The sequence below is a fragment of the Bufo bufo genome, chromosome 4 (genome assembly GCF_905171765.1).
Source record: "Bufo bufo chromosome 4, aBufBuf1.1, whole genome shotgun sequence".
NCBI classification, from domain to species: Eukaryota; Metazoa; Chordata; class Amphibia; order Anura; family Bufonidae; genus Bufo; species Bufo bufo.
The window spans coordinates 256,922,665-257,066,843 of NC_053392.1; the positions used below are offsets into that span (position 1 = coordinate 256,922,665).

Consider the following 144,179-nt stretch of genomic DNA (forward strand, 5'->3'; position numbering starts at 1 on the left):
CCCCCCCCCCCCACAGTGTGCCCCTCCCTCCCCCCACAGTATTAAATCATTGGTAGCAGTTGCCCCACGGTCCCCCCTCCTCACCCATTGGTGGCACAGTGGCAGCTTCTGATTGGACATCGGCAGCCACACACAGTGGGGAGGGAGGGAGCTTAACCCTTCAAGCATCGGGCCGCTGCCAGGGCAGAGCAGCGGCCCGATAGCCCCTTCCAGACAGCTGTCCCTAAGGACCACGGCATGCAAGGGGTTAAACAGTTATGGAGCACTGTGTGTGTAGCACTGTGTCCTGATTGGACGCCCCACTGTGCATGCCCAGTGCAAAACTGGTGACACACACACGGACACAGCGCACTCACACAGAGATTTTATTATTATAGATGCTGCAGATGCCAGAATTGCTCTGTAGGAGGTATCTGGAAGGTATAAAAGTCATTTGTCTAAAACTCCTTTAATATTGCTGATAGTTCAGTATAAGGCACCGGTGGTAATGTGTGTGAATAGTTATTGCTGGGAGTAGATAAGGGTCTACACTAGTCTCTAGTAAAGTAGGTGGCTGGTGGAGGATCAGTGTCATAGATGGTCTGAAGGACCACTGGGAGTCAGATTGACAATCCGCTCCAGATAACACTGGCCAACATGGAGAGAAACTACTGCAATTCAATTGCACTCCTTTAAAACACACACGATGGAAGTATCCTTCAAGAAGACCACTGTCTACGCCTAACATTCAGATGAAGGAGTTGAGACACTGTATCTTATCCTCTGAAAGTTACTAGACATTCAATACACAACAGGGGGCTTTTCACACTGTTTCCAGCTGGCATGCATTGGCATCTGCATCCAAGTTGTTAACCTCCCCTGTTACCTTATTATTGTGCTTTCTGTACTTGCAGGTGTTTCCCATGTCCACACTTCCTGAGCATGATAGCACTTGATGTCATCCATTAGGCTCTCACTGGTTTGGATGCAGCAGCCCCTTCTCCCCCCTCCCATGACCTCAGCAGCTCCAATGAGATGGGGAGGATGGTGCCCAGCAGTGCCTAGATAGAAAAGCTGGCACCAGCATGCTCATGTCTTCACAGCACATCTTGGCACAGGCACATGCCCTGCTAGATAGGGGTGCAGTGGTCTGCATGCCATCACATAATGCCCAGCACTGTGCCCCCATCCTGGCACACTCCTCATGAGCCTGCTGCCTATAATCCTCCTGATTGGGATCTGCATTGTGAAGACAAAGACTAGGAGGGGATCTCATGGTCTGTCATTACTGTAATCTCGCTGGAGGGAGGGGAGACATTACTACTCCGTGCAGCAGAGAGGAGGGGGGGATTAGAGGAATGGGGATCCTCCAGGCTGATCTCATCTCACCAGGAGCCACCCTGCAGCACCACGGGGACAGGTTCTGTCTAGGACAAGGTGCCACAGAAGAGGAGGCTGCCCACTGACAGAGGTGAGAAGGAGCAGAGTCATCCATGACTACAGTGGGGCTATTCCTAGCCAGCCATTTGTTGCTGTCTTCTATGTTACCCTGGACATACCACTGGGCAGCAGGATGTCCAGCGCTGTGTGCATGCAGTGCCACTCTGTACATACCAACATGGGCAGGGAAGAGGGAGCCTGTGCTATGTATATAGTATGTACTGCTATATACAGTGTATACTGTGCGCATACATTACTGTATGCAGGGCAGTGTGTATTGTGCTGGGTGATACTACTGTGTGCATGTATTACTGTATATAGGGCCGTGTGTATTGTGCTGGGTGATACTACTATGTGCATGCATTACTGTATACTGGGCTGGGTGATACTGTGCACATATATTTTATACAGGGAAGTGTATACTGTGTGATACTACTGTGTGCATGTATTACTGTATATAGGGCAGTGTGTATTGTGCTGGGTGATACTACTATGTGCATGCATTACTGTATATAGGGCCGTGTGTATTGTGCTGGGTGATACTGTGCACATATATTTTATACAGGGAAGTGTATACTGTGTGATACTACTGTGTGCATATATTACTGTATACAGGGCAGTGTATATTGTGCTGTGTGATACTATTGTGTGCATATATTACTTTATACAGGCCAGTGTATTCCCTGCTGTGATACCACTGTGTGCATAGATAACTGTATACAAGACAGTGTATATTGTGCTGGGTGATACTACTGTGTGCATGTATTACTGTATACTGGGCTGTGTGATACTGTGCACATATATTACACAGGGAAGTGTATACTGCGTGATACTCTGTGTACATATATTATTGTATACATGGCAGTGTATATTGTGCTGTGTGATACTATTGTGTGCATATAGTACTGTATACAGGGCAGTGTATACTGTGCTGTGTCATACTACTGTGTGCATATATTACTGTATTACAGGCACAGTGTATACTGTGCTGTGAGGTATTACTGGGTGCATATATTACTGTATACAGGCCAGTGTATTCCCTGCTGTATGATACTACTGTGTGCTTATAGTACTTTATACAGCGCAGTGTATACCATGTTATGTGATACTACTGTGTGCATATATCACTGTATTTGAAGGTGTATATACCCTGCTGTGTGAATATGATGTATAGGTAAACTGTTGTGTGCATGTGATGTGTTACTGTGTACATATATGTAGTGATGTGTATGATGATCTATTACTGTATACAGTGCACTGTTTTAATATGAATTGTAACTGAGCATATATGAATAGGTATTGCTGTGCTGATATGATACAGTATACTGTACATGAGTCGGTGTGAAGAGGCAGTATGTACTGAGCTGTATATATATGGTACATTCCTGTATACATATATGAAGTTGCAGTGTACTCTGTACTGTATGGATATAATACATTATATATGTATAGAGGCAGCGTGTACTGTGATGTGTACGTTTTCTGTATCCATATGCATATGATATAATACCAGGTGCAGTATGCTGTGTGCACTTGATATAATATGGTCTGAATAAAGGGACATAGTATTTGATGTAATGTCCGACTCTGCATAGTGTATGCCTGTGAATAGCTTACTGTGCGCTGCCCATATGATGTCCTGTGCATACGTGTAGTACCCTCAGAGGCTCTGTGCAGAGTATTTCTCTCCACATCCATTCTGCTTGTCGGCTCAGCTGCCATGGATTCCCCTGCTGGGCAGGCATCATTGAGCGTGCTCCTGTACTACACATGATGATTAGTGCCAGGATGTTACCAGAACATGGGCGCCTCTGCCACTGCGATGAAAAGGAGATTACACAGTGTGACAGTCCTTCCTGCAATGGTACCTTGCCCTACCAGAGGTATACATGATATGTATTGTGACTTATATAGTTTGCTACACAGCAACTGCAGCATTGTAACACTGGCATGTGTATAATTGCGGATGTGCAATTTGCGGACCGCGAAAAAACGGAACGGTCGTGTGCATGAGGCCTTATCCATATAAGGCCTCATGCACACGACCGTTGTTGTGGTCCGCATCCGAGCCGCATTTTTTGCGGCTCGGGTGCGGACCCATTCACTTCAATGGGGCCGCAAAAGATGCAGACAGCACTCCGCGTGCTGTCCGCATCCGTTGCTCCGTTCCGTGGCCCCGCAAAAAAAAATACAACATGTCCTATTCTTGTCCATTTTGCGAACAGGAATAGGCATTTCTACCATGGGCCACCCGTTCCGTTCCGCAAATTGCGGAAGGCATACAGGCGGCTTCCGTTTTTTGCAGATCCGCAGTTTGCAGACCGCAAAAAAGGCACGGTCATGTGCATGTAGCCTAATCCATTGTTCTTAGGAGAAATGTTTGACCATATTGTAGAAAAGTGACCACATTTAGGGTGTGTTCACGCGACCGTATGTATTTTCAGTCCACAAAATGCAGATCTGCAAAATACGGATGACATCCGCGTTGCACCAGTTTTTTTTTTTTTGCGGATCCATTGTAACAATGCTTATTCTTATCCGCAAAACGGACAAGAATAGGACACGTGCTATCTTTTTTGCAGGTGCCATGGAACGGCCATACGGATGTGGACAGCACATGGCGTGCTGTCTGCATCTTTTGAGGCCCCATTGAAATGAGTCCGCATCTGGTCTGCAAAAAATGACGACTAATAATATGGTTGTGTGAATGGACCCTTATAGTTAGTGGTCGTAAGCAATAAGTAAAAGTGATGCTAGCCAGTCACGAAATTGTACAAATATTGTAACCGTCCGCAGTGCAACACATGAGACGTATAAAGAGAGGTCGTAGGGTAGTGACACACAGCAGATTGGTGGCAGAAATTTCTAAAACAGAAAATAAGTTCTAATATCAGAATGGGGTTGTTCCTGCAGCAAGCACAGGGGTTTCTGCAAGTCATATTCAGATGAATAGGACAGATAAGGCCTCATGCACACAAAAGTTGTTTTTTGCGTCCGCAAATTGTGCGTCATCCGTTTTTTTTTTTTAAGGATCCGTTTTTCCCCACAGATCCATTGTAATAAATGCCTATCCGCAAATGTGAAAAAAGTAGGACATGCACAATTTTTTTTGCTGAAGGGAAACACGGACAACGGACGCGGCACACAAACGGATGATCTATCAGCATTTTTTTGCTGACCCATTGAAATGAATGGATCCCCATCCTATCCGCAAAAAAAAATGGAACGGAGGCCGAAAAAAACAACTGTCGTGTGCATGAGGCCTAAAGAGGATTTCCGAAACTGGCCCATCATCAGGATCAACTATTTAAAAAGGCAATGGCGCTCACTGGAGCCTCGTCGTAGACCACGTGACATCATGGACTAGGCCCAGCTCAGTGCCATTCTAGTGAATGAGGCTGAGCTGCAGTAGCAGTGTCAGCACAGTGCTAGCTGCGAGGAGGCCGAAATGCCACTGATTGGCAAGGGCCATGGGTGTCCGAAACCCACTGACTTTCAAAGCTGCCAACAAATCTGCCACATGTGACTATACCCTGACAATAGAAATACATATTGGGGCAATTTATCAAAACTGGTGTAAAGGAAAACTAGCTTAGTTGCCCATAGCAACCAATCAGATTTAACTTTTCAGAGCTCTTTTGGAAAATGAAAGGTGGAATCTGATTGGTTGCTATGGGCAACTAAGGCTTCTTTCAGATTTGCGTTGTTAATTCCGGTTTTCAGATCTGGCAGAGGATCTCATAACCGGAATTAAACAGATCCGTGCTGTTTAATACATTATGCATCCTTTTTGGCCGGATCTGGTTGAATTAAATCAAAACTGAACAAACCGGATGAGTTTTTTTTCGCTAACCCAAAAAAAAACTGATCTCGCACCATTAACTTACATTGATTTTCATCACAAACTGGACACAAAACTGCAGCTTGCAGTGGTTTTTTTGTCCGGCACCAAAACGGAACGGATACACACTTATGCATCCTGATCAGTTTTGTCCCCATTGACAATGAATGGGGACAAAATTGAACCGTTTAATTCCGGTTTTGAGATCCTCTGCGGGATCTCAAACTGGAATTGAAAACGCAGATGTGAATGTAGACTAAGGGCTCATGCACACGACCATATGTATTTTGCGGTCCAAAAAAAACTGATCCGCAAAAAACACAGATGAAATCTTTCTGCATTCCATATTTTGCGGAACGGGACAGCCGGCCCCTAATAGAACAGTACTATCCTTGTCTGTAATACGGACAATAATAGGACATGTTCTATTTTTTTTGCAGAACGGAAATTCGGAGTAACTTTCATATTTTTGCGGACCTATTGAAATGAATGGTTCCGCATACGGTCCTCAAAAAAAACGGACATGGAAAGAAAATAAGCTTTCGTGCATGAGCCCTAAGCCAGTTTCCTTTCCACCAGTTTTGTTAAACCTGCCCCATTGTTTTAGGGGATCAGTTATTGGCCATTGTTAATGACTTTTGTAGACAGAGGAGGGTAAAGGTCATAGGAACGCTGTCTTCATTAGGCCCCACGTATCGGCATTTTATTACTTTAGGGATGGACTGGGGTGAGAGGCGCTGAGATGTTTTTCTCCTCTTAGTGGAAGATTAACTAGAAATGCACATTTCAATGAAAAGCGATCATTTCCATGGTAATGTGATGCCTCCTCACCAAGTGACACAGACTCTTCTTGCAGTAGCTGTCATGCCACCAGGCTGGGGGTGGGTTACCATGGAAACCACAGAACGGTGAAGTGATCAATTCTAGCTTTGTCGTTAAAATGCGTGAGGAGCCCAGCAAATCACCAATTATTAGGAGCAGACATGGAATAAACTTTACTTTTCCAGCTCTCTTTCTCTAATCTACTGTAAGGGGTGATATTATAGACATATTATGTACAGTATTGCCGGTGACGCTGGCCGCACACCTTAGATGAATGGGGGTAGACATTTGGGTTATAGCTGTTGCTTGCACCCCCCTCGTACACATGCACGCTTGACAGAAGGGGGAATAAGATGCTGCTGGATGTTACTTATCTCCCCGCTTAAATCCAACTGCCCAAATCCTTCTGTTCCCCTATATCTGCCATCAGGGAGGAGTAGGGAGGCCCACATACACATTAGGTGGTCGGCTGGTCTTGCTAACACCAGTGGTATTCATCTGAATATGGCAAACTTTAAAAGGACCTGTCACCTCTCCTGACATGTCTGATTTAGTAACTTCTAGTTTCCCCCAGGTAATAACAATTCTGGAGCATCTACTTTTATGTCTGTATGTTGTGCCATTCCTCTGTTATTTGTACTACAAGTGAATTTCCAGCAGTCTGCCGTAAGGGTACAGATGGGTGTTACCAGTTGTGGGTGTGTCCCTGTGCAGTCTGACACCAGCAGCTCTGACTGGATAATGTCAGACTGCGCAGGGACACACCTCCAACTGGTAACACCCATCTGTACCCTTACTGCAGACTGCCGGAAATTCATTTATATGCTTCTAGTACAAATAACGGAGGAATGGCACAAACAGACATGTCAGGGGTGGTGACAGGTCCTCTTTAAGTCAAGACACAGCTAGATATGCTTTATACCCCGTACAGATAGCCCACTAGATAGAGATGAGTTTGGCTTTCATCCACTTAAAGGAGTTGTACAGCGAATTATATTGATGACCCATCCTCAGGATAGGTTATCAATACCTGATCTGTGGGGATCCGACACCCGGCACCCCCACCCATCAGCTCTTTGAAGAGGAGGTGGCGCTCCATGTGAGTGCTGCTTCCTGTTTATTACACTGCCCGTCATCTCGGAAGTGCAGTGTAATGACGAGTACTCGCTCCATTCACTTGAATAGAGCGAGTACTTGTAATTACACTACGCCGCCGCTCCACAGGAGATGACGTATAGTTTATGGAGCGCCGCCTCCTCTTCAAACAGCTGATCGGTGGGGTTGCCGGGTGTCGGACCCCCGTGAATCAGATATCCTGAGGATAGGTCATCAGTATAAGACCCTTACACAACCCCTTTAAGCTGACCACACACATTAGATGTAGGTCAGCCAAACCTGCCCATTTTGCTGAGTTCAGCCAACCATCGAATGTGTATGGGTCGGGGTCCCCCTGACTTTCCCCTTATAGCACATGCCAGGGGAGATAAGGATCGGACAAATTGGATTTCAGCTCCCTGATCCTTCTGTTCTCGGGGAGATTAGCCGCTGTCAGAGATGTTTTTTTTTTTCCCCATTCACTACATAATGTGACGGTATCTCGTGTGTATGACGAGCCGTGCATTCTTTCCTTTAATTGCTCTTTGTTCCACTTCTTAGTATATGGTAATGAAGCTGAGCTGGATTTGTCTTTTATCTTCTGTTTGTGTATTGTGATTATTCTCTAAGCTCATTTCTCACAGTAAGGCCTCATGCACACGAACGTTGTTCTGGTCCGCATCCGGGCTGCAGTTTTTACGGCTTGGATGCGGTCCCATTCACTTCAATGGGGCCGCCAAAGATGCGGACAGCACTCGGTGTGCTGTCCGCATCCGTTGTTCCGTTCCGTGGTCCGCAAAAAAAATATAACCTGTCCTATTCTTGTCCGTTTTGCGGACAAGAATAGGCAGTTATATTAATGGCTGTCTGTGCCGTTCTGAAAATTGCGGAACGCACACGGACACCATCCGTGTTTTGCAGATCCGCAATTTGCGGACCGCAAAACACACAACCGTCCTGTGCATGAGGCCTATGTGTGAAATAGTCATCACCAGTCTTCTTTTTATCTCTGCAAAGGCAATCTTCTCAAACATTCACTATGGCCGGCCATGAACATTAGATATGAAGAACACTCCCGTATATATGCATCCATATACAAACGTGTCCTGAATGGGGAGAGGTGAGAAATCTGCTGCGGGCTACCTGTAGCAGTGGCTTACCTCCCCGATACCAGAAGGATTGTACTTTTGGATTTCAGCTATCCGATCCTTTCTTTCTTATCTCTCCCAACATCTGCCATGGAGCCGGGAAGCCTCTATGCACATAAGGCTACTTTCACGTGTGAAACTCCGGCATGGATAATCCAGCAGACAATTGGAGAATCGGACAGACACAAACCGCAGCATGTAGCAATTTGTATCTGCCCGGTTCTCCGCTTGTCTGCCGTAATGCAAACGGATCTCCGCCGGACCCCATTATACTTAATGGGGCCGGCAGACATTCCGTCCACATCTGGCGGTACCAGGTGAATTCTGGCAGGCTGTTCTCTGGTTTACTCCTCCTGCAGAAAGCAGTGGGTTTGACCAACATTTATCTAATGTGTATGGCCAGCCTCAATTTTTGGGGAACTTGTTATGGAATTGATCTTATTCACAGTAGCCAACCTGAGTAAACAGAACTGCAGTGTAAAGCATGGGCTAGGTACAGTGTATCATCTAGAGGCACAAGGTGTATTTCAATCAATTTTTCACTCCTGCTGTATGAGTGTAGGTGAAGCTGAATTCACTGCCTCAAATACAGAAGATCTGCCAGGCTTCTCCTCCATAGAATTGACAGCAGCTAGTGCCTTATACCAGTTAATGGAAACCGTTTTCACTATTATATACAACAAGGAATGAAACCTCTGACAGCCTCATTATAAACTGGACTGGATAAAGTATTGTCTATATGTCTATGTATATGGGATGTATACTGGGTTCCTCTAAAGTTATTATAGCCTCTTCTAGTATCCTACTACAGTATAAGGCTTCATGCACAGGACCATAGTTTTCATGTGTCTTCTGCAGTTTTTACTCATAGCATACTGACCCATTCATTTCCATGGGCCACGCACACATCCGATTTTCCATACATGTGACCATTCAGCAAATTATAGAACAAGTCCTTTTCTGGTCCACATTTCTATTAATTAAACATGGACATGGTTGTGTGCATGAAGCCTAAAGGCGGGTTTACACGTCCCAATGTAAAAGCTGATTGTCAGAAAGGTAGAATTCCTTCCCGAAAGTCGGCTGCTCGTTCAGTGGAGGTGACCATTGCATTTACATGCAGTGATCTCCTTCACAGTATGAAGACGAGGGATCTCTATTGTGATCGCTCGTCCCCATACAGAATCATTGTTTCTGGGCAGCGGGTTGCTGTTTAGATAGCGCGATCTGCTGCCTAGAAACGGGTTATTGGCGGCACATTTAGACAGGCAGATTTTCAGGAATGAGCGTTGGCAGGAACGTTCATTCTCGATAATCTACCCGAATATCGGGCTGTGTAACTTATCCTCCTCTTAGTGTGATGTCTGTCCTGTGACAGGTTTATTTGTTCGATTGTATATGTCATGAATCTAATTAGGACAGCCCTGTTTAGTCAGTCTGTATTGTTAATGGCTGCATGATATTGGGCCACTAACAATGCAGACCGACTAAACAGTGTGGTCCCCCTTAGCTTAACAGGAGCTGCGGCTTGTACAGTCACGCAATATCTGACCGCAGCGCTGTGTAGTCGTACAATTAGTATGTTATATAAATATGGCGGTACAAAGAGAGGCATACGTGGAGTAGTTCACATGCTGAACGTCGTTAATCATGACTAGTAACCATCAAGAGTTTCTAGATGATTGTCAAATATGGCAGGTCCTCAGTGTTTATCTTCTTCCTTTCTCTTGGAATTCCAGTGGTCAGATGAAGCATCTTAGAATACGCTGTGGCACACTGAACTTGCCAAAGTGTATGGCTCTCTTTTCATTATAGCAAGCTCTGCCTCTAATGCCACAAGGCATTATGGCGTTCCTATAGCGGGACTATAGCTATCCTATAAGTTAATTTTAAACTTTTTAGACAGGCCTTCAGGCATGACTTGGATAATAACTAAGCCAGCACCCCATCTGCAGACAGCTCTTTCAGGGTAATTGTCCCTCTTCAATGCAGAGTACTGGCTTAACTGGTTGAGAGGCCTCTGTCAGGATTTGGGGGATACTTATGGAGAGGTCAAAAACTGACTTATATGATAGCCACTTCTGGTGGTATTAGAGGCAGACCTTGCTAAGAGCTGATTTGCTTAACTTCTTACCAGAATTCCAGAGGACGTTTGTCTGGCCTATAAGACTCCTCAAGACGATTAGGCATTCTCCATAAGGAGATATAGTATCCCCGCAATCCTGACCTAGTTAAACCAGTACTCTCTGCTCTGCACTGATGAGGTCTTATCTAAGTCATGTCTGAAGGCCTGTTTAGAAGGTCAACAATTAACTTCTAGCCTACATCTGGTGGTATTAGAGGCAGAGCATGCTAAGAGCTCATTTGCATACCATCTTCCCAGAATTCCAGAGTTGCATTCCCTGGCCTATAAAACTCCCCACGCCGATTAGGCGCAGTATATAAGGAGATATAGTATCCTCCAAATTTCTTTTCATTATGTGATTCACATGTTTCCTTTGTATTATTCTGTAACAATTTCATATAAATGCAATTATAGAAAAGAAAAAGAAGAGAAGCTGTCAGTTCTCCTGAGGTGTCTGCTTTACTAAATACTTGGGGGGAGATTTATCAAACTGGTGTAAAGTACCACTGGCTTAGTTGCTCATAGCAACCAATCAGATTCCACCTTTCATTTTTAAAAGGAGCTGTCAAAAATAAAAGGTGGAATCTGATTGGTTGCCATGGGCAACTAAGCCATTTCTACTTTACACCAGTTTGATAAATCTCCCTCCGGTTTCTTTGCAAAATAACATCTCTAGGGCATCTATCCATAGAACTCTGCTATTCCTCTGTTTTGCATCTTAAATTTATGAATAAATTGACAACTGGGTGGTACCAGTTGGGGGGTATAACACAGTCCTATCCATGCTAGAAATGTAGGGACACACCAGGGGAATGGTTACACACAGTTGTTAATTTATTAATTTCTGAGAGGAATAAGAGAGGAACAGCACAATATTGAGTTATGCTGGAGATGCTCCAGTATTGTTATGTTATGGAACAAATAGTTACTAAAATTAACATGTCAGGAGAGCTGTCAGGTCTGCTTTAAAGGTAACTTACATGGAAAGAAAGCCAAGGGTAGTGATTTATAAATAACGGCAATTTTTAAGATCCCAAACTAGTCATTGGCATAAATATACCTGCAGATTTATCTAGAAAAACTGTTATCATAACAAATTATGCCTTCAGCTCTGTGATAAACAGCATATACTGTATTACGAATATGATGCTTGGTGCCCCTGATATATGTTCATTATTAATCCTCTATAATAATTAGGAACATGAAATGCTATATGTTATCATTTATGACCTTCAAGTCCATATATGCAGTGTACAGTCGTGGCCAAAAGTTTTGAGAATGACAAAAATATTAGTTTTCACAAAGTTTGCTGCTAAACTGCTTTTAGATCTTTGTTTCAGTTGTTTCTGTGATGTAGTGAAATATAATTACACGCACTTCATACGTTTCAAAGGCTTTTATCGACAATTACATGACATTTATGAAAAGAGTCAGTATTTGCAGTGTTGGCCCTTCTTTTTCAGGACCTCTGCAATTCGACTGGACATGCTCTCAATCAACTTCTGGGCCAATTCCTGACTGATAGCAACCCATTCTTTCATAATCACTCCTTGGAGTTTGTCAGAATTAGTGGGTTTTTGCTTGTCCATCCGCCTCTTGAGGATTGACCACAAGTTCTCAATGGGATTAAGATCTGGGGAGTTTCCAGGCCATGGACCCAAAATGTCAACGTTTTGGTCCCCGAGCCACTTAGTTATCACTTTTGCCTTATGGCACGGTGCTCCATCGTGCTGGAAAATGCATTGTTCTTCACCAAACTGTTGTTGGATTGTTGGAAGAAGTTGCTGTTGGAGGGTGTTTTGGTACCATTCTTTATTCATGGCTGTGTTTTTGGGCAAAATTGTGAGTGAGCCCACTCCCTTGGATGAGAAGCAACCCCACACATGAATGGTCTCAGGATGCTTTATTGTTGGCATGACACAGGACTGATGGTAGCGCTCACCTTTTCTTCTCCGGACAAGCCTTTTTCCAGATGCCCCAAACAATCGGAAAGAGGCTTCATCGGAGAATATGACTTTGCCCCAGTCCTCAGCAGTCCATTCACCATACTTTCTGCAGAAGATCAATCTGTCCCTGATGTTTATTTTGGAGAGAAGTTGCTTCTTTGCTGCCCTTCTTGACACCATGCCATCTTCCAACAGTCTTCGCCTCACTGTGCGTGCAGATGCGCTCACACCTGCCTGCTGCCATTCCTGAGCAAGCTCTGCACTGGTGGCACTCCGATCCCGCAGCTGAATCCTCTTTAGGAGACGATCCTGGCGATTGCTGGACTTTCTTGGAACCCCTAAAGCCTTCTTAACAAGAATTGGACCTCTTTCCTTGAAGTTCTTGATAATTCTATAAATTGTTGATTGAGGTGCAATCTTAGTAGCCACAATATCCTTGCCTGTGAAGCCATTTTTATGCAACGCAATGATGGCTGCACGCGTTTCTTTGCAGGTCACCATGGTTAACAATGGAAGAACAATGATTTCAAGCATCACCCTCCTTTTAACATGTCAAGTCTGCTATTTTAACCCAATCAGCCTGACATAATGATCTCCAGCCTTGTGCTCGTCAACATTCTCACTTGAGTTAACAAGACGATTACTGAAATGATCTCAGCAGTTCCTTTAATGACAGCAATGAAATGCAGTGGAAAGGTTTTTTTGGGATTAAGTTAATTTTCATGGCAAAGAAGGACTATGCAATTCATCTGATCACTCTTCATAACATTCTGGAGTATATGCAAATTGCTATTATAAAAACTTAAGCAGCAACTTTTCCGATTTCCAATATTTATGTAATTCTCAAAACTTTTGGCCACGACTGTATATATATGTGTGTGTGTGTGTGCGCTCAATTAAAATCTAATGAAATGAAATTCTGATTATGCGTTACCTTATGATATCACAATAGGTCTCCTGCTGTAGAAAGCTGCGAAAACCATGTACTGACAATGGCGCTTATGAAAATGATTATTATGACACTTTATTACTTACTGAAATAAATATAGCCCTTGCCTCTACTCAGCTGGAGGAGTTTTAAGTTCAGCTATAGATAATAGTGTACAGCCTGGCAATCTCCAGGCAGGAAAGGTCTGATTCACACGTGTATAATGTGTAATGTGATACACGGCTCATACGGCTTTAGTTAGGTAAACCATAAGCACTGCATCATTTTCAGCATTAATCCCCCAGCTCACACTGTAATAAAATATAACTCACCGTGTGAAAGCGCAGAAAATACCAACTGCTGGCGTGCAATTTATGGATTAAAACACACATTCTGCCATCTGGGTTCTTTGTACAACCTGTTGGACTCTAGTGTCTGAGCTGCTGTAATGTGGTAGGTACCAGGGAATTATATGCATAGGTAAGGGTAAGCAAGGAATAGAGGGGCATAGGGGGAATGCAAGGAATAGAGGGCATAGGGGGAATGCAAGGAATAGAGGGGCATAGGGGGAATGGAAGAAATAGAGGGGCATTGGGGGAATGCAAGGAATAGAGGGGCATAGGGGGAATGCAAGGAATAGAGGGGCATAGGAAGAATGCAAGGGATAGAGGGGCATAAGGGGAATGCAAGGAATAGAGGGGCATAGGGGAAATGGAAGGAATAGAGGGGCATAGGGGGAATTCAAGGAATAGAGGGGCATAGGGGGAATGCAATGAATAGAGGGGCATAGGGGTAATGCAAGAAATAGAGGGGGATAGGGAGAATGCAAGGAATAGGGGGAATTCAGGGAATAGGGGGAATGCAGGGAATAGAAGGTCATAGGAAGAACACAAAGAATAGAGGGGCATAGGGAGAATGCAAGGAATAGAGGGGCATATGGAGAATGCAAGGAATAGAGGGGCATATGGAGAATGCAAGGAATAGAGGGGCATATGGAGAATGCAAGAAATAGAGGGGCATAGGGAGAATGCAAGGAATAGAGGGGCATAGGGAGAATGCAAGGAATAGAAGGGGATAGGGAGAATGCAAGGAATAGAGGGGCATAGGGAGAATGCAGGCATAGGGGGGGATGCACAGAATAGAGGGGCATAGGGGGGGATGCACAGAATAGAGGGGCATAGGGAGAATGCAAGGAATAGAAGGGGATAGGGAGAATGCAAGGAATAGAGGGGCATAGGGAGAATGCAGGCATAGGGGGGGATGCACAGAATAGAGGGGCCTAGGGAGAACGCATGGAATAGAGGGGCCTAGGGAGAATGCAAGGAATAGAGGTTCATAGGGAGAATGCAAGGAATAGAGGGGCATAGGGAGAATGCAAGGAATAGAGGGGCATAGGGAGAATGCAAGGGATAGAGGGGCATAGGGAGAATGCTAGGAATAGAGGGGCATAGGGAGAATGCAAGGAATAGAGGGGCATAGGGAGAATGCAAGGAACAGAGGGGGATAGGGAGAATGCAAGGAATAGAGGGGCATAGGGAGAATGCAAGGAATAGAGGGGCATAGGGAGAATGCAAGGAATAGAGGGGCATAGGGAGAATGCAAGGAATAGAGGGGCATAGGGAGAATGCAAGGAATAGAGGGGCATAGGGAGAATGCAAGGAATAGAGGGGCATATGGAGAATGCAAGGAATAGAGGGGGATAGGGAGAATGCAAGGAATAGAGGGTCATAGGGAGAATGCAAGGAATAGAGGGGCATAGGGAGAATGCAAGGAGTAGAGAGGCATAGGGAGAATGCAAGGAGTAGAGGGGGATAGGGAGAATGCAAGGAATAGAGGGTCATAGGGAGAACACAAGGAATAGAGGGGGATAGGGAGAACGCATGGAATAGAGAGTCATAGGGAGAACGCAAGGAATAGAGGGGCATAGGAAGAACGCAAGGAATAGAGGGGGATAGGGAGAATGCAAGGAATAGAGGGTCATAGGGAGAACGCAAGGAATAGAGGGGCATAGGGAGAACGCAAGGAATAGAGGGGGATAGGGAGAATGCAAGGAATAGAGGGTCATAGGGAGAACACAAGGAATAGAGGGGCATAGGGAGAACGCATGGAATAGAGAGTCATAGGGAGAATGCAAGGAATAGAGGGGGATAGGTAGAATGCAAGGAATAGAAGGTCATAGGAAGAACACAAGGATTCGAGGGACATAGGGGAAATGCAAGGAATAAAGGGGCATAGGGGAAATACAAGGAATAGAGGGGCATAGGGAGAATGCAAGGAATAGAGGGGGATAGGGAAAATGCAAGGAATAGAGGGTCATAGGGAGAACACAAGGAATAGAGGGGGATAGGGAGAACGCATGGAATAGAGAGTCATAGTTAGAATGCAAGGAATAGAGGGGCATAGGAAGAACACAAGGATTAGAGGGACATAGGGGAAATGCAAGGAATAGAGGGGCATAAGGAGAATGCAAGCAATAGAGGAACATAGGGAGAATGCAAGGAATAGAGGGGCATGGGGGAACGCAGGGAATTGAGGGTCATAGGGGGAGCGCAAGGAATAGAGGAACATAGGGAGAAAGCATGGAATAGAGGGTCATCGGGAGAACGCAATGAATAGAGGGGCATAGGGGCAACACAGGGAATAGAGGAGCATAGGGCAAATGCAAGGAACAGAGGATGTATTTTGCACAATCTGAAAAATAAGGTAATAGACTGACCTCCATAGAGCACAATAATTATGCAACCATTATTGTCTAGGAGGAGCCATTGCATTTCACAGGCCAAGTTAAAGTGATTGGGTCTTGGGCCACGACCTAACTGGCTTTACGTTCTAGTATGACTGATGTATATGACACCACTGTATATAGAATAGAATAGTATGTCTGATGTATATGACACCACTGTATATAGAATAGAGTAGTATGTCTGATGTATATGACACCACTGTATATAGAATAGAGTAGTATGTCTGATGTATATGACACCACTGTATATAGAATAGAGTAGTATGTCTGATGTAAATGACACCACTGTATATAGAATAGAGTAGTATGTCTGAGGTAAATTACACCACTGTATATAGAATAGAGTAGTATGACTGATGTATATGACACCACTGTATATAGAATAGAATAGTATGTCTGATGTATATGACACCACTGTATATAGAATAGAGTAGTATGTCTAAGATAAATGACACCACTGTATATAGAATAGAGTAGTATGTCTAAGATAAATGACACCACTGTATATAGAATAGAGTAGTATGTCTGATGTATATGACACCACTGTATATAGAATAGAGTAGTATGTCTGATGTATATGACACCACTGTATATAGAATAGAGTAGTATGTCTGATGTATATGACACCACTGTATATAGAATAGAGTAGTATGTCTGATGTATATGACACCACTGTATATAGAATAGAGTAGTATGTCTGACGTATATAACACCACTGTATATAGAATAGAGTAGTATGTCTGAGGTAAATGACACCACTGTATATAGAATAGAGTAGTATGACTGATGTATATGACACCACTGTATATAGAATAGAGTAGTATGACTGATGTATATGACACCACTGTATATAGAATAGAATAGTATGTCTGATGTATATGACACCACTGTATATAGAATAGAGTAGTATGTCTAAGATAAATGACACCACTGTATATAGAATAGAGTAGTATGTCTGATGTATATGACACCACTGTATATAGAATCGAATAGTATGTCTGATGTATATGACACCACTGTATATAGAATAGTATGTCTGAGGTATATGACGCCACTGTATATAGAATAGAGTAGTATGTCTGATGTATATGACGCCACTGTATATAGAATAGAGTAGTATGTCTGAGGTAAATTACACCACTGTATATAGAATAGAGTAGTATGTCTGAGGTAAATGACACCACTGTATATAGAATAGAGTAGTATGTCTGATGTATATGACACCACTGTATATAGAATAGAGTAGTATGTCTGATGTATATGACACCACTGTATATAGAATAGAGTAGTATGACTGATGTATATGACACCACTGTATATAGAATAGAGTAGTATGTCTGAGGTAAATGACACCACTGTATATAGAATAGAGTAGTATGTCTGATGTATATGACACCACTGTATATAGAATAGAGTAGTATGTCTGAGGTAAATGACACCACTGTATATAGAATAGAGTAGTATTTCTGAGGTAAATGACACCACTGTATATAGAATAGAGTAGTATTTCTGAGGTAAATGACAGCACTGTATATAGAATAAAGTAGTATGTCTGACGTATATGACACCACTGTATATAGAATAGAGTAGTATTTCTGAGGTAAATGACACCACTGTATATAGAATAGAGTAGTATGTCTGATGTATATGACACCACTGTATATAGAATAGAGTAGTATGTCTGATGTATATGACACCACTGTATATAGAATAGAGTAGTATGTCTGATGTATATGACACCACTGTATATAGAATAGAGTAGTATGTCTGAGGTAAATTACACCACTGTATATAGAATAGAGTAGTATGACTGATGTATATGACACCACTGTATATAGAATAGAGTAGTATGACTGATGTATATGACACCACTGTATATAGAATAGAATAGTATGTCTGATGTATATGACACCACTGTATATAGAATAGAGTAGTATGTCTAAGATAAATGACACCACTGTATATAGAATAGAGTAGTATGTCTAAGATAAATGACACCACTGTATATAGAATAGAGTAGTATGTCTGATGTATATGACACCACTGTATATAGAATCGAATAGTATGTCTGATGTATATGACACCACTGTATATAGAATAGTATGTCTGAGGTATATGACGCCACTGTATATAGAATAGAGTAGTATGTCTGATGTATATGACGCCACTGTATATAGAATAGAGTAGTATGTCTGAGGTAAATTACACCACTGTATATAGAATAGAGTAGTATGTCTGAGGTAAATGACACCACTGTATATAGAATAGAGTAGTATGTCTGATGTATATGACACCACTGTATATAGAATCGAATAGTATGTCTGATGTATATGACACCACTGTATATAGAATAGTATGTCTGAGGTATATGACGCCACTGTATATAGAATAGAGTAGTATGTCTGATGTATATGACGCCACTGTATATAGAATAGAGTAGTATGTCTGAGGTAAATTACACCACTGTATATAGAATAGAGTAGTATGTCTGAGGTAAATGACACCACTGTATATAGAATAGAGTAGTATGTCTGATGTATATGACACCACTGTATATAGAATAGAGTAGTATGTCTGATGTATATGACACCACTGTATATAGAATAGAGTAGTATGTCTGATGTATATGACACCACTGTATATAGAATAGAGTAGTATGTCTGAGGTAAATGACACCACTGTATATAGAATAGAGTAGTATGTCTGATGTATATGACACCACTGTATATAGAATAGAGTAGTATGTCTGAGGTAAATGACACCACTGTATATAGAATAGAGTAGTATTTCTGAGGTAAATGACACCACTGTATATAGAATAGAGTAGTATTTCTGAGGTAAATGACAGCACTGTATATAGAATAAAGTAGTATGTCTGACGTATATGACACCACTGTATATAGAATAGAGTAGTATTTCTGAGGTAAATGACACCACTGTATATAGAATAGAGTAGTATGTCTGATGTATATGACACCACTGTATCTAGAATAGAGTAGTATGTCTGATGTATATGACACCACTGTATATAGAATAGAGTAGTATGTCTGACGTATATGACACCACTGTATATAGAATAGAGTAGTACCGTCTTTCCCCGAAAATAAGACATCCCCCGAAAATAAGACCTACCTCTAGTTTTGCCTATCCCTGTAATATAAGGCATCCCCCCGATAATAAGGCCTCCCCGATAATAAGGCCCCGCCAGAATATAAGGCCCCTGACGCTACCGTAGGGCGTCTGAATCCTCTGGACTGTAGCGGCGGCTGCCGCCGCGCAGCTCACTGATTGGCCGCAGCACATCCAGAGCTGTTCAGGCAGTGCGAGGTCTCTTTAAATCAGAGAGCCTGCGCTGCCGCCAGGAGAAGCTGCCGCCTGCTGCTCGCTCTGCCCTGACGGAATCTGGCTGACTCGCGATTAGACAGTGAGTCGCGCGGGGCAGGAGCTGGGCACATTGTGTGGAATCTGGCTGGCACAGACACACAGGGGTGACTGAGGTGGTGGGGGGGAAATGTTTGATAAAGTAGTGGGGGATGTCTGGTGAAGGTGGGAGGGGGGAGAGAGACTAAATAATCCACTGTCCACTGGCACAGGGTAGTGGGATCACTTAAAATGACACAGGGGGATCAGAGGTGGGAATCAAAATGACACAGGAGGATCAGAAGGGGGTACTAAAATGGTAATCCCCCCCCCCCCCCCTCTGATTCTCTTGTGCCATTTTGATTCCCCCCTCTGATCCCCATGTGTCATGGAAAATAAGACATCCCCTGAAAATAAGACCTAGCGCATTTTTGGGAACAAAAATTTATATAAGACACTGTCTTATTTTCGGGGAAACAGGGTATGAATGCAGCATCCTGGGAGTCTTAGCTTCACCACAGCTGGAGTGCCAGAGGTTAGCCATCACTGGAGTAGTATGTCTGAGGTAAACATTCCCACTGTATATATAGAATAGAGCAGTATGTCTGAGGTGAGCAATGTCACTGTATATAGAATAGAGTAGTATGATTAAGGTATATGACACCAATGTATAGAAAATAGAGTAGTATATCTGAGATATACAACCCCACTGTACATATATACACTCACCTAAAGAATTATTAGGAACACCTGTTCTATTTCTCATTAATGCAATTATCTAGTCAACCAATCACATGGCAGTTGCTTCAATGCATTTAGGGGTGTGGTCCTGGTCAAGACAATCTCCTGAACTCCAAACTGAATGTCAGAATGGGAAAGAAAGGTGATTTAAGCAATTTTGAGCGTGGCATGGTTGTTGGTGGCACGGGAGCTTCGTGCCCTGGATGTGCATCCCTAAAATCTCCATCAACTGCAAGATGCTATCCTATCAATATGGGCCAACATTTCTAAAGAATGCTATCAGCACCTTGTTCAATCAATGCCACGTAGAATTAAGGCAGTTCTGAAGGCAAAAGGGGGTCCAACACCGTATTAGTATGGTGTTCCTAATAATTCTTTAGGTGAGTGTAGAATAGAGTAGTTTGATGTAAATGACACCACTGTATATAGAATAGAGTAGTATGATTGAGGTATATGACACCACTGTATATAGAATAGAGTAGTATGATTGAGGTATACAACGGACGCCGCTGTTTATAGAATAGTATGTCTGAGGTGAAAGATGCCACTGTATATAGAAAAGCTTAGTATGTCTGAGATACACGACGGACACCACTGTATATAGAATCGAGCTGTATCTTTGAGGTATACAACACTTCTGCATATAGAATTGATCATTATGTCTGAGGTATATGATGGACATTACTGTAAATAGAATAAAGTAATATATTTAAGGTAAATGATCCCACTGTATATATAATAGAATAGTATGTCTGATGTATATAACAGCACTATATATAGAATAGAGGTGTATGTCTGAGGTATATGATGGACGCCACTGTATATAGAATAAAGTAGTATGTCTCAGGTATATGACACCACTGTATATAGAATAGAGTTGTATGTCTGAGGCATATGACACCACTGTATATAGAATAGAGTAGTATGTCTGAGGTATATGATCCCACTGTATATAGAATAGAGTAGTATGTCTGAGGTATATGATCCCACTGTATATAGAATAGAGTAGTATGTCTGAGGTATATGACACCACTGTATATAGAATAGAGTAGTATGTCTGAGGTATATGATGGATGCCACTGTATATAGAATAAAGTAGTATGTCTGAGGTATATGACACCACTGTATATAGAATAGAGTAGTATGTCTGAGGTATATGATGGACGCCACTGTATATAGAATAAAGTAGTATGTCTCAGGTATATGACACCACTGTATATAGAATAGAGTTGTATGTCTGAGGTATATGATGGACGCCACTGTATATAGAATAAAGTAGTATGTCTCAGGTATATAACACCACTGTATATAGAATAAAGTAGCCACTGCATATAGAATAAAGTAGTATGTCTCAGGTATATAACACCACTGTATATAGAATAAAGTAGCCACTGTATATAGAATAAAGTAGTATGTCTCAGGTATATAACACCACTGTATATAGAATAGAGTTGTATGTCTGAGGTATATGATGGACGCCACTGTATATAGAATAAAGTAGTATGTCTCAGGTATATGACACCACTGTATATAGAATAGAGTAGTATGTCTGAGGTATATGATGGATGCCACTGTATATAGAATAGAGTAGTATGTCTGAGGTATATGATGGACGCCACTGTATATAGAATAAAGTAGTATGTCTCAGGTATATGACACCACTGTATATAGAATAGAGTAGTATGTCTGAGGTATATGATGGATGCCACTGTATATAGAATAGAGTAGTATGTCTGAGGTATATGATGGACGCCACTGTATATAGAATAAAGTAGTATGTCTCAGGTATATGACACCACTGTATATAGAATAGAGTAGTATGTCTGAGGTATATGATGGACGCCACTGTATATAGAATAAAGTAGTATGTCTCAGGTATATGACACCACTGTATATAGAATAGAGTTGTATGTCTGAGGTATATGATGGACGCCACTGTATATAGAATAAAGTAGTATGTCTCAGGTATATGACACCACTGTATATAGAATAGAGTAGTATGTCTGAGGTATATGATGGATGCCACTGTATATAGAATAGAGTAGTATGTCTGAGGTATATGATGGACGCCACTGTATATAGAATAAAGTAGTATGTCTCAGGTATATGACACCACTGTATATAGAATAGAGTAGTATGTCTGAGGTATATGATGGATGCCACTGTATATAGAATAGAGTAGTATGTCTGAGGTATATGATGGACGCCACTGTATATAGAATAAAGTAGTATGTCTCAGGTATATGACACCACTGTATATAGAATAGAGTTGTATGTCTGAGGTATATGATGGACGCCACTGTATATAGAATAAAGTAGTATGTCTCAGGTATATGACACCACTGTATATAGAATAGAGTAGTATGTCTGAGGTATATGATGGATGCCACTGTATATAGAATAGAGTAGTATGTCTGAGGTATATGATGGACGCCACTGTATATAGAATAAAGTAGTATGTCTCAGGTATATGACACCACTGTATATAGAATAGAGTAGTATGTCTGAGGTATATGATGGATGCCACTGTATATAGAATAGAGTAGTATGTCTGAGGTATATGATGGATGCCACTGTATATAGAATAAAGTAGTATGTCTCAGGTATATGACACCACTGTATATAGAATAGAGTTGTATGTCTGAGGTATATGATGGACGCCACTGTATATAGAATAAAGTAGTATGTCTCAGGTATATAACACCACTGTATATAGAATAAAGTAGCCACTGCATATAGAATAAAGTAGTATGTCTCAGGTATATAACACCACTGTATATAGAATAAAGTAGCCACTGTATATAGAATAAAGTAGTATGTCTCAGGTATATAACACCACTGTATATAGAATAGAGTTGTATGTCTGAGGTATATGATGGACGCCACTGTATATAGAATAGAGTAGTATGTCTCAGGTATATAACACCACTGTATATAGAATAAAGTAGCCACTGCATATAGAATAAAGTAGTATGTCTCAGGTATATAACACCACTGTATATAGAATAAAGTAGCCACTGTATATAGAATAAAGTAGTATGTCTCAGGTATATGACACCACTGTATATAGAAAAGAGTAGTATGTCTGAGGTAAATGATCCCACTGTATTTAGAATAGACTAGTATGTCTGATGTATATAACAGCACTGTATATAGAATAGACTAGTATGTCTGATGTATATAACAGCACTGTATATAGAATAGAGTTGTATATCTGAGGCATATGATGGGCGAAAAGAATTCCACGGCACCTCCAAGGCGTAAAATAGTAACAGACTTTATTCACCAGACCTGCAACATTTCGATTTGCTTCCTGGGATCTTTCTCAAGCAGTCACTGCTTGAGATCGATCCCAGGAATCGGATCGAAACGTTGCGGGTCTGGTGAATAAAGTCTGTTACTATTTTACGCCTTGGAGGTGCCGTGGAATTCTTCTCGCTTAGTATTTGAAGGGGGATCGTCTTCACAGCCGCTCGCACTCCGCTTGTACTTTATCTACAGCTGTGCTGCCCAATCTTCATATTTTTTCTGAGGCATATGATGGACCCCACTGTATATAGAATAGAGTAGTATGTCTGAGGTAAATGACACCACTGTATATAGAATAGAGTAGTATGTCTGAGGTATATGACACCACTGTATATAGAATAGAGTAGTATTTCTGAGGTAAATGACACCACTGTATATAGAATAGAGTAGTATTTCTGAGGTAAATGACACCACTGTATATAGAATAGAGTAGTATGTCTGAGGTAAATGACACCACTGTATATAGAATAGAGTAGTATGTCTGAGGTATATGACACCACTGTATATAGAATAGAGTAGTATGTCTGAGGTAAATGACACCACTGTATATAGAATAGAGTAGTATGTCTGAGGTAAATGACACCACTGTATATAGAATAGAGTAGTATTTCTGAGGTAAATGACACCACTGTATATAGAATAGAGTAGTATGTCTCAGGTATATGACACCACTGTATATAGAATAGAGTAGTATGTCTGAGGTATATGATGCACGCGGCACTGTGTATAGAATAAAGTAGTATGTCTGGGGTAAATGATCCCACTGTATATAGAATAGATAGTATGTCTGTACGATGGACACCGCAGTATGTAGAATAGAATAGCTGAGTATGGTATTCTTTTGAGCAAAAAACAAAACAAAACGTATTCCACTCCCAAAATAACCCTCTTTTGGCCTCCATCATGTGAATGGATGTGTTTAAGGTACACACTGGATGCTTTCTCAGTGTATGGCCAGTTTCCCATCTGCCGCTCAGCTCTCCAGCACTCTGTTCCGGCAGAGAATGCTGGGAATCGGAGGAAAAATGTTGCGTGCAGTTTTTTGTCTGGGTGAATCTCAGCATTTTTGCCTGGAAGTGGCCAGATCGCCGCCGGATCCAATTATAGTCAAAGGGGTCTTGCGGCAAGACGCCACTGTCTGGCATTGCCGGATCTGGAGAACTCCAGCAGGAACAACCTGCATGAGAGCTGTGCTGCACATGTAAAACTAGCCTATATGTTAAACGTATATTACAAATGCAGTGTGTACACCCTTATGGGCCTGGTGGTGACTGCTCCCTCTGCATCCCCTACATCTATACGTACTCTCAAGGACTGCTCCAATATATGCCATTTTACACAGTTTGAGACTGTAGACGACTGGTTAGCAGTGGATAGCGGTGTCACAGGAGCCGCAGAGGTAATGGAATCTGCACCCCCTCAATTAGACATTTTGTGATCCAATTTAGTGAGTCGGATTCTGGGTTGTCTCCGTGGCTATTGTGTGACTGAAAAGCCTGCTATTCACAGTAGGTGGACAATAAACAGAGGCTCTCTGTTCACAATAAAGAAGTGGGTACAGGGCCTTGGCTGGGACTATAGGACAGCATTTTACTCTATTGAAAACGATTATCTTGCTTGCAAACTTCATTGTCACAATTGAATTTATGAGCTGAGGAAGATCTGAACTATTATACCTTAAAAAGGGGGCATTATTTACGCCTCGACTTACTGTAACCATAAGGAGGCCAGTGCTAAAGGTCTTATCGCTGTCTGACATTGTTTTGGTCATTTTGCAGATTTAAATATAAGGTCACTCATAACCTACTTCATAATAAGTCAGAAATGACCTAGATTAAGAGTTGTCATGACCAAATCTAGATGTTTATACGCTGTATATACCTATGATGAGCATTGTACCCTTTGTGAATTGGCGTCATGTGATAAAAGAGCATGGAAGTTTCGGGCAGTTCATATATCTTGCGGCTTCTGTGTCCAACCCTACAGGGCATGTAAAGTATTGGAGTAGCATGACGAAATACGAGGAACTGCTTTAGGCATTTTCCAAGGTTTAACAAAATTACCAGTCATTGTAAGTCTGGACGGATCCGTTTGCCTCCGCACGGCCAGGCGGACACCCGAACGCTGCAAGCTGCGTTCAGGTGTCCGCCTGCTGAGCGGAGCGGAGGACAAACGGAGCCAGACTGATGCATTCTGAGCGGATCCGCATCCATTCAGAATGCATTAGGGCTGGACGGATCCGTTCGGGGCCGCTTGTGAGAGCCTTCAAACGGAACTCACAAGCGGAGCCCCGAACGCTAGTGTGAAAGTCGCCTAAGCTGGAGATGGGTTCAAATAACACCATTTTCCAAAAAGCTTGGGTTCAAAAGGATTCAACGGACGCCATCCGTGTTTTGCCGATCCGCAATTTGCGGACCGCAAAACACACAACGGTTGTCTGCATGTAGCCTACGTCTGACACACCACTGCTGCAGTCAGAAAATGGCTTCCATGTAGCATCACAAAACATCATAGCTGCAATATTTTTAACATGTTCTGTTGTGGTACTACAGAACTATCCATATGGGGTAGTGGTAAAAAAAAACATTCTTAGTTTTTTAACACCTACCCAGTTTACTCACAATTGTAAAGGCTACGGACACTTTTGCACTGAATTGCTTTTATGGTTCATTTGTTTCATAAATACAAAATTTCAAACTATGAATACAAACTTTCTAAATGGTCTCCATAAAAAAAATTCCTCCCATTTTGCAGAGTATATGTAAGTCCTTCATCTAGCTCATAGTGCTGCTGAATCTGACATAATCCATCAGTATGAGGCCTCATGTACACGGCCATTGTGCGGCTGTTACGTGCATTGGGGACCGCAATTTGCAGTCCCCACTCCACGGGCAACGTCCGTGCAGCGGCCGGGACGGATCGAGACCCATTCAACTTGAATGGGTCCGTGATCCTTCTGCACCGCAAAAAAATAGAACATGTTTTATTTTTTTGCGGTGCGGAGGCATGGACAGAAGCACCACAGAAGCACTCCGTAGTGCTTCCATGGGGTTCTGTGCCTCCGTTCCGCACCGCAGCTCCAGATTGCAGACCCATTCAAGTGAATGGGTCCGTATCCGTGATGCGGGGAGCACATGGCCGCTGGTCGCATATTGTGGGCCCGCTGTTTGAGGGCTGCAATATAGCCACGGCGGGGCAACGGCCGTGTGCATGAGTCCTTATGTTCCTGCTTCTGAAGGCTCTCTCTGCTCTCCCCCTACGTTCTCCCAGTGTTGTGCTGTACTATACTGCCCGATGTTCAGGCAGTGCAAGTGCCGATGGATGATAACACATCTGTGCCTGTTGTATCGGCCTAATTACACAGGCTGATGCAAACTGAATGTACGATTGGTCCACAGTCCTTCCTTCCTTATTCAGTTCTATTGATTATTGGCAGCACATCCTTGATTACACAGGAAGATTTGCTGCTGATAATCATGCATCTTTCATCATGACTAGGGATGAAAGAATCGACTTCGGGTGAAACATCCAAAGTCGATTCACATAAAAATTTGGTCCAATACTGTACAGAGCGAGCACTCCGCATAGTATTAGAATGTATTGGCTCAGATGAGCCGAAGTTATTACTTTGCAAAGTCTTGCGTGACTTTGCGTAATAATTTCATAGATTAATTTTTACTGTAAAAAAACATTTCCCAAACTCGGGTTCGGTTCCAAGGTACCACTTGGAACCGAACCCGAGTTCTGGAAATGTTTTTTTTACAGTAAAAATGACCGTAATCTATGAAGTTATTATGCAAAGTCACGCGAGACTTTGCAAAGTAATAACTTCGGCTCATCTGAGCCAATACATTCTAATACAGAACGGAGCACTCGCTCCGTACAGTATTGTACCGAAGTTTTATGCGAATCGACTTCGGATGTTTTCATCTGAAGTCGATTCGCTCATCCCTAATCACGACAAAATATGCCCATCAGCAGACAAATGAGCATTCGCTCGTTCATGGGTTGAGAGGATGCTTGATTATATGGGCCAGTTATTGTGAACAGTCTTCCCATGAACACTCGTTCATGATAATCGGCTCAAAAATGGTTTTACAGACGTATGTGGAGAGGGGGTGAGGATCTGAGGAGTGCACATCACACAGGCTGTAGAGAGGAGCGTACAGGGAAGGGAATTTATAGGAGGAAGATGGCAACATTCTAAATATAGAGGTCCAGCATGTATTACTGGGAGGGACTGATCCACATGAGAACAGTCTGAAAGTAGGACAGGCTACAAACTGAATATCAGGGGGACTAAAGATAAATGAAGGAATGAAGATTGCAGACTGAAAGTTAAAGAAGCACTCCCACAAAAATCTTTATTCTCTGGTCTATTAGAAATGTACATGATGTAAACTGTAGTGAAGGTAATCTTCTTACTAATGACTGTATTTGTGAGTTATAACCTCCCTTGTGATCCTCAGCTGTGTCATGTGATCAACACTCAGATCTCCAACTGACACAGGACAGGAAGTCAGTTACTTCTCTATTCATTCCTATGAGACTGACATTGAGGCTCCCATAGGAATACATAGAGAAACTGGAACTTGCCTCCTGTACACACATAAGATGCTATGTTATTTGGAGAGTCAGAGTGTTTGTCACATGACACAGCTGAGGATCAGAAGGAAGGTTATAACTCATAAATACAGTCACTGGTAAGGTCACCTTCATACAGTTTACATCATGTACCTTTCTAAGGTTAGAGAATAACATTTTTCGTGGGAGTGCTTCTTTAATGCAACATTTATTACTCAAGGTAAAGCTGTGTTTGACTTTTCCATTATTATTTTACATCAGAAGAGCAGAAAAACTGAAAGAAAATCTGTCCATTTTAATCCCCACTTGTTTTAATGGGTGCTTTTTTACATCAGTTATGCTCCTTTAATGTCCACTCTTGTCAATGGATGATGGATAGAAATGGATGGTGTTCTGTTTGTATCCATCATTCAGTCCGTGTAACAGATTAGGTTTTTCTCTGCTTTTCTGTTCCTCTGATGGAACAGAATAATGGAAATGTCAATGCAGGTGTGAACAAGCGCTAACCACTAAGGCTACTTTCACACTCGCGTTTGGTGCAGATCCGTCATGGATCTGCACAGACGGATCCGCACCGATAATACAACCGCATGCATCCGTTCAGAAAGGATCCGTTTGCATTATCTTTAACATTGCCAAAACGGATCCGTCTTGAACACCACTGAAAGTCAATGGGGGCGGATCCGTTTTCTATTGTGCTATATTGTGTCAGTGAAAACAGATCCATCCCTATTGACTTACATTGTGCCTTCGCATCGTCAAACGCTTGCAGCGTTTTGGTGTCCGCCTCCAGAGCGGAATGGAGGCAGATCGGAGGCAAACTGATGCCTTCTGAGCGGATCCTTATCCATTCAGAATGCATTAGGGCAAAACTGATCAGTTTTGGACCGCTTGTGAGAGCCCTGAACGGATCTCACAAATGGAAACCAAAACGCCAGTGTGAAAATAGCCTAATATATGGAAAAATCATTTTTCCATGTCAAAGGTGTACTTGGACTATACGTCTGTACAGCTTTTAAAACAAAGAACTGTATTTTATTACAGTGGGCATCAATCAGCGTCCATACCACACCGTAAGGCTGCAGCCTCATGGGAACTTTGGCTATGACACACCTCGGACAGCCATAGGATTGCAGTGTAGCATTACAATTCATGGCAAGTAATCACAACTGATGTAAGAGAATAAAGTGGCATCGTGACCCAAAAGTTGCCGTGACTCCAGATGCAAGAAATCCAGCAGTTTGAAGGATTTTCTCACAGTACGTGCGGGACAGTACCCTCACTGCAGAAGGGTATACCTTGTCTCACTTGTAAGTGCCCACAAACATTTATTACAGTACATTTTGTAGTCATTAGTAACATTTAGAAATGAATATGTCAATTCTCCAAATTCTCAACATTTGCCATACTTTGTTCTGTTATCTGCCCAATTTCAGCATTTTAATTCTCAGCTGACTATAAATTTTAGCATCTTCTCACAATAAAACACTGGTCCATGTTTTCATAGTGAGAGTCCAAAAGAGAAATGCTGGTCTCAGAGGGGCACTGGTGCTGATATTACTTAGGGAACCATACTATCTCAACCGTAGAAAGCAAAGAGCCAAGCTTGGGCCACCTTTTTCCCGCTCTGCTTCTTCTATTATTATCAGAGCAAAAATGTCCCTTTAACTCTACATTAGATGGCTCTGGTTATATGTACTCCTGTGTCCTGCACTGTTCTTCAGCAAATAAGGATGTATTCACCTTCCTTGCCTTCAAGACTGTAGAGCTGCATCTACAACATGTTTCTTCATACTACTTCCCATGCACTGGTGACCAGGGATCAAATCTTTTTCTGCATGGGTTTTGTACGTTCGCCAATATTCATGTGAGTCTCCTTTAAACATTTATACCTCTAAATATTTATTTGGCTTCCTATTAAATTAACCGAGGTGTGTGACTGAGATATTAGATAGTAAGCCTAACAGACATCAAATTTGATATAGTTGGTACAGTAATGTGGAATATGTTGGTACTATATACATAACGGGTAATAATTGTATTGTTTTGTTTTTATAGCTCCTTATACAACATATACTGTGATGTAACTAGAGTTCTATAGGTCCCAGGGTAAATCTTGGACCTGGGCTCCCCTCATTATACCCAAACAGATTATGGCCCACTTCTATGTACCATTTATGCATTTGTTCATGCATCCTCCACCCTTGCTACTCTGCAGATCATATAAGCCAAAATAGTACAATTAATTCCATTGACTCATGGGTGAAATCTTCTCTAAATGTAGTTGTTTACTTTTCCTGTCCTTCTCCATCTGGACCAGACCACCATGAAGACTTCTTCCAACCATGACTGAAATGGACATCCTTAGCTGCTTGTTTTTCCTACATCTGCGCAAACTTGCCATCCATAGTGGCCTAGGAATAATAGAACTCCAGACTGTAAAAAAGTATATATACAGTAAAAATACCTCATTTTCTGCCCCAAAGAGTAATCTTCACACAGATATAATGTCCCCACCCAGTAATAGTGGATCTTTAAGCGCCTACTTTGTGCCAGCGCACGGTAATAAAGCCCTTTTCTGTTTCCTATGCAATATTTTCCCCATTTGTGACCCCCACAGTTGTAGAATCCCCCTCCTATCACCTTACAGTAGAAATGCCCCCCATTGTGCTTTGCACAGTAATGCCTCCCTTTTTGCTCCTCCAAACAGTAGTAGTCTTGGAGTCCAAAATAAACCCTGAAGCTCACTTAACACCTTGATGGGCGTCTGGGTCCTCTTCGTGTCTCTGCTGTCCATGACACGATGCAGGTGGCACAGTGATGTCACTGCAACAGGATGCTGAAGTCCTCACTGTGATTCGGACCTCTCACATATGTCACAGGACTACAGCAACCCACTGCCTATGAAAGCCACCAATGGGGGAACACTTTCTGGTCCATCATAGATTTCAAGGGGATTCATGTCCTGGGAACATGGATACAGTTTAACGCATTGCTTCCCCTTTGGGGCCCCATGCTAGTGATACCACTGGAGGGCCGCTTCCCATTGGGACCTGGGCCATTGGTTAGTACAGTTTTTCAGTACGAGTTCCAGCTATGACTTAGATAAGAACATGAAATGTGCAGCCCTGAGATCTCCGTTCACTGTTTCAGCCCTGAAAGTAAATGTTTTGTTACTAGACAACTGACAGAGAGGGAAGTGATAGTTTTTCTTGTTTTGGAGGATTATGCAATTCTTCCTGACAAGGTGAAGATGTTGCATATTTGAATGATAATGCAAAACCGGCTCATATTTGCTGCTATAGCAACAGTGGCGTGCTGCTAGCTACGGGAGAGCGCGCGCTGTCATCCTGCCACAGTGCTCATTTCACTTCTTATTCCAATGATTGTAGTTAGGCTTGAAGAATAAAATATTACTTCAATGTAATTTGTACGTAGAAAAAAATGTAATCTATGAGGTATTCTAAAACATTGCTAACCACAAAAATCCATATATACTGTAGCAGAGCTGAGTTTTCATCTGCTGTTTTATTATGTATCGCAGGTACACCTATAAATCTGATATTTGATCGGGCCAATTTCAATAAATCTAAAAATGTTTCTATCATAACTCCTTCATATCCACTAGTGGATGGGAGAAAACGATCCTCCTTATTGGCTAGGTGTTATGTTTCTTGATTTCGACTAAAACTTCACTAAAAATGGTGGCTATGTGAGCCTATTTTGCAGCTTTTTGAGCATTTGTAAGACTAATGTGGTACGTTTTTATAGGCAACAAAAAAGTAAAAATTTTGATGGCCCATCCTCAGGATCAATATATAGAGGATCAATAAAATATCAGTGGGAATGCATCAGGCCGCACCCCTGTTGATCAGTTGGCTAAAACTACATAGCTCCATCCATTGTGTACATGACTGAGCTGGCTACTGCAGCACTGCTCTCATTCACTTCAATGGGAGCTTAGTAGTTATTTTGTGTATTTCTGATGCAGGAGCTACTTGGTGGGGGTGTTGGGTTTCAGACTTCAACAATTAGATATTGATGGCCTATCCTGAGCATCAGCCATCAACAGGGGCGGATTGGTCATACACACTACAGGGAAATTTCCCGGTGGGCCGATATCCAAGGGGGCCACTCAAGTCCTTCTCTCTGCCTCTGAGCAGGTACATAATGAGCTCTCAACGGTAATTAACACTGTGAGCATCAGGTACCTGGCCAGTGACCACACAGGCCCTCCTGAATTCAGCTGCTGTGGCCCGCACCTCACCTCCTAAGCCCTCTGCTCCATAGACAACTTTACATAAAGGGAATCAACACGGTAAAAGAGGAAAGAATATTTAAAAGAAGAAAAACTGCTACAAGAGGACATAGTTTTAAATTAGAGGGGCAAAAGTTTAAAAGTAATATCAGGAAGTATTACTTCACTGAGAGAGTAGTGGATGCATGGAATAGCCTTCCTGCAGAAGTGGCAGCTGCAAATACAGTGGAGGAGTTTAAGCATGCATGGGATAGGCATAAGGCTATCCTTCATATAAGATAGGGCCAGGGGCTATCCATAGTATTCAGTATATTGGGCAGACTAGATGGGCCAAATGGTTCTTATCTGCCGACACATTCTATGTTTCTATAAGATGGTAGCTATTGATGGCCACCACAGAGGGCCAGCTTTTGGGGCAATATATTGTGCTACACTATGTTATTTGGTTCTGCTGGGATGGTATTTTGCATTGGTACTGTTGGACCTGCCTACAACATGGGGCCACTTTTAGTTTTTTTTTCCAGGGCCACTTTAAGTTCCCAGTCCGCCCCTGGCCATCAATATAAAAATCCATTAAGAAGGATTAAAACATATTATTAAAGGGGTTATCCAACATCATACAACAGCCCCCCCCCCCCCCATGTGCCGGGCCCCTCAGAGGGAATATACTTACCCCGCTCCCTGCGCAGCTCCTGGTCCCCGCACCGCCACTGCTGCTTCTCCCTGTACACAGATGAAAACATCCGGTGTCGGGGGGGGGGGGGGGGGGAGCAGCCAATGGCAGTTGGGGATTGGGACGAGCCTCCCTAGCATCGCGGGTGACTTTAGGGAGGCTCGTCCCCGCCTGCCATTGGTTGTTCCCTTCCGACATCGGATGTTTTCATCTGTATACAGGGAGAAGCAGCAGCGGCGCAGGGAGCGGGTTAAGTATATTCACTCTGAGGGGCCCGGCACATGGGGAGGCTGTTGTATGATGTTGGATAACCCCTTTAAGTAGATTTCCAGGACACCTCACCAGCGTCCGTTTCCTTAATAATCTTATTCTCTCACAAGTAGTTTAGTGATATGTGCTTTGAAATAATTCTGCCTTGCTGACATCTATTTTCCCATGCACTGACTTCCTAATTACCGTAGCTTGCAATCGACTTGTGGTTATATAGAACAGCCAATAAGAAAAGACAGAGCTTCAATGGGAGGGAGAGACAAGCAGCCAGAACCAATCATACTAGCCCAAACTCCCTGTAGATACTGGAGCTAAGCTGTGGTCGCAGATCACAGCTCTTCTCTGATAGAGCTGAGCTAAAAAAGAGCCAGCGCGCAAGATACACAGTGCAGGCATGTACTGACTGTATGGCTGTAAGTACTAACTACTAGCTTATATATTAGATAAATCATTTTAAAGGACATCTGATTGACAGGGCCAAGTGTGATGACGTTTTCACTGCCTGACCCTGCCAATTAAAGTGCAGTAGGCACTGGCAGTTGCAGAGAGAGCAGAGCCTCTAGGTGTAACAGCAACGCCCCTGCTGATCCTAGAGCCTCATTTGCATATATGTAAACACTTTATTTTTCTCAGCAATGTGGGCACATGGGACCAACACAGATGCCTTCAGATGCCAAGCGCACATGTAACAGGTCAGCCAGTCTCATAGGAAGAAATCTGCTGACAGGTGCCCTTTAAATTCACGATTGGATATCCACTTGAATGCAGAGGAATTTTTTTCTATGCTTTCTCATTGTATTCAATAAAAATCCCACAGTTAGTGAGCAGGGATCCTAAAATGGGTTTCATAACCACACTTTCTGTACCTACAGTATATCTCTTGCCCTATAAGGGTACTTTCACACTTTCGGCAAGAGGATTCTGGCAGGCAGTTCCGTCGCTGGAACTGCCTGCCGGATCTGGAAAACTGGACGCAAACGGATGCATTTGTCAGACGGATCCGGATGCGGATCCATCTGACAAATGCATTGCAATACCGGATCCGTCTTTCCGGTTGTCATCCGGAAAATGGATCCGGTATAAAGGTCTGCGCATGCGCAGAACGCAAAACCGAATCCAGCATTCCGGAACATTTGGTGCCGGATCCGGCACTAATACACTTCAATGGAAAATAATGCCGGATCCGGCCTTCCGTCAAGTGTTCAGGATTTTTGGCCGGAGAGAAAACTGCAGCATGCTGCGGTATTTTCTCCGGCCAAAAAACGTAAGAGGGACTGAACTGATGCATCCTGCATGGAATGCTCTCCCTTCAGAATGCATTAGGATAAAACTGATCAGTTTTTTCTGGTATTGAGCTCCTGTGACAGAATTCAATACCGGAAAATAAAAACGCTAATGTGAAAGTACCCTAAGTATTAATATATCGTGTGTGCCTTCAGCTGGGTTATATTGGTGGTAAGCGGCAGGGCCTCATTTTTTTAACTTATTGTCTTTTACAGTCCTGACAGGAATGGACAGAGTGAGTCATGTTCTTCACCGTTAAACGTTTCGGTAACATAAAGGCGAAATAGATTTTACACTTAATAGTTGCAAAATATGAGTAATAGCAAACTTGTCAGCTCTTCCAGTGAAACCAGCAGGAGAAAAAACTCCTGCCCAGTGTGCACGCAGTTATTTCAGGGTCTCCGTGAACAGAAGTCACAACCAATTTATTCAAGAGCGTTGTTTATTGCGCTCCCCTATTCTAGTTGTGTGAAGACCTTGTCACTGAACAGCGGGGTTATTTGGCGGTAGACACCCTTATTAAAGGGAAAATACTCAAAGCTTTGTACATTCTGTTCTGCTTCAGTACAAAGGACTGGGAGTGATGTCACCTAGACTGTAGTAAACAAGCCGTCCATGCACATATACTGCATTGTCCCACCTCATGGTATTTCTGGAGGCTAAACTGGGGGCTGAAGTTATTGACAAGCCTTTTAACGATTCACTGTCCATAATCTACTGCTCAGAAGACACTATTATCCTGGCTGTTTGTTCTTTGCCATAGTTTAGGATTGTGACTTTGTTTCCAAAATCAGAAATTATTCCATATCTGTATTTATCCTCTTTTTAACTGAATCCCAAATTTGGCAAACAAAAAAAAAAAAAATCTGGAATTGCACATAAACTGCATTGTGTGAACAATTCCTTAATCAAATAACATAATCTAACATAGTTTTCAATTAACGTGCAGCCTGTATGCTGCATGTGTTATTTTGTGCAATAATTAACATAATGCATCCCCCACATGTGTTGGGGGGGGTGCTATTTCTTCTTATGGAGAGCGGCTAGTAGGCGTAAGAAGCCTTATAGGACAGGCAATGCTCCTCTGGGAAAAAGGGGTGCAAATTAACCTCTCATTCTACCTATAAGTCAATGCTTACTCTTTTAAACAGTCCTTGTGGCATAACTTGGATAATAGCTAGGCAAGTACCTCATCTGCAGATAGCTATTTCATTTAGATTGCTTCTCATCAGTGCAGAACAGAGAAAACTGGCTTAAATGGATGAGAGGCCTCCATCCGGATTCTCCTTATGAAGAGCATCTTACGACTGGGGGCATCTTACGACTTTTTGGAAAAAGCTAATTTGCATACCCTTTTTTTTTTTCCAGAGGAGCATTGCCTTCTTACATTAGGCACTCTCCATAAGGTGAAATTGTTCCCCTCCCCCCCGAATCCTGCACTGATGAGGAGTAATCACCCTAAAACTGATTTCTGCAGATGAGGTACTGGCTTAGCTATTATTCAAGTTATGCCACAAGGACTGTTTAAAAGGGTAAGCATTTACTTATAAGATAGCTGCTTATGTCTGGCATCATCAGAGGTTCAGCTTTCTTTTATTTTTAGAACCAGATCTTATTTGCATACCCACATGTGAACATAGCTTAATGTTTTCTCAAAGATTTAAAGCAGATCTGTCATCAATCTATGCTGCTATACAGTATGTAGGGACAGCATAGCACAAGGGCAATCTCTTGTATTAGCCAAAAGGCACCAAAAACGTTATCTCATTATGCAAGTAGAAGCAATCAAAGAATACAGTACACTGGACACTTAGTTTATGAGTCTAGTGTTTTGATAAAGAAAGCACACCCCTACTCATGGTGATTGACAGGCTGCTAGGTATGTAGATGCACTACTGAGTAGGGCAGAGAGAAGCCACCGGGAGCAGTAATAATTAATAATAGGCCAATGTATTTTTGAATAATAATTCAGTGAGATGCAGCAAACACAAAAATGATCTCTTATTCTATATGGCTTTTATATTATGCTATTGTCACTGATCACTCATACTGTATGTATAGGTCCAGGATGATGGCTTCATGTTTATGGCGGCTCAGACAGTGTTCAGTTTGTCTTTGAGGCATTTGACATAGACAGTCTTATTATTTCATCATGTCTGATTTGGTTAATAAGGCTTCACTTTCAACAGTTTCTGTCAGTGTGCATTAAGATATTGTAGTAGCGCTTGATGTCAGCAGTGATACTCCAGCATTTTATCATGTACCGTTCACTGAATCACCTTTCTATTTAACCCAAAAAAATACACATAGACACTAAAATAGTTATTGTGTGTCTGTCTGTGTGCGTGCGTGTGTGGGGGATCTGTCACATTTTTAAAACTTTATTTTGCCAATTTTTTGTTAAAAAAAAGTAGAGAAAACGTAGTCCTATAGAGTTATTGTAAAAAAATGCTTTAATTCTGTGGACCAATTATAATGGACCCATAAAATTCAAATGGTTTTCTGGGACTAAGAAACAGAAGACCTATGCTCAGGATAGCTCATCAGTATCCGGTCAATTGACCTATTAGGTTCCCCCAGTTGAGGCCGCCCTTTGTGAGCATGAACGGAGAGCCGCTTGTCCTGGTGGAAATGAGTCGGGTATTACAAGGAAGTCTGTTCATCTGAATAGCTATTATGTAATACTACACTCCCCAGAATACAGTATCTGGCTGACAGCTGCTTCCCTGTCAAAATCAGCTGTTTTATGGTGGTGCTGGGGGCTGCACATTGAAAGGGGTTGTCTTTGATGAGTTTATCCCTTTAAAACGGAATGAATCAAATTCTGATAAATTGATATTAATCCAGTCCTTGGATGTATTTCTCTAATTTTTTGATTATGTCTTTATTGTTTTGATCGCTAGTTGATATTTTGAATGGAAATTACATGAGCAAAAGGTGGTTTATTATGTTTGCAAAGTAAATCTGAAAAGAGCAAGGAGATTTATAAAACGGTTTAAATGAAAAAACTGGCTTTGTTGCCCATGGCAACCAATTACAGCACAGGTCTCCATTGATATTATGCTCTTGACCAATGAAAGCTGTGCCGTGATTGGTTGCCATGGACAACAAGGCCAGTTTATCTTTTAGACAGTTTTATATATCTGCCACACTGAATGAAAGATGTCATTTTCTTTGACTATTTCTTTAGATACAAAACACCCAGTTTCAGTTTTGTTTGTGTGATGTTTTGTGGCTCCTGCATGTTAGTCCAGCCTTAGTAGCTAGTCTCTACTGTTGTAGACAGTATCTTTTTTTTAACACTTTGCATGCATAGACTAAGCAAGTAATTGTTCTCAGATTTTGTAGTACACTGATTTATCTTTCTATTATATTCTGTGACCTTGACAGAGAGAACATTAGGCGAATGCCATATTGTGCAGTGGCTGAGTGCCACATCATGGCCTTCAGCTTTATCTTGTGTGATATTACACAAATGTTACAGTTCGTTCCTTAAATATTCTTTCAAAAGATCCTTTCAAGGGAATCTGTCTAAGAGCAGCATAAACTGGTGACCGATATCCTTATCAAAACAAAAAAAAAAAAAAACAACTGATGACAGCAGCGACTTACCTCCAAAGGAAGCAGACCATGCATCTGGACCCCTGGGGAAAGGGGGTCCAGCCATGGATGAAAGGCCCTGTCCCATAATTTCAGTTAATAAAAGAGCCCTTCCTTCTTGTGTCCCTGCCTGGGGCAGAGGCCCTGCCTTCTGGATCCACATCATAATATATGAAATCATATATCATTCACAGCGGCTTTTTTCCACATTAAACCACAATTTATTGTAAAACCCCAGTTCCAAATAAGTTGGGACATTGTAAAATGTAAATAAATGAGAAAAGCAGAATGCGATGGTTTGCAAATCTCATAGACCCATATTTTATTGAGAAAAGATCATACAACACATATCCGATGTTGGAAGTGAGGCATTTCACTAAACAAATTACCGTAACTCATTTAGAACTTGATGGCAGCGACGCATCTCAAAAGAAGTTGGGAGAGGGCCATGTCTACCATAGTGTAGCATCACCTCATCTTTTATCAATAGTCTGTAAACATCTGGGAGGTGAGGAGAACAATTCTTGGAGTTTTGGGAGACGTATATTGCCCCATTCTTGTCTCATGTAGGATTCTAGCTGCTCTACAGCAGTTGAAAGATGTTTGCTCGTTCATCAGCTGGCATTCTGCTCAATTATACAGGCCAGTTATTATCACGATAATGGGCCTGAAAATGGTGCCATCAAATAGGATCTTCAGGCTTTTAGCTTTATTTTTTGGAGGTTGGAGGGGTTTTCTACATTTTGGTAAGTGAAAAATATCAGTGCATGTGTCAATATTACTGTACATCTCTGTGTATTCTACTACCTTGGTATACAAAGGTTTTGTAATATGGGTTCTACCTCTCCTCTAGTGATAACTAGATCAATAGGGCCAAGCTGAAGGTAGAGGAATAGGAACCATTTCCAGACCATAAAAATGTGATTCTTCTGTCTCCACAAAGACTTGATGACTTGTCAGATATAGATTGCAAAGGGCAGAAATCCCTTACATGTAATGCAGTACATTTCCACTTAAACTAACCAGTCACTTACCTCCTGCTTTTTGCTTTTACTAATGTTCTTATAGTTTGACTCTAGGAGGGTGTGTAGGCTAATATTGGCCTTGAATTAGGATCCTTAAGAGAATCTACTTTTGGCGCTTGTCAATAAAACATGAGATATTGGCATATTAATGTATTTTTCATCTCTTTCCGCAATATAAGTTATTTTTTTATTTTTTATTACAGGCCACAGTGAATAACTGGAAAACCAAAATGTACAGTATATTAAAATCAACTAAGAGAGCCAAATCTGATACACTGAAATATATGCAATGAACGCTCTATTTGAAAGCTGCTTAACTTCTGAAGGGAATTATATCTGTCCTGCAAGTGTCACCTTAAAGATAATCAAATGTGACTCATTCCTGTGAGATTTCTGCAGCTGAAGGATTGCACGTACAACATCCATTGACGTCTAGTCAGCGGTGCTGAGCCTAGGAGATACTAGATACTCTTAGATAAAAAAAAATCCCCCATTTACCAGTTATGTGGACTAAAGTTGAGCCACTGTCCTAAATGTGAAGAATGGGCCGAACATGATTAGTAAACTGTGAACTGCAATTTTAGATATTCTGTTTTTTAAGGTATTTTCTGGAGAATAATTATTTTTCAGTAACACTAAATACAGACAACAGAGCTAACTCTTTTTATTGGAACTGGATAGTAAAACAATTACAAGAATCCTTTCTGAGCAAACATTGGAGGTTGAACATAGCAAGAAGTTCAAGAGTTCAGTTTTATGTGGTGCAGTCCTGACACACCTCTCAGCTCTCAGAATCAAGATCAGCAGTGTGTGAAAGGCGCAGTGTTGAAACAAACCGTATCTGGTGTAATGCCAGAAAAACAGCAGTGACACAAGAAAATCAACAGCAAAAGCTCCAAGGTTATGTGACAGCAGTCTGCAGAAACCACGAATATGGATACTGCCTTGTCTATTGCTCCTTACCCCAGTGACTTGAAGGTAAATGATGGAAGCAAAGGGACCTCTACAAGGAGGACATGTGAGTACAGTGTGGCCCCTGGAGATGGGTTGGAGGCAAGCTCTGAAAAACATGCACACGGCAGTGAAAAAGACTGCTTACCCCACACCAATGGTGGCTACAGTCTTGAGTCTGACACTGTTGTACAGCCTATGCTTAGTTTGGAAATTTCTAGGCAAGTAACCTCTAATGATGCTGAGGACATATCAGTCTCTGAACCACTGAGTGAAGGTAGCATGGCACTGAGTGGAAGTCAGTGGGATATGAACAATGTGTCGGAATTGGAAGAGGATGGTGAAGAAAGAAGTTTATCCGAATCCATCTCAATCAGTGAATATCTACAAGCTCAAACAAGACAATCTAATGCAGATTTTGGAATCAATAAAACTGAAGGGAATCTGGAGAGAAATATTTTAACTGGTAACACTGAAACCCCTGGTGAACCAGACCTGGTGATTGAGGTGACTGGGGGGCAAAGGATTAAAGCACATAAGTCCATTTTGGCTGAGAAGAGTGATTATTTCAGGGCCCGATCATCAAGAGACATTCTTAAAATTAAGGGTGTAAGTTACCAGACTTTACAGCTGCTCGTGGATTATATTTACAGCTCAAAACTGGAAGTGAAGCAAGAAAATGTGGTGGAGGTGATCAGTGGGGCAAAGTTCCTGCAGATCCCATGTGCCGTGCAGTGTGCCATGGACAGTATGAGGTCCCAGATATCACTCAAGAACTGCTATCAGGTGCTCTATATTGCAAAAAAGCAAAGACTAAATGAGCTCAAGGAAGCTGCTTACAAATTTATGAGCGACCATTTTCTACAGGTTCTTAGAGACCCAAATGTCTATGGCAGACTGACAGGTGCAGAAAGAGACTTAATTTTACAACGTAGAATGGATGGAAAGCAGTGTTTGGTGGTGGCCGAAATTAATGATGCTTTTGAACGAATGAGCAGTAGTAGTAGACCTCAAAGCCGAGAGAGCAGTAGACCACAGAGCCCTTCATCAGTTTTTTCCATTGAAGATGATGGAACTACTTATCAGGTCCATTGCTTCACCGAATCCACAAGGGGATGGCGGTCCTTGACAAAGATTCCAGAGGAGGCAAACACTAAAGGTTGTGGAGTATGTGTTCTGTATAACTATTTGTTCATTGCTGGGGGAATTAAAGGTAGCGGTGAAAAAGCAAAACTTTCTGACCAAGTATTTTGCTACAACCCTTTGACTGACACCTGGGATAAGGTCCGATCACTCTCCCAACCACGATCACAGTTGAAACTTATTGCTCTAGATGGTTATTTATATGCTATTGGTGGAGAGTGCCTATTCACAGTGGAAAAATATGACCCCCGTCTTGACCGTTGGAGCTCAGTAGCTTCATTACCTAAGGGTGCTTTTGCTGTGGCCCATGAAGCTACAACATGTAATGGTGAGATATATGTATCAGGTGGGACTCTTTTTTACCGTCTACTCAAATATGATCCCAAACATAATGAATGGCAAGAATGCCCTTACAATAACAGCCGCCGAAGGTCTGCTGGTATGGTATCCCACAAAGGCTGCATATACCGATTTGATATCAGTCGTGAGCATGGCCTTAGTGTTTTCACCTATAATTCAATGGCCAGGCACTGGAGTGATGGGGTCAACCTACATCCTGGTCCAGGGCCACCTCCTCCCAGTTTGCCATTTCGCTGCACAGTCATGGGGGGCAACATCTATTGCTTGAACAGAGCTGTAACACTAGGAGTGCCACTGCCACCAGAAGGAACTGGAGGAGAAATGGGTAGTTGTCAGCTTGAGCTCTTTCCCTCACCAGAAGAAGCAAAAGGGGTCCTATTTCCGTTTGTTCTCTATTTGCCTGAGAATAGATCCTACCATTAAGACCAAGACTATACTGCGTATGTGTCTTGCTTTATTGGCATGTTTTTAAATGTCTGTCTGTATCATTGAACACATTAATGCCAGGTTTACAGTATTTCCTGCAATGCATGCCTATCAGTGTACAAAGATCATGAATACACATATATGCATTATTGGAGATTCCCTAGAACCAGCCTACAGACCTTTACCAAGACGAATTTTGCATGTGTTAGTTATTGTTATGTATTTACAGTCTAATGAACCTTGTGATGGGGACGTTTGATATGGTCAAGAAAACAATAAATGGAGATAAACTAACCTGGATTTTAAGAATAGCTGCTAAAATCTAGAGCCAAGTGTTAAAAGAAACTATTATACACTTCAGTTATTACCATATGCTCTAGTGATGATATCACTGTTGACATTGGAGCGTAGATGGGAAACAATGGTGTGATCAATGATAACCATTTAGATGATAGCCTTTGTTTTCCCAAACCTATAGAATGACAGTGCCAGTAACAACATTACTGCTCTTATATGTGCTACTATGTTCATAACCCTCAATATTATTATTTGTATAATGTGATGACACTGTGGGTCACAAATACAAACTACTGCAAATTGAATGTATGTCTATGACAACCAGACAACAGCATCCCTTATCCCCGTAACAGGACCCCTACCTTCCATGTGCCGTTTATATGCTTGGTATTTTCATGATTTTTGGGCCCACCTTAAAGTGGCACTGTGCTTTAGGAAAACCTTTGATATGTTATTGTGCAAGTGCTCAGACCCCCGCTGATAGAGGAAAGAGAAGCAATCATTCAACTGCTGTTCAACCATCAACCTTCTTCTGTCTAAGGGTACGACCATACATTCAGGTTTCTGCACGCAGTTTTGGAAGCCAAAATCAGGAGTGGATCATAAAAGGAGAGAAAGTATAAAGGACAAATAGACGTCTCATTTTTGGTTTTAGCTTCCAAAACTGCATCAAGTAACCTGACTGTGTGGTCGTACCTTAATGTGTATAGCCACCTTTAGGCACCAGGGTCCTACTGCTACCTTTTCACTCCTTATTACTGTGCTCCTATTCTAGCTATTTCTCAATTACTATGGGCTGCACCACAGTTTTATATTTGTATCTTTTTATACCTGACCCACAGTACACGTTTAATATCGGAGCATGTGAATAAAATGCATGCCTCTTTTAAATTACCTGTGTTGCTGGGCAAATTGAACGGACCATCAATCTGCATTGGCTTGAATCTTCCACACATGCTTTATAATGCCTTATAATCTGTTCTCACCATGGTTTTGGCCTATGTCTGGCGGTATCCAGACCATTTAGCATTCTTTTAGCAGGTTTGTACCTTCATATCTTTTTACATTATATTTAGTCTTGAGTGAACTTGTGTTTTCAAGTTCGGCGTACAAGGTTTGGGTTATCTAAGAATTCAGTTATGGCCCGTGGTAACGGAATCCATAACGGAATTCTTAGATAACCCGAACCATGTACACCGAACTTGAAAACACAAGTTTACTCATACCTAATTATATTGTAAACCATAGATTACTATGATTTTCTGGAACACAAATTATGTATACATAAAAGTAAATGTTTTATATATTTGCTGTCAATGGCAAATAGATCCAAAAATATGGTTCTGTGTTAACGCATGTTTGCCTCGTATAGGCTTTCCCCTTTAAAAACCAGATTGGTCAGTGTATGCGTCTGTTGTAGGACACAAACATGGTGTTTTTACTGTTCCTCCTAAATATTTGATCATTTATACAAAGTAACAACTCAGTGCTTATTTTATATCCATGTACATGTAACCTACAAAACTAGAGGACCCTATGAATCCATGGAGGCATTCACAATAACTGCAGCTGTGAAATCTAATTCTGCTCATATTATGCTCATAATGAATTGTGACTGATTACTTAACTACATTAGCAGCATCATTATTTCACAGAATCTTCATTTTTTCTGGCCGTACAGGCATATTTGACCCACTCCTTGGCCATATTTCTGGCATTAGGAATACAGATGGTAACTTCCTGAAATACCATGTTATCTTTGTAGTTAATGTGGCTTTAAACATTTGTTTTTCCAGTACTATTGCTGTTTCCCTAGAGACTAGCATAACATGTAAAGTTACAATAGGAGGTATTTATCTTTTGTTAGGAAGCTTTAAATGCTTTAGGATAATGGAACCACAATGGAAAAGCTCCCTCCATGGGAGAAAATAATGGAAAGTCAATTTAACATTCCATTACAAAGCAATTTTCTTGTACGTACACTTAATGATACTGGGAAACACAACATAGGTATAGCATAGTAGCATGAATAGTGTCTTCACATTTAACTTAAGCTAGGATTATTCCATGTTATAATGGCGTTTCCATTATTGGATATATACAGTACCTATATATAAATATCAGGATATTGTGCTTTCATCTGAATAGTGATGTGTTTCAAGGGAACCTGTCAGCATCTACATGTCCCCTACACTGTCCACAGTACCTTACAGCTGATGTCATCTGGTTTCTAATAATGTGCTTGTCTAAGCTGTCCGATGGGCGTGATAACGGTAAAACAACTTTTATGCAGCTGCATTCTGTATGCAAACGAGGATCTTGAAGTCAACGGGGCAGCGGCTTTCACAGTTGAAGTCAAGATTGCAGGGCTCCCCTCCTGGCCCTTTGCGTTTGATGGGCTCTTTCATTTCCTTCATGCCTGATTCTCTCTTGAGATCTCATGTGTGTGCCAGAGAACATTACCATATAGTGCATACAGCGCATGCATAAGATCTCAAGAAAGAATCGGGCATAAAATAAACGTAAAAGCCCCTCAATCAAAAGCAAGGGGGTGTAGCAAGCTTGACTTCAAGCAGGGTTCCTTTAAAAGGGCTGGATAGGGTCTGTTTAAACTTTGTGTTTTCCTAAGGCCTGATTCAGACAGCTATTCAGATTTCAGTCCGCAAAATATGGACATATTTGGGTGTCCATATGGTGTCCGGGTGCATCCGTTTTTTCCCCCCTAAACTGTTCATTTGATAATTTGAGCCTTGAATGGAAAATGACAAGAATGGTGCATACTCTAAGTTTCTCGGCACAGATGATGACTGGTGCTGATAAAACTGAATGGTGAATTGCACCCTTTATTTTAATGCATCCATGTGCAGGTATAGTGCAGATAGCACACAGACGGGAAATACAGTGGTTATACACATACTTTATGATTAAATTTGGCAAAACTGGCCCATTTTGGAAAGATAGGCCCTAATGTGGATGGGGACCTCTTCACCCTCTAGCACTTGCTGGATTTCAACATGTCAACATGCCCGATCCAATTGTTCCCACAGGAGAGAAAGCATTGCCAGGTATCTGTCGGTGTCTTATTCTCCTCTCCACATTGAAATGAACATGACATTTGCTCTGGGTACCACAATGTATTGCAGTATTGCACACTAAATGTAGTGGACATCCAATGTACAACTGTGGTCCTCCAGAGGAAGAGCTGCATGCAAATCAGTTTTATCAAACAGGGGGATCTGAATTTCTTATATTCAACTTGTAAAACAACTTGCTATAAGTATTGATTGAATTATGATGCAATACAGGAGTGTTATTATATTGAGAAAAATGATATGATAGGCAGATATTGAGGCACGTAGACCCTTTACCAGAATGTGCTATCGGAAAAGTTATGGGATCTATACATCCAATCTATAACTGTCAGTGTCTATAACCAATTCTGCATGTCATTCTTAATGCATTCCTTTTAGTAATTTGACACATCAAGACGGTGAAACAGAAAAGAATGCTGTTCAAGTTTTAACAGAACTAAGTCTTGGAAAATCTCTGTTTTCCTGCACAAACCAGCTTTTTATTCTGCTATGCTGTAGGCAATCCACAGTTCATGTAATGCATAACTTAATGGTTGAGCAGCACACTCAACGCTTTCAGATTGCAGCCAAGAATATTTGATGATTTGAAGAGAATCTCCTTGCATACAGTTCTCTTTTCTGAGCCAGTGAATGCAGTCATTTATATTTCATACAGCTGATTATGATTATAGAATTTATACATTATATAAATTGTGTTTTGTATTCTGCATAATGAGTTGGATGTGTTTTATGATATAGCACTGCTACCCAGTGTGATGTATGGCCTTCTACTGATTCAACACAATAATCGGGGATCTCGGGAATTGTGAAGATGAAAGCTGGATTATTTTTAGTCTTCTAAAAGTCTTTTCTTTGATGACAAAAAAAAATAATCATCCGATTGTATTTGTATTCATATATCACTTTTAGGCACAGTGGCCCATATTTACTAATCCTGTAGATCAGTGTTCCTCAACTCCAGTCCTCAGGGCCCATCTGCCCGTCATGATTTGAGAATATCCCACAGAATGTACACCTGAGGTAAGTCCTGATGCATGGACATTAATTATATCACCTCCTCAATACTAAGGAAATCCTGAAAGCATGACCGCCAGTTGGGCCCTGAGGACTGGAGTTGAGGAACACTGCTGTAGATTACATAAATTTAGACAGACTGTCTAGACCTGTATCAGATTTATCAAAGGGCCCAGGCTGGATGATAAATATGGTGCAAAGATAGACTCTTTTCTTTGACTCTGTTGTACTATTGGTTGGGTGACTTTGACACATTTTTAAGCCACAATTGTTGCACATTTTTGGTGCAAAATGGCACATCTTAGGCCCCTCCCCATTTCCTGCAGGTTAATCCAATAGCCTCTGAGCAGAAAGTGATTTTCAAGAAGGAAGCATTGATTTGGCAACTTTTGTACAGCTCCAAAAAATTTTAAGGGTGTTAAAAGGGTTCTCCGGGAATTAAGAAAATTTAAATATGTAAATATTACTTTATTAAAAATATATTGCCAAATACCTTTCATTAGTTATAAAGGCTCGTTTTGTCTAGGAAGCAATGATTAGGAAAAACAAAATGGCCGCCGTCCTGTTAGTATACGCAAAACCTGTCCTAATCACACAGCAGGACAAGTTACTTCACAACACTGAATTAATGAAGAATGGGATTTTATATGTTCAGTTGACTTATAAACTCAACAGAAGACCCCAAGTGGGCTACATACAGTGAACATACAATTTTTGGTTAACAATTAAAAATAAGTATATCATTTTTCTATAACAGTTTCTAAACTAAAGTTCGCGACCTTGGCTTACAAAAATTTGGGGGACATTTATTTATACAAGTCTTAAGTCCCACAGCACTACCAGAGGAGGCACCAAAGCCTCTACATAAGTTTGGCGCTTGGTCCAACAGGCCGTGTGACAGCCTTACATCTACACCAGCTCCCTTGCAGGCATAGATTTAAGCAATTTTCTAATGCAAACCCAGGTAGAGAAAGGATAAAAGAACCTGCTGCACCACCCACTTGAAAAGTGGCGTGAGCATGGAAAAGTCTCTAATTTGGCTGCAAAAGTGGGATGCAACAAAATCGGCATTTTTAATATGCCACAAAGGGGCGTAGATGAGTTAATAAATGTTAGTTTTGTAATGGCAGCGAGGCCCGGTGCAGTCACTGTATTCTATTGCAACGGGCCCTGCTCACTGTACTAATGCTATCTACTGTAACTGCAGGCATGCAATGGTTAACTATAGATATGTTCGATCCGGTGCTGAGCAGCCTGTACTTACGATCATAGTAGGCAGGAGGCAAGGCGGGCGGGCATGGCAGCGTAACTTCCTACGTCACGTGCCTGCTCCGCCCACTTAATGAATGAAGCAGGCGGCACAGGCATGTGACGTAGGAAGTTACGCTGCCAGTGCCCGCCCGCCCTGCCTCCTGCCTCCAGCCTGCTATGATCGTAAGTACAGCTTGCTCAGCGCTGGATCGAACATATCTATAGTTAACCATTGCATGCCTGCAGTTACAGTAGATACCATTTGTACAGTGAGCTGGGCCCGGTGTAATGGAATACAATGACTGCACTGGGCCCCCGCTGCCATTTAAAAACTAGTGTAGATGCCAGCCCCCACCCCCTGTATTGGGGGTCATTCACAGTGGCTGACACTGTTATGGGGGAATCTGTGGATGTCAAGTAGCATAAGATGCTATTTATCTGTCATCCACAGATCCCCCCCATAGCAGTGTCATGCCATTCACAGATGCCCCCATAACAGTGCCATCCACAGACCCCCATAACAATGTCAGCCACAGACCCCCATAACAGTGTCAGTCACAGATCCCCATAACAGTATCAGCCACAGACCCCCATAACAGTGCCATCCACAGACCTCCATAACAGTGCCATCCACAGACCACCATAACAGTGCCATCCACAGACCCCCATAATAGGCGTCATCCACAGACCCCCATAATAGTGTCATTCACAGGCTACCATTAGTTCAAAGCCCACCAAAAGCACACCTTTTGGTTAAAAATTTTTTTTTCTTATTTTCCTCCTCAAAAACCTAGGTGCGTCTTATAGGGCGAAAAATACGGTAAGTTATTTTTGGTCTAAAGAGAGTTTGGTCCAGCATTTTATTGAGAACTGAAGCTGTAGTACTGACACGAGCCAAACTAGAGAAGACAAAAAGATGCTAGAAAAAAAGTTTATACAAGTAAGATATATAGACTTTAAGCTTATGTGGTAGTAATGACCTTTATCTAAAGCAGAACCAAATATACTGGCACCTTCACAAGGCAAATGCTCTCTTCTGATTTATTATGTAACGTACTGTGTATAAGCATAACTTACAATATAGAATACTGTTTATATGTACAAGTAGCTTCTACCACTCTGCGCCCTTTCAGTGGCACGGTAAAGGAGAGATCAGTACCTGCTGTAATTTCTTCCTGTTGTTGCTCCATCTGGCTCCTCTTAGTGCATGTAGTATGCCTATGGGAATGAAAAGGTTATGACTTGAGCTTTCGTACTGGCAACAGTTGGCAGTTGTAAAATATCTCAAAAACTACTCTATAGTTGAGATTTAAAATGGACAAATATTTTTTACTCAACTGCCTCTACATCTGACACTATGAATAATAAGGCATGGTTACACCTCCAGTCTCTGAGGTTCAAAAGCGAAAGGATTCAACACAAGGTAGTAGAACAAACAGATGTTTTACCGCCATCAATGCCAAGGCAAAGTAGTTGGCACTTACTCCGTATTGCTATTCACGTATTTAGTATTTCTGTATATACTGTAGCATTACTATGTGAATACTTTTGCTCTGAAGTGTTCGTTGTATATGTCCGTCCTGCTAACATCTCATAGCTTTGTGCTCTGCTTTACAGAAATGCATTCACATTGTTCAACAGAATTTTTTATGCTCCAATGCACATTTTTTTTTTAATGAAAATTTAGTACTATGTTAGTTAAATAAAACTAGAAATATTTAGGTATTTCGATAATTATTTAATTTAGTCTATTCTTGGATAATTTCCATTGTTCTGGCCATTTCTCGGCTTGTTTTGTATTTCTACTGTTCCGTGAAGCTGCACAATGCTATGCATTTATTACCAGTTGAGCATTTTAATATGCATTGTATATCCTCTTTGTACCTGCTTTTGCACTTATTAACTTTTCCTTGAAAAAATTAGTCTTTTCTGCTAATTTCCAACCTTAGGGGTTTTAAAAGCTAAGTCTTTGTAACTGACAGCTAAGCTGTTTTAGCCATTAAAGAAGCCACACATTTGCACATTAGTTTACTACATTCCAAGACTTGCTAAACTCAATATTACTTTAATATGCGGATTATTGTGATCAATATGTATACGACTTGCTAAACATGAACTTTAGCAACTCTGGAATTTGGTTCTGCGCTTTTTTTCTCTGTATCTTGAATTTGATGGAATTCTGTGTTATTACAAATGAATTAAAGATGATCTTGTACTATTAAAAACAGTGTTCTAATAGAAGTCTCAGGTCCCTTTTTCACGTATTCATTGAAGGTTTGACACATGAACGTTTTTGAATGAGGTTTACAGCTGCAGTATATTCCTTCAGTCCAGTTGGGGGCCTCAGTTGCCTTCATTAATGAAGCTAAGGGCTGAAATAAAAAGTTCTTAGAAGGGTTCCTCTGAAGATTGCAGAACCTATTGCTACCTTTCTGCTGACTATATATATGTTTGTTCTGTCTATAGTTTTTAATTAATGTTACATGCCTCCCATCTAGGGGCATAACTAGAGCATTATTGGTCCCAGGACAAATTTCGGACCTATGCCCCCCCAACCACCACCACCGGCAATTTGCTTGGGTGCGCAAGACCCGATGATGTTGGTAGGATCTATATATGCCCCCTCCTCAAAAATAAAATGTCTATTTATGTATATGATGATAATAATACATCCATGCAGTAATACCACTTTACAAGTAAATATTGTTAATGAACAAAGCCCAGTAAAGCAAGACCAAAGTAACAACACAATGTGACTAAATAACACCATATGGAAATCAAATAGAAACACTATACTAAAACCAAAATTATCACTATATAAAAAATACCAGTTTTACACAGGCACTCTATAGACCAAACCTATAAGTGCTTACAGTACAGTAGAGTATCCAGTGATATCCCCCCAGATTGGAATCTCACTTTCAGTTTTCTTCCCCATCCAGCCCAGACTGCCATGAAGACTTCTTCCAGCTCAACTTGTGTCTGCAGAGTGTAATGCAAAGACATATTTGACTCTTCACTTTTCTAGCACCATGAGTAGTTATGCCCGTTTGTGTCCTATACAAAAGTAATGCCCCTTTTTGTGTCCCCATACAATAGTAATGCCCTCCTTTGTGCCCCTGGACAATAATAATGCACAACTTTTTGTGGCCCCATACAATAGAAATGTTCTCCTCTATGGCCCTACATAATATAATAATACTCACCATTTACATCAATAAAATAGAAAAACCCTCACTGCTCCCAAAAGAGAGGAAAGAAGGTCATTTTTCTCAAACTTTGGCTGGCCTAGTAGCCTCCATATTCTTTCTTGAGTGCTATACACCATTCACTGTGACTATTCAATAGATAATTAGTGCCATGCATTTCTTAAATTCTATTGTTGCCCTGAGTTCCATACTCTATATAATGCCATACAGGGCCAGTCAGTGTATAGAGTGCAATAGTTTGCCCAAATAGTTATCTAGTGTCACACAGTTTTACACTAAGCCCACATAAAACCATACAGTGCCCCCATACTGAGAACTCATGCTCTGAGGACCATACTTTGGGCACATAATGCCCATTCATTGTTCTAGAGAAAGAGGGAATACACAAACAGGCAGCACTTCATATGCCGTACTTCGGATGTTTTCTGTAATGGCAAATGGTAAGTATTTTACTCACTTATATACGCAGAATGAATGGTGCCCTGTGTCGGTCTTCGCTTGTACTTTTGCCTGTGTCCTGGACCAGTGGAAACACCTGACTGGTGGCCGGAGAGATAGCAGAAGAAAATGAAGAAAGAAGCAGGGTGAATTTTTCAGTGGTGCTGTATCCAGAGCAGTAGACCACAGGCTAAGTATACTAATTCATTTTTATTGTAAAACAATGCGTTTCAGAGGCGAATTGCCTCCTTTGTCAGGTCAGTTATATATTATTTGAGGTCATCCCTTTATTTAAGTGGCATGTGTTTATTTCCTACTAATTAAAACCAGATACTGAAACATTTTTTAATCAGTTTTTTATTCTCTGATTGTAGATTTTAAAATTTTATTTTCACTACATGATTATGGCAGTGCTTTTATCAACATTTAGAGATAGGCTTTATAGCAGCCACATGGAAGAAGTCAATGGTGGTGCACCACCACATTATGGGTTTCAGGTCCGAGCATTCCTAGATGAACAATTTCCTGGAAAGTGGATTGGTCGTCGTGGGCCAGTTGAATGGCCCCCAAGGTCTCCCGATCTGACCCCCTTAGACTTTTATCTTTGGGGTCATCTGAAGGCAATTGTCTATGCTGTGAAGATACGAGATGTGCAGCACCTGAAACTACGGATACTGGAAGCCTGTGCTAGCATTTCTCCTGCAGTGTTGCTATCAGTGTGTGAAGAGTGGGAGAAGAGGGTTGCATTGACAATCCAACACAATGGGCAGCACATTGAACACATTTTATAAGTGGTCAGAAACTTGTAAATAACTCATGAAAGAATAAAGTTACGTTAAAACCAAGCCGCCATGGTCACCACCCATCTTGAAAAGTTTCCCCCTCACATATACTAATGTGCCACAAACAGGAAGTTAATATCACCAACCATTCCCATTTTATTAAGGTGTATCCATATAAATGGCCCAGCCTGTATAATGTCTGAATAGTAAAGGGGGTCGTGGTAAATTCCATGGTGGTCTAAAGAAGGTCATCTAGTGCAGTGAAGGAGTTATTTGTTACTAACCCATCCATGTGTCAGCAATGTAATAGGAAGATGAATGAGATCAGACTGGCTCAAGATGACCACGCTAATCAGCTTTCCCTTTCCTTCCCTCTACGTGACTGCAGATTAGTACAGAGCAGGAAATGAAGAGGACTTTGCGGCTATGATGTAACAGCCCCTCAGTTTTCTCCATTTCTGGGTAGTGCACTAGTGGAAATGATGAAACAGAATGTGGGGAATTTATCAAGGGCTTTATGCCAATTTTGTGGTGTACAAAAGTGCATGGGATTTTGATGCCTTTTTACCCTTTTTTGGTTTTCTCAACATTATAACCGCCTCACGTCCGCCCATAGGATATAAACGTCCTATGGGTGGACGTCTATTTCTGACAGCACGTTTTAAAACGTCCTGTCAGAAATAGCAGCTGCACGCTAATCGTGCAGCTGCTGATCGGGTTGCCCGCTGTCAGTGACAGCAGGGCAACCCTAAGACAAGGCAGGGACAGTGCCCAGGTGTCCCTGCCTTCACGATCGCTGCAGACACAGCGCTCACCGTGCGCTTCCTGTTCCGGCCCGGCGGTCATGTGACCGCCGTGACCGGAGAGTGCAGGAGCTGTGTGAGGTCTCTCAGAGACCTCGATCAGCCCTGCTGTGAGGCTGTACAGCGCTGGATTGCTGCTGTACAGCCTCTATAGGGGTGCATTTGTCCTGTAACTGGGGCTACTATGTCAGCCCCAGTTACAGGAGAAATCAACTGTGTAAAAAAAAAAAAAAAGTAAAGTAAATGTCCCCCAGAGGTCTTGTATGACCTTATGGGGGACGAAAAGTGTAAAATAAAATAAAAATAAAATAAAGGGTTGAAAAAAAAAAAAAAAAAAAGTTTCACATGTAAAAAAAAAAAAAATCCCAAGTAAGGAATAAAAAAAAAAATTAAAAATAGAAAAAATTAAATAAAATAGACATATTTAGTATTGCCGCGTCCGTAAAAACCAGCTCTATAAAAATATCACATGACCTAACCCCTCGGGTGAACACCGTAAAAAATAAATAAAAAAAACTGTGTCAAAACAAGCAATTTCTGTCACCTTGCATCACAAAAGGTGCAACACCAAGTGATCAAAAACGCGTATGTCCCACAAAATGGTACCAATAAAACCGTCACCTCATCCCGCAAAAAATGAGCCCCTACATAAGAAAATCTCTAAATAATTAAAAAACTATAGCTCTTAGAACATGGAGACACTAAAACATCATTTTTTTGGTTTCAAAAATGCTATTATTGTGTTAAAGTGAAACAAATAAAAAAAAGTATACATATTAGGTATTGCCGCGTCTGTAAAAACCAGCTCTATAAAAATATCACATGACCTAACCCCTCGGGTGAACACCGTAAAAAAAAAAAAAAAAAACTGTGTCAAAACAAGCAATTTTTGTCACCTTGCATCACAAAAGGTGCAACACCAAGTGATCAAAAACGCGTATGTCCCACAAAATAGTACCAATAAAACCATCACCTCATCCCGCAAAAAATGAGCCCCTACATAAGAAAATCTCTCAAAAAATAAAAAAACTATAGCTCTCAGAGCATGGACACATTAAAACATAATTTTTTGGTTTCAAAAATGCTATTATTGTGTAAAACTTTAATAAATGAGAAAAAGTATACATATTAGGTATCGCCACGTCCGTAACAATCTGCTCTATAAAAATGTCACTTGACTGAACCCCTCAGGTGAACGCTGTAAAAATAAATAAATAGAAACTGTGCTAAAACAACCAATTTTTTGGTCACCTTGCCCCATAAAGTGTTATAATGAATGATCAAAAAATCATATGTACCCAAAAATAGTACTAATAAAACTGGCACCTTATCCCCTAGTTTCCAAAATGGGGTCACTTCTTGGGAGTTTCTACTGTAAGGGTGCATCAGGGGGCTTCAAATGGGACATGGCATCTAAAAACCATGTGGAGTTGCTTTTCTTCTGCGCCCTGCCGTGTGCCCATACAGCAGTTTACGACCACATGTGGGGTGTTTCTGTAAACCGCAGAATCTGGGTAATAAATATTGAGTTTTGTTTGGCTGTTAACCATCGATGTGTTAAAGAAAAAAATTGATTAAAATGGAAAATCTGCCCAAAAAGTGAAATTTTAAAATTTGATCTCCATTTTCCTTTAATTCTTGTGGAACGCCTAAAGGGTTAACAAAGTTTGTAAAATCGGTTTTGAATACCTTGAGGGGTGTAGTTTCTAAAATGGGGTCATTTATGGGGGTATCCACTATGTAGGCCCCACAAAGTGACTTCAGACCTGAACTGGTCCTTATAAAGTGGGTTTTGGCAATTTTCTTAAAAATTTGAAGAATTGCTTCTAAACTTCTAAGCCTTCTAACGTCCTAAAAAAATAAAATGACATTTCCAAAATGATGCCAACATAAAGTAGACATATGGGGAATGTTAAATAATAAATATTTTATGAGGTATCACTTTCTGTTTTAAAAGCAGAGAAATTGAAATTTAGAAAATTGCGAATTTTTCAAATTTTTGGGTAAATTTGGGATTTTTTCATAAATAAAGGTGAAATATTTTGACTCAAATTTATGACTATCATGAAGTACAATGTGTCACGAGAAAACAATCTCTGAATGACTTGGATAAATAAAGGCGTTCCAAAGTTATTACCACATAAAGTGAGATATGTCAGTTTTGCAAAATTTGGCCTGGTCAGGAAGGGGGCAAAGGGCCCAGATGGGAAGTGGTTAAATAAGAAATGTTGGAGAAGGTGGGACCAGCGCAGCCCTACCACAAATCTACAGCAGATATAATTTCATTTTGTGGCGCATGGATAGCCAATATTGCAACAAAACTATTAAGAGGTGTGAGCACATCTTACCCCAATTTTTTCCACCCCACTCTCATAGGGTTTCTTGTAAAGGTCTTATGCCACCTCATACTTTTTGATGGCTTGTAATATTCTTATAACTAACAGTAGGGGGTGCACTATCTCATATGTGTGACTATATACGCTGTTGCATTGTTTCTCTAAGTCTCTGCCTTTTAGCACATAGAAAGAACAAAAGAAATGCAATAAGAATAAAATACTAAAGAGCTCTATTCTGGAAGGCAGCACACAAAGCAGATGGTATAATTATGTGATTAATCTTTCTGTTTAACTAGTGATTAGTCTTTTTCGTTAACATGCAGTTTTATTGGTTATAAAATAATGTTTTTGTGACTAATGCACAGCCAGAAATTAAAACTGCTACAATATGATAGTGGAGATGAGTCACAGCAAATCTGCTTCATTCTGCACGATTTGAAAGTGAGATTTTTTAGAAATGTACTTTCTATTTTATTTTACTGTAGCCAAAGCAGAGATAGTCAACCAGTACTGTACAAAAGCATAGTAGTCTGTAAATTGTGTAAAATCAATACATAATATACATTTTGAACAGCTTTGGGATGTAAAGTGGATTGTAATTTTAGTAGGAATGTTTGGCAGTGTGTATATCAAGCTCAGAACAACTGAATCTACGTGATGGGTCCTTATGTCTCAGCTTGGGCAATTATCACATGCAGGTCATAATGAAATAAAAAAAAAAAGAAAATGAATTTAACCACCTCAGCCCCCAGTGCTTAAACACCCTGAAAGACCAGGCCACTTTTTGCACTTCTGACCTACACTACTTTCACCGTTTATTGCTCGGTCATGCAACTTACCACCCAAATGAATTTTACCTCCTTTTCTTCTCACTAATAGAGCTTTCATTTGGTGGTATTTCATTGCTGCTGACATTTTTACTTTTTTTGTTATTAATCGAAATTTAATGATTTTTTTGCAAAAAAATGACATTTTTCACTTTCAGTTGTAAAATTTTGCAAAAAAAAACGAGATCCATATATAAATTTTGCTCTAAATTTATTGTTCTACATGTCTTTGATAAAAAAAAAATGTTTGGGTAAAAAAAAAAAATGGTTTGGGTAAAAGTTATAGCGTTTACAAACTATGGTACAAAAATGTGAATTTCCGCTTTTTGAAGCAGCTCTGACTTTCTGAGCACCTGTCATGTTTCCTGAGGTTCTACAATGCCCAGACAGTACAAACACCCCACAAATGACCCCATTTCGGAAAGTAGACACCCTAAGGTATTCGCTGATGGGCATAGTGAGTTCATAGAACTTTTTATTTTTTTGTCACAAGTTAGCGGAAAATGATGATTTATTTATTTTATTTTTTTTCTTACAAAGTCTCATATTCCACTAACTTGTGACAAAAAATAAAAACTTCCATGAACTCACTATGCCCATCAGCGAATACCTTGGGGTGTCTTCTTTCCAAAATGGGGTCACTTGTGGGGTAGTTATACTGCCCTGGCATTCTAGGGGCCCAAATGTGTGGTAAGGAGTTTGAAATCAAATTCTGTAAAAAATGACCAGTGAAATCCAAAAGGTGCTCTTTGGAATGTGGGCCCCTTTGCCCACCTAGGCTGCAAAAAAGTGTCACACATGTGGTATCTCCGTATTCAGGAGAAGTTGGGGAATGTGTTTTGGGGTGTCTTTTTACATATACTCATGCTGGGTGAGAGATATATCTTGGCAAAAGACAACTTTTCCCATTTTTTTTCTACAAAGTTGGCATTTGACCATGATATTTATCTCACCCAGCATGGGTATATGTAAAATGACACCCCAAAACACATTCCCCAACTTCTCCTGAATACGGCGATACCACATGTGTGGCACTTTTTTGCAGCCTAGGTGGGCAAAGGGGCCCACATTCCTTTTATGAGGGCATTTTTAGACATTTGGATCCCAGACTTCTTCTCACGCTTTGGGGCCCCTAAAATGCCAGGGCAGTATAAATACCCCACATGTGACCCCATTTTGGAAAGAAGACACCCCAAGTTATTCAATGAGGGGCATGGCGAGTTCATAGAGATTTTTTTTTTTTGGCACAAGTTAGCGGAAATTGATTTTATTTATTTTTTTCTCACAAAGTCTCCCTTTCCGCTAACTTGGGACAAAAATTTCAATCTTTCATGGACTCAATATGCCCCTCACGGAATACCTGGGGGTGTCTTCTTTCCGAAATGGGGTCACATGTGGGGTATTTATACTGCCCTGGCATTCTAGGGGCCCTAAAGCGTGAGAAGAAGTCTGGAATATAAATGTCTAAAAAATGTTACGCATTTGGATTCCGTGAGGGGTATGGTGAGTTCATGTGAGATTTTATTTTTTGACACAAGTTAGTGGAATATGAGACTTTGTAAGAAAAAAAATAATAATTTCCGCTAACTTGGGCCAAAAAAATGTCTGAATGGAGCCTTACAGGGGGGTGATCAATGACAGGGGGGTGATCAATGACAGGGGGGTGATCAGGGAGTCTATATGGGGTGATCACCCCCCTGTCATTGATCACCCCCCTATAAGGCTCCATTCAGATGTCCGTATGTGTTTTGCGGATCCGATCCATGTATCAGTGGATCCGTAAAAATCATGCGGACATCTGAATGGAGCTTTACAGGGGGGTGATCAATGACAGGGGGGTAATCAATGACAGGGGGGTGATCAGGGAGTCTATATGGGGTGATCACCACAGTCATTGATCACGCCCCTGTAAGGCTCCATTCAGACATCCGTATGCGTTTTGCGGATCCGATCCATCTATCAGTGGATCCGTAAAAATCATGCGGACGTCTGAATGGAGCTTTACAGGGGGGTGATCAATGACAGGGGGGTAATCAATGACAGGGGGGTGATCAGGGAGTCTATATGGGGTGATCACCACAGTCATTGATCACGCCCCTGTAAGGCTCCATTCAGACATCCGTATGCGTTTTGCGGATCCGATCCATCTATCAGTGGATCCGTAAAAATCATGCGGACGTCTGAATGGAGCTTTACAGGGGGGTGATCAATGACAGGGGGGTAATCAATGACAGCGGGGTGATCAGGGAGTCTATATGGGGTGATCACCACAGTCATTGATCACGCCCCTGTAAGGCTCCATTCAGACGTCCGTATGCGTTTTGCGGATCCGATCCATCTATCAGTGGATCTGTAAAAATCATGCGGACATCTAAATGGAGCTTTACAGGGGGGTGATCAATGACAGGGGGGTAATCAGTGACAGGGGGGTGATCAGGGAGTCTATATGGGGTGATCACCACAGTCATTGATCACGCCCCTGTAAGGCTCCATTCAGACGTCCGTATGCGTTTTGCGGATCCAATCCATCTATCAGTGGATCCGTAAAAATCATGCGGACATCTGAATGGAGCTTTACAGGGGGGTGATCAATGACAGGGGGGTGATCAGGGAGTCTATATGGGGTGATCAGGGGTGATCAAGGGTGATCAAGGGTGAATAAGGGGTTAATAAGTGACAAGGGGGGGGAGTGTAGTGTAGTGGTGCTTGGTGCAACATATTACTGAGCTACCTGTGTCCTCTGGTGGTCGATCCAAACAAAGGGGACCACCAGAGGACCAGGTAGCAGGTATATTTTACGCTGTTATCAAAACAGCGTCTAATATACCTGTTAGGGGTTAAAAAAATCACATCTCCAGCCTGCCAGCGAACGATCGCCGCTGGCAGGCTGGAGATCCACTCTCTTACCTTCCGTTCCTGTGAGCGCGCGCGCCTGTGTGCGCGCGTTCACAGGAAATCTCGGCCATCGCAAGATGACGCATCTATGCGTGACTCTGCGCAGGGCTGCCACCTCCGGAACGCGATCCTGCGTTAGGCGGTCCGGAGGTGGTTAAAGTTGTTAAAAACTATTGCAGTTGGATGGTGGCCCGGTTCATTTCAACTACTTTAGTATTGTTTGAATGGTTAGGCCATCAATATTTGATCGGCATGGTTTGAACAACCTAACCCCTATGATCAGCTACTCTGCAGTAGCTCTGGTGCCAGAAGTCGGTGCCGGAACTACTCAGATCTGTCGTTGTGTAATGGGCACAGCTGGTTACTGCAGCGCTGCTTCTACTCACTTTAAAGGGCTTCTGTCAGCCCACTAAACCGTTTTTTGTTTTTTTGCTTAATAATAACCCCTACACTGCGATTTATCCATACATAAGTAAAATAAGAATTTTGGTTCAGTAGAATTTGCTAAAACCCTATTTTTAAAAATATGTAAATTACCTTGCTACCAGCAAGTAGGGCGGCTACTTGCTGGTAGCAGCCGCATCCTCCGATGGTAATGACGCCCCCTCTGCTTGTTGATTGACAGGGCCTACGGACGGGATCTTTCTCCGCTGGCCCTGCCTGTTTTCATTCAATATCTGGCGCCTGCGCCGCGGCCGTACCTATCTTCAATCGGCGCAGGCGCACTGAGAGGCGGCCACTCACTCGGCCGCTTCATCCTCAATGCGCCTGCGCCGGGTGTAGATGTGACGTCATCGGCGCAGGCGCATTGAGGATGAAGCGGCCAAGTGAGTGGCTCATCATGAAGCTCATCAAGAGAATGCCAAAAGTGTGCAAAGCAGTAATCAAAGCAAAAGGTGGCTACTTTGAAGAACCTAGAATATGACATATTTTCAGTTGTTTCACACTTGTTTGTTATGTATATAATTCCACATGTGTTAATTCATAGTTTTGATGCCTTCATAGTCATGAAAATAAAGAAAACTCTTTGAATGAGAAGGTGTGTCCAAACTTTTGGTCTGTACTGTATATTTTCGTGGGGGCAGCGGCAGCAGGACAGTCATACAGGGAGATGAGCGATTCCATTGGGAAGCGCTCATCTCCATAGTCATCTGTATCGCCGTCCTCAGGACAGCGATACAGATGGCAGTGCTGTGGGGCAGGGGAGGGAGAGGTGTGTCCCTCCCCCTTCCTCTGATAGGCTGCCAGCCTAGTGCCTGCAGCCTATCAGTGGCTGGCGCAGGCGGCGCGATGATGTCATCGTGCCGCCTGAGCCGTACAGCGTGGGACACAGGCCGGAAGAGGCCTGCATCGCATCGGTGACATGGAGGTAAGTATAAGTGTTTTTTTTTTTTTATATGTGTACAATACTGGTGGCTACAGGCACATGTTGATGAGGGGCTCTGGCTACTGGCACATGTTGATTGGGGGGGCTCTGGCTACTGGCACATGTTGATGGGGGGGCTTTGGCTACTGGCACATGATATAGGGGGTGACTCTGGCTACTGGCACATGATGGGGCTCTGGCTACTGTCACATGATAGGGGGGTCCTCTGGCTACTGGCACGTGATATGGGGGGGCTCTTGTTACTGGCACATGATGGTGGGGGGGCTCTTATTACTGGCACATGATTGGGGGGCATCTATGAGGGCACATTCTACTGGCACAATATTGGGGGACATCTATGGGGGCACTTATTAAAGGAACATTATTGGGGGCACTATAGGGGCATCTACTGAGGCCAAAAAGAACGGTTATTTTATATGGGGGCTCTGTAATAGGGGCATTTTATACTGGGACACATTATGGTGGGTACTATGGGGAAGGGGGGAGAGAAGTACTATGGGGTCATCTACGGGGGCACTAAGAAGGGGTATTTTATACTTACAAATTATGGGGGACACTGAGGGCATCTACTGGGGAACTATATATGGGGCATTTTATACTGGTACATTATGGGGGGCACTAGGAGGGAGGGGGGAGAGGAGCACTATGGGGGCATTTACTGGGGGTACTATATAGGGGCATTTTATACTGGCACAAGATCAGCTTCCCTGAGCCCCCCAGCCAAAGTGTTGAAGTGGTGTCCGAGATCCCCAAGGGCCAAGCCAAGTAATTGTAAGTTTTCATGTGAAATATATTTATGTTATACACATATAGCATACACTGTATGGGGGGGGGGGGGGCCTTATTGTTTTTCGCCCCAGGGCCCCATTTCACCTAGAACCGGCCCTGCTCCTACTTAAACCTTTATACTTCCATGGTAAGGTGCAACAATCCTACACAACAAAATCGATGATGAGGACATGGGAATACCACCTCAGCACGTCTCTGATGATGACGAAACACAGGTGCCAACTGCTGCGTCTTTCTGCAGTGTGCAGACTGAACAGGAGGTCAGGGAGGAAGACTGGGTGGAAGACGATGCAGGGGACGATGAGGTTATAGACCCCACATGGAATGAAGGTCGTGCCACTGACTTTCAGAATTCGGAGGAAGAGGCAGTGGTGAGACCGAGCCAACAGCGTAGCAAAAGAGGGAGCAGTGGGCAAAAGCAGAACACCCGCCGCCAAGAGAGTCCGTCTGCTACTGCCCACCGCCATCTGGGACCAAGCACCCCAAAGGCAGCTTCAAGGAGTTCCCTGGCGTGGCAGTTCTTCAAACAATGTGCTGACGACAAGACCCAAGTGGTTTGCACGCTGTGCCATCAGAGCCTGAAGCGAGGCATTAACGTTCTGAACCTTAGCACAACCTGCATGACCAGGCACCTGCATGCAAAGCATGAACTGCAGTGGAGTAAACACCTTAAAAACAAGGAACTCACTCAGGCTCCCCCTGCTACCTCCTCTGCTGCTGCCGCCTCGGCCTCTTCATCCGCCTCTGGAGGAACGTTGGCACCTGCCGCCCAGCAAACAGAGGATGTACCACCAACACCACCACCTCCGTCACCAAACATCTCAACCATGTCACACGGCAGCGTTCAGCTCTCCATCTCACAAACATTTGAGAGAAAGCGTAAATTCCCACCTAGTCACCCTCGATCCCTGGCCCTGAATGCCAGCATTTCTAAACTACTGGCCTATGAAATGCTGTCATTCAGGCTGGTGGACACAGACAGCTTCAAACAGCTCATGTCGCTTGCTGTCCCACAGTATGTTGTTCCCAGCCGCCACTACTTCTCCAAGAGAGCCGTGCCTTCCCTGCACAACCAAGTATCCGATAAAATCAAGTGTGCACTGCGCAACGCCATCTGTGGCAAGGTCCACCTAACCACAGATACGTGGACCAGTAAGCACGGCCAGGAACGCTATATCTCCCTAACTGCACACTGGGTAAATGTAGTGGCGGCTGGGCCCCAGGCGAAGAGCTGTTTGGCGCACGTCCTTCCGCCGCCAAGGATCGCAGGGCAACATTCTTTGCCTCCTGTTGCCTCCTCCTCCTACTTGGCTTCCTCCTCCTCTTCTTCCACCTGCTCATCCAGTCAGCCACACACCTTCACCACCAACTTCAGCACAGCCCGGGGTAAACGTCAGCAGGCCATTCTGAAACTCATATGTTTGGGGGACATGCCCCACACCGCACAGGAGTTGTGGTGGGGTATAGAACAACAGACCGACGAGTGGTTGCTGCCGGTGAGCCTCAAGCCTGGCCTGGTGGTGTGCGATAATGGGGGAAATCTCGTTGCAGCTCTGGGACTAGCCGGTTTGACGCACATCCCTTGCCTGGCGCATGTGCTGAATTTGGTGGTGCAGAAGTTCATTCACAACTACCCCGACATGTCAGAGCTGCTGCATAAAGTGCGGACCGTCTGTGCGCGCTTCCGGCGTTCACATCCTGCCGCTGCTCGCCTGTCTGCGCTACAGCCTAACTTCGGCCTTCCCGCTCACCGCCTCATATGCGACGTGCCCAACAGGTGGAACTCCACCTTGCACATGCTGGACAGACTGTGCGAGCAGCAGCAGGCCATAGTGGAGTTTCAGCTGCAGCACGCACGGGTCAGTCGCACTGCGGAACAGCACCACTTCACCACCAATGACTGGGCCTCCATGCGAGACCTGTGTGCCCTGTTGCGCTGTTTCGAGTACTCCACCAACATGGCCAGTGGCGATGACGCCGTTATCAGCGTTACAATACCACTTCTATGTCTCCTTGAGAAAACACTTAGGGCGATGATGGAAGAGGAGGTGGCCCAGGAGGAGGAGGAGGAAGAGGGGTCATTTTTAGCACTTTCAGGCCAGTCTCTTAGAAGTGACTCAGAGGGAGGTTTTTTGCAACAGCAGAGGCCAGGTACAAATGTGGCCAGACAGGGCCCACTACTGGAGGACGAGGAGGACGAGGATCAGGATGAAGCATGTTCACAGCGGGGTGGCACCCAACGCAGCTCGGGCCCATCACTGGTGCGTGGCTGGGGGGAAACGCAGGACGATGACGATACGCCTCCCACAGAGGACAGCTTGTCCTTACCTCTGGGCAGCCTGGCACACATGAGCGACTACATGCTGCAGTGCCTGCGCAACGACAGCAGAGTTGCCCACATTTTAACGTGTGCGGACTACTGGGTTGCCACCCTGCTGGATCCCCGGTACAAAGACAATGTGCCCACCTTACTTCCTGCACTGGAGCGTGATAGGAAGATGCGCGAGTACAAGCGCACGTTGGTAGACGCGCTACTGAGAGCATTCCCAAATGTCACAGGGGAACAAGTGGAAGCCCAAGGCGAAGGCAGAGGAGGAGCAAGAGGTCGCCAACGCAGCTGTGTCACGGCCAGCTCCTCTGAGGGCAGGGTTAGCATGGCAGAGATGTGGAAAAGTTTTGTCACCACGCCACAGCTAACTGCACCACCACCTGATACGGAACGTGTTAGCAGGAGGCAACGTTTCACTAACATGGTGGAACAGTACGTGTGCACACCCCTCCACGTACTGACTGATGGTTCGGCCCCATTCAACTTCTGGGTCTCCAAATTGTCCACGTGGCCAGAGTTAGCCTTTTATGCCTTGGAGGTGCTGGCCTGCCCGGCGGCCAGCGTTTTGTCTGAACGTGTATTCAGCACGGCAGGGGGCGTCATTACAGACAAACGCAGCCGCCTGTCTACAGCCAATGTGGACAAGCTGACGTTCATAAAAATGAACCAGGCATGGATCCCACAGGACCTGTCCAACCCTTGTGCAGATTAAATAGCCGCACCCGACCTCTGTGACAGGGAGCTGCGAGCCTGCGATCAGTGCAGTTGAGTTAACCCTTCAGGTGCGGTACCTGAGGGGTTAACTGCCGCTGATCGCAGCTCCCTGTCACAAAGGTCGGGTGCCGGCTATTTGATTCCGGCACCCGCCTCCTGTATTTGTATAAGAAACGTTGGTGGAACAGTGCGCCCTCCCCCCCCAACACCCCAGTATAAGAAACATTGGTGGCTCAGTGGGAAGTGCCAATGAGGGTTAAAAAAAAATTACAAAAATTAACTCACCTCCTCCAGTTGATCGCGTAGCTGCCGGTCTCCTGTTCTTTCTTCAGGACCTGTGGTGACGTCACTGAGCTTATCACATGGTCCATTACCATGGTGATGGATCATGTGATGTATCATGTGATGAGCACAGTGATGTCACCACAGGTCCTTTGACAGGTCCTGAAGAAAGAACAGGAGACGATCAATTGGAGGAGGTGAGTTAATATTTTTTTTATTTTTTAACCCTCATTGGCACTGCCCACTGCGCCACCAATGTTTATTATATTGAGGGGGGGGCGCACTGCACCACCAATGTTTATTATATTGCGCCACCAATGTTTATTATATTGCGCCACCAATGTTTATTATATTGGGGGGGGCGCACTGCACCACCAATGTTTATTATATTGGGGGGGCGCACTGCGCCAATGTTTATTATATTGGGGGGCCCACTGCGCCACCAATGTTTATCATACTGGGGTGTTGGGGGGGGCACTGCGCCACCAATGTTTATTATATTGGGGGGGGGCACTGCGCCACCAATGTTTATTATACTGGGGTGTTGGGGGGGCGCACTGCGCCACCAATGTTTATTATACTGGGGTGTTGGGGGGGGCACTGCGCCACCAATGTTTATTATATTGGGGGGGGCACTGCGCCACCAATGTTTATTATACTGGGGTGTGGGGGGGGGCACTGCGCCACCAATGTTTATTATATTGGGGGGGGCACTGCGCCACCAATGTTTATTATACTGGGGTGTTGGGGGGGGCACTGCGCCACCAATGTTTATTATATTGGGGGGGGCACTGCGCCACCAATGTTTATTATACTGGGGTGTTGGGGGGGGCACTGTGCCACCAATGTTTATTATATTGGGGGGGGCACTGCGCCACCAATGTTTATTATACTGGGGTGTTGGGGGGGCGCACTGCACCACCAATGTTTATTATATTGGGGGGGGCACTGCGCCACCAATGTTTATTATACTGGGGTGTTGGGGGGGCGCACTGCGCCACCAATGTTTATTATATTGACCTTCTACTAAGCATTCTGTATTAAAGAGTGCTATTATTTTCCCTTATAACCATGTTATAAGGGAAAATAATACAGTGAATAGACTTTCATCCTAGCAACCATGCGTGAAAATCGCACCGCATCCGCACTTGCTTGCGATTTTCACGCAGCCCCATTAACTTCTATGGGGCCTGCGTTGCGCGAAAAACGCACAACATAGAGCATGCTGCGATTTTCACGCAAGCAAAAATGCTGTCCCCCCCAGATTTTTGGGGGTTCCTACACCCATGCTCGTAATGTAATATGCGGCAGGCGAGGCGGCACTTGTGTTCTCCCTCGGGGTGGGCCCCCAGCCCCCTCCATCTCCCCCTCCCCTGTCTGACCTGATTCCTCCTCCCCTGTGTCTGTCCTGTCACCTGATGATCCTCTGTGCTGTGCGTCTGGCACGTCTGCACCATTTCACAGTTCACACTGACCAATCAGCTTTTCGCAGCGCAAAGATCCTGCTGCTGATTGGCCAGTGTGTAGGACTGGAGCAGCAGGAGCTCCGCTCGCATCCCGGTTGTTCCTGTGTCACTTACCGCGTCAAGGTCTGCCGACTACAGCCCGCCCCAGCCCAGACAGACTGAAGGACTGCTCTGGAGACTGTCGAACCGGACTATAAGGTAAGTTACCTTATAGTAATTTACATGCACTAGAAAACTGATCCATACCCTGCCCAATTTAGCAAAGTGGCAAGATTGAGCAAAAAGTCACAATTGTTTGAGCAAAACAAAGCTTGTGCAAAAATGTGTGGCTTCTTAGTGCCACAATTCTGGTGCAGGGGGAATGATAAATCTTCCCATTGTGTTTTCTAGCACCTTCTGAACTATGTTATAGGCACAGGTGCTAACATTGTTGTGCCCATGGATGGAAAAGTAGGCTAAATAATGATGGCACACCAGGGCCGGTGTAACGTTATACTTCCCTACCTCGTGAGATTTCCCTACTCTCGTCACTTCCGGTCACACCAGACATGACGTGAGGAGGTGTTCAGCACCGCGCAGGCGCACAACGACGGGTTAGGGAAATTTCACAGCAGAGTGCGCATGCGCCGGGAGCCTGCAGCGCCGCGCAGGCGCACAGCGACGGGTTAGGGAAATTTCACAGCAGAGTGCGCATGCGCTGGGAGCCTCGCCGGCGGTTAGGGCACTGGCCCGTACGTAATTTTTCCCTTCCCTAACCACTGGTGAGGCTCCTGGTGCATGCGCAGTGTCGGCCGGTGTCCAGCTGAGAACATCCATCCGATCACTGCGCCTGTGCACTGGCCCATAGTTTTTCCCTACCCTAACCGCCGGCGAGGCTTCTGGCGCATGCGCACTCTGCTGTGAAATTTCCCTAACCTGTCGTTGTGCGCCTGCGCGGCGCTGCACACCTCCTCACGTCATGTCCGATGCAACCAGAAGTGACGAGGGTAGGGAAATCTCACGAAGTAGGGAAGTATAACATTACACCGGCCTTTGGGGTGTGCGGGCTGGTAACTACTTGGTTGGATAGTCAGCCAGCCTATGCCATGATGCCAGCAACAAGCAGTGTTTTTTTTTTTTGGGGGGGGGAAGGGGGGCGCCACAAGGTTAGCTCGCACAGGGCGCCTGAACACCTAAGGCCGGCCCTGGTGCCTGGGCCTAAATATCTGACAATGGACTGTTCCAATGTTGGGTGACGTAAAGCCTGATTCTCTGCTATGACATGAAGACTGATTTTCTGTTACGGGACCTCTCTCCTCTGTCTGGGTGCCGGGGCCTAAATATATGACAATGGACTGTTCCAGTTTTGGCTGACGTGAAGCCTGATTCTCTGCTATGACATGAGGACTGATTCTCTGCTGACATGAAGCCTGATTCTCTGCTATGGGACCTCTCTCCAATTGATATTGGTTAATTTTTATTTATTTAATTTTTATTTTTATTCATTTCCCTATCCGCATTTGTTTGCAGGGGATTTAACTACATTTTGCTGCCTTTTGCAGCCCTCTAGCCCTTTCCTGGGCTGTTTTACAGCCTTTTTAGTGCCGAAAAGTTCGGGTCCCCATTGACTTCAATGGGGTTCGGGTTCGGGACGAAGTTCGGGTCGGGTTCGGATCCCGAACATTTCCGGGAAGTACGGCCGAACTTCTCGAACCCGAACATCCAGGTGTTCGCTCAACTCTAGATACTACCTCTATCCATTCCTTATAATTTTTATCTGTGGGGTTTCCAGTATACTTATTTTCATATCTTTCCGCCTCTTGTTCCATGTCCAGTATTTTTTTCCTTAGCCCTTTTTTATACCCTGCTATGTATTTTGTGAAAATCCCTCTGATATATGCCTTTGCGGCCTCCCATACTACAGTATATTGGTTGCTGCTGAACCTTCATTCTAATGAAAAAACTCTGTTATCTCTTTCAAAACCTTTTCGTGTATGCCCATTATATTTATCCACCCAAAATTTATGTGCATCCCTCTACTTTTTTTTTTGTTTGTTTTTATATTTGTGATGATTCGGTTATGATCCGAAATCCCACACTGTCCATATTTGACCTTTTCAATTTCGGACGATCCCCTATCATCAGTTAAAACTAAATCAATTTGTGATAAACTTTTATAAGTATTTGAAAAACATTAATACTTTTTCAATTTCGGGTGCATTACCCTCCAAATATCTATCCAGCCCAATTCCTCTGTGATATTTTTTAATTTTGATCCCGTGCTAACATTTTGAACGTTCCCAACTCTACATCTATCCATTTTGCTCTCCATAACGTTATTGAAATCACCCATAACTACAAGTGGTTTATCCCCTACCTTAAGTAAAAAATTGTGAATTTTTAATAAAACCTCCAACTTGAAAGGTGGCGGTATATAGACATTTGCAATTACCCATGGTCTTCCTTCCAAGAGACAGTCGATCAAAACATATCGCCCCTCCCCGAGTCCCCATCTATGTCTAATTCCCCTATTTTAATATCCACATCCTGGTATATTAATACACTCTCCCCTCTGGCATATGATGAGTAGACTGAGTGAAAGGAGTGCTGTATCCACGATCTAGCCAGTCCATTTAGCGTTTCACCTGTCAGATGCATTTCTTGTAAACAAACTATCGCAGGTAAAAATCTATGTATTGCATCAAAAACTGCCACTCTCTTTACACCCCTACTCAAACCCCTAATATTCCAAGATATAATTCTCATAGAAGGCTATTTATATATCTGCCCATCTCAAAAATGTACTTGGAAGGCCCCCAGGGGGGAGGGGAGAGAGAGAGAGGAGGAGAGAAGAGGAACAAAACACAGAGAGAGAGAAAAAAAAAAAAGCGGCACTTCGAAATTCCGACCCCCAAACCCCCCGATCCACCCCCTCTCCCCTCTGAATGAGCCAGAAACTCCAATCCTGGTTCTCTATCTTGGCATTACCCCCTCCCATCTGATATCCAGCCCAGTACCCCTCAACTCCTTATCGTTTCTCTAGCCCAAGCTCCGGCCGCCTCCACTGTATCAAAAACCCAGTTTTTATTTTCCCATTCAACCCTCAGTTTGGCTGGGAACATCATTGAATATTTGACATTATTTAGGCGTAAGATTTTTTTCACCTCTATAAACTGACTTCCTTCTTTTGCCGTTTCTTTTGCATAATCAGGGAATAACATTACCGTTGCACCTGAATATTCCATTTGCCCTCTCCTCCTAGATCTACGCATTATCTCATCCTTATCCCTAACCGATAGTAGATTGAGGATTATAGGTCTTGGTCTCGCTCCGGGTGGGGGTTTCTTTGACGGGAGTCTATAGGCTTGATCCACGAAGTTTTTATAATCCGAGATGTCCTGGCCCAGCTGTTCCTTCACCCAAGTTTTCTACAAAAGCGGTGAGGTTTTGCCCCTCCGCCCCCTCTGGGATCCTCAGACATCTCAGATTATGCCTCCTGGACCTATTTTCTAAATCCAGAACTCTGCTTTTCAATTCCCTATTTTCCTCCTTCAGGGAGTCTTTTTCTACCCTAAGGCTCAATTCACACCTGAGCGTTCTGAAAGGAGCGCTCTGTATGCGCGATTGTACGGACGTTTACAAGCGCGCATACAGAGACAAGCGTGCACACAGTGTCGCGCGTTCCCGAAAGTCTATAGTACGGGAACGCGCGACAAGCGCCCAAAAAAACGCTACAGAACTTGTGTGAGCGTCGGGCGTTTTACAGCGCGATCGTACGCGCTGTAAAACGCCCAGGTGAGAACCATTCCCATAGGGAAGCATTGGTTTCTCCTTGTTGAGCGTTTTACAGCGCGTAGGAACGCGCTGTAAAACGCTCAGGTGTGAATTGAGCCTAATTGTCTGTAAGGCTGGGTTCACACTTGAGCGTTTTACAGCGCGTTCAAACGCGCTGTAAAACGCTCAACACATGAAAACCAATGCTTCCCTATGGCCCTGGTTCTCACTTGAGCGTTTTACAGCGCTGAAAAACGCGCTGTAAAACGCCCTACGCTCAAACAAGTACTTGAGCTTCTTTGGGGCGTTTTGACGCGCGTTTGTGGCCATAGGACATTGCAGTCAATCACACAAACGCGCGTCAAACGCGCGTTTACTATTGCAAAAAACGCGCGTCAAAAACGCGCGTTAAACGCGCATATCAAAGACGCTCAGGTCTGAACCCAGCCTTAGAGATCCTCAGAGTCAGACGTTCTTTTCTCTATTTCTGTTAACCTTTCTTTATATTTTTGAACCTCCGCTCTGAGTAACCCCACCGACTCCCTGATATTTCCAGTCTGGAGAGAGAGGTCCTGTATTGCCAGGCTGCATTTTTTTTATTTCTTGGAATATGTCCTGCAAACTAGGAACCTGCTCCCCTTCTGTTGTCTCTTTTCCCTCCTCCCCCACCCTCGACTGTTGCCCGCCCCCATCTCCAGACTAGAAACTCACCTCAGTCACTTTCATTACGGAATTTTCCTCTAGGATAGATTCACCCTCTTGAGAGCGAGTCAGCTCCTCTTTTTTTTTGTCATAGGGGAAATTGAAGTGTTTAACTCAACTTGGCCTTTAGCCCTCTTCCCCGCCCCCTGTTTAGCCATCCTTAGAGTTTCCTCTTTCACTTAGTCCGTTATACTGCAAAAAACTTGATTGGAGATTGCGTTATTTTAGAGCTCGCACAGTTGATGGCCTAAAAATCATCAGCAATGACTCAATTGTTTTCTGAAAGTTTGTTGAATAAATTTGAGCCATCCGTTCATCCAATCATTTGGTATTCAACCACAGCTCAAAACAGTTAATACCATAAAGTCAGTGGCAGTCACTCAGTTGGCTCAGTTCATTTGCAAAGTTAGTTGGATTAGTTCAAACCCTCAAGTCATCCAACCATCCCCTGTTTACAATATATATAGCCTATAGCAAGGCTGTCATGCTTTTAATATTCACAGCAGGAATAGTTAAACATGGTGATCGGTAGGACTCGCTTCATTTGCAATATTAATCAAGTTAGTTCAGCCCCTCATTTCATCCAGCCACTTCACTTTGAGCCGTATACCCCGTGTCAGGCTCCAATACTGTTAGTATCATGCAGCTCATACTGTTAGTATCATGCAACCAATAGCAATCAATAGCAATCACTTTTCATAGTTCTGCTAGTTTGGAAAGTTCTCCACCACCTTTCCTCAGACCTTCAGAGAGGAGGGGGGGGGGGGGGGGGCACCACACAGATCCCACATGTGTGCCTTTAGGATTCTTTCCATGGCCCCCTTCCGGCAGTCTCCAACCTGCTCCCTCTCTCCACTGCCGTCCCGGACCACCAACAGCAGACCTCAGGATCTCCAGGCAAAAAGAGGCAGCAAACAACTCACATCCCGTTCGCAGGAGGAGGAGGGGGGGGGGGCGAGGCACTCACGAACCACCAGGTCGGCCCAGCCTTCCTTCAGTCACAGCTCAGCGATAAGCTCCAGTTCCGTGCCCATGCATCACAGCGATCACAGCGTGCTCAGCAGACCCAGGGCAGTCAGCTGATGAGCGACGGCAAGGCAGGTCAGTAATGTGGGCCAGACCGTCAGATGTTAAGCGGCGGTAAATCAGGAGGTTTCCACAGCGTGTCCAGGCAGCAGGCGGGGTGGGAGGCAAACCAACACAGCAGCAGGGCAACCTCGTCAGGGACTCAACTTCTCATCGGGCTGGGAGCTCCATGGCTGGGAGGGAGGTTCGTGCGTCACCTACGTGCGCCCGCCCACATGCCTCCGCCCCCAAGACGCTGACAGTTCAATACAGCACAATACAGATGTATTGTGCTGTATTGAAAACAGGATCAGCCCCTAAAGTATTGAAGTCCCATAGTGGGACAAAAAATAAAGTGTATAAAGAAGTTCAAAAAATAATGTTTTACCAAAAAAAAAAGTTTCAAGTAAAAAAAAAAAAAGCGTCCTTTTCCCAAAACAAAGTTAAAAAAATTGTCAAAAATAGGGAAAAAAATCAAAAGTAGACATATTAGGTATCGTCGTGTCCGTATCGACCGGCTCAATAAAAATATCATATGATTAGGAGAGGGAAGAGATTTTTTTAAATAATAGAACTGAGCATGGGGATCTGATCTAAGCATGGTAGGTTCTGATCTGAGCATGGGGGCGGGATGGGGGGGGCATCATGATTTGGGCAATGGGGGTCCTGATCTGGGCAATGGGGGTCCTGATCTGAGCAATGGGGGTCCTGATCTGAGCAATGGGGGGCAGATTTGAGCAATGGGGGGCAGATCTGAGCATGGGGGGTCTTGTTTGAGCATGGTTTGATCAGGTCTGAGCATGGGGGGGTCAGATCTGAGAAGGGGGAGATCTGAGCATGGGGGTAAAATCTAAGCATTGGGGGGGGGGGGAGATCTGAGCTTTGGGGGGGGGATATGAGCACTGGGGGTCTGACACTGAGAGTCTGATTTGTGTTATCTGATCTGAGCATTGGGGGTCTTATTTTGGGGGTCTGATGAGGTTTGGGGATATTATTTTAGGTCAGAGGAGGATTGGGGATCTGATTTAAGAGTCTGATGCGCTGGAACTCGACGTTCCACATGTTGGCCAGGCTTTGTGAGCAGCAGAGGGCAGTAGTGGAATACCAGCTGCAACATGGTCCTCGCCTTTCCAGTCAGCTTCCGCTCTCCACAAGCGAGGAGTGGGCATGGATGTCTGACCTCTGTGAAGTTTTAAGAAACTTTGAGGAATAAACACAGATGGTGAGCGGGGATAACTCTATTATCAGTGTAACCCCACCCAGTCTGTAAAAGTGGCGTACTACTCGGACAACATTGTTCCTAGCAGCGACCTGGGAGTCCAAGATGCATCCAGACATCCTCCCCATGCTGTTACCGAACCATTTTAGTGGTGTTTCCATCAATTTCTGCCCATTTCCTACGAACCAGACACCCTCCCCTCTTTAGAGCCGGGGGAGCCTGGTTTAATGCTCGGGTTCTCACATTGACTTCTATTGTGCTACCGAGCACCCGAGCATCCTGAGGTGTTCGACCCAAAGCACCCAAACACCCGAGCACTTTGGTGCTCTATCAACACTACTTTTTAACAAAGAGGTGTACAAAGTAAAACAAGCTCAGTAATGGTGTGATGGACAGATACACACACCCAGTGATAGATAGATACAGATGTCCAGTGATGGATTGTAATGGACGCCCACTGACTGACAGTAATAGATGAACAGTAACAGGCGCCTAGTAATGGACATCCACTGACCAACAGTGACAGATATGGACGGACAGCTAAGGACGCCCACTGACTGACAGTAATGGATGAACAGAAACGGATGCCCACTGACCAACAGGTATTGATGAACAGAAGGGATGCTCACTGACTAACAATTACGGATGGATAAAAAAGGAGGTCTGACACTTGTAGCTCAGCCCCCATTCACTTGAAGAGGAGCATCAGCTGCTGTATCTCAGATCAGCCACTACATAGTGTATGGAGTTGTGGTGTTCTGGCTCCCTGTTTTTTTCTGGAACCTGGGGCTTCCGCTAACAGCTGATTGCAATGTGCAAAATCTGAAGAGACCTGCACTCGTGTGTCTAATAATCCTCCAACTCTCTTAGACAATCCACAAATGGGAGACACACGCCAAAATAGAATACATAAGAGCTGCGGCCCTGCCTTAAAAGTCCGGACTGGCAGGAGGGCGGATCCGGGCTGTTTAACACTTTACATGTGGCGGGCAATGGCGGCCGTCACATGTAAAGTGCTGACATCGGCACCCCGCAAATGCAATCGCGGGGTGCTGATGTGTGAAGCCTGGCTGGGGTCTCGTGTAGGCCCCAGACCAGCCTTGAGTAAATTCCAGCAAGCTGTGCCTTTCTGGAGCAGCCTGCAGGTCAATGTCAGAATAGCACTGACATTAAAATGCAATGCACTATAGGGATAACGCATTGCATTTTAAAATCAATCAGATTGTTGTCTGTTATAGTCACCTTGTGGGACTATTAAGTGGTAAAGAAAAACTGTAAAAAAAAACAAACACGTTTATTCAATAAAAAAAATCCCATTAAAAAATTATTCTTTTTTTTCATTGAAAATATGCTTTTCAATGAAAAAATTGAAAAAAAGTCTCCCCCATATGTTTGGTATTGCCGCATCCATAATGACCCGGACTACATAAATATTATGTAAGTTATCCCCTACGGTGAAAGCCTTGAAAAAAACAACATAATAACAAGCGATCAAAAAGCGCCATTTACTCCAAAATGATACCAAATAAAAATACAAGTCGTCCCACAAAAATCAAGCCCTTACACAACTCCATAGAAAGAAAAATAAAAAACGTATGGGTCTTGGGAAGCGGCAATGCAAAAACATTTTATTGCAAAAAAGTCTTAAAACGTAAAGAACTATATGTATTTGGTATCACTGTAATAGTACTGACCCAGAGAATAAAGATTTTATTTATACCGAAAAATCAACACCATAAAATTAATAAAAATGCAGTGGCAGTATTGCTGTTTTTCCCATCTCCCTCCTAGAAAGGGTTAATAAAAGTTACTCAGTAAGTTATGTGTACCCCAAAATGGCACCATTAAAAACTACAACTTGTCCCGCAAAAAACAAGCCCTCATAAAGCTATATAGATGGAAAAATAAAAGAGTTTTCTTCTCCTTGGCTGTAGCGCTGTCCATTTGCAGCGCAGAACGTCACAGGGAGAAAGTGAGTATTTTTTTTTCCCTGGCTGGGACGTTCTGAGTTGCGACTGGACAGCGCTACAGCCAGGTAGAAGGAACGCCCAATGAGAAAAGCTGATGTCTCCTCCCTGGTGTTCCGATGCTGTTACCTAGCATACAGCGTGGGAGAATGTAACGGGGACCACAGCGGCGCAACGGTTCGGCACCCAGAAATAATAGTATGTGCAGGGACATCCCCCATGTATGCCCTACATGTCCTGCTACTTAGTTAATAAAGTATGGACCCATGAATGCGGCAGCGGCACTTGTGTTCTCCCTCTTGCCCAGGGTCCAATCAATATAAAAGACAGCCCTGAGTAAGGCCCAAAACAGGCTGGTCACTAAGGGGTTCAAGGGATTCTGTCACCCTCCTCTAGTGCTGTCTAAAATATAAATAAAACTATACCATTGACAGGTTTATCGATCTTTCAAAATGGCAGAAAATGAATTTTGGCATGCAAATGAGCTTCAAAGTGCCCAGTGGGGGCAATCACCAATGGTTTAAGGAACCCAAGCGGTCCTCCTTCGAGAGCCCAAGCCCACCTCTTCCCACAGCCTGAACCCACCTCTCCCCAGTATTTTCTCTTGCATCTTCCAGTCTGCGCCCTCGCGACGTCACATACTTCTTTTGCACTTTGCCCACGTCGTTAGCATTTGCCTCAGGGAAATTTCGCCCTAGAGCAGGAAATTGCCTGCATCTGCGCATTGAATTTGCTGCATTGGGCATGGACTCACTGTAGGTAGCGCACATGCACTGAGCCCTGTGATGTGAGTCTGATGCCCACAGCAGGGAAGTCACTGTGCAGGCTGTATCGCTATGTTCATTTTCTGGGATTCTGAAAGATCGAGAACCCAAACAAAGGTTCAGTTTTAATCATGTTAGACAGCACTTCATAGCATTGCCATTGGTTACATACAGTAGAAGCAGGTGACAGATTCCCATAACCCAAGTCATCTAATAGACAGCAGGAGCTTGTATTGTTTCAATTAGCAGTATGTCCCCTATTGGATCTCTATAGCTGCACAAGTTGCATATATGACTTGTCAGCAGGGCCGGCGCTACCATAAGGCAGACCAAGCGGCTGCCTTAGGGCGCACCCTGGAGGAGGGCGGCAGCGATGGACTGGCCATCGGGAGTACCGGGAGAATCCCGGTGGGCCGATCGAATTATGGGCCATCAGGGGGCCCTGGCCGCACGACCCCCCTGCACGCACAGTACACTCAGCGGCGGCATCACTACCAGACGGGGGCGGGGCGGTTATCAGCGAGGCCCTGATAGACTGAAGAGAGATGTTAGCCCCGCCCCCGGCTCAGCTGAATAGATGGATGTGAGCCCCGCCTCCTGCTTCGCCCTCCAGCGCAGCAGCGGCGGCATCACTACCAGACGGGGGCGGGGCGGTTATCAGCGAGGCCCTGATAGACTGAAGAGAGATGTTAGCCCCGCCCCCGGCTCAGCTGAATAGATGGATGTGAGCCCCGCCTCCTGCTTCGCCCTCCAGCGCAGCTGAATGAATGTGAGCCCCTCCCCTCCTGGTGCTCCGCCCCCGGCTCGCCTGAATAAATGGATATGAGCCCCGCCCCTACTGCTGCTCCGCCCCCCGTTTAGCAGAATGGATGGATGTGAGCCCCGCCCCTCTATTTGCTCCGCTGAATGGATGTATGTGAGCCCCGCCCCTTTATTTGCTCCGCCCCCGGTGGGCCGGTCAGTGGGCCGGTCTGGCTGAAGTCCAGGGCCACTTTATTGTCCCAGTCCATCCCTGGAGGGCGGAAAAACAAACTTTTTTTTAATTTATTTTTTAAAATCACTTACTCTTGTGAGTTGCGCTGCTGGCCACCCACCCCAGCCTGCGTGCGGCCCCGGCCCTCACTCACAGAGCGGCACGGGCCCGGCAACACGGTCACGGGGTCAGGCCAGGGGTGTGTGACTGGCGAGTGGCGCAGCTGTGGCAGCAGGGACTGGAGCTAACTGTGTCTCTGAGTCTGACTCACACACAGCCAGATTGCCGTAGCAGAAGGACAGGTGGGTAGGTGATCACTGATGAGCGCACTAGCGCCAGAGTGCACGGCATAAATGTGTTTTAAAAACATTAGTACACAAACAACAATCATTAATGGGGGGGGGGACCGTGACATGATGGGAGGGGGGACAATGTATGTCTGTAGTCTGTGACATGGGGATGGGGCCAGTGCCGGCCGGGGGGGGGGGGGGGAATGATGTGCCATGGGGGGGGGACTGAAATGTGACACAATAGGAGGTAATGAAGTGATCATAATGTGACATTGAAGGGGTGAAATGTGACAAGGAGGGGGAGAAACGTGAAATGGAGGGCTGATGTGACATAGGTGATTTGACATGGAGGGGGGAAAATGTGACATTGAGGCCTTGAGGGGGAGAAATGTGACATTGAGGGGGTGAAATGTGACAAGGAGGGGGAGAAACGTGACATGGAGGGCTGATGTGACATAGGTGATTTGACATGTGTAGTGTACGGGAACTGTAATACCCGTCACTACCAAAGTGTCACTTGGTGTGCTGTCGTCCCTCCTTAGTTATGGGGAAGTTGTTATATGTCAGTTTTATAAAATGTCATGTAATTTAATGTTATGTGTTTCCCTGTTACTGTGAAACTTGCATGTACAGGCCTGCAGGGGTGTCATTCCAGCTTCTAGTCGCTAGAGGGAGCTAGGGAGCCCTAGTTTATATAAGGCCCAGACAGGGAAGTGCAAGGCAGACGGAGTCTAGTGTCTGTAAGCTACAGTTGGAGATTAGACAATGTCTGAGACAAGTCCAGGCCTGAAGCCTGCTGTCCAGGAGAAGATTCCCTCCTGAATTCCCATATGCAGAAACAGGAATATCTTAGATCAAGAGCCTGAGGAAGTTTCCAGAAGCTGAGAGAGACAGAGGCAAAGATCAGGAAAGCCAGAGGTACTCAGAAAGACAGAGGAGGTACTGATTAAAGCCATAGCCAAGGAGATAAAGCCAGAACTAGGTTAATGGGCCTTGGTGAAGATATGCTATATTCCAGGATCAGACAGAAATAGAGTGCTAGCTCCTGTGCTGCAAGTCCTGTGTTCAACACTCTGTAATTACCCTGCTATAACTGAATTGCCTGCATCGACCGAATTGCAAAATCGACTGTATGCTTAGGAACTGCATTTCCTATATTGTCTCTGCTTGCAAAACTACTAAAGTTGGAGTTCTGTTTTAAGACTACGTTTCCTCAATTTATTCCTGCATCCGCAAACGGCGTGCCACCGTTTACTTGGCACTGGCGTCACGAACTATTTCTACCTATACCTGCCCTTGCAGAGAGTCAGCTGTACCAGGTTAGTGTATATTGCACTACATCACCCAGAAACACCTATTGCACACAACTTGAGTACGCTGCACCTCTCTTTTGGCGTCACGAACAGGATACGCACGCTTTCTAGTGCAAGAAGCGTGAACTTTGTGCCTTATACAGTTGCCCTGTGACCAAAGTGACAATTTGCCTGTTTTATTCAAGTGGACTTTGTGGACTGAAAATCATACCCAAAGTGTACCCAAAACTTCTAAAAAGCGCTGTGCAGTGTTGCGCTACACAGAGGAAGAAAATCGCCGCATTGGAGTGTGGTTTTGTGGACTTTTTACAATCCTGCTTGCTGTCAGTGAATAGACAGCGTTTATACCCAAAGATGGCTGCTGGGCTTGCTGAATTTACTGCTGCGTCACCTTCATCCCGAAAAGGCGGGAAAAATTGGCGCCTTTCTGAGGAAAAAGCGGGAAGAAGGTCAAGGGCAGGCGCCACGGCTTATCTGGACATTTGCATGTCTGCCAGCATGGACACCGCCTTCCATATACTGGAATACCTGGGGGGCGGCTCCCCAGTGCAGTGGGAGGAGCTGGCTACTCTAATTGACGCGACCCTATCGCTCTCCTCAGAAGGATCGAGCATGTTGGATTGTGAACAGAGCGTTGCTGCAATGTCCGCACCTGAAATTGCACAGATGTCTAATGTTGGTGTAGAGCCAGAGGAGGCTCCACCGGCCTACGCCCTGGGACCGGAGCAACCCGCCTGCCGCCCAAGGGAGAAAGAACCCGAGCCCTGCTATGGCTCGTGGAGGGACTTTTTCCAACCATCTTTTAAATGGTCCTCCCTGATGGCGGAGATCCGAGAGGCCGCTATCAAGCGGAATACAAAGACCAAAATCATCTATGAGGAACTAACCAAGACCATACATGAGAAGCATACGCACACCCAACCCCGCCTGGAAAGGAGAAAGGGAGTGGTGCTGTCATTTGACAAACCCCGTGGCTACGGGTTTATTCAGGACTATCTAACTGGCAGAGACCTCTATGTTAATCGAAGGTCTGTCAAAAGAGACTACCTCCCTTCGTACCAGCACAGCCTCCGCGAGGGAGAGGAAGTGGAGTACACCCCTGCCGAGAGCCTACGAGGCCCTTATGCAACTGCCGTGACCCGTCCCAAGCGAGTTCCTGAGGACTGGGAGGCAGAAGAAGGAGAAGACTACTCTGGCTGCGAGCGAGAACCGGAACGCTCTCCAGAGCCGGCCCATCACGCCTTTCAGGAGCGGAGCTCCTTCATTGGGCCAAACGTCTTCTGGCAGCCAACCGTGTTGGAGAAATGGGTGAGCCCCTATCCTTCCCCCGAGCTGCCTCGTCGGGAGAAGACAATATCGGAGCTGGAGCAGTTAAAAGGACTTAGTGCTACCTTTCAGAACATCCGGATGGGACGGAGACCAGACGCATCGCCAGAACCTGCAGAGGCCGAGTCCGCACCATCGGTGACTGTACCTGCGCCGGCGGCGCCAGCAGAGGACAGCGACTCCGACACAGAGAGCATCGGTGAGCAGATCGTCCGGCTGGAGGAGAAGTTGCGGGAGTTGCGCAAGAGGTACACCGCCAGGATCCAGACACCGCCGAGGAAGGATGAGGTAAGGGTGCCTGTCACCACCCGTAGACCGCCTTCTGTTGCCACCGCTCCGTCAGTGCTCCAGACCGGACCCGCGATTGCCGTAAACTGCTGCACCCAGAGCACCGGACCGCTTGCTGCGGCGGTGCCAAGCGCATTACACCCTGCAGTGATCATGCAAGGACCGGCACGGTCCACCAGAGGGTTCACCCCTAGGCCTAATGGGCCAATACCTATTAGGGGCCCCTTTACCCTACAGCTGCCCCCCAATACAGTTATGTGGGCACACCCTCCTGTAGAAGAATACTACAGACGATACCTGCCAGCGGAGCCAAGTGGATATGATATGTCACTGTAATCAGCCTGCTAGGCCTTTGATTTACTTCACTGCAGAAGTTTGATGTTAACCCTTCCAGGACAGGAGTCCTACGTTTCTGGTCCTTTGTTGCGGCTGCCAGTTTGTCCACGGCTCAGTGGTAGGTGTTGACCACTGAAATAACAAAGCTAACAAGGCCACGTTTGTTTCCAGGACCTCCTGCCTGCTTTTGTTACCCCACGCCAAGTTGTGCCTGTTCCTTTGTTGCACCTTTTATCCTTCACCCCCTTTTCAGGTTGATCAGGGGTATTACAGCACTTGTCTTTGCTGTCCTTTTTTTGTGCAACTTCATACTAAGGAACCGTGCCCGGAGACAGACTCAAAAGTACCTGAGCCTCTGAGATTCTTATTCTTTTAAAAGTAATGTGCCCAGAGATGGACTCCACCGCATGAGAGCCTCTGTGATTAATAAGAAATAACCTGGGTACGGACTCATGTTTGTTATTTGAGCCTCCAAGAACTTTTATACCGTTCTCTACTGTTTTATCATGGACTTATTCATTGTCATGGACTATCCTGGTTATAATGTTACGCTGTGCCAGGTCAGCGCCCCCGTTCCATTCATTATCCTGAGAGAAGAGAACGACGCCCCTTGTCACTACCCTTCACCTTTGCCAATTGGACCTGATGTAAATGTAAATGCAGATGAATTACATGTATGTATGCCTGCATGTCTCTATTTTCTATTTCAGGTAGAGATTCCAGTTGGGCGACCCATGATGGAGTACGAGGTCGTACTCAGCTTAAAGCAGTGGGGTATGTAGTGTACGGGAACTGTAATACCCGTCACTACCAAAGTGTCACTTGGTGTGCTGTCGTCCCTCCTTAGTTATGGGGAAGTTGTTATATGTCAGTTTTATAAAATGTCATGTAATTTAATGTTATGTGTTTCCCTGTTACTGTGAAACTTGCATGTACAGGCCTGCAGGGGTGTCATTCCAGCTTCTAGTCGCTAGAGGGAGCTAGGGAGCCCTAGTTTATATAAGGCCCAGACAGGGAAGTGCAAGGCAGACGGAGTCTAGTGTCTGTAAGCTACAGTTGGAGATTAGACAATGTCTGAGACAAGTCCAGGCCTGAAGCCTGCTGTCCAGGAGAAGATTCCCTCCTGAATTCCCATATGCAGAAACAGGAATATCTTAGATCAAGAGCCTGAGGAAGTTTCCAGAAGCTGAGAGAGACAGAGGCAAAGATCAGGAAAGCCAGAGGTACTCAGAAAGACAGAGGAGGTACTGATTAAAGCCATAGCCAAGGAGATAAAGCCAGAACTAGGTTAATGGGCCTTGGTGAAGATATGCTATATTCCAGGATCAGACAGAAATAGAGTGCTAGCTCCTGTGCTGCAAGTCCTGTGTTCAACACTCTGTAATTACCCTGCTATAACTGAATTGCCTGCATCGACCGAATTGCAAAATCGACTGTATGCTTAGGAACTGCATTTCCTATATTGTCTCTGCTTGCAAAACTACTAAAGTTGGAGTTCTGTTTTAAGACTACGTTTCCTCAATTTATTCCTGCATCCGCAAACGGCGTGCCACCGTTTACTTGGCACTGGCGTCACGAACTATTTCTACCTATACCTGCCCTTGCAGAGAGTCAGCTGTACCAGGTTAGTGTATATTGCACTACATCACCCAGAAACACCTATTGCACACAACTTGAGTACGCTGCACATGGAGGGGGAAAAATGTGACATTGAGGGGGTGAAATGTGACAAGGAGGGGGAGAAACGTGACATGGAGGGCTGAGGTGACATAGGTGATTTGACATGGAGGGGGAAAAATGTGACATTGAGGCCTTGAGGGGGTGAAATGTGACATGGAGGGGATGTGACAGAGGGGATTATGTAAAAAGGAGGGGGAGAAATGTGACATGGAGGGCTGATGTGACATAGGGGGGTAATTTGACATGGAGGGGGAGAAATGTGACATGGGGCTGATGGCTTACATGGGGGCATGATGGCTTACATGGGGCATGATAGCTTACATGGGGGGCTGATGGATGGGGCTGATGGCTGACATGGGAGGCTAATGGCTGACATGGGAGGCTAATGGCTGACATGGAGGGCTAATGGCTGACATGGGGGCTAAAGGCTGACATGGGGGGCTAAAGGCTGACATGGGGGGCTAATGGTTGACATGGGGGCTGATGGATGGGGGCTGATGTCTGACATGGGGTCTGATCTGAGGCATTGGGGGTCTGATCTGAGGTCTGATTAACATTGGTGGTCTGATTGCTGGTCTGATCTGAGGTGTAATGGAAAATATTTAAAATATTTTTTTCTTATTATCCTCCTCTAAAACCTAGGTGCGTCTTAGATGGCGAAAAATACGGTCCTCAAACCAGCGATTGTCTGAAGCAGAGAAAAGATACCAAGACCACACAGAGGAGAAGCCAGCTGCTGCAGACGGGACCAGGGCCAGGGCAGCTGCGAGGTGGGGGGGGGGGGGGGCAAAATGTAGCTTCGCTTGTGTTGGCAAAAATCCTTGCACTGGCCCTGCTTGTCAGCCCTCTAATGGCAACGTGTTGCCAGAAAATTAAGAGGACCTGTCACTTCTTGTCATGTCTGTCTTAGTAACTAGTTGAATTCTCCATATAATGGAAATTTTGGAGCATCTTTTCATATAACTCTGTGTTGTGCAGTTGCTCTATTATTCCAACTAAAATTTCCAGCAGTTTTCAATAAAGAACCATCTGTGTGTTACCATTTGAGGGTGTCTCCCTGCAGTCCGACACTATCCAATCAGTGGAATGCTAAGGAGGAAGGGGGGTTCCTGCTAAGGGTGGTGGGTGCCCTGGGTGCCCGCTGTCAGGGGGGTGCCAGAGCCCAAAAGCAATGAGATGTAGATGGAAGCACTCATTGTTGAAGCACCCGTGAGTCACTCACAGTCCTGTCACTCACTGCTCAGCTCCCTGCACTAAGTCTCTCGCGCACCCTGCTCCACCATTCATCCTGCAGGCACATATCACACTACCTGCCTGTGTGGGAGGATCCTGCAGCCCGGGAATCTCCCTGTGCTCCTCCCACACAGTGCTGCAGTGCGATCTGTGTCTGCAGGGAAGAGAGGACTATGAGCTTCAGGAATGGGACACAGAGGGCATTAATACTACAAAGGGGCACAGAGGGCTTTACCACTGTGAAGGGTGCACAATGAGCATTACTACTATAGAGGGGTTCACAATGGGCATTATTACTATGAAGGGGGCACAATGTTCATTACTACTGTGAAGGGGCACATGGGCATTACTACTATGAAGGGGGCACAGTGGACATTATTACTATGAAGGGGGCACAATGGGAATTACTACTGTGAAGGTGGCACAATGGGCATTACTACTACACAGGGGGCACAATGGGCATTATCACTATGAAAGGGCAAGTGGGGACTAAAATTTTAATAGAAAAAAAGTTATAATAGACTAAAGAGGCCTAGGAGCTACGCACCAATTCTAGTGTCTACAGCAGAATGCTACTGTGGGTCTGGAGACCATCATCTGGGAGACGTTCTGCTGTTGTCTGTATATGTGTATTTCTATGTAAAGAATCAGAGGTGTAATTTAGACATCCCAACCTGCAAAAACTCATTTCAGGGAGGTTTTCTTTTTTTTCTTTCACAAACTTTATATTACATTTTCCAAACATATGCAGTATCTGCCCACTTTGCTCTATGGTGTGGAGGACTGGGCTCATTACCCTGCCCCAAATGATCATATTTATGTATATGATTAAAGCGATTCTGTCACCACCTATAAGCCCTGTGAGCTAAACATATGCTCATGTCCAGGTAGCATTCTGATTTCTAAGGTGGCCTTATAAAAGCTATTTGTGGCTTTATTCTGCGGAAAAACAGGTTTTACTAACCTGTCAATCATTGAATTAAGGTGCCCAAGCAGGGGAGGTCTGTGGATGCATGGTGCCCGGCCGCATGCATCGCCGTTCGTGCGCAGCGCCGCCTTCTACTCCTCAGTGCCGCCTCTCCCTCTCCCTCCCTCCCCTCGCTTTGAGATCCCACGCGTGCGTACAGGCTCAGCCTGATGCGCCGTTGCGGACTGCTGGCATTGGCTTCTTCTTGCACTGTGCGCACGCGCCGAGAAAGGGACATTGCTACAGGTTGCCGGAAAGGTTTACTGCGAGTAAACTAGAGATGGGAAGTTCGGATCTTTCACATGAATCGGTTCATTTGAATCAGTTCATTCAAATGAACCGATTCATGAATCGAATCTTCGGTTCATTCGTTGAGCTGACAAGAAGCAAGTGAACCGAAGCTTAGGTTGCGCAATGCGCATGCGCGGATGCTTCCATTCACTTGCTGACTCGCTGAGTCGGCTCTTGGTCTGAGTCAGGAAGTTTATTCTTTAAAACCCTGTGTGTAATTATCTACCCCACTGTAGGAAAAAAACAAGCATCCAGGGGGTGTGAACTTAACACTGGGGTAAATAATAGAATTAAAATGGAGGGTTAAATGTGTAAATGTGTTTAAAAAAAATACATCTCTCTCAATAGTTATATAGCTACTGAATGAGACAGAAGGAGGGATGCCTTTAACATATATATCTCCTTGAGAAGCCAATTTGACCCTAAAGGGTTAATTCAACCTGTAATCTAAACTCTGTCCTGTCACTTCTCTTATCTCTCTGCTCTGCTATCAGTAAACCTTTCTGGGATATATTGTCTCACATGCGGGTGTCAGGGAGCCGCCATCTAATAGGGAGACTCCCTGAACGTCCGGGAGACTTGAGATCCCTGCTGTAACTTGTAGCTCATAGGCCTCAGTACAAAATCTGTTACTGATCCCACTCCTCTCATGTGCCATTTATAATACTGGTGTCCAGGTTGCGGTCCCAAGCGTAGTCCTCAATAGACAGAGGGTAACTAGTATGGAATAAAAAATGTAGTCAGATCTGATCCGGGACAGTTTCATCAGAAGACAAAGCCAAAACCTCAGGATTTTTCAAGCAAGAAAAAAAAAATCCATTTCTGCTGTCTGCTTCTGCAGAATCACTTTTATAATGTATATTTCACACAAAGTTGTCGCTAATAATACATATGGGTGCTAAAACAACAGGGAAATATCACCTGGAGAACACCACAAAGAAATATGGATGAGTTCACACTACACCTAGCGCAGTGAAAGGTTGGGTAAGACAAACTCTATTTTTCTTTCATCCCTGTATATAGTGTATATGAACATGCAATTTGGAATTTATGCCATTTTTTAAAACCTCAGTATCTAGCAGAATTACTTTATTTACATTGAGCAACACAATTTTAATGTATTCCTAATAAAAGATAATTTTTCCTGAAATATATGTCAAAAAGTCGAAGTCAGTTTTTTGGGCTTGGAGCAAAGAAACAAAAAACAAACAAACAAAAAAAATTCATCAAAATCTCCTAGTACTAACCCATCAATTTCTCATCTATTACTCCTTAAAGTTTCTGCAAGACTTTTGATGTTTGGATCCATGCACACCAGAAGAAGCAGAGCCTTGGCATCACCTAACACAGTACAAACTCCATGATGGCTCATGTTGGCTCAACATACCTGACATCTGAACTGCAGTAATTTAACATCCAGGGATGAATTTTCTTGATGCTTCCTTGTAGAATTTTTATAACCAATTTTTATTGGTTATGAATGTAATCAAGTCAGCCCACTTAAAAAAGCTCATTTTCCTTTTCTGTATATCCTATGAGGTATTTTAGTGGATCACTGGAGGGATTCCTTCCATGCATGTTTCAAATAAGTGCAGGTATATATTGAAGGCTATGTGTAAAATGGGCTTGTACAGCAGCATTACAAATTCAGTATGTGCAGTAGTCACACAGGGGGTCATTTACTAACTCATATACAGTTTTCTGGCGTATAACTGTCGCAATCTGTGACTTTTTCGTGCTCATGTCAGGTCTATAAAAGGGTACGTGGTGTGGGCGAGGAAGGGGGCAGGCTGCCAGGCCTGTCTCATTTATCATTTTCTACGCCTGTTTTAGCAAGGAAGCTGGCGTAGATTTAGACCAGTGGTGGATGCGCCAAAGTTGTGTAGAGGCCGGTGCCTCTACATAACTTCGGTGAATCCACCTCGGGTGCAGGGGTTATTAAGACCAACATCTAAAACACCGGTGTTAATAAATGACCCCCTTTTAGAAGGAAGGATCACAAAATCAAATATACTTGCAGAACTAAAACCCTTAAAGGGAACCTGTCACTGGGATATTGTGCATAGAGCTAAGGACATGGGTTGCTAGATGGCCGCTAGCACATCCGCAATACCCAGTCCCCATAGCTCTGTGTGCTTTTATTGTGTCAAAAAAACAATTTTATAGATATGTAAATTAACCTTAGATGAGTCCTGTCTCCTCCATGCTTGAGAGATGAGTCCAGCGTTCTCTGACTCTGAGCCCAGCACTGCCCCGCATCCTACGAATCTCCTCCTTGCTCCCCGACGTCACAAAGCCAGAGCGCCATAATCTCGCGATGCACAAGCTAGCGCATGCGCAGTTCATTCCCTGAGGCTGATGCCAGCACAGGGAGGGAACACTATACCGACACTGCGCAGGCGCTAGCTTGCGCATCGCGAGATTACGGCGCTCTAGCTTTGTGACATCGGGGAGCAAGGAGGAGATTCAGAGTATGCGGGCTGTGCTGGGCTCCTTCACAGTGGGTGCGGCTGGGCTACGGAAACGTAAGTAGCCTCATTTACATATATATAAAATAGTTGTTTTTTTTACACAATAAAAGCACACAGAGCTATGGGGAATGAATATTGCGGATGTGCTAGCGGCGATCTAGCAGCCCATGTCCTCAGCTCTATACACAAAATCCCGGTGACAGGTTCCCTTTAACACATCTGACAAGTGAGAAGGTCTGCAAAATGAAATAACAAATGTTTGATTCAGTAGTTTGTGGCTGACACACGGCAAGTCTTTCCTATGTAGTTACAATGTGTGAGGGTGGGAACAAAATGACAGTTACTGAAGAAACTGCCTAACAGACCGTGTGAGAATCATGACGCAACATTCAAGGACAAACGCCAGATGAATTGTATAAGTAACAATGATTTATTTTCATCTAAACTAACAACTTCTGAGCCAGGTACATGGTGAATTGTGCCTGTTATCATTTCACATTCTGACAAGCCAATCTTGTTTTTTTCCCATACAACACCATGTCTTTATTGCATTAGCAATTCTTTTAGCAGTTTCATTATAATAAAATCACGGCTGAAGTTGATTCTGCATTGCAGAGAGCATTGTAAATACATGTATATGTATGAGGTCTCCTTGTTCAAGGGATGTGGAATTGAATGCATTTTGTGGCTGAAGAGTAGTGATGAATGTGGAATATCTGATGTAGAAGTATTTCAGATTTGATTGAAATATGTATTTCAAGTAGTCAGTGATACTTTTGCTTTTTACGGCTGTTGTTGAGCAAATGAGCAAGATGTTAGAAGGAGGCACTGAGGAAGCTACAAAGTGTTAGAGGAGGGACCTTAGTGAATCAAAGGAAATAGGTTTGTAATGAAACATCAAGTGGGCTTTCTTCAATAGATAGTCATTCAAAATGTAGCAGAAAACATGAAAATAGTGATCAAAAGCCATATATTGGCACTTTATGACACGTACATGAACTGGATTTTTCCATAGCACTTTTTTGGATCATGTCTTTACAATATGACTTTGAGAATAATTATGCCATTTTTGGATTAATTGGTTGTAATTTGCATGCACTGTTATGTCACTTCCTGTTTTGGGCCTATTTAAAGAGGCCATGTTTGTATGTCACAATATGCTTGAAAAAAGCTCCAGGTGGGAGCTGAAACGTCACATGTTTATGGATATGAGAATAAATCAATGGCTTTTCAGTATTTAGGATGGAGTGCTGTGATCTCTTCTAGAATTTATTCCTTTGACCTGTGGATCTGGGTCTGGATTGCGGGCACTTTATATTATATATATATATATATATATATATATATATACTGTCCTGATCAAAAGTTTAAGACTACTTGAAAAATGGCAAAAAATCATATTTAGCATGGCTGGATCTTAACAAGGTTCTAAGTAGAGCTTCAACATGCAACAAGAAGAAATGGTAGTGAGACAAAACATTTTTTGAGCATTCAATTTAATGAAAACAAATAAACTGAAACGGGCTGTTTTTCAGCTTATCAAAAGTCTAGGACCACATGCCTTTAAAAGGCCAAATCTGTGCAAAGATGTGGATTCATTGTCATTTTCTGTCAGGTAGTCACACGTTGTGATGGCAAAGGCAAAAAAAACTCTCCCTTTTTGAACGTGGTCGGGTTGTTGAACTGCATAAGCAGGGTCTCTCACAGCGCGCCATCGCTACTGAGGTGGGATGCAGTAAGACAGTCATTTGGAATTTCTTAAATGTTCCTGAGGGTTATGGAACAAAAAAGTCAAGTGGAAGACCCAAAAAAAATTCTTCAGCACTGAGCTGGAGGATCCAATTGGCTGTCCGTCAAGACACTAGATGATCCTCGACCCAAATAAAGGCCCTTACTGGTGCTGACTGCAGCCCCATAACCATCAGACGGCATCTGAGACTGAAGGGCTTCAAAAACAAAAAACGTCTTCAAAGACCTCGTCTCCTTGAATGCCACAGAACTGCTTGTTTGGACTTTGCAAGAGAGCACCAAACATTCAAAGGTGGAAGAAAGTTTTATTCTCTGATGAGAAAAAATTTAACCTTGATGGTTCTGATGGTTTCCAACGTTACTGGCATGACAAGCAGATCCCACCTGAGATGTTTTCTATGTGCCACAGTGGAGGGGGCGCCATAATGGTCTGGGGTGCTTTTTCCTTCAGTGGAACAATGGAGCTTCAGGAAATGCAGGGTGGTCAAACGGCCGCTGGCTATGTCCAGATGTTGCAGAGAGCATTCCTCATGACTGAGGGCCCTCATCTGTGTGGTAACGACTGGGTTTTTCAACAGGACAACGCTACAGTACACAATGCCCGCAGGACAAGGGACTTCTTCCAGGAGAATAACATCACTCTTTTGGCCCATCCTGCGTGTTCCCCTGATCTAAATCCAATTGAGAACCTTTGGGGATGGATGTCAAGGGAAGTTTACAAAAATGGACAACAGTTCCAGACAGTAGATGGCCTTCGTGCGGCCGTCTTCACCACTTGGAGAAATGTTCCCACTCATCTCATGGAAACGCTTGCATCAAGCATGTCGAAATGAATTTTTGAAGTGATAAACAATAACGGCGGAGCTACTCATTACTGAGTTCATGTTTGGAAGTTGGATTTCTATTTTGGGGGGGTTTCGTTTTTTTTTGGAGGTGTGGTCCTAAACTTTTGATCAGCTGAAAAACAGCCTGTTTCAGTTTATTCGTTGTTTTCATTAAATTGAATGCTCAAAAAATGTTTTGTCTCACTACCATTTCTTCTTGTTGCATGTTGAAGCTCTACTTGAAACCTTGTTAAGATCCCGCCATGCTAAATAAGATTTTCTGCCATTTTTCAAGTGGTCTTAAACTTTTGATCAGGACTGTATATATACACTGCTCAAAAAAATAAAGGGAACACAAAAATAACACATCCTAGTTCTGAGTTAATTAAATATTCTTCTGAAATACTTTGTTCTTTACATAGTTGAATGTGCTGACAACAAAATCACACAAAAATAAAAAAATGGAAATCAAATTTTTCAACCCATGGAGGTCTGGATTTGGAGTCACACTCAAAATTAAAGTGGAAAAACACACTACAGGCTGATCCAACTTTGATGTAATGTCCTTAAAACAAGTCAAAATGAGGCTCAGTAGTGTGTGTGGCCTCCACGTGCCTGTATGACCTCCCTACAACGCTTGTGCATGCTCCTGATGAGGTGGCGGACGGTCTCCTAAGGGATCTCCTCCCAGACCTGGACTAAAGCATCTGCCAACTCCTGTGGTGCAACGTGACGTTGGTGGATAGAGTGAGACATGATGTCCCAGATGTGCTCAATTGGATTCAGGTCTGGGGAACGGGCGGGCCAGTCCATAGCATCAATGCCTTCGTCTTGCAGGAACTGCTGACACACTCCAGCCACATGAGGTCTAGCATTGTCTTGCATTAGGAGGAACCCAGGGCCAACCGCACCAGCATATGGTCTCACAAGGGGTCTGAGGATCTCATCTCGGTACCTAACGGCAGTCAGGCTACCTCTGGCGAGCACATGGAGGGCTGTGCGGCCCTCCAAAGAAATGCCACCCCACACCATTACTGACCCAATGCCAAACCGGTCATGCTGGAGGATGTTGCAGGCAGCAGAACGTTCTCCACGGCGTCTCCAGACTCTGTCACGTCTGTCACATGTGCTCAGTGTGAACCTGCTTTCATCTGTGAAGAGCACAGGGCGCCAGTGGCGAATTTGCCAATCTTGGTGTTCTCTGGCAAATGCCAAACGTCCTGCACGGTGTTGGGCTGTAAGCACAACCCCCACCTGTGGACGTCGGGCCCTCATATCACCCTCATGGAGTCTGTTTCTGACTGTTTGAGCAGACACATGCACATTTGTGGCCTGCTGGAGGTCATTTTGCAGGGCTCTGGCAGTGCTCCTCCTGTTCCTTCTTGCACAAAGGTGAAGGTAGCGGTCCTGCTGCTGGGTTGTTGCCCTCCTACGGCCTCCTCCACGTCTCCTGATGTACTGGCCTGTCTCCTGGTAGCACCTCCATGCTCTGGACACTACGCTGACAGACACAGCAAACCTTCTTGCCACAGCTCGCATTGATGTGCCATCCTGGATAAGCTGCACTACCTGAGCCACTTGTGTGGGTTGTAGACTCCGTCTCATGCTACCACTAGAGTGAAACCACCACCAGCATTCAAAAGTGACCAAAACATCAGCCAGGAAGCATAGGAACTGAGAAGTGGTCTATGGTCACCACCTGAAGAACCACTCCTTTATTGGGGGTGTCTTGCTAATTGCCTATAATTTCCACCTGTTGTCTATCCCATTTGCACAACAGCATGTGAAATTGATTGTCACTCAGTGTTGCTTCCTAAGTGGACAGTTTGATTTCACAGAAGTGTGATTGACTTGGAGTTACATTGTGTTGTTTAAGTGTTCCCTTTATTTTTTTGAGCAGTGTATATATATATATATATATATATATATATACTAGCAGAAAGACCCGGCTTTGAATGGGTATATTTCATCTATTTCATTTAATGTTTGTGTCGTTGAAAGATATTGACAGTATCCCCCATAACAGTGACCTCTACAGCACCCCGCCCCTTTAACAGTGAACTCCACAGTCCCCCACCCCTTAACACTGACCCCCCACAGTGCCCCGCCACTTTAAAATGGGACCTCCACAGCGGCCCATCCCCTTAAAAATACAAACTAAGACCATAGCTTTACTTACATGCCCCCATGATTTCTTGATCGTTATTTTTCTTTTCATACTGGGCCCCCGTTTGTCCGCTATGCTCCCCAGAATAATTCCCGCCGTTTATGTTAATGAGCTAGCCTCAAATGGGCTTACATCTTCTCCCTGGCACGGAGCGCATCCAATCAGCGCGCTCCGCTCTTAGCCAGGGAGAAGACGCTCCAGTTCTCGCGAGACTTCAGAGAACTGGAGCGATTTCGTCTATCCGGAGCCGGCGTCATCTTGCATTCCTCGGTGAGCATCGCAGACGGCAGCAGCAGCACCCGGATCCCGTAGGTAAGTTTGTCAAACACCCCTAGACAACGAGCAAAGTTGTTCATATGTACCCCCCTAGATAAACGAGCATGATGGGGGTTGTCCTCCCTCCCCTATGACAACGAGCATGATGGGGGGGGATTCACCCCCCCACCCTATGTCAATAATAATGATGGGGGTGATCTCCCCCCCCACCCTATGGCAATACTAATGATGGGGGTGATCCCCCCCCACCCTATGGCAATACTAATGATGTGGGTGATCCCCCCCCCTATGGCAATAATAATGATGGGGGTTATCCCCCCTCCCCTATGACAACGAGCATGATGGGGGGGGATTCACCCCCCCACCCTATGGCAATAATAATGATGGGGGTGATCCCCCCCCCACCCTATGGCAATACTAATGATGGGGGTGATCCCCCCCCCTATGGCAATAATAATGACGGGGGTTATCCCCCCTCCCCTATGACAACGAGCATGATGGGGGGGATTCACCCCCCCACCCTATGGCAATAATAATGATGGCGGTGATCCCCCCCCCTATGGCAATAATATTGATGGGGGTTACCCCCCCCCCCCCCCTATGGCAATAATAATGATGGGGGTTATCCCCCCTCCCCTATGACAACGAGCATGATGGGGGGGATTCACCCCCCCACCCTATGGCAATACTAATGATTGGGGTGATCCCCCCCCCATGGCAATAATAATGATGGGGGTTATCCCCCCTCCCCTATGGCAATAATAATGATGGGGATGATCCCCCCCCCACCCTATGGCAATACTAATGATGTGGGTGATCCCCCCCCTATGGCAATAATAATGATGAGGGTTATCCCCCCTCCCCTATGACAGCGAGCATGATGGGGGGGATTCACCCCCCCACCCTATGGCAATAATAATGATGGGGGTGATCCCCCCCCACCCTATGGCAATACTAATGATGTGGGTGATCCCCCCCCCTATGGCAATAATAATGATGGGGGTTATCCCCCCTCCCCTATGACAACGAGCATGATGGGGGGATTCCCCCCCCCCCCACCCTATGGCAATAATAATGATGGGGGTTATCCCCCCTCCCCTATGACAACGAGCATGATGGGGGGATTCACCCCCCCACCCTATGGCAATAATAATGATGGGGGTTATCCCCCCCCTATGGCAATAATAATGATGGGGGTTATCCCCCCTCACCTATGACAACGAGCATGATGGGGGGGATTCACCCCCCCTATGGCAATAATAATGATGGGGGTTATCCCCCCTCCCCTATGGCAATAATAATGATGGGGGTGATCCCCCCCACCCTATGGCAATACTAATGATGTGGGTGATCCCCCCCCCTATGGCAATAATAATGATGGGGGTTATCCCCCCTCCCCTATGGCAATAATAATGATGGGGGTGATCCCCCCCCACCCTATGGCAATACTAATGATGGGGGTGATCCCCCCCCCTATGGCAATAATAATGATGGGGGTGATCCCCCCCCTATGGCAATAATAATGATGGGGGTTATCCCCCCTCCCCTATGGCAATAATAATGATGGGGGTGATCCCCCCCACCCTATGGCAATACTAATGATGTGGGTGATCCCCCCCCCTATAGCAATAATAATGATGGGGGTTATCCCCCCTCCCCTATGACAACGAGCATGATGGGGGGGATTCACCCCCCCACCCTATGGCAATACTAATGATTGGGGTGATCCCCCCCCCTATGGCAATAATAATGATGGGGGTTATCCCCCCTCCCCTATGGCAATAATAATGATGGGGGTGATCCCCCCCCACCCTATGGCAATACTAATGATGTGGGTGATCCCCCCCCCCATGGCAATAATAATGATGGGGGTTATCCCCCCTCCCCTATGACAACGAGCATGATGGGGGGATTCACCCCCCCACCCTATGGCAATAATAATGATGGGGGTGATCCCCCCCCCCTATGGCAATAATAATGATGGGGGTTATCCCCCCTCCCCTATGGCAATAATAATGATGGGGGTGATCCCCACCCCACCCTATGGGAATAATAATGATGGGGGTTATCCCCCCTCCCCTATGACAACGAGCGTGATGGGGGGATTCACCCCCCCACCCTATGGCAATAATAATGATGGGGGTGACCCCCCCTATGGCAATAATAATGATGGGGGTTATCCCCCCTCCCCTATGGCAATAATAATGATGGGGGTGATCCCCCCCCACCCTATGGCAATACTAATGATGTGGGTGATCCCCCCCCCATGGCAATAATAATGATGGGGGTTATCCCCCCTCCCCTATGACAACGAGCATGATGGGGGGGATTCACCCCCCCCTATGGCAATAATAATGATGGGGGTTATCCCCCCTCCCCTATGGCAATAATAATGATGGGGGTGATCCCCCCCCTATGGCAATAATAATGATGGGGTTGATCTCCCCCCCCCATGGCAATAATAATGATGGGGGTTATCCCCCCTCCCCTATGGCAATAATAATGATGGGGGTGATCCCCCCCACCCTATGGCAATAATATTGATGGGGGTTATCCCCTCCCAAGGCAATAATAATGATGGGGGTTATCCCCCTCCCCTATGACAACGAGCATGATGGGGGGGATTCACCCCCCCCTATGGCAATAATAATGATGCGGGTTATCCCCCCTCCCCTATGGCAATAATAATGATGGGGGTGATCGTCCCCCCTATGGCAATAATAATGATGGGGATGACCCCCCCCCTATGGCAATAATAATGATGGGGGTTATCCCCCCTCCCCTATGGCAATAATAATGATGGGGGTGATCCCCCCCCCACCCTATGGCAATAATATTAATGGGGGTGATCCCCCCTCCCCGATGACAACGAGCATGATGGGGGTTATACAAACCCCCCCACCCTCCTCTCATAGCACTGCATAGAGGAAGCCATTTAGACTAATTTTTCTTAGTCTGGGACATTACGAAACCCATTCTAGTCTGTGAATTCCCAAAAACTGTCTTCCTGTATGACCATATGTGGATCCATATGTTGATCCACTGATTTTTTTATTTTTTTTATTTTTTTTTATTTTAGGATTATTCCTTGGACTTCATCTGAGCGGAGGAAGAGCAGAAAATAGTAAATTTAAAAATTAACTCATTAAAATGGTCAACAGGGTCTTACTTTACTTTGTTTCAATAAACTTGTTTCAGAGATGGCTACTTGTATTCTTGCTCTACAGTACTTGCATTGGTAGTAATGGCTGCTTCTGTCCAGACGCTACCATAACTTTTACCGGGTCTTATTGTCAGCCAGCGTGTGGTATAGTGTCATAACTGTGCCAAAAGTAAAACCCAAAGACAATTATCCCGGTACCCAAAGCCCACGGGGTCCTGTGAAGAGCCAGGTTGCCGCCAAGTGTGAAACAATTTTATTTTATGGTTTTGCTCTTGTGGTGGCTGTGAGCTGTTATTAATAGTCTGAAAAGGCGCCAAAAACCATGGACCTTCTCACCCTGATAATGTCAACACACAGCCCCTTGGCTGGTTATGAAAACTAGGGGGGACCCCAAGTCCTTTTTTTTTTTTTTGTATAAAATAAGCCCTGTGGCCCCACCTGTTATCATAATCTGCCATGGTTTACCCTCCTGCTTCTAAAAGCTATATTCAGACACCCAGACAAGCTGTTCCAACTACTTGTTGATGGAGGAATCTATTTACTTCTGGTGTCTTTGAAATCTTCACTCCAAGCTGTGTTTACCAGCTTGTAATCATCACTTTAGCCTCTGTCACATTACTGCTGCCTCAGGTTTTACCACTGCAAGTATTTTGTGAGAAAAAGAATATTAGCCATTCATAGTACATTCATAGTAGCCATTTTTGGACAAATTTATTGAAATATACGCTTCACAACCACCACCCTCTTCCAATCATAAGTTGTGGACATTACTCTACACCACTGTTGACGGTCATAATATATATCGGACAGTAGAGGCATTGCCCGAAATAGCACCCCCATCCACCATCGCATTACTACTGTTACTCACACCTTATTACATTGAATTATGTACCCTGCAAATGAATAACATAAATGCATTTTTTTAATCATCAAAATAGATCCATAAAACAGGTATAAGAATGTATAGTGACGCATCAAGTATCATCGTTTTTTTTTGTTTTTTTTTTAGGATCTCAACACTGTTAGTAATCTATTCATATTTTCAAAATTTAAACCATTTGAAAAAGGTAATTATAATACAAAAATACTTTTTCGGTTATGTCTGTTATAGTAAGCAAAAAATAGTAATGATAATAATAGAAACCCATATACTCATTATTCTTCATTCATTTTTAATATTTCTAATTTTTTTGGTAAGGATTTGCGTTTTACAACCAGACCGGTAAGTTTCAATCCAACGTTCCTCGCTGGAAGAAGAAACATGTTCCGTAAAGTTTTGGAGTTCGGAAACCCTATCCGTGGTTTCAAAAGTTTTTTTGGCGGTTCAACTGTTAAACTGTTTTTTGTGTTTATACTTTTTAACACAAATGATGGTAAGTAAATACATTAGGTAAGTATTGAACAAGAAGCGAACGGAAAAATATTCCTTTAAAGAATAGACAATGGAAAAAAGAAGATTATCCCAATTTGTTTGCGCACAAAGTTTATTCCCCGTTGGAATACATCTTTTAAGAGTTCTACGTTTTGACGATACCAAGTTTATTTTTACGGACAACATACATGGTAAGTCAACATTTAATTTTCATTATGTACGCACTCAGAATGTATTTACTAATCCCTTTTTTTTTTTCACAGGAATTTGCAAAATGCCTTCAACGTGTTGGGTCAAAAACTGCAAATTTGTCCCAGGGCGAATGGTCAATGGCAATGAAATAAAATTACATAGCTTTCCATACAGTAAGGATAGAATTATAGAATGGTTGTCACTGCTAATGCCTTCTGATATTGAGAATGTTAATTATCTAGCAGAAGAAATTTTGGTATTAAAGCAAAAAAGATATAATAAGTATAGATTATGCTCTTTACATTTTGCTCCTAATAATTTCATTGTCAATGTTGGTGGCCGTGCACTTTGTGACAGTGCAAAGCCAACCATATTTGAAAATTTATCAGATTTTGAGCGAAAAGTGCCTAAAACAAAAACGACTAAAGCAAAAGTTTCAGAACCACAATTAGACAACAGAGCATTATCATCTGAATCATCTGTAACTTTAGAGTCTAGTGGTCAAACTTCTTTGGTTTCATAACATGAAATTCAAAATGTTACAGACAATGCTGAAATTCCAACTACCAAATTCATGGACGCTTGCACTCAGACAGATTTTGATCTGACCAATTCTGTACTTATTGGTATTGACCGAAATGTTGTGCTTACGGAAGAACAGTCCCCTGTACGTCCGTTTACCGATATAGTTATAGAATCTACACCTTTGCCGGAGTGTTCCACTACTGTAAATCAACCTAAAAATATAATTCCATTTGGTAATATTCTTTCTCCAATTTGTGGGAAAAATGACCACAACTTGGTGCAACAAGAACAGGTGGGTAACCGTGATGATGATAATGTTAGTGGAATATTTCCATTGACAGCTGAAATGGATGAGTCGGATAATGAGTACACTACTTCTCATGTAGACGGAGGCGAAGTTCTTGATTGTAGGGATACCTCGTACGACCCTTTGATGGTTAGCCACTGTTCCTCTGATTTGTTAGCATTACAGTCCTTTGATGAAACTGATAATGAATCTTCCTTTCATGAACAACATGTTGAAGACATGGTTAATGAACCTAAATTCATAATTAACCAAAGTTGCCTAGATATCCTCTTACGGCAGGTGAAGTGTCAGTATCCCGAAGGTTGCAATCTTACCGTCAATTCATTTTCCAAACAAAGACAGGGTAGTGCTTTAATAGTTCGCGGGAGTTGCAGGAAAGGGCACCAGTCTTTATTATGGAATACCCAACCAAAAATTGGTCGTTTTTGGAGTGGGAATGTCCTTTTGGCAGCATCAATCTTGTGCAGTGGACTAAACTTTCAAAAGGTGGACGAGTTGTTTAATATTTTTGGTTTGACAACATTTTCAGAGACAACCTTCTATAGATATCAAACGAGATTTATTTTCCCTGCAATCAATATTGCCTGGCAGCAACAAAAGAGAAAATTTCAAGAAGAAATGCATACTTTTCCAATGTGTTTAGCTGGAGATGGCCAATGTGATAGTCCTGGTCACTCAGCTAAATATTGTATTTATACTGTTATGGAACTGTATACTGAAAAAATTATTGATTTTGAAGTTGTTCATCGCAGCCAGTGCAACTCTTCGGTTGCAATGGAGAAGTTCGGTTTTAAAACAGTTATGGAAAGAGTGATTACCAATGGCTTTGACGTTTGTGTCTTTGTCTCTGATCGACATGTCAGTATACAAAAGGTGATGCGTGAGTTGTACCCTGACATAGATCATCAGTTTGACATTTGGCATTACGCAAAGTCAATAAAGAAAAAGTTGATAAAGGCAAGTAACGGAAGAGCTGGACAGGAACTCAAACCATGGATTGATAAAATTGTAAACCATTTCTGGTGGACCGTGAAAACTTGTGATCACAACGAACTTTTCTTCAGGGAACGTTGGAATTCTGTTCTCTATCACATAGTCAACAAGCATGAGTGGGAGGATGGAGAACACTATAAAAAATGTTCCCATGCAGAATTAGAAATTCCAAACAGTTCTGTTTTATGGTTAAAAAAGGAAAGCAATGCTTTTCACAGATTAGAAGAGATTGTTCGAAATAAACAGTTTAACAGTGATGTTCCCCACTTGATCCGTAATTGCCACACGGGACCATTAGAAGCCTTCCATAGTCTAGTATTAAAATATCGTACTAAAAGGATACATTTTGGTATTGACGGCATGGAAGCACGAACAAAACTAGCCATCCTGGCACATAATAATAATATAGGAAGAGATCAAGCTGTTGTTCATCTACCAACATCAGTCTCCGCACCCATCGGTACCAAACGAACAAAATTAATTCTGCCGAAGGGAAAAAAACGCTGGACGGTGAAAAACGTCTATGAACCGATGAGTGTACAACATGTCGAGAATATTTTAGTCGACTGTTTGAAAATAGCCTTGGGAGACATAACTCCTGAATGGAACAGTCGAACACCCGATCTTCCGCCTAACATAGCAATTGTTGAGCGCCCAAAAAAAGCTGATATTGTACGTCACCATTGGTCTAGATTTGGCAAAAAATAAATAATTTAAAATCCATAAAAACCAAAAATTATTCAAAAAGTTCAAAAATTTTGTTTAGCTCATCCGTTACTTTCCGGTTTAGTTACGTTTACTAGTTATTCTTGTTATTAATTTTTACTATTTGAAAAGTTATTTTATATGTGCAGCTCAACAATGAAGTAGAGGATATGCGGTATCAACTCGACATCAAGAATTTATAAGGTAAGTATTATTATTTTATTTTTCTATTTTCTAAATCTAGAAAATCTATATTTTACACTTCATGTACTTTACAGAGTGGTTTTTGAGAAAAAGCGATTTGTGAATCGTAAAGTGCCACAAACACTTGAAATTGAAAATGCTTGTACCTTTCAATGTATTTTTTTTTTCAGACTTTTTTGGACAGGTGGACAGCCGGCGCGTGGTAGGAAAGCTCTCTAGCCGTGGAGTGTGATTTGTATCAGCGTCTCCACGGTAGGTGGTAGTTATTTGACTATCCCGTTGAGGTCCGGTTTGTGTCTGCTTCTTTACCTCTCCATCCAATGCCTTACCAGTACTTTTCTCACTCAGGTGGAGAACCAGTACCAACCCATTCTTGACACGACCTGGACTCAAGACAGCGGACAACATGTGAGCGCACAGCAGTGTGAAGAGCCACAACCTTGCCGAGACCTCTGATGCTTCATTTGCGTTTATTAATAAGTATATATTTTTTCTTGACCTTTCCAGACTTTTTTGGACAGGTGGACATCCGGCGCATGGTAGGAAAGCTCTCTAGCCGTGGAGTGTGATTTGTATCAGCGTCTCCACGGTAGGTGGTAGTTATTTGACTATCCCGTTGAGGTCCGGTTTGTGTCTGCTTCTTTACCTCTCCATCCAATGCCTTACCAGTACTTTTCTCACTCAGGTGGAGAACCAGTACCAACCCATTCTTGACATGACCTGGACTCAAGACAGCGGACAACATGTGAGCGCACAGCAGTGTGAAGAGCCACAACCTTGCCGAGACCTCTGATGCTTCATTTGCGTTTATTAATAAGTATATATTTTTTCTTGACCTTTCCAGACTTTTTTGGACAGGTGGACAGCGGGCGCATGGTAGGAAAGCTCTCTAGCCGTGGAGTGTGATTTGTATCAGCGTCTCCACGGTAGGTGGTAGTTATTTGACTATCCCGTTGAGGTCCGGTTTGTGTCTGCTTCTTTACTTCTCCATCCAATGCCTTACCAGTACTTTTTTTCACTCAGGTGGAGAACCAGTACCACCCCATTCTTGACACCACCTGGACTCAAGACAGCGGACAACATGTGAGCGCACAGCAGTGTGAAGAGCCCCAACCTTGCCGAGACCTCTGATGCTTCATTTGCGTTTATTAATAAGTATATATTTTTTCTTGACCTTTCCAGACTTTTTTGGACAGGTGGACAGCGGGCGCATGGTAGGAAAGCTCTCTAGCCGTGGAGTGTGATTTGTATCAGCGTCTCCACGGTAGGTGGTAGTTATTTGACTATCCCGTTGAGGTCCGGTTTGTGTCTGCTTCTTTACCTCTCCATCCAATGCCTTACCAGTACTTTTTTTCACTCAGGTGGAGAACCAGTACCACCCCATTCTTGACACCACCTGGACTCAAGACAGCGGACAACATGTGAGCGCACAGCAGTGTGAAGAGCCCCAACCTTGCAGAGACCTCTGATGCTTTTTTTACAACTTACATTTGCTGTAACCATGTCAGGAACTAAAAAAATTTTGTATGATATGTATAAATCATGGATCTCAAACTCATGGCCCTCCAGATGTTACAAAACTCCAACTCTCATTATTCCCTGATAGCTGTAGTATGCCCAGGCAAGATGGGAGTTGTAGTTTTGCAACAGCTGGAGGGCCACGAGTTTGACATCCCTGGTATATATCAAGTAATATTTGCAAAATAAATTATATATAAATATCTAATAAGTTTTTGGACAGATTTATATAAATATATATATTTGGAAGGGAAAGTATTTTCTTTAAAAAAAATAAAATTTATATGTGAATGTCCAAAAAAATTGTGTGAGGATTGGTCAAGGCTATGAAGGGATATGGAGGAGGCCTTGTTAAAAAAAAAAAATATATATATTTATATATAGTTCTAAATTTTTATTTTAAATTTTGTTTGGATGCACAAGTGTATACAGGTAGTATGACTTAGGTCTCTTTAAAAAGAACGTTTTTATGGTTCTGTTTACAGGCCTTTTACTTGCTTATGTAGACGGTCTGTATATCCAAAAGAATCGTTTTAATGGGTCAGTGAAAGATACCGACAGCACTACATGTGCTGTCAGCATCGGTCTCTGTTACGAGTCCCTTCAAAAATAATGCAACTTGTCCTCTTCTTGGCAGTTTTGAGTACAAGAATATGTCTGTTCATTATGGGCTGAGCCTTCAGCCAATAGTGGAAGGCACACAGGCAGCATCCGTGTTTTGCGTATCTGAAAATAGGCGAGCGTGAAGAACCAAACGTTCATTTGAAAGAGCCCAAGTTTTCATTTTAAAAATAATTTTATGAAATGTATTTATTTGTATAGTAAATAGTTTGTAACAATGGTGACATGTTTTATGCTGTTTCATTATATTTCGACAATCGTGTTCAAGTGTTATTATATAATAAATAACAATATTCAAGTAAAAGTTAGTTTATTGTCATAAAATAAGATTTATTTAGTATTTTTTGGGAGAAAAAGGGAAAATAGACACAGAAAAAAATCTCTATAAGAAACATGGTCGTCGCTGTTAGTCCTAGTTTACAAGTACGTGTGTGCCCCATTGTCATACGGGCGGTTCCATTAAAGTAAATCGATCCGCTGCAAGTATAGGACGAAACCCCCCTGAACCAGTAAGGTAGTGCTTCCAAGGTGTCCCGTTCCGCATCCATGATGAGAGCAGAGGTCTAACGACGACCCAAATGTTGCAAATAGAGTCTCATTTGCGTGTACTACAACATAATTCGTTGGTGAATTTTGGACAAATAAAAAAATTAAGGAACCAGTATACACGTAACAGGTCAGCCACTGTAATAGCTTCAATTATGATGACAGATGCCCTTTATCTACTCCATGGCAAGATACTCCGCTGGCTCTTCTCTAAACATCAGAAACCCACAATAATCCTGCTCTGGGTCAGGGAAAACTTTTCTTATGACGGAAACAGCACAAGAAGGAATTGGTCTTCTTTTGGCCACGCCAAGATAGCCATGTATCCACGATGTGAACCCACGATAAGCTGTTTTTCTGAGTAACCTATAATGAAATAGTAAATACTTTAAAATTTTATTTTTAAACAAATTATCAGGTTTACATACAGTAGAATTGAATAGAAACTGAAAAGCCAAATTCAGGTTTCTGAATCAATTCAATAATCTGTTGAACCATCCTTTACAAACATTTACTAACCTGTTCAAATCTTTGTCCGGGGGTGGATGCAACACTTGACCTATTGACCTCATCGACACCTCCACTTTTCCTCGATCTTGACAGAATTGATGAAAGTAGTCATGTTCGATTATACATCCCATTTCTTCTAAATAAGGTTCAATATTTGAGACTTCTTGGCAGCATATTGATACGACTGGCGTTGGCATTGGTTCACAATTGTTACAAGTACACCATAGCTTATTTCCAAGTCTGTAGTCTGACTCTTCACTTTCAACGTTGTCCTCCGAGTTTGAGGGTCTAGTGGGGTTTATAGGAAAACAGGGTTCTGAATTGTCAGGACAACCATATTTTTCTTGGAGACGCTTTTTTATCCATTCCAACTAGACATGACAAAAAAAAATAATCAGAATTATCAAATAAATTCTAGTCAAAATTAAAATGCAAATGTAATAAGTTTTTTACTTTTTCAGCTCTTGTTGTTGACGCACTCGATGATACTTGATGCGAGTCACTATCCATTCTTATACCTGTTTTAACAAAATAAAAAATTTGAGATTTTGATTATTAAAATAGTATTCATGGTATTCATTTGAAGGGTACATAATTCCATGTAATAAGGTGTGAGTAACAGTTATAATGAGATGGTCGATGGGGGTGATATTTCGGGCAATGCCTCTACTGTCCGATATATATATTATGACCATCAACAAAACAGTGGCGGAGAGTAAGGATAACCCCCATCAATATTATTGCCATAGGGTGGGGGGGGGATCACCCCCATCAATATTATTGCCATAGGGTGGGGGGGTGAATCCCCCCCATCATGATCGTTGTCATAGGGGAGGGGGGATAACCCCCATCATTATTATTGCCATAGGGTAGGGGGGGGATCACCCCCATCATTATTATTGCCATAGGCGAGGGGGGATAACCCCCATCATTATTATTGCCATAGGGGGGGGGATCACCCCATCATTATTATTGCCATAGGGGGGGGGGATCACCCCCATCATTAGTATTGCCATAGGGTGGGGGGGGGATCACCCCCATCATTATTATTGCCATAGGGGAGGGGGGATAACCCCCATCATTATTATTGCCATGGGGGGGGGGGATCACCCCCATCATTAGTATTGCCATAGGGTGGGGGGGGTGAATCCCCCCCATCATGCTCGTTGTCATAGGGGAGGGGGGATAACCCCCATCATTATTATTGCCATAGGGGGGGGGGATCACCCACATCATTAGTATTGCCATAGGGTGGGGGGGGATCACCCCCATCATTATTATTGCCATAGGGGAGGGGGGATAACCCCCATCATTATTATTGCCATAGGGGGGGGATCACCCCCATCATTATTATTGCCATAGGGGAGGGGGGATAACCCCCATCATTATTATTGCCATAGGGGGGGGGGATCACCCCCATCATTAGTATTGCCATAGGGTGGGGGGGTGAATCCCCCCCATCATGCTCGTTGTCATAGGGGAGGGGGGATAACCCCCATCATTATTATTGCCATAGGGGGGGGGATCACCCACATCATTAGTATTGCCATAGGGTGGGGGATCACCCCCATCATTATTATTGCCATAGGGGAGGGGGGATAACCCCCATCATTATTATTGCCATAGGGGGGGGGATCACCCCAATCATTAGTATTGCCATAGGGTGGGGGGGTGAATCCCCCCCATCATGCTCGTTGTCATAGGGGAGGGGGGATAACCCCCATCATTATTATTGCCATAGGGTGGGGGGGGGATCACCCCCATCATTATTATTGCCATAGGGGAGGGGGGATAACCCCCATCATTATTATTGCCATGGGGGGGGGATCACCCCCATCATTATTATTGCCATAGGGGGGGGGGAATCACCCCCATCATTAGTATTGCCATAGGGTGGGGGGGGATCACCCCCATCATTATTATTGCCATAGGGGAGGGGGGATAACCCCCATCATTATTATTGCCATAGGGGGGGGGGGATGACCCACATCATTAGTATTGCCATAGGGTGGGGGGGGGGATCACCCCCATCATTATTATTGCCATAGGGGAGGGGGGATAACCCCCATCATTATTATTGCCATAGGGGGGGGGTGAATCCCTCCCATCATGCTCGTTGTCATAGGGGAGGGGGGATAACCCCCATCATTATTATTGCCATAGGGGGGGGGGGGGATCACCCACATCATTAGTATTGCCATAGGGTGGGGGGGGGATCACCCCAATCATTATTATTGCCATAGGGTGGGGGGGGTGAATCCCCCCCATCATGCTCGTTGTCATAGGGGAGGGGGGATAACCCCCATCATTATTATTGCCATAGGGGGGGGGGGATCACCCACATCATTAGTATTGCCATAGGGTGGGGGGGATCACCCCCATCATTATTATTGCCATAGGGGAGGGGGGATAACCCCCATCATTATTATTGCCATAGGGGGGGGATCACCCCAATCATTAGTATTGCCATAGGGTGGGGGGGGGGTGAATCCCCCCCATCATGCTCATTGTCATAGGGGAGGGGGGATAACCCCCATCATTATTATTGCCATAGGGGGGGGATCACCCACATCATTAGTATTGCCATAGGGTGGGGGGGGGATCACCCCCATCATTATTATTGCCATAGGGGAGGGGGGATAACCCCCATCATTATTATTGCCATAGGGGGGGGATCACCCCAATCATTAGTATTGCTATAGGGTGGGGGGGGGGGTGAATCCCCCCCATCATGCTCGTTGTCATAGGGGAGGGGGGATAACCCCCATCATTATTATTGCCATAGGGGGGATCACTCCCATCATTATTATTGCCATAGGGGTGGGGAGGGGGTAACCCCCATCAATATTATTGCCATAGGGGGGGGGATCACCCCCATCATTAGTATTGCCATAGGGTGGGGGGGGGGATCACCCCCATCATTATTATTGCCATAGGGTGGGGGGGGGTGAATCCCCCCATCATGCTCGTTGTCATAGGGGAGGGGGGATAACCCCCATCATTATTATTGCCATAGGGGGGGGGAGGGGGTAACCCCCATCAATATTATTGCCATAGGGGGGGATCACCCCCATCATTATTATTGCCATAGGGTGGGGGGGTGAATACCCCCCATCATGCTCGTTGTCATAGGGGAGGGGGGATAACCCCCATCATTATTATTGCCATAGGGGGGGGATCACCCCCATCATTAGTATTGCCATAGGGTGGGGGGGGGGATCACCCCCATCATTATTATTGCCATAGGGTGGAGGGGTGAATCCCCCCCATCATGCTCGTTGTCATAGGGGAGGGGGGATAACCCCCATCATTATTATTGCCATAGGGGGGGGGGATCACCCCCATCATTAGTATTGCCATAGGGTGGGGGGGGGGGTCACCCCCATCATTAGTATTGCCATAGGGTGGGGGGGGGAATCACCCCCATCATTATTATTGACATAGGGTGGGGGGTGAATCCCCCCCCATCATGCTCGTTGTCATAGGGGAGGGAGGACAACCCCCATCATGCTCGTTTGTCTAGGGGGGTACATATGAACAACTTTGCTCGTTGTCTAGGGGTGTTTGACAAACTTACCTACGGGATCCGGGTGCTGCTGCTGCCGTCTGCGATGCTCACCGAGGAATGCAAGATGACGCCGGCTCCGGATAGACGAAATCGCTCCAGTTCTCTGAAGTCTCGCGAGAACTGGAGCGTCTTCTCCCTGGCTAAGAGCGGAGCGCGCTGATTGGATGCGCTCCGTGCCAGGGAGAAGATGTAAGGCACGCCGAGAAGAACTTTTAAAGCCAGCCCATTTGAGGCTAGCTCATTAACATAAACAGCGGGAATTATTCCGGGGAGCATAGCGACAAACGGGGGCCCAGTATGAAAAGAAAAATAACGATCAAGAAATCATGGGGGCATGTAAGTAAAGCTATGGTCTTAGTTTGAATTTTTTTTTTAGGTGAAAGGTCCTCTTTAACTTTGACCTTCACAGCAGCCCGCCCCTTTAACAGTGAGTTTCACAGCACCCCACTCCCTTGACAGTGACCTCCTCAGGGCCCTGCCCTTTTAACAGTGACCTCCAGAGTACGCCGCTGCCTTAACAGTGACCTCACAGTACCCTGCTGCCTTAACAGTGACCTCCACAGCAGTTGCCCCTTTAATAGTGGACCCTGCCCATTTAACAGTGACCTCCAGTGTCCACCCCCTTACCAGTGACCTCCACAGTGGCCTGCCCCCTTAACAGTAACATCCACAGTGAACGCCCCTTTAACAGAGACCTCCACAGTGCCCTGCCCCTTTAATGCTAGGGCTACACGACATGTCGCACAACATTTTGTCTGAACAATTTTTATAATGATAGGCTATGGTGTTGCACTGCGACATGTTACATGCTGCGACTGTGACACGACAGTTGCAAAAAATTCATCCAAGATGTATTTATCTGTGTATTTAACTCATTGTGTATCGGCATGTTACCTCCACAGTATTCTTTTCCAGATAGTAAGTGATATGTGTACCAAGTTTAGTAGAAATTGATCGATGAGTATTTGAGTTACAGAACAATATGTGTGTAGCAAAAACAGTTGGAGCATACAAACTCCATGCAGCTGCTGTGTAGGGGCGTATGACCAACACAAGATTTCTTTCCAGGTAGCAAGGGATGTGTATACCAGGTTTAGTTGAAATTGATGGTTGCGTTTTTGAGGGATCGTAGAACATACATACATACATACATACACACACATATATACGTCCTTTATATATATATATATATATATATATATATATATATACAATGCAAAAAAATGAAGGCAGCACTCCAAATAGTGAAGAAAGTGGAAGGTTTATTCACCCAACCAGCAGCAACGTTTCAGCTCTCTCTATGGAGCCTTTGTCCAGCTGAGTAACATGTGCATGATAACATACATAAGTAGTGGCAGTGATTAACATGATTGCAAATCCAATCAAAATGTCATAGAAACAAATAAGATAAATATATATAAAAAATACAATCATATGAATAGTGCAATTCATCCATATACCTAGTGTCAATATGATGGGACATAAGTGAATATATAGAAATACATAATGTAATTCATATTGTGTGAGATATATCCAAATCTTGCATATTTGGTAATCATTACAACAGTGAACAGGTGTGTAAATAAAATAGAATCGATTAAAAACCTTTGAATGGATCAATGCTGGCTGAAACGACATGGTGGAGACTGCTGGCGTCCGGAAACAACAACGGCGCATGCGCAGCACTATCTGTTATCGCGAGACTTGTACAAGAGCTGAGTGTCATTACAGACCATAACAAAGATGGCCACTGTGGGAACATCGCATTAGGGCGCATGCGCAACACGGCACTGTCACCCATCCAGTTTAGAACATCACTAAGTTGTGGAGCAAATACCGCAGTGTTATAGCAGAAAAGCCGGTCCATGAATCGGGGGCCGGCGGTTCAATGCCGGTCACCGTCAAGGTATCCGTATCGACAGGGGGGCGTGGCAGTCATACCAACTCCACCCCGTCGTCCAGATGTATCGGCACATCCGCACCATGACGCTCCTAATAGCCATGTGGGGACAAATCCAAAATATGGAAAAATCACACTGGCCAGAAAGAGCGCACGGATCCAATGCATCAGTAATCATATAAGAATGAAAATGTATACAAAAAAATTCATTAAGAAAGAAAACAAAACAGGACTGTCTGACCGTCTGTGTAATGTGATCCAAGACCCAAAAATAGGAGCCAGGGTCACACAAGACAGACAGGGACGGTCACTGGACTGCTCAGCATCACAGAATAGTACAAAGTTGTATATAGGGATCGCCGACACAGTTCCTCCAGTCTTCACCATATATGTCCATTCATAATATGAAGTCATGGTATTTTCCTATATAGAACAAAGAAGATAAGGGAAAATTCAATTAATATATAGCACATGTTATTTTCCATATACGCAATCCAAATGAAAGAAAGAATATACATAATCAGCAATTAGACAACCCTGAATTCCACGTTTAGACCCTGAGGTTTCAGAGTGCCTAAAGTGTAGATCCAATACAGTTCACGTTTTTTTAGGAGTTTAATGCGGTCACCTCCTCGTCTGGAGGGGGTTATTTGTTCCAGAATTCTGAATCTCAAATCATTTTGTGTGTGCTTAGCCTCAACAAAATGTTTTGACACCGGGAGATCCATTTTTTGTTTTCGAATAGAATAACGGTGTTTGTTAAGGCGAGTTTTTACGTCCCAGGTGGTCTCCCCAGTATATAAAAGATTACAGGGGCAGATTAGCAAGTAGACAACATACGACGAGTCGCATGTTAAGTACTGTCTAATTTTAACGCTCTGTCCTGAGATTGGATGGAGAAATGTATCACCTCTCAGCATTAACTTGCAGTTAATACAATTGAAACATGGGTAACAGCCCTTCCTAGTGGACCCAAAATAGGTCTCACATGTCTCCCTAGATGTACCAATATCAGATTTGACCAGTCTGTCGCCCAAATTGCGACTACGTCGATATGAGCAAAGAGGTGGGGATTTAAATTCCTCAATCTGCTCAAAATTGCTGGCTAGAATTCGCCAGTGCTTTCTAATAATGGCCGCAATATTCGTGCTGTTGGTGCTGAACTCAGAAACAAAAGGGATCCGAGGCTGGGATCGTTTAGGATCAACTAGTCCCGCCTTGATGGTCTCTTTGGTGAGGGATTTAACCCTGTTGGTGTGTTCTTGAATGAGTTTTTTGGGGTATCCACGTTTCTGGAATTTTTGACCCATTTCTTTTAATCTCATATCTACTTGTAATGGATCTTGTACAATTTTCTTTACACGGAGAAGCTGACTCAAGGGGAGTGACCTTAGCATAGGTTTTGGGTGGTGGCTCTCATAGCGCAACAGTGTATTTTTATCTGTTGGTTTTACATATAAGTCAGTTGTTAGTTTACCATTTTGAATGCTGACCTGAGTGTCTAGAAATTGTATTGTTGACTCAGAATATGACAATGTAAATTTAACACTGGGATCAATAGTGTTAAGAAAAGCGTGGAAGTCGATGAGGTCCCCCGTGGCGCCGACCCAAATCAGAAAAATGTCGTCGATGTATCGCCACCACCCCAGCACATGGCTGAAGTGGTGGCACACATAGACGACATATATATATATATATATATATATATATATATACACTAACAGAAGGACCCGGCTTTGCATGGGTATATTTAATTTATTTAATTTAATGTTTGTGTGTGTCGTTAAAAGATATCGACAGTATCCCCCATAACAGTGACCCCTACAGCATCCCACCCCTTAACACTGACACCCCCACAGTGCAGCCCATCCCCTTAACTTTGACCTTCACAGCAGCCAGCCCCTTTAACAGTGAGTTTCACAGCACCCCACTCCCTTGACAGTGACCTCCTCAGGGCCCTGCCCTCTTAACAGTGAACTATACAGCACCCTGCCCCTTAACACTGACCTCCATAGGGGACCGTCCCCTTTTCTGTTACCTCCACTGTTTCCTGCCCCCTTAACAGAGACCTCCACAGCACCCGTCCGTTTAACAGTGACTGCCACAGTACCCCGCTCCCTTAACAGTGACCTCACAGTACCCTGCACCTTTAACAGTGACCTCCACAGTACCCCGCACCCTTAACAGTGACCTCCACAGTGCCTGCCCCTTTAACAGTGAGCTCCACAGCAGCTGCCCTTTTAATAGTGGCCCCTGCCTCTTAACAGTGACCTCCACAGCAGCTGCCCCTTTAATAGTGGCCCCTGCCCCCTTAACAGTGACCTCCACAGCGCCCAGCCCCTTTAAGGCTAGGGCTACACGTCGACATGTGTCGCGCGACATTTTGTCGCACTAGTGTCGCAAAACAATTTTTATAATGATAGTCTATGGTGTTGCACTGCGACATGAGACATACTGCGACACGACACTCGCAAAAAATCCATCCAGGATGGATTTTTCTGTGACTGTCACAGTTGCAGCATGTCGCAGTGCAACACCATAGACTATTATTATAAAAATTGTCGTGCGACATCAATGTCGCAGTATAGTTGTGCCCTATGTGTCGTGAAACATATTGTCAGGCAATACATGTCGTTGTGTAGCCCTAGCCTAAAGCTGACCTACAGCAGTGGAGAAAAATGGCTGGGTTGTTATGGAAACCTGGAGTAAAACTGTGTGTATGTGCAGACTAAGAGCCTGCAAGCTTCTATTGGCTGATAAGGGACATGTGACCGTTTGTATGGCAGTTGGGATTTTAGGAGAAAGACTTGCAGGCTTATATTGGCTAATGTAGGTAATTTTTTGAGAATATCTTAGGAACGGTACGTCCTAGAGAGCTGAGACAGTGTGCTGTCCGCATCCACACTTCCGTTCCGCTGCCCCGAACTTCAGGTCCGTGGCTCCACCAAAAAATAGAACATGTCCTATTCTTGTCCGCAATAGCACATGGCCGGTGTCAGTGTTTTGCGGATCTGTAAAACACTTACGGACGTGTGAATGGACCCATATAGAGATATTAGAATTAGTAAATCCATGTAAAATAGTAATTTGTAGGCATTCTATAGTCATTGCTTTTTGTGAAAAGATGTTTTACACTTTTTTTTTCTGAAAACACGTTCCCTTGAGCTCTTACAAAACACAGAATTATATTAAAATCATTGTCCCATCTAATGACTCCGATCATAAAATAAGAAATCTAATAGGCACATTTTTCTCTCCAGCTGTTGCTCAGCCTTTCATAACATTGAGAATTAAATGTTTCCACTTATATTGCATACTAGCTGAAGGACCCAGCTTCGCTCTGGTATATTTAATCTATTTCATTTAATGTTTGTGTGTGTTGTTAAAAGATATTAACACTACGCCCACCCCCTTAACAGTTTTCTTTACTGGATTGGGGGTGTGTCCTTTTGAACAGCTCAATCTAAGACGACAGCACTGTGCTGTCTGAGTGTGAGCTGCAGGGAGAAAGTAACCCTCTCTCCCACCTCTGCAGGTCACAGAAGTAGATTTTTACCATCATTTTTTAAATCCCAGTCGGCTCAGGAGTGGAGGGGGCCTAATCAGATCAGGGCGTGGCTTAGCGCGACCTAGAAGTAGATTTTTAACTTCATTTTTTCAATCTCAGTCGGCTGAGGAGTGGGAGGGGGCGTGGCCTAGCCAAATCGGGGGCATATCATTTTGAACAGCTCACTCTAAGACAGCAGCACTGTACTGTCGGAGTGTGAGCTGCATGGAGAAAGTCACCCTGTCTCCTACCCCTGCAGCTGACAGAAGTTGATTATTACCTTCATTTTTTCAATCCCCATCGGCTCAGGAGTGGGAGGGAGCGTGGCCTAACCAATCAGGTGGCGTGGCTTAGAGGGACCTAGGGGTGGAGTTTTAAGTCTTTTGAGGGTGGACACATTGTGGCAGAGGGGGTGTCTGGGCTCCTTCCTGCAAGAGTTACGCCCATCTGGGCACCTTACTGGCTCATTTGCATACCAAATAAACTAGATTTTCAGAGTATAAAATTATCTATTGCTGGAACAAAGGCACATCTTGAAATAAGGTACTAAATGCTGTTAGGCCCTGGCTTTACTTCAATAGCAATTATCCTGGTGACAGATTTCTTTTAAAGCTCTCCTACAGCAGTGAAGATAAATGGCTCGGTTGTTATGGAAACCTGGAGTAAAATTGTGCATGTGGAGACTGGAGTACCTGCGAGCTTCTATTGACTGATAAGGGTCATGTGACCAAGCTTGTATTGGCTAATGCATTTTTTGGGAATATCTCAGGAACGGTATGTCCTAGAATGCTGAGACCTGGTCTAAAACATTCCCGGACACCTGATGTACCTGTGTGCCAAATTTTGTGATTGTAAATGCGATGGTGCGGATTTCTTTAGTGGACATGCATACATAGATACACTCAGCTTTATATATTAGACTAGCTGAAGGACCCGGCTTCGCTCGGGTATATTTAATCTATTTAATTTAATGTTTGTGTGTGTCGTTAAAACATATCAACACTATCCACTATAACAGTGACATCTAGAGCACCCCACCCCAAAAACAGTGACCTTCACAGCATACCATCCCCTTGACAGTGACCTCCACAGGGGCTCGCCCCCTTAACAGTGGCTTTTATTGGATTGGGGGCGTGTCTTTTTGAACAGCTCATTCTAAGACAGCAGCACTGTACTGTCTGAGTGTGAGCTGCAGGGAGAAAGTCACCCTCCCTCCCACCTCTGCAGCTGACAGAAGTTGATTTTTACCTTTATTTTTTCAATTCCTGTTGGCGAGTGGATTGGGGGGGGGGGGGGGTGGCCAAACCAGAACAGGGTGTGGCTTAGCACGGCTAGAAGTTGATTTTTAACTTCATTTTTTCAATCCCCGTCTGCTCGGGAGTGGAGGGGGTGTGGCCTAACCAGATCAGGGCATGGTTTAGCGGGACCTGGGGGCTTTACTTCAATAGCAATTATCCTTGTGACAGATTTCCTTTAAAGCTCTCCTACAGCAGTGAAGATAAATGGCTGGGTTGTTATGGAAACCTGGAGTAAAACTGTGTATGTGGAGGCTGGAGGACCTGCGAGCTTCTATTGGCTGATAAGGGTCATGTGACCAAGCTTCTCTTGGCTAATGCATTTTTTGGGAATATCTCAGAAATGGTACATCCTAGAGAGCTGAGACCTGGTCTAAAACATTCCCGAACACCTGATGTACCTGTGTGCCAAATTTCGTGATTGTAAATGCGACAGTGCGGATTCCTTTAGCGGACATACACACACACACACACACACACACACACATACACTAAGCTTTATATATTAGATTTATTAGATCATTTGCAGGCATTTAAAGGCATATAAAGTTTGCTGAAAATAGTAAACAGATGGCTCACTATGGACAATCACGCCTGGTGCTCTGGACAAAAAATTATAAGGAGTACACCATCCCACACAGTTTATGTCACTTATTCACTTAAATGGGATCAAATAGATTTATTTTAGGTTTTTGAAAAAATCCCGCATACAGAACACTAAACAACAGTTTCTGCACACATAGCACAAAAAACGCATATATACTGAAAAAAAAAAAAACACATCAAAAACACACATATCATAAAGATATGAGTCAAAAATGAAAAAATCTAAAAAATCTAAAAAATCTAAAAGATCGAATGAGTTCGATTAACTGGCAAGAATACCGGCCGATCTGGGATTGGTTCGAGAAGCGTGAATAACGCAAGAACTGTAAAATATTGCAATGTAGAACTGTATGCTGCCAAAATCGGTCATGACCATGACCCTTAATGTAGATATTATACATATTTTTCTTTTGTACACGTTATATTTTCCCTTGTACCCGATAAGTCTGGCAAAACACCTGTAAGTACAGAGCACGTATAAATAAAAAATCGGATATCCCTGAAAATTCGGAGACCCTCGCTCTGAAAAAATCGGGCATTACAACTACTCAACGAAATTACTAACACATGTTGAAACCCGATGTGAATAATTAAGGGTAGATGAGGAGAGTTTAAAAGTCGAGATGTTCAGATCACAGGTGACCCACTGAGGAAGAGATAAGTTATCTTGAAACGCGTCTGGTCGGAATACCTGTGCGTGAATTCGACTGCGAACTATACATGGCCATGTATTAAATCCTACTACTAAGGAGAAAAATTTCGCTTGACTCACGAAAACCTACAGACCGACCAAGTCCCACGAGATCTGAGACGAGATCCTGAGAGCCGCGGCAAAGAGAAACCAATACTGCTGGATTGGGACGCCACCTGAAATAACTTCCACATGCAGAAAACAAATCTCTTGATCAGCGCAAAGGGTTGTGAGTAACCAAAATATACATTCACTCTTGAAAGCGGGTTATATCGATTGACTATGCAAGCCTGAAATTTAGGCGAAATTTCGCCCTTTATTCAAGGACTGAGGGCCCTATATATCTTGATATCTGCCACTGGGACGTTCCCATACATATGGGTCTTTTGTACTGGGACTTTCACCGATATACATAGGTCTCCAGAAGCAGTTCAACAGCAATTGATTTAGAATATTGCATTTTTATGTTTATTTTTATTCCGTGTATTTTATTCGATTCGATTTTATTTGATCGATTTTTCAGAATCGATTTTTTATAATCGATATTCTATTGATAGACTGTATAATCGATGACAGTACCTAGATTGCATTATTTTATTGTGTTTAAATAAATGTGTTTGGTTCCACATCTCTCTTAGTGTTTTGAGTGCCGATCCAACCTCACATTCACCATTTAAAGGCATATCACCGCTCAATAATGATTTTGCTACTGAGAGAAAAACATGTGATTTATACTAAAATGAGCGCGCTGATTCCAAATATGAACTAGGAATTTGCCTGACACGTCTAGATTTTAACCCCTTAAGGACTATGGGAATTTCCATCTTTGTGTTTTCATTTTTCACTCCCCGCCTTCCCATAGTCCTAACTTTTTTTTTTTCCATTCACATAGCCTTATGAGGACTTATTTTTTGCAGGACAAGTTGTACTTTCTAATGGCACTATTTATGGTTGCATACCATGTAGTAGGAAGCGGGAAAAAATTTCCAGTTATAATATGAATACATTATATTGGAGATATTCCAATGAATTCTTACATTCCCATCTTGACTTTTTCCCACCCAATTTGGGACACGTAAGTGACGAACATGGAGAGCGGTTCCATAAAGATATTTCTACAATGAGAACAGGTATCAAGGCCGCTGGAATCCCAACATGATGGGGGACTACTGCTCGTTTTTGCAATGGGAAAATATGACCATTCACAAACGCAAAAGCAGATGCCTGAAGCACTTTTAACAGTACTGGGCCTTGCTCAAGTAAGGCTACTTTCACACTAGCGTTCGGAGCGGATCCGTCTGATGTCCGATAATGCAGACGTTCGCATCCGTTCAGAACGGATGCGTCTGCATTAAAACTTAGAAAATTTTCTAAGTGTGAAAGTTGTCTGAGCGGATCCGTTCAGACTTTCCATTGAAAGTCAATGGGGAACGGATCCGCTTGAAGATTGAGCCATATTGTGTCATCTTCAAGCGGATCCGTCCCCATTGACTTACATTGTAAGTCTGGACGGATCCGCTCGCCTCCGCACGGCCAGGCGGACACCCGAACGCTGCAAGCAGCGTTCAGGTGTCCGCTCACTGAGCGGAGCGGAGGCTGAACGCTGGCAGGCGGATGCATTCTCAGTGGATCCGCCTCCACTGAGAATGCATTGGGGCCAGACGGATGCGTTCGGGGCCGCTCGTGAGCCCCTTCAAACGGTGCGCACGAGCGGACACCCGAACGCTAGTGTGAAAGTAGCCTAAGACTTTTCAACTGAAAAACTAGACTTTTTGAAATTTTGTTATTCCATTACATTTTCATACACTGTTTACTAAGCAAACTTTGATGTAGGAGTTAAACTCGTTCTGTTCAAAATTATTCAATGCTTTCCAAGTGCTTAATTCATTTAGGCATACTTATGCATGGCAAAATTTTGTGACGTGTTACAAGAATTCTGACTACGGATTTGTAATCCGCACACTCGATTTAGTATAGGACAAATGGTTTTTGCCTAGTAGCAGACGAAAAGTTTTTTTTTTGTTGCGTGGTGTTCCAGTTATTGTACATTAAAGAACTGTTACTATACAAAGACACTGCTGTATTGTGCCCAGTGTTTGTAGTGTCACATGTCAGGTCAGACACCTGGTGGTGGAGTCTGTAATTAGTGATAACATCCAATCATGGACCTTTAACCCTTAGATGCTGTGGTCAATTGCAACCACTACATTGGAACAGTCAATTTCTGGGAACGCTGCTCTCTAGGAGCACCCAGTGGTGTAGTGGCATGGTCCCCCATTGCCAGTGGAACACAGGAATGATGTCTCCCTGCCCCGCCACTACCTCTGATAGGCTTCAGGCCTAGTGCCTGTAGCCTATCAGAGGCTAGCACAGGGGGCACGATGATGTAATCATCATTGCGCCAACTGAGTTGGGCAGCGTACAGCTCAAGAAAAAGGCCAGAAGAGGCATGCACTGCATTACTGACAGCAGAGTTAACCCCTTCCCTCATTATTACGTACATGTACGTGAGCAAATATGGCTCCTTGCCGCATCCTCACGTGCATGAACGTGATGGGATCAGGCGGGTGCAGGAGCTGCACCCGCCCAATCCACAGCATGGGCCCCCTGATGCATCCGCCGGCATTGCTGTGTGCAGTGATGCCAGCGGATTAACCCTTTCACGTGCGGCGGTCAGCGCTGACCACGGCACGTGCGGGGTATACAGAGGGAGGGGGCTCCCTCTGACTCCATCCTCCCCCACAGCCGCTGCGCTAGTTGCCATTGCAGCCCCGATGCTATACACAGGCATTGGAGTTGCCAGCCTACGGAAGCCCAGGAGATCCAGCCTGAGCGCTGGGTCTCCTAGGAAACTGTCAGCGTCTCACTTTGTGAGAGACTGACAGTTCAATTCAGTACAATACAGAATGTATTGTACTGAATTAAAACAGGGATCAAACCCTGAAAAAGTAAAATAAAGTTAAAAAAAGCTTCCTTTTTTCCAAAATAAAGTGGGGAAAAAAAGAAAAGTAGACATATTACGTATCGCTGCATTCGTATAGACCGGCTCTATAAAAATATCACATGACCTAAACCCTCAGGTGAATACTGTCAAAAAAGTAAAATAAAAACTTATTTTTTTGTCACCTTACATCACTAAAAGTGCAACACCAAGCAATCAAAAAGGCATTTCCCCACCAAAATAGTGTCAATATAACCGTCACCTCATCCCGCAATAAATGAGCCCCTACCTAAAACAATCGCCCAAAAAATAAAAAAACTATGGCTCTCAGACTATGAAGACACTAAAACATGATTTTATTTTGTTTCAAAAATGCTGTTATTGTGTAAAACTTTAATAAATAAAAAAAGTATACATATTAGTTATTGCCACATCCGTAATAACCTGCTGTATAAAAATATCACATAACCTAACCCCTCAGGTGAACACCGTAAAAAAAAACAGTTTAAAAAAGCTATTTTTTGTCACCTTACAACACAAAAAGTGTAATACCAAGCGATCAAAAAATCATACGCACCCCAAAATCATACCAATCACACCTTCATCTCATCCCGCAAAACATGAGACTCTACCTAAGACAATCGGCCAAAAAATAAAAAAAACTATGGCTCTCAGAATATGGAGACACTAAAACATGTTTTTATTTTGTTTAAAAAATGCTGTTATTGTGTGAAACGTTAATAAATAAAAAAAAGTAGACATATTAGTTATCACCGCATCCGTAATAACCTGCTGTATAAAAATATAAATGACCTAACCCCTCAGATGAACACCATAAAAAAATATGATAAAAACAGTGTAAAGAAAGCAATTTTGTGTCGCCTTACAACACAAAATGTGTAATACCAAGTGATCAAAAAGTCATACACACCCCAAAATCATACTAATCTATCCATCATCTCATCCTGAAAAAAATTAGACCCTACATAAGACAGTCGCCCAAAAATAAAAAAAAACTATGGCTTTCAGAATATGGAGACACTAAAAAAATAATTTTTTTCAAAGATGCTTTATTATGTAAAACTGAAACAAATCATATGTACCCTAAAATAGTACCAACAAAACTGCCACCTTATCCCGTAGTTTCCAAAATGGGTTCATTTTTTGGAGTTTCTACTCTAGGGGTGCATCAGGGGGTCTTTAAATGTGACATGGCCCTTCAAAAACCATATGGCATTCCTTTCCTTCTGCGCCCTGCCGTGTGCCCGTACAGCAGTTAACAATTACAAATGGGGTGTTTCTGTAATCTACAGAATCAGGGTAATAAATATTGAGTTTTGTTTGGCTGTTCACCCTTGATATTTGTTACTGAAAAAAAAAATGGATTAAAATGGAAAATCTGCCAAACAAGTGAAATTTTGAAATTTCATCTCCATTTTCCTTTAATTCTTGTGGAACACCTAAAGGGTTAACAAAGTTTGTAAAATCAGTTTTGAATACCTTGAGGGGTGTAGTTTCTAAAATGGGGTCATTTTTGGGTGGTTTCTATTATGTAAGCCTCACAAAGTGACTTCAGACCTGAACTGGTCCTTAAAAAGTGGGTTTTGGAAATTTTCGGAAAAATTTCAAGATTTGCTTCTAAACTTCTAAGCCTTCTAATGTCCCCAAAAAATAAAATGGCATTCACAAAATGATCCAAACATGAAGTAGACATATGGGGAATGTAAAGTAATAACTATTTTTGGAGGTATTACTGTCTATTATAAAAGTAGAGAAATAGAAATTTTTTAATTTGCTAATTTTTCTGAATTTTTGGTAATTATTATTATTATTTTTTATAAATTAAAATTAAAATTTTGACTCAATTTTACCACTGTCATAAAGTACAATATGTGATGAGAAAACAATCTCAGAATGGCCTGGATAAGTCAAAGCGTTTAAAGTTAAAGTGACACATGTCAGATTTGCTAAAAATGGCCTGTTCCTGAAGGTAAAAACTAGCTTGGTCTTGAATGGGTTAAGTATTTGAGTTTATTATTATACCCACGGTGGGGGCATCTACTGAGGGCACTAGAGACATTTTTTACTGGCACACATAAGGGGTCATGTTCTTTTCTATGAGGACATTGACTTTACTGGGGAAACTAAGAGGGGGCATTTTTGTACTGCAAACAGAAGGGGGCATTATTTCTACTGGAAGACATTTTAAGATGGCATTTTTTGGACCGGCATGCATTATAAGGGGTTATTTTTTTCACTGGCACATAATATAAAGGGGCATTTTTGCAGTAGCATGCATTATGAGGGGGTATTGTTTTGCTAGGTCCAACAAATCATATAACCCATTAAAAGTCATATACTTTAATTCTAATCCTTAAAATTAAATGGATAAATAGACAGACAGGACAATAATCACTGAGGGTCCACTCAGATATATTACCACACTAAGCACCTTTACACATAGAGTGAAACTATCCCTATTATCTCTGCCTGGACAATTGCTCAGCCCAGGGACGACCCCTAATGGTGGCGACTCCCTGTCCTCGAACCTGGGCTAGTCTGATCCTCACACAGCCCTAGTATGGTGGTCCTGGAGGGTAAGAAAATAATTAGATCTGTGCTTAGATGTGGACAAATACGAAAAACTAAAAACTACACATACATCGTACCCTATAGATGAAGGGCCGAATGGTGTACTGTGTATACAGCCCTAGTGCTGCTGGTTACAGCTAGCTAGGTACACAGCACAACCTTAATTATACACATATACGTCATTCAAAAAACCCTGACGCGTTTCCCCCACTTTGTGGGATCATCAGGGGGTCTATATTGATATTAAGATATCCGTTCTTATATAGATGTCACATAGATAGTCAGGGCACCATTGATAGGTAACAAGAGGAGAACTCAGCCATACGGACTCAGTGCAACAGTAAAGAGCATGCCAAAGATCGTTAACCAGTGTAGCTGAAGTTCCTTGCAGGCATCTGTGGAGGAAAGAAATATATGGTACATGGTCCAACATATCACATGTATTACCTCCACCAAAATCCACAATTGAATAGAAGGGAACTCACATTTTCTGTATAAACATCAAGGGTCCAAAGGTTTATTGGATATCCAGAATGGACACCCTCAATAGACACAGAAAAGCTAGAAAAGTGTGAAAAGTCAAAGTTCATAGTCACAAATCTTATTCGGGGTAGTGCGGACTAGAGAGGGATAAATATCCCTACTTACAGTTAGTAGGGTCCGTCTTAGGGTTCGGTCACCCCAACTCCTCCATAGGCCCACGTCTGTGTACGCCAGGTGCCCCCTTTTTTTATATGCACTCACCTCATTCAAATTTCCCACCCATCGATTAGATGCGGCAGCGTCCATTTCCGGTTACGTCACTTCCGGTCTATGGATACGGGCCCTTCTGGTAGGTGGAACGCTAAACAGCGCTCAGCTTTGAGCGCGCATTTCCGGTCACATGCTTCCGGTCGGTGGAACGCAGTGACACACAGTCACATGATTGGATCGAGAGGACTTATACTTATTCTCATGCAGGTGCAGGATACCGGAATTAACCGTATAGTATATCTTACCAACATAGAAATACCAGCCTCCCTGAAGAATAGAAAGCCTTGGGGGCCCAAAGTATATAGATCTTCACAGCGGTGACTTACATGGGTAAAAATAGTTGGTAGGAGAAATACTGAGCTATAGATATGAGATGAGGTGACTTATGGAGCCACAGTATTATACCATCCATAACACCCTAAAAAATCAATAAAGAGTGTAATTTATTATCAAAATGAAAATATAATATTCATTGATCTTAGTAATACTGCATTTAAGATGCTTCATGCATCCGGCCAGTTATGGGATACTTAAAAATACATCGGGCCCGGCAGTATCCGGCAGAAACTAGGAAAGGGGCACCAATTAGTCACGTCATCACAGTCAGAGAAAACAGGAAAAGGTTAATCTTTCATTAATCCCGAGGGGGGACTGGGACCGAAACCAATGTATCCATTCACATTCCTTCTGAAGGATCTTCCTATTCCAGTCGCCCCCCCGGGGAGAAGGTGGTTACCAGTTCAAGAACCGAGAACCTTAGGCATCTCGGGTCACCCCCATGACAGTCATTAACATGTAATGCCACAGGTGTGACATTCTTTTTGACTATGTCATTTACGTGTTCGCAGATCCTCCTCCTAATTTCTCTCACTGTTTTACCTATGTAGTCCAATGGACATGTACATTGGCAGATGTAAATTGCCCCCTTTCTCCTACAGTTGACAAAATCCCTGTTTGGTTACAGAGCACGTAATGGTCTTGGCAGTTGAGATGTATTCACATGCCTTACATGAACCGCATCTGAAAACACCTATAGGTTTTCGGTCCAACCAAGTACCCTTCTTTGCCAGTGGTGTGAAATGACTATGGACAAGACGGTCTTTTATACTCTTCCCTCTACGGTACGTAACAGATGGATGATCACATCGGACAAATCGGAATCCATATGTAAAATAGGCCAGTATCTCTTCAAAACAGTCATCACTTCGTGATTAGCTATGTCGAAGGTGGAGATAATCCGCAGCGGTTGTTGTTTCTCTGAGGCCCTATGTCTCGGGACCAGAAGGTCAGTCCGGTTTTTCTGTTGCGCGTTTTTAAACGCCTCCTTCAGAACCGCCTGCGGGTACCCCGTACCCCAAAATCTGTCTTGTAGTTTCTTTGCCTCACTGAAAAAGGACTCACCCTCCGAAAGATTCCTCCTTGCTCGGAGGTATTGACCTCTTGGTATACCCCGTTTGAGGGGAGTAGGGTGATGGCTCTTCCAGTGAAGCAAAGAATTAGTGGCCATGGCTTTCCTATACATGTCCGTCACAAATCTTTCACCCTCTTTGATTACCCTTATGTCTAGGAAAGTGATTGTGTTGGGGTCTAGTTCATAGGTGAACCGGAGGCCAATCTCGTTGCTATTAAGTTCAGCAATGAACCTTTTTAGTTCCCCCGGTGAACCCTTCCACACCAAGAAGATGTCGGCAATATATCGTGTCCAAAATATGATCTTGTCAGCCCACCAAACTGGTCGGTCAGGGAACACACAGGTATCCTCCCACCAGCCCAGGAGGAGGTTGGCATAGGTGGGGGCACAGGGGCTCCCCATTGCCGTCCCCCTGAGCTGGTGGTAGAACCGCGTGTTAAAAAGAAAAAAATTATGAGTCACAGTGAATTCCAGTAACTGAAGGGTAAAGATGTTATGTGCCCTACAGTGTATACCTCTTGTCTTAAGAAAATACTCAACGGCTATAAGTCCATAATTGTGTGGGATAGAACTGTAAAGCGACTCAACGTCGATACTAGCTAACAGGCAGTCAGGGTCCAGATTGAGTTTATCGATCTTGTTAAGGAAGTCCATTGTGTCCTTCGTATATGCAGGTAGGGACACAACGAACTGCCTAAGTATCTGGTCCAGATATATGCCGCAGTTTTGTGTGCACATTGTTTTGCTGGTGCACATTATAAGGGGGTATTTTTTGCATTGGCATGCATTATAAGGGGGTATTTTTTGAATCTGCACACATTATAAGGGGGCATTTTTGCACTGGCACACATTATAAGGGGTATTTTTTGTACTAAGGCACATTATAAGAGGGTATTTTTTCTATTGGTGCACATTAAAAGGGGGTATTCTTTGTACTAGCACACATTACAAGGGGGTATTTTTTTTTTTCCACTGGCATGCATTATAAGAGTATTTTTTGCACTAGCCTGCATTATATGGGGGGATTGTTTGCGCTAGCACACATTATAAGGGGGCATTTTTTGCACTAGCACACATTATAAGGGGGAATTTTTTGTACTAGCGCACATTATAAAGGGGTATTTTTTGTGCTGGCACACGTTATAAGGAGGTATTTTTTGTACTAGCGCACATTAGAAGGGATATTTTTTGTACTGGTGCACCTTATAAGGAGGTATTTTTTTGTACTGGTGAACATTATAAGGGGGTATTTTTGTACTAACACATATTAGGGGCATTGTTCTACTGGAACACATCATAAGGAGAATTATTACTACTGGAGGACTATGGGTAACGTGATTACTAGTATGGGCACAGTGGGGGCATTATTACTATTGGGGGCACTGTTAATGTATTGTTAACACTAACTGCACTCTGGCAGACAATTATTTCTATTGGTGGGACTTTTGGTGGCACTCTTATTGTGGGGGCCCAGTAGTTTAGCATAATTATTTTTGGGGGACATTATGCTTACACTATTAGTGTCGATGACTCTATTTGTTGGGTGCAGTTATTTTTTGGGGCATTGTGTGCTAATAATTATTTAAGGGGCCACTGTCTGTGTGGTAATAGTATTTTCAGGGGGACTAGTTCTGCAGTATAGTATTTGAACGCACAGCGGGCACTGGATGGGATGTTCAGAAGGAGGGAGGATAATGGAAAAGTAGGAAACTAAGATGTCTGTATGTCAAAATCTGCAGAGAGAAGAAATGTCTGAAATAAATCTTCATGGCGGTGTGGTCTGAATGGAGAAGATGAGGAAAGACAACGTCTACATCTGAGGAGACATTACTGGATGTAAGAGGTTTGTGGCACTGTATTACCCTGTATGATTTGTTGCACTGTATGTAATGTATTCCAAGTATGGTTTTAAGCGCAGACACTCACAAGTGAGTTGAATGCAATAAACCTGCAGTGTGTGTCAGTGAGAGGTCCCTTTCTGGACTCTGCTCCTCTGACAGGATCATATAGCATTAAGCCTCATGCAGATGTCTGTGGAACACGGTCCGTGAGATACCGGACTGGCATTGCAGGAGCGCACGGCGTCATTGGTTGCTATGATGCCGTGCGCTCCTGCAATGCCAGTCCGGTATCTCACGGATCATATTCCACGGACGTCTGCATGAGGCTTTATACTGCATGAGGCTTTACACTGACAGAATTGCTGCTTTACAGGCATCCCCTTTGGCCTGGTAATGGTCATACAGATACTTGGTATTCTCCTGTGGTTTGTGAATCCAAGATCTTTCAATTTGAACCCATAGTTTAGCAAAGGTGGTTGTTGGCTGCTGTTCATGGGAGATCCGTTGCCCCATTTAGTAACAGACATTCTTGATGGGGGAGAGCAAACTCTGATACAACCATCAATGGCAAACAATAGTATTCTGTGATCAAACTAGGTACTAATGATGAGTTCACAGGAGGGCTGGAACGCCTACTGCCAATATGCATAGTGCGGAGACCCACAGGACCAACATCAGCTGGCCCATTCTGTTTTTTGTCATTATGAATGCAATAAAATGATTCTTTATGCTAGAAACTGGACAACCTATTAACCTAGTTTATATCACTGACTGATTTGCGAATTTTCTGTTTTCAGGTTCCAAAAACATAATGGGTATTATTATACAAAATAAGCTACAAGCATCAAATACTTACAATTAGGGTTGAGCAAACCCTACCTGCAAAGTTCGGGTTTGTACCGAACTTTGCGAGTTTGGGTACCTGAACCCGGTTCGGTGTTCGGATGATTTTCTTATTTTCCATTATAACATGGTTATAACGTAAAATAATAGCATTCTTAAGGTATAATGCTAAATAAAATGGCCATTGAGGGGTTAAAAATAATAAATAAATTCACCTCATCCACTTGATCGCGCAGCCGGTATCCTCTTCTTTCTTCAGGACCTGCAAAAGGACCTGCGATGATGTCACCGCGCTCACCACGTGGTGAGCACGGTGATGTCATCACAGGTCCTTTTGCAGGTCCTGAAGAAAGAAGAGGAGACCGGCTGTGCGATCAAGTGGATGAGGTCAGTTTTTTTTAATTATTTTTAACCGCTCAATGGCCATTTTATTTAGCATTCTATCTTAAGAATGCTATTATTTTCCGTTATAACGGAAAATAATAAAGTGAAGTTCGAGTCCCCATTGACTCTAATGGGGTCCGGGTTTGGGTTCGTTGTTCGGGTCAAGTTCGGGTCCCGAACTCGAACTTTGACCTGAAGTTCGGTCAAACCCGCCAAACCCGAACTTCACCGTGTTCGCTCATCCCTACTTACAATACAATATAGTAAAATTATTCATTAGGAGTTTTGGCATTATTGTACATTTAAATGTGGAGGATTTAGCCCCTTACTGTCACTTCTCTCCCTTGTTATGCTCATTAGGATAAGTTTCTTGAGTTAATTTTAGTTAACTATGTAGACAAACAAAATAATAGCCGGAAATATTGCAGCTACTATACTTTGACACCAAAGTATACCTTGAAACTTTGACACCAGATTATCCAATATTTAAAGTGTGGAAAATGAATTCATTAAAACGTAAATCTTTACTAGGTCAGATAAAATAAGCTGGTGCAGCACTATAAATCAAAAATAAACAGAAAATTATAGCCCCACTATAATATCAGTGGCACTAAAATAGTTATGTAAAAATGCCCTATAACAGGGAGTGCATACGTTCTTACCCGTCCTGTAGTGTTGGTATCACACTTTGAAGTCATACATATACTGAGCCTGTAGAAACAATGGTTCCTTGTAGAAATGAGGGTCTCTTGGTGGGCGGAACTGTAGAGGTGTAGGGTAGTTGGTGTAAGTATCCCTGTTATACCCTGTTGGAAAGGTGAAGGGGTCTAGATTCACCCTACCTAACACAGAGCACCCTTTCAGGATCCTGTCCCTAGTTTGGGCAGATTCCTAATTGTCCCTATTAAACACCATTAACTATAGGGTCTTGGATAAGGGAAAGAAGAACCTTGTTTGGGCCTTTTCTTGTAACTTGTGTTTTACAGGGAGGACTTTTGAATTGTCGTCAGCGTTTTGGATTGTGTGTTTGTTTTATTAAATCAGTTGTTTAAAGCCATTTCATTATTTATTTTTTTCCAAAAAGCAAAGGATTTTCAAATGGGAAAGAACAGAAAAGGTCTATTCTTAGAAGACACATCTGCACGTTACTCAACCACAATACTCCTAGCTCAGAATTTATGTGATTTGTAATATTTTAACTTGAAGTGCAGAGGGCAGGAAACATTTGAAGGGGAAGGCCTGATCACTGAAATAAAGTGGGAAAAACATGTAGGGTATTGGTTGAAGGCTACCTTTCTCTGTCATCGCTGCAGTTCTTATAGAATAATGGAAGCAAGCTTTTTCAATTCACTTGTCAACAACAGTGAATCACAGTTGATTAGGAATTTTGTAAAGTTTTGATGCAGAGTGTGGTGGCTAATGTCTTTATCCATTGATCCCTACCCATTGAACCTGCAGAAGGAACTGCACAGATTAGGTGATATGGCCATATCTGTGCAGGTCCTGTAGTGATCAGAATGTAAAAGTAAGAGTATGGTATCTGGGGTCTGTATTAGTTTAGGGGATCTGAGGTTTATTTTTATGGATTCTGGTCTGGAGTCTATATTTGTTTTATTTTATTTATTTTTTTATATTTTTTTCATTATCCTATTGAAAACTGCGAGCTACAAGCCCTGGCAACCTGTGCAACAGACGTGGCTGCAGAATGTCCTGCACATATCACTGAGCTGTTAGTGTTCCTCGTATGACTACTAGGGGTCACCGAATGTCATGTGCAATGGCTCCCCCGATCATCATACCAGCCGCTGGGGCAGTATTTTGCTCCACTGCAAAGGCAGAATTGAAGTGCTAACAACAAGGCCTCCATATCCAAACCCAACTGTTGAGAAATCCCAAACAGAAGATGATATGATTCTAGTTCATAGCACCGCAAAAGAAGGTCACGGTGGCTCACTGTCAATGGCAAGACATGTAATGGATGCACAACGGCCTATTTGGCCTGCTTCTTTCATTCCAATGATGGGCCTTCTTACAAACTGGGAAAAATATCTTTGAGTGCATTATACAGGTATGTGTCACGACTGTGACTGATCCAGACAGGTCTGGGAGGAGAAGGTTGCAGCGACTTGCTACTCGCGATAGCTTGTGAGTTTGCTCCGTGGTTCAGGGTATGTCATCTGGGTTTTGCCTTGTGAACCTTTTTGTCCTGACTGGGAGTTTGTAGGCATCCTTCTCAGGTGAGTCCTGTCTGCCACTCCCAGCTACTATATTAGTTTCACTTTCACTTGCAGTCATTGCCAGATATAGTCCTTACTTCCAGTTCTATTCTGACCTTTGAAGGAGATCGTTTGATGGTGTTGCTGTGGAGCTCTTGTCCGGCGTGGACTGTCGTGATTGGGATCGCCTTCTCTGCTCGTGACTGGATAAGTCTATCTCTGATATAGTTTTTTTGCTTGCTGTTTTGCTTTGTATTTTTCTGTTCCACTATGGATCCGGTTACGGTTTTGGCGAAACAATTACAGGGATTATCCCTTGAAGTGGCAGGATTAAAAGCAACAGTGCGGCAGCAGCCATCCTTGGGTTCCACCGTTGCTACGGGAAACCAAGGTACTCCTGAGCCAAAAGTGGCTTTACCTGATAGGTTCTCAGGAGGGAGAGACCAATTTGTAACCTTCAGAGAAGCTTGCAAATTGTTCTTCAGGTTACGCCCTAGATCCTGCGGCGGTGAGGAGCAACGGGTGGGTGTTGTAATTTCTCTCCTGCAGGGAGATCCGCAGGCTTGGGCTTTCTCCCTACCATCAGACTCTCTGGCCTTACGATCAGTGGAGGAGTTTTTTGAAGCCCTGGGTCTCGTATATGATGACCCGGACAGGGTCTCACTGGCTGAGTCTAGGCTGCGTGGACTTCAGCAAGAGAACCGGTCTGCTGAACTATATTGTTCTGAATTCCGTAGGTGGGCTACTGATACGTTATGGAACGACTCGGCCCTTAGGAGTCAGTTCTGCCAGGGGTTGTCTGAAAAATTAAAAGACGCACTGGCGGTATACGAGGTCCCTGGGTCTCTGGAGGCTGCTATGTCTCTGTCCATAAGAATCGACAGACGACTCAGGGAGAGACTATAAAATTTTACGGAGGCCTCTATAGGGCAGGGATCGGTTTGTTATGATCCAGTAGAACCAATGCAAATAGGGGGCGCCACTAGACGGGTGAATCCTCCTAAGTTCCGCTGTAGGTCAGAGGTTTGTTTTCGTTGTGGGGGGAGGGGTCATTTTGTAAAGGTTTGTCCCTCAGAACCCAAGAGACCACAAACAAAGGAGCCGCCGGGAAAACTAGAGTCCCCAGATTGTGCGGAGGATAACAGTCTGGGCGTATTCGTTTCCTCCATACGCATGTCTCAGTTTTTGTTGTCCGCTACCGTGGAGGCGGGCAATAAGACTGAGATCTGTTCCGTCTTTTTGGACAGTGGGGCGGGGGTCAACTTGGTGGATTCACGGTTTGCTCAGGCTCTGGGTTTTACTCCAGAACCGATACGCAGAACTATTCCTGTTTTTGCCATCGACTCCTCCCCTCTTACTCAGAAAGAGTTAACTCAGATCATTCATAATATCCATCTGCAGGTAGGGGACCTCCATAAAGAGCATATCTCGTGTTATGTCCTGGACGGTCTTCCGGCTTCTATGGTATTGGGGCTTCCCTGGCTGGTGACTCACAATCCAGTGGTGGATTGGCAGGCCGGGGAGATTGTGGAGTGGAGTGAATATTGTAAGGACAACTGCTTGAGAAGTAGGTGCTCTACACTCTCTGTAACATCTTTACCTGCCTTTCTGTCAGATTTTATGGATGTGTTCTCTGAGAAGGGTTGTCAGGGGTTACCACCTCATCGTCCATATAATTGCCCGATTAATCTACTACCTGGGGCAAAACTACCTAAAACCCGGTTATACAATCTTTCCGCCCGGAGAGGAAGGCTATGAAAGATTATATTTCGGAGAGTTTGGCTAAGGGACACATCAGACCCTCTTCTTCACCTGTGGCTGCAGGGTTCTTTTTTGTTAAAAAGAAAGATGGGGGCCTACGTCCTTGCCTGAATTTCCAGGAATTAAACCGGATAACTATCCGAGATCCCTATCCTCTTCCTCTCATTCCCGACCTCTTTAATCAGGTTGCTGGTGCTAAATGGTTCTCCAAAATGGATCTCAGAGGAGCCTATAACCTGGTTCGCATCAAAGAGGGGGATGAGTGGAAGACGGTTTTTAATACTCCGGAAGGGCATTATGAAAATCTGGTCATGCCATTTGGTCTTACTAATGCGCCTGCGGTATTCCAACATTTTGTCAACGATATTTTTAGTCACCTTATCGGGAGATTTGTTGTGATATATCTTGATGACATCCTGGTCTATTCCCCGGATCTGGATACACATAAGATCCATGTGAGACAAGTGCTGCAGATATTAAGGGCCAACAAATTGTTTGCTAAGTTAGATAAATGTGTGTTCGCCGTAAAAGAACTGCCATTTCTGGGGTATGTGTTGTCAGATTCAGGTTTCCGCATGGATCCAGAGAAAGTCCGGGCGATTATAGACTGGGATCTGCCTGAGAACCTGAAGGCATTGCAACGCTTCCTGGGGTTTGCCAATTTTTATCGAAAGTTTATAAAAAACTATTCCTTGGTGGTCAAACCACTGACGGACATGACCCGAAAGGGATCCGACTTTTCCAAATGGTCACATGCAGCCAAAACTGCCTTTGCATCTCTGAAGGAGAGATTCACCTCGGCCCCTATTCTCGTACAGCCAGATGTCTCGCTTCCTTTTATTGTAGAGGTTGACGCATCAGAGGTGGGGGTGGGAGCGGTACTATCTCAGGGCCCGTCCCCTGGTGAATGGCGTCCGTGTGCTTTCTTTTCGAAGAAATTGTCTACTGCAGAAAGGAACTATGATATTGGCAACAGGGAACTTTTGTCTATTAAGTTGGCTTTTGAGAAGTGGCGTCATTTTTTGGAGGGGGCGGTTCATCCCGTCACAGTGATTACTGATCACAAAAACGTATTATATCTGGAGTCTGCTAAACGTCTCACCCCTAGACAGGCTCGGTGGTCGTTATTTTTTACTAGGTTTAATTTTGTAATAACCTATCGCCCGGGGGCAAAAAATACTAAGGCGGATGCATTGTCTCGAAGTTTTCCTGGAGGGGGTGATGTTGAGGTACCAGAGCCCATTTTGCAAAAGGGGGTGGTGGTCTCTGCATTACACTCAGGTTTGGAGGGGAGGGTGTTGGAAGCTCAGGGGGACGCCCCGGCCTCCTGCCCCTCGGGTAAACTGTTTGTGCCAGAAAATTTACGATTGGAGATACTAAAAGAACACCATAACTCCACACTGGCAGGACACCCAGGTAGTAGGGCAACCTCTGAGTTAGTGTCTCGTCGGTTCTGGTGGCCTAAATGGCGCCAGGAGGTGTTGAATTGTGTGTCTGCATGTGCTACCTGTGCTCATTCTAAGGTAGATCATACTCGTCCGGCAGGGCGTATTTTACCTCTGGCCATCCCCAACAGGCCTTGGACGCACCTGTCAATGGATTTCATTACGGATCTACCAGTATCAGCGGGAAAGACTGTTATTCTTGTAGTTGTTGACAGATTCAGTAAAATGGTGCACTTTATTGCTCTTGCCGCATTGCCTAATGCTAACACACTGGCTCAGTTTTTTATTGACCACATCGTGAAGCTTCACGGGGTCCCTTCCGATATTGTTTCGGATCGTGGTACCCAATTCGTTTCTAAACTTTGGAAAGCTTTTTGTTCTCGTTTAGGGGTTCATCTGTCGTTTTCTTCATCTTTCCATCCACAGTCCAACGGTCAGACTGAACGTACCAATCAAAACCTAGAGACATATTTGAGATGCTTTGTTTCCGAAAATCAGGAGGAATGGTCATCTTATTTAGCCGAGTTTGCCATTAATAATCGTCGTCAAGAATCCACCGATAAGTCACCATTTTTTGGTGCGTATGGTTTCCATCCTCAGTTTTGTACGTTTAGTGAGGGGGGGCCGTCTGGGATTCCCGAGGAGGAACGATTTGCGTCTTCACTTTCTTCAGTGTGGCAGAGTGTGCAAGAAAGTTTGAAGAGAATGGGTGGTAGATACAAACGTGTGGCTGATAGGAGGCGCTCTGAAGGTCCGGACCTTGGGGTGAATGACTTGGTGTGGTTGTCTACCAGAAATATCAAGTTGAAGGTTCCCTCGTGGAAATTAGGTCCGAGATTTATTGGTCCTTATAGGGTAATTAAGATCATTAACCCGGTGGCTTTTCGTCTGGAGCTACCTCAGACTCTAAGGATCCATAATGTCTTCCACAGATCTCTACTTAAGAGATATGTAGAACCTCCTGAACCATTGCCACTACCGCCTCCACCGGTGGTTGTTTATGGCAGTCTTGAGTTTCAGGTAGAAAAGATTGTTGATTCACGATATGTTCGCCGCTCTCTTCAGTACCTGGTGCACTGGAAAGGTTATGGTTCCGAAGAGAGAATGTGGGTTCCAGCATCAGAGATAAAAGCGGACAGACTCATTCGGACTTTTCATCGCTCCAATCCGGAGAGGCCTGGTCTTGAGGGTCCAGGGGCCCCTCGTAGAAAGGGGGGTACTGTCACAACTGTGACTGATCCAGACAGGTCTGGGAGGAGAAGGTCGCAGCGACTTGCTACTCGCGATAGCTTGTGAGTTTGCTCCGTGGTTCAGGGTATGTCATCTGGGTTTTGCCTTGTGAACCTTTTTGTCCTGACTGGGAGTTTGTAGGCATCCTTCTCAGGTGAGTCCTGTCTGCCACTCCCAGCTACTATATTAGTTTCACTTTCACTGGCAGTCATTGCCAGATATAGTCCTTAATTCCAGTTCTATTCTGACCTTTGAAGGAGATCGTTTGATGGTGTTGCTGTGGAGCTCTTGTCTGGCGTGGACTGTCGTGATTGGGATCGCCTTCTCTGCTCGTGACTGGATAAGTCTATCTCTGATATAGTTTGTTTGTTGCTGTCTTCCCCTGCTGTTCTCCTAGACATGAGTGATGGTGACTAGTGCTCCCATCGGCCTTTCCCCACTCTAGGCTTTTTTAGGGTGACTGAGGGTTTAGGCATCCTGCTCGCCGCACAGGTTCACACCCCGTCTAGGGTATCAGGGCAGACAGGTGCCAGCTTAGGGTTAGTCAGGGGTGGCCATACTATTCCCATCCATAGATAAGGGTCCCCCTTCCCCTCCGTCTGGTGCGACACGACTGCTGCTGGGGTAGCGGTCGTGACAGTATGTCAACGACTCAATGACCTCTCACCAAGAGGTACACTGCTCAAAGGTATCCTCTGAGAGCATTTTTGTAGTTCAGCAGAGGAAGCACTTTTATGCCCTCTTGTGGCAAGACCCAGTGTTTAGTCGACACAAAAACCGCCTCAGCAGCATATAGAAACAAGAGGAAGTATAAATCAGAAAAATCCAGAACACCTTCCCATAAATCTAAAATATACCTTTTAATGTTCTCTTAAAACATACGCTCAGATCAAGCTCAGATCCCATGGATCAAGACAACATGTATACAAAATGAAATACTTAATATCTCAGATCAAAATATAGTTTTTAAAATCTTACAGGGTTACTCACTGTTTGTTGAAATAGCCCGATGTCACTTATTTGAAGATTGCAGGGGACTCAAATGAGAGGTACGTGGTGAGGAAGGACGTGATGATGATATCACTGGTAAAAATTCCAGGGCAACGCAACATGGGGATAAACAATAAAAACCTATTTCTCCCTATGCGTCCCTTCCTAGACCTCAACCCAGGGACACCCCTTAATGGTAGGGGTTCCCTGTCCTCGTACCTTGTCTAAATGCCCCTATAGGACCCTACACTATTCAGGAAAGGGAAATAAAAGTAGTAAATATTGCTGAGTACATATAAGCATCCCACTAGTGGACAAAGTTACATAGAAAAGACAATTTCCTGACGCTGCGTTTCCCCAGTCGGTAAAGATTACGACCAGTTCGTCAGGGGATAGGTTATACTTAACTTACAGTCTCACAGTGGAGACTATCACTCAGTGCCCCTTAATCAGGACCTTCTGGGAGACTAGAGCCAGGATGCAGGCTTTTGGGATGTTAGGTGTCTAATCAGACTACATCTGCAACCATTTACAAATCTGCCTGAGACATAACTGCATGCAGAGTTTTGCAGCAATCACCCTGTGTGATCTTTGCCTCAGGTGAAGAAAAAGCCTAGCTATGTTTCTGTATGACACATCTAAATCACTACTAGAACAGGAATGCATTTTGTAAATTATATAGTTAGTCAAAGGGGCAAGGGGTTTTAGGGTAGTCATCGACTTACAGTGTAGTCACCTCTAGTTGCATGGCATAAGAGAGACAGTTTTCTTTATATTGCCCAGAAAGCATTGCCCTAAAACTAACCATTTGTATCTATGTGTTCAGTTTTGAGTCCTTTTTGATGCATTTAAAAAAAAAAAAATTGCAGAAAAAAGTAACCGCTTTGTAAAATCTCAGCAAGTGCCTTTTTTGCCTTTTTTTTTATTCAACTACTGTATTTGAATAATAATACTATTTATTTATATAGCGCCACCATATTCCGCAGCTCGTTACAAATTCAGATGGTTCATGTAAAAAACAAAAAACATAACAAGGTAACTAGCTAATATACAACTGAAACACTAGGAGTGAGGGGTCTGCTCACACGAGCTTACAATCTATGAGGAATTGTGGGTGACACAGTTGATTGTTATATCTAGTAGTCAAGCCATTATTAGTGTAGGCCGATTTAATTTGGGTGTGGGATTATTAGAAGATTGAATTCAGTCCTGAGTAGTTGGTGGGGGAGAGTTTACTTGTGGAACAGTCATTTTAGGAAGCCTGGAGGTAGGGAAGTTAGGAATTGACCTGATATTCCAGGGCAGAGTATTCCAGAGAGTAGGTGCAGCTCTAGAAATGTCTTGAAGACGGGAGTGAGAGGTACACATTATGGTGAATTTTAATCTTAGGTCACTAACAGAATAGAGAGCACGAGTAGGGTGGTAGATGGAAATGAGGGAGGAGATATATGGAGGTACAGCACTGTGTAGAGCTTTGTGGGTGAGGTTTGAACTGTATTCTGTGGAGGATGGGCAACCAATGAAGTGACTGGCACAGGCTAGTAGCATCAGTATAGCAAGTAGATAGATAGATGACCCTGCCTGCAGCATTTAGGACAGACTGACGGAGGGAGAGTTTAGTGAGAGGGAGACCTATTAGTATTGAGTTTCAGTAGTCGAGAAGAGAATTAATCAAGGCAACAACAAGAGTTTTTGCCCTTTCCACTGTAAGAAAAGCCCAGATTCTGGTGATATTCTTGAGGTGCAGATGACAAGAGCGTGCAAGTGATTGGATATGGGCAAGGAAAGATCCGAGTCAAATGTAGCCCCAAGACAGTGGGTGTGTTGCACAGGTGTTATGATAGTACCCCAGACCGAAATTGAAATATCAAGTTTAGGTGGGTTAGTAGATGTGAGAAAGACAAGAAGTTCAGTTTTTGAGAGGTTCAGTTTTAGATACAGAGAGTACATGATGTTAGAGACAGCTGCCAGACAATTACTGGTGTTTTGGAGTAAAGCAGGGGTGATGTCAGGGGAATTAAGTGTATAGTTGGGTGTCAGCATAGAGATGGTATCAAAAGCCAAATCTACTGATAGTCTATCTGATGGGGACTGTGTAGAGGGAGAAGAATAGAGGACCTAGTACTGAACCCTAAAGAATGCCAACATCAAGAGGAAGAAGAGAAGAAGTAGAATCAGCGAATGATACACTAAAGGAGCGAACAGAGAGATAGGAAAAGAACTAGGAGAGAGCAGTGCCCTTAAGGATAATTGAGTGGAGCATGGTGAGGAGGAGTTTGTGGTCTACTGTATCAAATGCTGCAAAGAGATTCTGAAGAATCAGTAGAGAATAATCACCATTTCTTTTTGTTGTCAGGAGACACTTTGGTAAGGGTAGTGTAACGGGGTTCCGAAGGTGCACTCGGTCTCCCATTAGCCACAGACCTGCTGCTTAGCTTCAGGAGCGAGGATCTGTGTTTGACCTCGTTCCCAGGGCGGCTTTGCTAGCTGGGAGGCCCCCTGCTCCTAAGTCTGCCTTGAGCGCCGAGCTGATCACTCGGTGCTCGACTGGTTGGTCTGTCGGTCATGTGACACTGGCCACGTCACATGACCCTCACTCCCCACTGCTGGCCACAGGTTGCCTGTTAATTTAGGTTCCACCTGTGATTTTGTCTTTCCTGGCGTACTTACCTCCTGCTGAATTCCTGACGATCCTCTGCCTGCTCCTTGTGTACTTTGCTGCTCTCCTAGTATTCTGACCCCGGCCTCCTCCTGACGATCCTCTGCTGACTCCTTTGGTACTTCACGACTCTCCTGGTATTTATGACCCCGGCTTCTCCTGACAATTCTCTGCTTGCTCCATTTGTACTTTGTAGCTTTCCTGGTATTGATTCGGTCCGTTCACGTTCTGTTGTTTGTCTGTCTGTCATCCCTGCACTTATTACAAGTTAGGGATTGCCGTCCAGTTGTCCCCTGTCATTAGGACTCACGAGGCAAGTAGGCAGGGCCAGGGGTAAGGGTGGAGCGCAGTGGTCACTTCCCTCCCCCCTGTGTGTGTGTGTACGCGACCGTTACAGGTAGTTTCTGTAGATATGTCGAAAAGCAGATTGTAAGGGGTCAAGAAGAGAGTTTGCATAGAGATAGCTTATAAGTGAAAGTAGACAAGACATTCAAGGAGTTTAGAGATGAAGGGGAGGTTAGTAATAGGTTGGTAGTTAGCAGAACAGTTTGGGTCAAGAGATGTTTTTTTTTGTAGTGGAGTTAGAATAGAATCTTTAAAGGGAACGGAAAGATACCAGAAGAGAGAGAGGTTATAAATTGTAGTTAGGTGAGCATTGACAGCCGGGGAGAGGGACAGGAGGAGGTGTGAGGGAATAGGTTGTGGATCAAGAAGAAGAGAGAAGCCTGGAGACTTCTTCATCTGTTATAACATCAAAAGAGGAAAGAGAGCATGTGGAGTGTGGGAGGGGGGAGGATTGAAATTGGTTGGGGACTGGGAGATTATTTCCTACCGGATATTGTCAATCTTGTCTCTGAAGTAAGTGGCCATGTCATCAGCGCAGAGGTCAGTGACGGGTTGTGGAACTTTAGAGCTTAGAAGGGAATGAAATGTGTCAAAGAGTCGTTTTGGGTTATTTGAGAGTGAGGAGATGAGAAAGGGGAAGTACTTTTGTTTGGCAATGTTGAGGGCTGAATTGTATGTTTTAAGCATACATTTATAATGGAGGAAGTCTGCTGATATTCGCGATTTTCTTTATAAGTGTTCTGCACACCTTGAGCACTGCTGGAGAAAATGTATTTCAGGTGTTTGCTAGGGTTGCTGTGTTCTGTCAAGAGGATCAGATTTATATTGGAGCTACTTCATCTAGGGGGGTTTTGATGGTATGGTTGTATTGATTGGCAGCCAGGTCTGGACAGGAGAGGGAAAAGATTGGGGTAGGAGCTAACTGTAGGGTGTCAATAAGTTGCTGGCAGTTAATGGCATGTAGGTTTCTACAAGTGTGAAAAGTAGTATTGTCATGATAAGAGTGAAAGGTCTTAATAGTAAATGAAAGAAGATTGTGTTAAGAAAGTGGGAAGAATGAGTGTGAGGAATATGGATTATTATTTCATGTCAGCCATGTTCCCACACCAGCCATCAGCTGTCAGCTAGCAGAGGTAGTGAACTCCACAGGAGGGCCCTCCTTCAAAGCCCCAGCCATATGGCAGAAAACTTCTTGCAGGCCACCTTTGTTTACAATTTCACACCCCATTCAGACAGCATGGATCCTGCAGAAAAACAGGGGGTCTAAGCCATTCCCAAGTTAAATCAAATCTAGCAGACAGCATGGAACCGACGACTTATAAGGAATTATGAATCGTCCGGCCATCATAGGCGCAAACTGGATACATATTTGTGTCCTGGTGGCCACGATGAACATGCCCATGGTCTTAGTTTGGTGGTGGGATGCCAAGGAAGGGAGATATACATATCTCCCCACATAAAACCCAATAATGGTACCATGCTTGGACTCTACTGGTAGCCGGAACCCAGGCGGATCCGTTGGTGCCAGAACTATCTCCCTGTGACCTTCTGGCCTGGAGCTATGAATCCTAAAGGGTTTTGTGGGTCATTTGCTGCCAGCCCAGCAGATGAGGGGTGGACCCCTCCCAAAGGCCGGGAGGGAGGGGACCAGCTACAGGTTGAAAGGCTTGTGCCAGCAATCGGGCGTGTCTTTTCTCTGGAGGAGGGTCACATCGTGCCATGTGTTTAGAGGGACCTGCAACCAGCTGACATCACTGCCCTCCATGTGAATACAGCAAAGGACTAATCAGAACGCAAAGGAACATTCATCTACCCGGTTACTGACTTGTGCTTTGTGTAATCTTGTGTGCACCATATTACCTGTATTTGTAACCTCAGACCACTGTATACACTCACCTAAAGAATTATTAGGAACACCATACTAATACGGTGTTGGACACCCTTTTGCCTTCAGAACTGCCTTAATTCTACATGGCATTGATTCAACAAGGTGCTGATAGCATTCTTTAGAAATGTTGGCCCATATTAATAGGATAGCATCTTGCAGTTGATGGAGATTTGAGGGATGCACATCCAGGGCATGAAGCTCCCGTTCCACCACATCCCAAAGATGCTCTATTGGGTTGAGATCTGGTGACTGTGGGGGCCATTTCAGTACAGTGAACTCATTGTCATGTTCAAGAAACCAATTTGAAATGATTTGAGCATTGTGACATGGTGCATTATCCTGCTGGAAGTAGCCATCAGAGGATGGATACATGTTCTCATTCTGTTTACGCCAAATTCGGACTCTACCATTTGAATGTCTCAACAGAAATCGAGACTCATCAGACCAGGCAAAATTTTTCCAGTCTTCAACAGTCCAATTTTGGTGAGCTCGTGCAAATTGTAGCCTCTTTTTCCTATTTGTAGTGGAGATGAGTGGTACCCGGTGGGGTCTTCTGCTGTTGTAGCCCATCCGCCTCAAGGTTGTGCGTGTTGTGGCTTCACAAATGCTTTGCTGCATACCTCGGTTGTAATGAGTGGTTATTTCAGTCAACGTTGCTCTTCTATCAGCTTGAATCAGTAGGCCCATTCTCCTCTGACCTCTAGCATCCACAAGGCATTTTTGCCCACAGGACTGCCGCATACTGGATGTTTTTCCCTTTTCACACCATTCTTTGTAAACCCTAGAAATGGTTGTGCGTGAAAATCCCAGTAACTGAGCAGATTGTGAAATACTCAGACCGGCCCGTCTGGCACCAACAACCATGCCATGCTCAAAAATGCTTAAATAACCTTTCTTTCCCATTCTGACATTCAGTTTGGAGTTCAGGAGATTGTCTTGACCAGGACCACACCCCTAAATGCATTGAAGCAACTGCCATGTGATTGGTTGACTAGATAATTGCATTAATGAGAAATAGAACAGGTGTTCCTAATAATTCTTTAGGTGAGTGTATATTCTGTGTGTATAGTGTTATATCTAGTGTGCCCTTAAGGCAGTGCTTCTCAAATAGTGGGGCGCGCCCCCCAGGGGGGGGCGCCAGGCTTCGTAAAGGGGGGCTCGTTCAGGGCCTGGAGCTGGGGGCCGGCAATAGCGGTGGGGCGGTGCGGTCACTGTACTATAGCCCCGCCCCACCGCTCCCTCCGGTATACTAATATATGTGTAAAATTAATAATGATTCTATTCATTAGGCCCCCTCTGTAGTAGAACATTCAATATATCCATCCTACTCACAGGGCTGTTATCGTAATCCAGGCCGGCCGGGCAGACGAGCGGCAGCGTCACTGACTGACGTCACGTGCCTGCCCGGCACACTTTATGAATGAAGCAGGCGGCGCAGGCAAGTGACTTCAGTAGGTGACGCTGCCGCTCGTCTGCCCGGCCGGCCTGGATTACGATAACAGCCCTGTGAGTAGGATGGATATATTGAATGTTCTACTACAGAGGGGGCCTAATGAATAGAATCATTATTAATTTTACACATTCTATAACTGTACTGGAACGGCAATGGGGGAGTCTGTGGATGGCAGTGTTATGGGGTGGGGGGGGGGTCTGTGGATGGCACTGTTATGGGCTGGGGGGGGCACTGTGGATGGCACTGTTATGGGGTGGGGGGGTCTGTGTATGGCACATATATAACAGTGCCAGCCACAGATCCCCCTGTAACAGTGCCAGCCACAGATCCCCCCCATAAGTGTCCGTCATCCACAGATCCCCCCATAAGTGTCCGTCATCCACAGATCCCCCCATAAGTGTCCGTCATCCACAGATCCCCCATAAGTGTGTGTCCGTCATCCACAGATCCCCCCATAAGTGTCCGTCATCCACAGATCCCCCCCATAAGTGTCCGTCATCCACAGATCCCCCCATAAGTGTCCGTCATCCACAGATCCCCCCCATAAGTGTCCGTTATCCATAGATCCCCCCATAAGTGTCCGTCATCCACAAATCCCCCCATAAGTGTGTGTCCGTCATCCACAGATCCCCCCACAAGTGTGTGTCCGTCATCCACAGATCCCCCCTATAAGTGTCCGTCATCCACAGATCCCCCCCATAAGTGTCCGTCATCCACAGATCCCCCCCATAAGTGTCTGTCATCCACAGATCCCCCCCATAAGTGTCCGTCATCCACAGATCCCCCCATAAGTGTCCGTCATCCACAGATCCCCCCCATAAGTGTCCGTCATCCAAAAGCCGCGTCCCACGCGGCGTCGGTTGCCTAGCAACTCTACGGCTGGAGAGAGGGAGCCCCCGACAAATGATACTATTTACAGTCGCGCGGGGGGCGCAAAATGTTTTCTTCTTCCTAGGGGGGGCATGACAGAAAATAATTGAGAAGCACTGCCTTAAGGCGATTAAATATATAATTTAATCTTGTGCTGTCTTGTATCTTAATCACAAATCCCCACGTCCATGTTTCGGCCTAGTTATAAGCTACCATGGGTTGGTTTCTCACCCTATATAATCCCGTTAGCGGACCGGGCTTATATCAAACGAGAAGCTGTTGGCAGATTACCCTGGCTGAGAAGGCGCTGTTTCACTGCGGCAGTGAAAAGGCTCTCTCAGCTTGTTGCCTCTCTGTGCCCGCATGGAAAGGAGGTGCCTGTGTAAACTGTACCAAGCTGACCTTATATGCTCCTCCAGGAGAGCGTAACGTCACGTCTTGGTAACCAGGGACCATACCGCGTCTCGTAAGCTCGATGTAGTTGACGTCAAGCGGGCACGAGGGGTGGTATCCCTCACATATCGGTGGCAGAAAGGTGAGATTGAGATACTAGTGTGTGTGAGTGTGAGACCCATACTCCCAGACACTAAAGACTACCAGCAGTAGCTTTTGCCACTGGAGTCTTAAGATCAGCTCAACACTAGACAGTGTGAGTGCAAATACAATAAGGTGTGTGTGCATCAGGTTGCAGTCTTTGTCAGTGATCATCAGTTGCAATGATGGCCAGCATCACAAGAAGCAAGGCTAAGGAGATGGCCGAGGCTATGAATGATGGCGGGGAGGACGCAGTCCAGTTAACCCCTTAAGGACATAGGACGTACCGGTACGCCCTATTTCCCGAGTCCTTAAGGACCAAGGACGTACCGGTACGTCCTAACTTTTAAATCGGGATTCCGGCGCCCGAGGGGTTAAACGGAACGGGATTTCGGCTGAAATCCTTCAGCCGGCATCCTGTGACAACGCCAGGGGGGGTGATGTGACCCCCCCGTGTCGGCGATCGCAGCAAACCGCAGGTCAATTCAGACCTGCGGTTTGCTGCGCTTTTTGCAGTTTCTGATGCCCGCGGTCCCTGACCGCGGGGATCAGAAACTTTAGAGTGGCTAAAATCTATATTTTTTACCCCCCCCTGCACCCCTGCATGATTTGATGCCGGCGGGTGGTGCAGGGGGGGGTGTCGCATGCGGTGGGGGCGTTGCGGGAGGCGGGCGGTGCGGCAGGCGGGATCGCGATCCCCCGCCCGCCTCCCATGAATGATCGTTGGCTTCTAGTGGTTATACCAGGGTGCCAGCACATTGCTTGCACCCTGGTATAAACGGCTGACATCTGTGCAGATGTCAGCCGTTTAACCCTTTCCATACCGCGGTCCGTACGGACCGCTGTATGGAAAAAGTTAACTGTCATCGGTCAGGGAGCTCACTCCCTCTCCATCGGGGGGCTGCTGTGCCTTTGCAGCCCCCCAATGGAGAGGGAGAGAGCCCCCAGAGAGCCCCCCTCAGCCCCGTGCTTACCCTTCCCCGTCTGCGAAGTTCTGAGCAGACGGGGAGGGTTCCCATGGCAACAGGACGCCTGCTCATGCGTCCTGCTGTCCATGGTGCTGAACAGATCTATGCTGAAAGCATAGATCTGTTTAGTGTAAGTAAAATACAGTACAGAACAATATATATTGTACTGTACTGTATTATACAGACATCAGACCCACTGGATCTTCAAGAACCAAGCGGGTCTGGGTCAAAAAAAATTAAAAAAAAAGTGAAAAAAGTTAAGATAAAAAAAAACACATTTATCACTGAATAAAAATTAAAAAAAATAAAATAAACTACACATATTAGGTATCGCCGCGTCCGTAACGACCTGATCTATAAAATGGTCATGTTACTTTCCCCGCACGGTGAACGCCATAAAAATAAAAAAATAAAAACTATGAGAAAATTGAAATTTTGCCCACCTTACTTCCCAAAAAAGGTAATAAAAGTGATCAAAAAAGTCGCATGTACACCAAAATAGTACCAATCAAACCGTCATCTCATCCCGCAAAAAATGAGACCCTACTCAAGATAATCGCCCAAAAGCTGAAAAAAAACACTAAAACATGATTTTTTTTTGTTTCAAAAATGAAATCATTGTGTAAAACTTACATAAATAAAAAAAAAGTATACATATTAGGTATCGCCGCGTCCGTATCGACCGGCTCTATAAAAATATCACATGACCTAACCCCTCAGATGACCACCGTAAAAAAATAAAAATAAAAACAGTGTAAAAAAAGCCATTTTTTGCCATTTTACGTCACAAAAAGTGTAATAGCAAGCGATTAAAAAGTCATATGCACCCCAAAATAGTGCCAATCAAACCGTCATCTCATCCCGCAAAAAATGAGACCCTACTCAAGATAATCGCCCAAAAACTGAAAAAACTATGGCTCTTAGACTATGGAGACACTAAAACATTTTTTTGGTTTTAAAAATGAAGTTATTGTATAAAACTTACATAAATAAAAAAAAATGTATACATATTAGGTATCGCCGCGTCCGTGACAACCTGCTCTATAAAATTACCCCATGATCTAACCTGTCAGATGAATGTTGTAAATAACAAAAAAAAAAAACGTGCCAAAAAAGCTATTTCTTGTTACCTTGCTGCACAAAAAGTGTAATATAGAGCAACCAAAAATCATATGTACCCTAAACTAGTACCAACAAAACTGCCACCCTATCCTGTAGTTTCTAAAATGGAGTCACTTTTTTGGAGTTTCCACTCTAGGGGTGCATCAGGGGGGCTTCAAATGGGACATGGTGTCAAAAAAACCAGTCCAGCAAAATCTGCCTTCCAAAAACCGTATGGCATTCCTTTCCTTCTGCGCCCTGCCGTGTGCCTGTACAGCTGTTTACGACCACATATGGGGTGTTTCTGTAAACTACAGAATCAGGGCCATAAATAATGAGTTTTGTTTGGCTGTTAACCCTTGCTTTGTAACTGGAAAAAAAATATTAAAATGGAAAATCTGCCAAAAATTTGAAATTTTGAAATTGTGTCTCTATTTTCCATTAAATCTTGTGCAACACCTAAAGGGTTAACAACGTTTGTAAAATCAGTTTTGAATACCTTGAAGGGTGTAGTTTCTTAGATGGGGTCACTTTTATGGAGTTTCTACTCTAGGGGTGCATCAGGGGGGCTTCAAATGGGACATGGTGTCAAAAAAACAGTCCAGCAAAATCAGCCTTCCAAAAACCAAACGGCGCACCTTTCACTCTACGCCCTACTGTGTGCCCGTACAGTAGTTTACGGCCACATATGGGGTGTTTCTGTAAACAGCAGAGTCAGGGCAATAAAGATACAGTCTTGTTTGGCTGTTAACCCTTGCTTTGTTAGTGGAAAAAATGGGTTAAAATTGAAAATTAGGCAAAAAAATGAAATTCTCAAATTTCATCCCCATTTGCCAATAACTCTTGTGCAACACCTAAAGGGTTAACGACGTATGTAAAATCAGTTTTGAATACCTTGAGGGGTGTAGTTTCTTAGATGGGGTCACTTTTAGGGAGTTTCTCCTCTAGGGGTGCATCAGGGGGCTTCAAATGGGACATGGTGTCAAAAAACCAGTCCATAAAAATCAGCCTTCCAAAAACCATACGGCGCACCTTTCACTCTACGCCCCGCTGTGTGCCCGTACAGTAGTTTACGGCCACATATTGGGTGTTTCTGTAAACGGCAGAGTCAGGGCAATAAAGATACAATCTTGTTTGGCTGTTAACCCTTGCTTTGTTAGTGGAAAAAATGGGTTAAAATGAAAAATTAGACAAAAAAATTAAATTCTCAAATTTCCTCCCCATTTGCCAATAACTCTTGTGCAACACCTAAAGGGTTAATAATGTATGTAAAAATCAGTTTTGAATACCTTGAGGGGTGTAGTTTCTTAGATGGGGTCATTTTTGGGTGGTTTCTATTATGTAAGCCTCGCAAATCGACTTCAGACCTGAACTGGTCCCTAAAAATTTAGTTTTTGTAAATTTCTGAAAAATTTCAAGATTTGCTTCTAAACTTCTAAGCCTTATAACATCCCCAAAAAATAAAATATCATTCCCAAAACAATTCACACATGAAGTAGACATATGGGGAATGTAAAGTCATCACAATTTTTTGGGGTATTACTATGTATTACAGAAGTAGAGAAACTGAAACTTTGAAATTTGCAAATTTTTCAAAATTTTTGGTAAATTAAGTATTTTTTTTGTGCAAAAAAAATAATTTTTTTGACTTCATTTTACCAGTGTCATGAAGTACAATATGTGACGAAAAAACAATCTCAGAATGGCCTGGATAAGTCAAAGCGTTTTAAAGTTATTAGCACTTAAAGTGACACTGGTCAGATTTCCAAAAAATGGCCTGGTCCTTAAGGTGAAAATGAGCCCGGTCCTTAAGGGGTTAAGGGGGCAAGAGAAGGTGGAAGATGACTTTATTTAAGGCGCGAGGGAGCACAGCCAAAGCTCCCCAAGGAGCCAGTTGCCAGAGGTGAGGTGCGCGGTGGGCCTCACTCCACCTGCCCATCCCCCCAGCCAGGCACGCTCGGCTGCTCTCCTACAGGCTGCCCTAGACAGACTCCAGGCCGGAGACCAGGCTTCCTATGAGATCCTTATGGCAGCTGCAGAACATTGCGAACGATCAGAGTCTGCAGAACGAGAAC

At 43.9% G+C, this 144,179-nt stretch overlaps 1 protein-coding gene and 3 long non-coding RNA genes across 4 annotated transcripts; 3 read left to right on the forward strand and 1 right to left on the reverse strand.

Moving 5' to 3' along the window:
* The first annotated feature begins 1,093 nt into the window (after positions 1 to 1,093).
* On the forward strand, positions 1,094 to 43,159 carry KBTBD11 (kelch repeat and BTB domain containing 11). Its single transcript, XM_040428540.1, has 2 exons — positions 1,094 to 1,450; positions 39,375 to 43,159. The coding sequence occupies exon 2, from the start codon at positions 40,105 to 40,107 to the stop codon at positions 42,046 to 42,048; it is 1,944 nt and encodes a 647-aa protein (XP_040284474.1). The 5' UTR covers positions 1,094 to 1,450; positions 39,375 to 40,104; the 3' UTR covers positions 42,049 to 43,159.
* Positions 43,160 to 46,966: 3,807 nt separating this feature from the next.
* On the forward strand, positions 46,967 to 47,400 carry LOC120998067. Its single transcript, XR_005778291.1, has 2 exons — positions 46,967 to 47,018; positions 47,056 to 47,400. It is a non-coding gene; the product is annotated as an uncharacterized LOC120998067 (long non-coding RNA).
* Positions 47,401 to 48,440: 1,040 nt separating this feature from the next.
* Positions 48,441 to 51,434, reverse strand: LOC120996920. Its single transcript, XR_005777979.1, has 3 exons — positions 51,372 to 51,434; positions 50,579 to 50,687; positions 48,441 to 48,923 (listed from the first exon to the last, which is right to left on the reverse strand). It is a non-coding gene; the product is annotated as an uncharacterized LOC120996920 (long non-coding RNA).
* A 47,511-nt stretch (positions 51,435 to 98,945) lies between these two features.
* LOC120996921 lies at positions 98,946 to 99,519 on the forward strand. The gene is made up of 3 exons (XR_005777980.1): positions 98,946 to 99,077; positions 99,248 to 99,329; positions 99,426 to 99,519. It is a non-coding gene; the product is annotated as an uncharacterized LOC120996921 (long non-coding RNA).
* Positions 99,520 to 144,179: the final 44,660 nt, after the last annotated feature.

What these genes read in the sequence shown, in the direction of transcription:
- KBTBD11 (XM_040428540.1), top strand. Translation starts at nt 40,105, where the DNA reads ATGGATACTGCCTTGTCTATTGCTCCTTACCCCAGTGACTTGAAGGTA.